Source organism: Tachypleus tridentatus, chromosome 7 (genome assembly GCF_004210375.1).
Source record: "Tachypleus tridentatus isolate NWPU-2018 chromosome 7, ASM421037v1, whole genome shotgun sequence".
Taxonomy (NCBI): domain Eukaryota; kingdom Metazoa; phylum Arthropoda; class Merostomata; order Xiphosura; family Limulidae; genus Tachypleus; species Tachypleus tridentatus.
The window spans coordinates 193145403-193249832 of NC_134831.1; the positions used below are offsets into that span (position 1 = coordinate 193145403).

The window sequence follows — 104430 nt, forward strand, 5'->3', positions numbered from 1 at the left end:
CTGTAAAAGCCTGCTATTTTGTAAAAGATATATGGCGGTCACATAACCTTGTTTCGTTCATATAATTACTAACCAGCTTGTTAGTGATACATCGCATTGGATACAGGTAAAACGTTAATATATGCGATATATTCTACGCAAGAAAATTTAGATTTTTAAATCTCACTTTATTTGGCACGAGTTAACATATTATAAAAGGACGATAAGGCCCGGCATGGCCAAGCGCGTAAGGTGCGCGACTCGTAATCTGAGGGTCGCGGGTTCGCGCCCGCGTCGCGCTAAACATACTCGCCCTCCCAGTCGTGGGGGCGTTATAATGTTACGATCAATCCCACTATTCGTTGGTAAAAGAGTAGCCCAAGAGTTGGCGGTGGGTGGTGATGACTAGCTGCCTTTCCTCTAGTCTTACACTGCTAAATTAGGGACGGCTAGCACAGATAGCCCTCGAGTAGCTTTGTGCGAAATTCCAAACAAAAAAAAAACAAAAAAGGACGATAAATAATGAAAAAAAACTATTTTTCATTGGGTCTTTATATCCGAAATATTGAGCATTTTTCCCAACGTACAATTTGTCCTAATCGCTACAAAAAAGTTACGTCATATTTGCTGTCTACTTTATAATCGAAAACTACCAACTGTTGAAATTCCCAAGTCATAATGCTAACTGAAGTCGTAAAACCACATGGAAGACTTACGAAATTTATTGATCACAGCATGCAAAACTTGTTATTCTTATTGGTTCTTTTCTTGCTCATACAACAATGTGTATGTCACGTCGGCTTCTTTGACAAGTCATATATCGCAGTTAACATTACAGACGCACAAAAAACTACCTTTATTACATAGCACTTCCATAACCAATACTGTCGTAAATAAAGTAGAGCAAAGTAGGATCTATATGCCCTCACATTTATCCACATTAAACTAAAAAGCGAGCATACGTAGAAGGAGGTAGGCCTCCTCTTCATTAGCAAAATACCGTAAATATTTTCACAGATATAGTATAATAAAGATTCCCTTCATAGATAAAATGAAGTAAACATTTTCACAGACAGAATACAGTAAACACTTTTACACACAGAAGGTAATTCATTGCAACAATATAAGGATAATATAATAAGTCTTATACCCATAGACAGGAAGCAGTAACTCTCCCTATCACACACACTTCATGAATTTCACCTACATAAACAGAAAGTATTCAGCTTTTCTGTCAATGACAAGGGTATGTGAAATAAACATATATAATCTTTTAAAAGAAAGAGTCAAATATACTATTCTATATTCACAATAGCGTGTGGCATGTACTTTTACAATTCTACACAAAGAAGAAAGGAAAGTATTGCTATCTGTCTTAGCAAGGTGTGAAATATCTTCTTATCATTCTTTACAAATAAATGTGAAATTTACACAATCCTCACAAAGTGTGATATATGCTGTTACAATTTAAACACAGTGTGAAGTATATTTTCTCAGTCCTTATAAGATTTGGAACATGCTATTACCAATTTAAACACAGGGTGAAGTACATTTTTGTCACTCTTTACAAGGTGTTGAATATGCTATTATCAATTTAAACACAGGGTGAAGTACATTTTTGTCACTCTTTACAAGGTGTTGAATATGCTATTATCAGTTTCAAAAAGGTGTGAAGTATATTTTGTCAGTCTTTAGATATGAAATATGCTAATATCAGTTTCAACAGGTGAAAAGTTCATTTTTTTTTCAGTCTTTAGAAGGTGTGGAATATGCTATTCTCAATTTCAATTCAGAGTAAAGTACATGCTTGTCAGTTTTCAGAAGGTGTTGAATATGTTGTTATCAATTTCAATAGTGTGAAGTACTTTTTGTCAGTCTTTACAAGGTGTGGAATATGTTGTTATCAATTTAAACACAGTGTTAAGTACAATTTACTCAGTCATTGCAAGATGTTGAATATGCTATTATCAGTTTCAAAAAGGTGTGAAGTATATTTTGTCAGTCTTTAGATATGAAATATGCTAATATCAGTTTCAACAGGTGAAAAGTTCATTTTTTTTCAGTCTTTAGAAGGTGTGGAATATGCTATTCTCAATTTCAATTCAGAGTGAAGTATATGCTTTTCAGTTTTCACAAGGTGTTGAATATGTTGTTATCAACTTCAATACAGTGTGAAGTACAATTTTCTCAGTCTTTGCAAGGTGTTGAATATGCTATTATGAGTTTCAGAAAGGTGTGAAGTACACTTTGGAAGTCTCTTCAATGTAGGCTATTTGCTGTTATCAATTTAAACAGAGTGTGAAGTGTATTTTTGTCAGTTTTTAAAATGTGTGGAACATGCCAATATACAAGTTCAACAAAGTGTGAAGTACATTTTGTCAGTCTTTAGAAATGTGGAATATGCTGATATCAGTTTCAAAACAGTATGAAGAATATTTTGCCAGTCATTACAAGGTGAGGAATATATTACCAATCTAAACACAGTATAAAAAACATTTTCTCAGTGTTTAGAATAAGTGGGTTTTCTCAAAATCACTGAAGGTGTAGAATATGCTGTTACCAATTTATACACAGTGTGAAGTACATTTTTATCAGTCTATACATGTTCTGAAATAGGCTGTCATGAATTTGAACACAGTGTGAAGTACATTCTCTCAGTCTTTACAAGGTGTGAGTTACCCTGTTATCAATTTAAACAGTGTGAATTACATTTTGTCACTCCTTATAATCTCAATGTGAAATACATTTTGGTGTGTTCAGAAGGTGTGAAGTATCCTGTTTTTAATTTGAACACACTGTGCAGTTAATTTTGTCACTCACTACAAGGTGTGGAATATGCTGTTATTAATTTAACTACAGTGTGAAGAACTTTTTGTCAGTCATTACAAGGAGTGGAATATGCTCTATTAGTTGCAAAAATGTGTGAAAGTCATTTTTTAAGTCTTTACCAGGTGTGGATTATCCTGTTGCCAATTTAAACACAGCGTGGAATACATTTTGTTAGCCTTTACAAGGTGTGGAATATGTTATTATTAGTTTCAAAAAGTGTGAACAACATTTTCTCAGTTGTTACAAGGTGTGGAATATGCTATTATCAGTTTCAAAACAGTGTGAAGAACATTTTATCAGTCTGTGTAAGTTGTGGATATGGAGGTATAAATTTATAAATTAATGACATTATAAATATATAAATAAAGTGTGAACTACATTTGGCCATTCTTTAAAATTTATAAAAAATACTGTTATCAATTTAAACACAGTGTGAAGTACATTTTTTCAGAGTTTAGAACGTGTGGAATATAGTATTATCAGTTTCAAAACAGTGTGAAGAACATTTTTGTGAGGGTTTAATTGGTGTGGAATATGCTATTATCAGTTTCAAAACGTGTTAAGAATATTTTGTCAGTCTTTACAAGGTGTAGAATATCCTCTTATCAATTTAAACACAGGGTGAACTACATATTGTCAGTCTTTACTAGATGTAGAATATGGTGTTATCAATTTAAACACAGTGTGAAGTAACTTTTGTCAGTGTTCACAAGGTATTCAATATGCTATTCTCAATTTCAAAAAGGTGTTATGTACATCTGCCAGTCTTTACAAGGTGTGGAATATGCTGTTACCAATTTAAACACAGAGTAGAGTATATTTTTGTCAATATGTGCAAGTTCTGAAATATGCTCTTATCAATTTTAACACAGTTATCTACATTTTTCTCAGTCTTCAGAAAGTGTTTAACATGCTCTTATTACTTTCAGCAAAGAGTGAAGTACACTCTGGCAATAATTTCAAGGTGTGCAATATACTTTTATAAATTTAAACTCGGTATGAACTACATTTTTCTCAGTCTTTAAAAAGTGTGTAATATGCTGTTATCAGTTCAGACACATTGTGAAGTATATTTTTGTTAGTTTTCACTAGGTGTTGAATATCCTATTACAATTTTAAAAAGTGTTTGAAGTATATTTTGTCAGTCTCTACAAGGTGTGCAACATGCTGTTACAAAATTAATACAGTGTGAAGTACGTTTTTTTCATTCTGTACAAGAACTGGGATATCCTGTTATCAATTTAAACAAAGTTTGAGGTACATTTTTCTCAATCTTTACAAGGTATGGAATATGCTGTTATCAATTTAACACAGTATCTAGTATATTTTGTTAGTCTTTACTAGGTGTGGAATATGCTGTTATCAATTTAAACACAGTGAAGAACATGTTGTTAATCTTTACAAGGTCTTGAATATGATGTTATCATTTTAAATACTGTGTGAAGTTCATTTTCTCAGACTTTAGAAGGTCTGCAGTATGCTTTTATCAATTTGAACACAGTGTAAAGTACATTTTGTCAATCTTCACAAGGTGTGGAATATACTGTTGTCAATTTGAACCAATTGTGAAGTACATTTTTTCAGTGTTTACAAGTTGTGGAATACTCTATTATCAGTTTCAAAAACGTGTAAAGATCTTTTTCTCAGTCTTTACAAGAAATGGGATATGCTGTTACCAATTTAAACACAGAGTAAAGTAAATTTTTGTCACTCAGTACAAGGTGTGGAATATGCTCTATCAGTTTCAAAAAAAGGTGTGAAGTACATTTTGTAAGTATTTACAAGGTGTGGAATGTGCTGTTATAAATTGAACACTGTGTGAAGTACATTTTCTCAGTGTTAAGAAGGTGTAAAATATCCTGTTTTTAATTTGAACACACTGTAAAGTTAATATTGTCACTCAGTACAAGGTGTGGAATATGCTGTTATCATTTTCAATACAGTGTTAAGAACTTTTTGTCAGTCTTTACAACGTGTGGAATATACTGTTTTCAATTTAAACACAGTGTGAAGTACATTTTATCACTCTTTACAAGTTGTAAAATATTCTGTTATCAACTTAAACACAGTGAAGAACATTTTGTCATTCTTTACAATGTGTGGAATATACCATTATTACTTTCCAAGAGGTTTGACGTACATTTTGCGAGTCTTCACAACATATAGGATATCATATTATCAATTTATTCACAGTGGTAATTTTATTTCTGTTAGTTTTTACCAAATCACATATATATTATTATCACTTTGAAAAATTGTGAAGTCCATTTTACAATGAACAATTTTACTTCACAATGTTTGGAATATACTGTTACCAATTTAAACACAGTGTAAAATACATTTTGACCATCTTTATAAGATGTGGAATTGTTGTTATCAATTTAAGCACAATGTGAAGTACTTTCTTGTCAGTTTTCACAAGGTATTCAATATGCTATTATGAGTTCATAAATGTGTGACTACATTGTGTCTTTCTTCACAAGGTGTGGAATATGCTGTTATCAATTTAACCACAGTGTGAAATACATTTTTGTCATCATTTACAAGGTGTGGAATATGCTATTATAAGTTTGAAAAAATGTAAAGAACATTTTGTTACTCTTTACAAAATGTGGAATATGTTATCAAATTAAACACAGTGTGAAGTATATATTGGTCAGTATTTAGAAGATGTGAATATTCTGCTATCAATTTAAACACAATGTAAGCTACATTTTCTCACTCTTTACAAGATGAGAAATATGCTATTACCAGTTTCAAAAAGGTGTGAAGTACATTTTGTCAGTCTTTACAAAGTGTAGAATATGCTGATATCAATTTAAACACAGTGTGAAGTACATTTTTGTCAGCATGTACAAGTTGTGGAATATGCTGCTATCAATCTAAACAAATGTGATGCACATTTTTGTCAGTCTTTAGAAGGTGTGGAATATGCTGTTATCACTTTAAACACAGTTTGAAGTATATTTTTGTCATCCTCTAAAATGTGGAATATGCTGTTATCAATTTGAAAAGAGTGAGAACATTTTGTCACTCTTGACAAGGAGTGAAATATGGTGTTACTAATTTAAATAAAATGAGAAGTACATATTTGTCAGTCTTTAGAAGGTGTGGAATATGCTGTTATCACTTTAAACACAGTGTGAAGTAGATTTTTGTAAATCTTCACAAGGTGTAGAAATGCTATTACAAGCTTAAAAAATATGCTGTTACCAATTTAAAAACACTGTTAGGTACATTTTTATCATTCTTTACAATGTGTGGAATATGTTGTTACAAATTTAAACAGAGTGAGAAGTACATTTTTGTCAGTCTTTAAAAGGTGTTAAATATCCTGTTATCAACTTAACCATAGTGTAAAGTACATTTTTGTGATCCTTTACAAGGTGTGGAATATGCTATAATCAGTTTGAAAAAATTGTGAAGAACATTTTGTCATTCTTCACAAGGAGTGGAATATGCGGTTAACAGTTTCAAAAAGTTGTGAAGTACATTTTGTTACTATTTACAAGGATTGGAATATGTTATAAATTTAAACAAAGTGAGAAGTACATTTTTGTCAGTCTTCATTAGGTGTGGAATATACTGTTATAAGCTTTATAAAAGTGTGAAGAACATTTTGTCACTCATTACAAGGAGTGGAATTTGCTCTTATCAATTCAAACACAGTGTAAAGTACATTTTTGTCATTATGTACAACTTGTGGAATATGCTGTTATCAATTTAAACACAGTGTGAAATACATTTTGTCCATCTTCACAAGATGTGAAATATGCTGTTATCAATTTAAGCACAGTGTGAAGTACTTTTATGTCAGTCTTCACAAGGTATTCAATATGTTATTATAAGTTTGAGAAATGTGTGAAGCATATTTTGTCAGTCTACACAAGGTGTGGAATATGCTGTCATGAATTTAAAGTGTGAAGTATATTTTGCTCAGCCTTTACAAGGTGCAGAATATTCTATTACCAATTTTACCACAGTGTAAAGTACATTTTTGTTATTCTTGATTAGGTGTGAAATATGCTCTTATCTGTTTGAAAAAAGGGTGAAGAATATTTTGTCAGTCTCTACAAGGTGTGGAATATGCTATTATCAGTTTCAAAAAAGTTTGAAGACTTTGTCAGTCATTACAGGGAGTGGAGTATGCTGTTAGGAGTTTGAAAAAGGTGTGAAGTACATTTTGTCAGTCTACACAAGGTGTTGAATATGCTGTTATTAATTTAAACATAGTGTGACTTTCATTTTTCTTAGTCTTTACAAGGTGTGGAATATGCTGTTATGAATTTAAACACGATGTGAAGTTCATTTTACTCAGCCTTTACAAGGTGCCAAATATGCTATTACCAATTTAAACATTAAACACAATGTGAAGTAAATTTTTCTCGGTCTTAAAACTCTTATCACACTTAAGTTTTTTATTTACTGTTGACACCTCTTTGGCACAAACTAAACCTGACACCAACTACTCTATATTATTATTGGCCAGTTCTCAAAGCTAACTCATACTGAACATCTGGTTTACATGACTTCATCATCCATGCCTATATATTTCGTTACACTCATTAAACATTACCCTTGAACTTTTATTAAAATAAAGTCGAAAACAATGTTTTGACCTTTTTAAGTCATGTTCAGGTTAACAAAGAAGACATGCTAATGTTGTTCTCTACTTTATTGTAATAAAAGTTTTGATACCCATACCAACTGCCCTTAAATGTAAAACAGTGAACTATTTGAAAGAATAAGAACAAACTGATCCTACCATATTAAAAACTGACTAAACTAACAAAGACAGCAAGAACAAACTGATTCTACCACATTAAAAACAAAATGAACTAACAAAGACAGCAAGGACAAATTGATCGTACAATATTGAAAACCTGAATGAGCTAACAAATACAGCAAGAGGAGCCTGGCACTATTATATCTGAAAATCAGGTGAACTGTTGAAGAAAGTAAAAGTGAACTGATCCTATGAATTTCCTATTTTTCAGTAAGTATTTAAAAAAAGTTATATAATAAAAATGGAAGAAAATAATGAAAAGTACAAAAAATGTATATATATATTTTCACAATTTCCAAACACATTCTGAAACAAAACCATAAGTTAACCTTTTCCTAAATTAAAAATGTATTTCTAATAATACTTAATTCTGCTGACACATAATTATTCCTATACTTTGACTTTGTCCACATAAGTATTGGTCTCACTTACTCCAATCTCTTACACCCTACTTAAATGCCTTGGCAATTTCTGACCTTGGGACACTCTCCATCTACCTCACTACCTCAATGTTTCCTCTACCCAGGTACTGTATATAAGCACCTCACTCAGATAATGTAGCCATTTCTTCAAGACATACACAAGTAAGTTTTATTAGAAATATATTTTCAATTTAGAAAAATGTTAACTTACAAAACATACCATCTGCTGACACTATAGCTAGAATCCCAAACTGGGAAAGTGAGCAACACTGAAGCAGACAAAGTTTGTTCTCCACCTGAAGAATTCTGAAAGACAACACCCCAAGCTCTAGATGATAGGACTGTGTATTCATTTCTCAACCATAGGAACAAAACCCATCCAGTCTGGAATTATGAATATTCATCCTTACTTCCCAACTGAGTGAACACAGTTCCAATTGCTCCTGAAATTATAAAGAGGATGTGAACACTCTGCTCAACTTAAGCAGAATTATGAGGCATCAGTGGACCTCCTTCCATGAACTAAGACCTAAATCAACATTGTTCAAAAAGAAGGGCCAAGCATGTTCCAGTCAGATAACTTAGTGTCAAATCTGAACTACTATTATAAATAGGCTCCTGCAGAGGCTAGTGCTTCTTCTAACAACATCTAGGAAAAACATAAAAGGGCTCAGGCAGGAGGGTCCTCAACTTCACCCTCTTCTCCACAAGTGGGGGAAAAATAACACTAAAACATTCTGAATGAAAAGCCTCTGTTTACCATCCCAGTGACTAAAAACTGGATGTAAGTAAGGACTCTTCAGCTCTACTAGCAGAATCTAGGTGAGTAATACACATTAGGAGTCCTAAGAGAAAATCTCTAGAAACTGTGCAATAGATGAACCAAGTTCCCTATACTTTTAAAAGAAAACTAATCCCAAATTGTTAAATCCAGTGATTAACAGGGATAGGCAGGATCCCTTTTAGATTTACTCATGATAACCTATGAGTGGTGGTCTAGTAGAATATAGTAATACCATCTTTCAAGTGCCTAGATGGTCTTGTGAAACATCTCATTTTTACAGAGCCTATTGTAACCAATAGAAAGTATATTTACATTTATTGTTAGCAGAGAATTGCATTGGTATATGCACACCTGTTTTGACAATTCTTGCCACAGAGTGAAACTGAATGAGAAAGAGGAAAGGGACCCAAAGGAAGGAAAGAGTTAATAGGAGAACAGAAATACTCACTCTTCCTTATAATCTTCCAGATGTTGTTAAAACAGCCATTGGGATAGGGGAAAATCCTCAGAAGAAACCACTAGATCATGTTTAGAACGTGAGAGAAAATTATTTGACAGAAGGCCAAATACCAGACCATATGATGTCCTCCATGTAATTGAAATAGGCAGTGAAAGACAGAAATGTAACATATTGGATGAGATGCAACTTTTAGAAAGTTCCCTGTGTGCAAAGAAAGTCCAGGATAAGCAGCAATGTTATATGTGGATCCACCTCATCAAGGGAATTGGGGATAAACCTTGGAAAACTGAAGGGTCCCAATGAATAAAGAGTAAAGTACCAAATACCATCACCTCAAGAAGAGTTAGTGTGAACCACACACCACCTCAATGCTCTGACCAGACATAACAACTGATCAGTAGTGTTCAATTGGTCATAGAGTAGCTGGCAAAAAAAAAAATAAAGGTTTGATGAGAAGGGTTTATTCCTTTTTCTGGCTGGCAGAGACTTAGGAAGAAAGGGTCTATCACAGTATAGCAGGACTAATGAGAAATGAGAGAGTCCTGTGTAAATAACTTTGACCTATGACAATTTCATGTCAGCAGGAATAAAAATACTCCTTAAGGAAAAGGTGATACATGGTACATGATACTAAAGGCTCAAATAGAGGTCAAGACAAAGCATGTAATACCATCCTAATGTCCCAATTAAGTAAAAAAAAAAATCCATTTGAGAAAAAGGGCTCTTTATGATTTTAAATCTTCAGTGCTGTCCAGTTTTTTCCAAACTTTCCAATGTTTAAAATAATGAAACATAGTTTATAAGTTTATCTTACATAAAATTATAGGGTATGAAGCTAGACCCAAGTCAAAACACGAGATATTGTTGGAACATTTGTGTGAAATAAGTGCAAACTACTTGTGAGGCACATACAACTCAACTTCAGGAGTTGAACCCTGATGAGCTTGGGAAAGTTTGAGTGTAGAATGGTGAATCAAAGTTGCCACAAGAGAGACAATCAAAGAGGCAAGATCAATAAATCCCAACAAGATGCAAACCACAAAACTAAAGAAAGAATAGAAGCTGATAATCTGACTGAGCTAGAAGTCAGCTGAAGACTTCATTCTTCTTGAAATTGAGATGGAGACCCTTGATGGGTATCCAACAAAATTGTGGGTGGAAGGAAAATAATTGGGAGTTAGAATGAGGGTCAAACAAATAAAAGAAATTGTGATATGTTCAAAGTGATCACAAGGCCAACACTGAAAGCCCACATATCTAAAATCAGATCTGGTCTGTGGAATTTAAATAAACAACCATCTGGCAATGGTAAGCCAAAGTATACAAACAGACAAATGAGAGTACAAGTTACATAATAAAGCAGTAAGTATACCAGTCTGAACCACTAATATCAAGTCAAAGAAAAGAACTAAGTAATCGCTTTTCAACCTTTCTACCATCCAAAAAAAAGTAGACTCAAGGGGAGCTTCAAATTCTTACAAATACGAGTCATTTAAATTAACGATCATTTAAGTGTGATATACAAGACCTGGAGCATGTGAGATCAATACTTAGATAAGGAAAGTGAAGATCAAGGAATAGCTACATGTCAGTAAGTGGTAAGGATGTTTTGGAATATGAATGTGTTTGTAGCTAAGCACAAAACTTTCGAAGTGCCATTTCAAAGCTTCCACTGACAGTTCCAGTAAGAATATCCAGGTTTTATTTGACTAGAATGGTGTCAAACATCAAATAAAAAATATCTGTTAATAACCAAGTTAGAAAAAAAACCCAACAAGAAATGACATGAATTGGCAAGTTTCTTGTCTATAGGTCAACAAACAATTATGAACTGACTGAGAGTTGAGAAACATCCTAATTTGTAAAATGGGAATCCTGGCCATTGATAAATTAAGAATCATTAGAATACAGGTCTGATTTTACACAGTTTTATTTCATATTCCATGAGATTTATGTCTTTTAAGACGTGAAAGTTCTTCAAAGCTTGTTTCCTAAATACAAATGGTAATTAAAATTAACAGTAACATTTTAAGGCATCATGAAAATTATAGTCCAGTAACAAAATAATGTTAATACAATGAGAATAAACTGTTTTCTTCCAATACTTAATGCCCATGGTAAAATTTGATAATACTTGTTTTTATTTAAGGCACCACATTCTTTTACAACTAATATGTTAAAAGTGAATATTAAGACTACTAGTTGTGATTTGTGTTGAGCAATATCAAGTATAATCCGTGATGACGAGAAAACCAACTTGTAGAGAAAATTCTATATGTAAAAAAATGGCTGGTATGGGTAGAGAAAGCACTATGAACCTGACGATGACCAAAGAAGGTCGAAACCTTGCTTGCTCCTTTACATAGTGCTTCCTATTCCCATATAAGCCATTTTTTTTTACATATATAATATCAAGCATATTTTATTTAATGTAACAGAAAATATTAAAAGTCCAGTAATAATTTTTATGAAAATCTATATACTATAAATATCATATCAGCATTAAAAAAATTTGTGTGGATAACTGTAAATAATATAAAAGTGTGGTATAAGTAATCTTACTAGTTGAAAATTGACACAAAAGATACTGGGCAAATACCATTAACAAATAATACTTATACTATGTAAATAAAAAAAGTAATTATACACAAAAACAGCATTATTCTACATATATTATGTGAATAAAACAAATTAGTTACTTTTACACAAAAACTGTATTACACTACTTATATTATGTGAAGAAAACAAATTAGTCACTTTTACACAAAAACTGCAGTGTTCTGGTTCTACATGTAAATAAAACAAAGTTACTTTCATACAAAAGCTTCACACTGCATTATTTTCTTTACAATATGTGAAAAACAAAGTTGATGACAATAATTCTGTTATCTTTCAAACAACACTTACTTATACACTCATTATTAAAATGGTTTTAACTGGATACTTTAGGAGTTGTTATGGTGAAATAATATATTTTAAGATTTATTGACTAGGTAAACACAAGTCTCCCTTTTTAAGGTAAATAGATCAATATTCACCAACGGCTGTATCAAGTTTCTCACTGAAGTACCTTGTAAATTTAATCAACTTCTATATTCACCTTAAGAAAAGTGTGATTAACCCTTAGTCATATAAAGGGTTTAAATCACAGAATTGATTTACAAACTAATAGAATGTGAGGCTAAAATCACATCCTGCAAATTCTTTTTCAGACAAGCCTCATGGTAACAGTACTCAGAAAGTTTATGTTAATAATAATAATCTATATAATTAACTGAGTACTTGGTCTGGCTGTAAACATTTTGATTATTAAATTACACTGATCACTATAACACATACTAAACTTTATATAAAATACTAAAGTCTGAAAGTTATGTACTGTTCAATGAACAATACTGTCTCCATGACCCACAAACAAACACTATTGTATACATCTTACTTTACTACATTTCATAGTTTGGATTAATCATCTCTTATTTACATGGGAGTTATGTTGATAGTCAGAAATAGCATTAATCTAAGCACAACTCATGAACAAACACTACTGTATACAACATATGTTACTAGACTTGACTTCTGGGATTGACAAAAGTTTCTTTACAAGGGATTTCTGTTGATGTTCAAAAATCTTCAGCTGCTCCTTTAGAAATAGTAAGATAAAATTATCAAATTACTCTGTTCTACTTCTATCAAAGTTATCAAGATTATAAAAAGTGAAAAGATATGTTGACACAATCTAAGATATTACAAGGAGTGATTATCTGTATACTAAAGTATAGTCTTAGTAATAAAAAACTTATCATATGGTGAAAATATGTTACAACAATTATATCAAAAATACAAACTTGACCCTTACACTGTCTTACTTTGTGATATTTAAGTTACAGTAAAATTAAACTCAACCTATATAAAAAATAAAAAAGAGGAATATTTATTTTAAGTTTAACACAGTAAGAACAGGAAAAGTCACTTAAGTCAAAATAGTCCTTACTTCTAACACATTTAATGTGTTAAACTTAAGATGAACAAAGATTAGTAGATTTTTGTGATTATTATGTCAGTGGTGGAATTAATTACTTTCTTCTATTTAATTTCTTTACATAGGAGTACGTCACAAATGTATCATGAATGTGAAAAGCATTTACAGACAAATATTGTAAAAAAATATCTTGGAAACAAAAATCCAGTTTGCATTAGAACATATCATAGGATAGCCCACAATTACCATAAGAGTGAACAAGATGTACTGTAAAGTGACAAACCACTACAGATATATAATCTGTTTCAGATAACAGAACATTAGTTGTTAATCAGTAAATGTCATAAATAAAATAATTAAAAAGGTTATTAAAAGTTTCATTAAGTTTTAAAAAAATTTACAGTAACTTATAACAAACACAAATTTTTTGGACCTTTATTTAAAGTTTTCTCCACTGCCAAAAAACATAATTTCTTAAGAAAAATGGTAATAAGTGCTGTAACATCCATCATTGTCTCTTTTGGAATTGAAACTAAATAAGTAAGAAGTTCAACTACATTCATTTCTAGTGTAATTTAACCTTACCTCAAGCTTATTTATATGATCTTGATAGTCCTTGAAAACCACCTTCTGGTGTTCTAACTCCTTTCGGATTCTACTTACATCACTTTCCAGTAATTCTTCTTGTACCTATAGCATAAACAAAGTAAAAAACATGTTATACAATTTTGGATGTAAATATATATACTATCCAATAATAAAACAAAATGTGTAACATCTGACTACAACTGTACAACAATGTCAAAATTTTAATATACAACTTCAATAAAACATTTACAAAAAGTTAAATAAACTTCTAGACAATTACATATGCAGATACTTACATTATAAAACAATTCATTCATATACTATCTGGAACAAAGTTCTCTTGTTGATTTGTTGATAATTTAATTCTATGCAAAACAAAATTGAATAAAACTTTAAAGATAACTTACTTATTTAATTCCTTTACTTTGAAGTACAGGCTATAATTTATTAAGCTTTAGGGAATATTACATTTTTGTTAAATTTAAATTTTCAGTATACTGCTCTTTCTGTCACTTTGGCCAAAATCTATTATGACAAGTATAATTACTACAACACAAGAATAATACCTGATACTTTTAGCTTTATCATTGATGAAAAGAAATAAAAGCAAGCATCCTATCAGAATACATTTTTAAGATCTTTCTTATGTATACCACAACTGACAATAGTGTGGATGAATTTACATTCTATACAAAGCCTATGCATTTAATAATGCTGTGCTACATTAAATGTTTGCTAAGTACGATTCTATACAAAGCCTATACATTTAATAATGCTGTGCTACATTAGATGTGTGTTAAGTATATTCAATATAATGTTTACATCTCTGATAACACAGTTGTTGATGTAAGTTGCTCCTGGTGAAATTATATACTTTAAAAACAGGGTACACACATTTCATTATAATGTGGCTACATTCAGTGGCTGTTGTGTAAACAGACATGATTTTAACATCGAATAACAATGCTTCTACATTCAATACTTGTTGCACAAATGGAATAAAATATAAAAATCCAGTAGTGTGACTACATTCAGTGGTTATGATTATAGTAAAAATATTTATTAGTCAAATAATCAATTTGTAAATTTACTACAACAAATGAGTATTTCCTTAATGAAATCAACCCACTTCACATTATACAACAATTAGTGGTCACATCAATTTGTAATCTTACAACAACAGATAAATATTTCCTTAATGAAACCAATTCACTTCACATTACACAACAATTAGTGGTCATATCAATTTGTAATCTTACTTCACAGGTAAACATTTCCTTAATGAAACAACCCCTTCACATTAGTGGTCATATCAATTTATAATCTTACTACACAAGATAACCATTTCCTTAATGAAACCAACCCACTTCACATTATACAACAATTAGTGGTCACATCAATTTGTTTTCTTACTATACAAGATATACATATCCTTAATGAAGCCAACCCACTTCACATTACACAAAAATTAGTGGTCATATCAATTTGTAATCTTACTATCACAGATAACCATTTCCTTAATGAAACCAACCCACTTCACATTACAAAACAATTAGTGGTCATATCAATTTGTAATCTTACTACACAAGATAACCATTTCCTTAATGAAATCAACCCACTTCACATTATACAACAATTAGTGGTCACATCAATTTGTAATCTTACAACAACAGATAAATATTTCCTTAATGAAACCAATTCACTTCACATTACGCAACAATTAGTGGTCATATCAATTTGTAATCTTACTTCACAGGTAAACATTTCCTTAATGAAACAACCCCTTCACATTAGTGGTCATATCAATTTATAATCTTACTACACAAGATAACCATTTCCTTAATGAAACCAACCCACTTCACATTATACAACAATTAGTGGTCACATCAATTTGTTTTCTTACTATACAAGATATACATATCCTTAATGAAGCCAACCCACTTCACATTACACAAAAATTAGTGGTCATATCAATTTGTAATCTTACTATCACAGATAACCATTTCCTTAATGAAACCAACCCACTTCACATTACAAAACAATTAGTGGTCATATCAATTTGTAATCTTACTATACAAGAAAAATATTTCCTTAATGAAACCAACCTGATGTTATAAATTTGTTTTATAAAATAATACAACATGTCATCAACTAACATAGATTTAACTTCACTAGGAAACTAGTTAAACAATAGCTCGTTTGGGTTGAGAAAATATTTTTACATAGAAGAGCGAACAACGTTTCGACCTTCTTCGGTCATCGTCAGGTTCGCTCTTCTATGTAAAAAATATTTTCTCAACCCAAACGAGCTGTTTTTTCATATAAATTTCTCAACAAGTGGGTTTCTCGACATCACTGATTAGTTAAACAACAGTAATGGTATGTTAGACATAAATTTTACCTGTGTAGGAAAATCAGCCTTGTGTATCATTTGATAGGAGAGAGAATTTTCTAGTTCTTGCACTTTTTTTTCAGTCTGTTTTTTCTCAAGAGCTAGTCTCTGTATTTCATATCTTAAGATCACTTCACGTGAATGTCTGCCAGACTTTGTTCGACTCTGTGATAACTTACTACTGTAATATGATAAAAAAAACAACAACATAAATTTCCCATATAACTGCATGTTAGGTACCTAAAATTATCTAAGTGTATAAAAAACAGATTGGAAAAGAATGAAGATATAAATGTACCTCTATGAAAGACTCAATAAAAAAATAAATACCTATTCTTAGGCACTCTCTTTACTTCATGATATAAATTATTTCTTCTTAACATCTTCCCAAAAATGTAGTTTTATGTTTATATATCATTAAGGACTTTTTGCTTCTTTTTACAGAATTAAATATTTTTTCACACTTAGTTCATCTGTTTTAATATGAAATAGATTAATTTTTATAATTGCTGTGTTTTAATAAAACTCAGTATACTTAAACAATATAACATCTGTTTACTAATGAATAAAACAACAGATCAAGAATTACATAAAATGTTGATGAACTATTCAAGAAACACAACATTGGAAGTTAAGAAAACTCTAAGTAATATGTTTAACATGATTCAAGTGTTATAACATTTCAGGACAACAAGGGGCCTGCCAGTCCATCTGTTCCAGTAGACTAAACAAAGCTAGCCATTATCATTCAAATATTTATAAAACCCTCCCAAAAATACACTACTACTGTCACATCTGAAGACATCCCATTTCAAAAGCTCACTATCCTCTTAGAAAATAAAAATTAGGTAAAGATGACTTCTACCCTATTAAGATATACACGTCTTACCACTCTCACCATTAAGTATGAAAAAATATGATACATGAACACTATCAATTCCCTAAACAATCTTAAGTACATCAATCAGTTCCCCTCTAACTCTTCATTTTTCAAGAGATAATGATTTTATAGATCTTAGTTTATTCTTGTATGACAACCTCTTTTCTTTTTTTTTCCGCATATTATCCTTGTAGCTATCCTCTGAACCCTTTCAAGTAATTAAATGTTACTGTTAAAGTAAGGGATCCAACATCAAACACAGATGGGTAAAATATGGTCCAGCAAATGATATATACAGTAAAATTATGACCTCTTTTACTTGTAATAAATAAGTCTATAGATACATACTAAAATCCTATTTGTCCTGCAAATAGCTACAGTACACTGCTTAAAAGGCTTAAGACACCAATCAACCAGAACACCAATATTCTTTTCTTCAAAAAACAGTATTAAGGTTAATACCATCAAAATTATAACTTAAGTTCTAATAAACCACATGAATACCTTCCATTTATTAATATGAGAAGAAATCTTACATTTCTTCTTTAACTCACTAAGTTACCTAAATGTTTGTAAAGTAGCAGCATCCTGCCACAGTCAGCAATATCTATGACCCTAATATCAACTGCAAATTTACTGACCATTTCTTTGTCTATGTAAATGATATAAATCCAAAACAGCAAAGTTTCTAACAAAGAGCCCTAATGTACTCCACTTGGAATATTAATTCAGGATGAGTGAATTCCATTTATAAGCACCCTCTGGCTTCTATACAATGAGACAACTCACAGAAGTAATGTCAAATGATTTCTGAAAATGTAGATACACCAATACAGAGCCAAATACTTCTTTAAATATGTCAAAAGATTATTAAGGCAGGATTTTCTCTTAAGGAAACAACACTGACCATCCAACTAAATTTCAAATTTTGTTGAGTGACTTCTGTAAAGCTTCTTTTCTCACCAAAGATTAAACCAATAGGTCTATAATTACAACTTTCATTCTCTGCTTTCACCAGACAATTACCATTAGCCAACTTCTATCATCCAGAATTTATGTACTATTCAAGAAATTACAAAAAATTACTTGACATATCTAATCCTTAACCTCCTTTAAAACCTAGAAGAGCTTCAAAAGTATTAGCTTTGTATGTTTATGTATATAAATCAATAAAAAACATCAGATACTAAAATGCTATTGCTGAAACATATAGCAGTTGATAAAGATTTTTAACAGAGATATCATTGATGGAGCAGTTAAAAAATTTAGATAACAAACATTTGTAATAATTATTTGACTAAAGTATCAGAAAGTTATTTTCACCTTATGTAACTTGTTTATCTTGCAAAGTTTCTAACATAAAAAAATTTTAATCCTACATGTATGCCTGCAAGTAAGATAAATCAGTTTTTAAATAAATTTAAGAAAAAGTGGATACAAATAAGGGATAAAACATATTTACAAATTAATTTCTGAATGTGGAAATAGGGCAGGCGAAAAAGAACCTAAACGACAGAGTTAATGGGAATAAGCCAAATGTTAAAAATTAAAAAATAGGTGTTTCACAATTATCCCAACATTTCATTTGAAACAGAGTATGTTATCAGGTCAACCTAAAAATGACCAGAAATATTCACGAATCATTAGAAATAATTAAATGCAATAAAAATAATGTGTTTTACAAGGATGGATTATATAACAGGGCAAAAGAGCGATGAAGGGCTATAAAATTAAGAGATCACATGACTGTTATGTTCCTGTGATCTACACTCCTGAAGATGGCATCTTGATGAGTGTTATAGCATGAAGAGTGTATTTACTTTGTGTAATTCAAAAAATACTATTGTTTCAATTGTTTCTTATTTACTTATCTATGGCATTACACAAGTGCCCATGAAAAAAAAAAGTATTATCCTTTTTCAATGTTTAATTTATACTTAATATAGTTTCTACCATTGACTTATAAATTGGTAATCAGATTTTTGGTACTTTGTTCTATAATGCCTAGGATAAATTTATAAAAAAATAGGTTATTTTAACTCACATAGCATAATATTTTAAAAATAAAACTTAATTTCTTACCTTGTATCATTACTTTCGGCAGCTGCACCTGTGCTATTTCTATGAGCATTAACATCAACTGGCTGAATCAAAGGAAATGGCTTTTTTCTGTTCCCACTGAATTCTATTCAGCAAATGAAATAGTTTAAATTTAAAAGTGCATGTAAACCCTCATGTGAGTATAGTAAATCCTCAATGAGGATTTAAATTACTATGGTAATAGCAACATCTTTTACAAAAGTTATTACTTTCTTACTCTGAAAATGGGGCCTGGCATGGCCTAGCGCGTTAAGGCATGCGCTTCGTAATCTGAGGGTCGCGGGTTTGCGCCCGAGTCGCACCAAACATGCTCGCCCTCCCAGCCATGGGAGCGTTATAAAGTGATGGTCAATCCACTATTCGTTGGTAAAAAGAGTAGCCCAAGAGTTGGCGGTGGGTAGTGATGACTAGCTGCCTTCCCTCTAGTCTTACACTGCTAAATTAGGGAAGGCTAGCACAGATAGCCCTCGAGTAGCTTTGTGCGAAATTCCAAAAAACAAACAAACAATACTCTGAAAATATATTTCTAATTATTTTCCCAAAGCTATCATTATCCTGTTCTGTCCTATGAGCATTGCTAAAACAAATTTCACTATAGTGTATCAATGTGTATACATCATCAGTTTTGTACCATTTCAGAACATATGTTAATCATGTGACTACTCTACACCAATTATATACTGGCACAGCTTGTTCCCTCTACTATTCTAGAATAATACTCACTTCCAATAATTAATTGTTTGGTTGGTTTGGTGTTTTATGGTGAAGAGCAACTAGGCTATCTGGTAAAAAAGTTAAAATTAAAGTAAAATTATTAAAACAACAATAACTCCTCATGACAAATTCAAAGTAGCATATTCCCAATTGCCTTTGAATGTGAGAGGAGTTGACTGTGTTGAGATGTGGATGTTTCCACCAATATGTCACCAGAGCGAAGTTTCTTTACTGACTATGGAGAACAAGCAAGTCCATCTAGTCTTTTCTGAATGAAAAATGGAGCCATTTGCCCTAAAGGTTTCTCTGAAAGAGAATGTAGTATAAAAAAATGAGGTACAGGTGTTACAGATGTTGAAGACAGCTGTTCAGAATCTTCAATACATGGTCGTTTACCTATGTACTGTTTTCTCACTCTTGTATTTAAATTTTTATTTGGAGGATCCATAATAATAATAATAAATATTTCAGTGCCCACTGAGAGGAAGTACTACAAAGAAAAGGACACCTTAAAATAGAAAAAAATAAAGCTAATAAACCAGTTATAGTTGCACTTTACTCTGCATCATGACTAATGGAAGAAGATAAAACTTTTACGCACACAAAAGCATAACATGATGAATATAATAAGAGACAAAAGTACAGGGTGTAGTCCACATGCCCGCCTGGAGAATTTCTTCAACCAGCCGACAAAAGCGGGAAGCTAGGGAAACAGTGAGATGATGAATTTGATAGGAAAATACATTAAACAAAGAAAGGAACAAAGAACATAGAAAGGAGTAAGCTAAATGGATCAAACTGTAACCCAGTTCGTGATAGTGGAAGTGGTAAGGCCACAAAGAGGGGAGGACCTCCAAGGAATAAATAAAGGGTTATGTGCACCTCTGAATGAGCTATGCAAGTAACATAACACCTTAAAGTCCTAACAGAATAAAGCAGTCCATCTAGATCAAGATGAGTTTAAAGATGGGAAACAGAAGGTACAGAAATAGAATAAAAGAAGGAGCTGCTGATGTCTTAGGCAAAAAGGAATGATCCAGATAAAGGAGAAGGTATAGTGGGATGGAAAAGGATATGGGAAATGTTTAGTACAAATAAATTAAAACAGCAGTGTCCACAGGCCAAAAGCAAAAAGAAACAGGAGTTAAAGGATAGCTAAAACAAGGAACATGATGCAATGAGTTAAAATGGTGGGGCACTCAAGGAATGAAGAACTACATTAATATACCAGTCCAGAAGTGCAGAAGTGGAGACCTTTTAATCCATAAGAAACATATATAAAATTAAAGACTTGCATAACAGGGAGAAACAGAAAGCATGAGAAAGAGCAGTTTTGTAGCCAGAACTTAAGAAGACAGAAGATCCATGGGTAAAAAGCCATATGAGAAATTCTGTCAGTTAAGCCACAGAAGGCCTGGTGACTGAAAATCCCCTAGCAGTTGACCAAAAGTGGAAGGCATTCCACTGATGTTAGTAAAATGCCATGGATGATGAACAAATGGAAGTAGGTAACAGAAAGGAGACACAACTCCTAAACCTGGACCACCTCACCAAGGACTGGATAAAAGCCAGGCATGAAGATGTAACACATGGAGATTTAGATGGGGGAGAAAGTTGATACAAAAGTGAGAAAAAAATAGGAATAGGGACAGGAGGCCACAAAAAAAGGCATTAGAGCTTTGGAAATCAAGGGTGAGTCAATGGGGGGTATCAGAAGGGCCTGTCATGAAGTGGGGTGTACCAGAGAAATCACTCAATATAATAAACAGATAGGAAGGTATACATAAAGGTATTTGTGAGACCAATCCTGACTGATACATCTACCATCTCAGCCCAAGGATGCAGGACTGGAGACAAAAAGAGGAGGAATTTAGCATTGAGGTCCATCTAATTGGAGTGGGCCCCAAAGCAGGCAAAGGTTGCTGAATACCAATAGAAATATACGATCTGGATGTGAAAAAACAATCTGCTACATAATTAAAGTCATCTGGAACATGACAAGCTGGTAGCTGAATATGATGTATCTGACCCCAATTGAGAATGTATAAGGCTCAAAGATAAATATCTCTGAACCCAGTGCCCCCTTGGTGGTTAATATGAGTTACCACTGTAGAGTTCTCTAAGTGGATCATCATCAGACAGTAATGGAAGAAAGATAGGAAGTGAGAGAATGCCTAGTGAACCTCCAGAAGCTCAAAAGTATTGAAGTGCAAGACAAGTTTGTTTGCAAAACAACAACCAGGAGACCCCCACAACCCTGAAGGGAAGCATTAAAAAAAAAAGTTCATATCTGGGTATGGGGGAGGTATTCGTATCCCAGATGATGTATGGACTTTGTTCAACCACCATTATAGATTAACTTCTAGGGAAGGAGGAAGTGAAATATGGGCAAAAAGAGTATACCATGCTAGGTTTTATTACTCATGGAGAATAAGTAATGTGGGTGTAACTTAAGAGAACCAAAGCAGTCATCAAAGCACACATCAAGAAAAGCAATAAAACCCCTTGAACAGTAAGTAAGAGGCTATGGCAGATGAGGTGTTCCATAGATTTGAAGTGAAAAGGAGAAGGAAGAGCTTGACCAAGTGGGTATCAAAGAAACCCCCCAAATGAACCAAATAATGGATAAGTTGAAGGACCAAGTTCCCCAATTTGTTCTACCATCCCACTCTGGCCACAAAAAAAGTAGCTGTTGATTGTGTATCGTAAATTCCTGCTGGGAATGAGCCAACAGTAGTCAGTCATCCATGTAATGGTGAAAGTGCAACCCCAGAGTAAGAAATGTGGCAAACAAAGGCTCAAACTACATGGCAAAACACACATAGAGCCAATGCAAATCTAAAAATGAGAGCCAAAAACTGATAAACCAACAAGGCAAAAATAAAACTGAGATCAAAGAGCTATCGGAATACAGAAATAGGCATTAGTGAGATCCATTTAGACCATTCATAATCCCATAAAATATCCATCACAGGGTTAGGAAGGACACTGCTGTGAACTGGGGTAGCATAATGAAGAAGTTGAGTTGAGATAAATCGAGAACCAGATAACAATCTCTGGCTTTCTGGGGACCGAGTACAGCTGAGAGTAAAACTCTTCAATAGCTTGCTGTAGCAGTAAGTCCTGAACCACTTCTGACAGATGCTGGCAAGTTGAGGAATTTAAAGAAGGAAAAATAAATGGGATGAGGAGAAATTGGATGTGAGGTTGTAAAGGTAACATTGAGTCCCTCTAAAAGAGCCTTTACCACCCATTGCTCTTCTAGAAGAGGAAGATAGCGAGGTAAAAAAATCAAACAATCAATCCCCCACAAGACCCAAAGCTACCACCAATTAGTCACTGATACTACAGATGACGAAGGTCTCATTGGATTAGGGGGTACAAGTAAAGGATGAGGAAAAAGGTCAAGAGATAGTAACATGAAGCAGAAAAACCCCTCAAGATTTCTGAGTAGATCTTCAGACATCAGATGTATGGAAAAGAAATATCAGACAAGGGTAGTAACATGAAGGCAAGAGAAATTGACTTCAGTGAGTTTGACATGAGACAACAAAGAACCTAACAACTGTTGTTCCAAAAATGGAAAATCAGCTCTATTGTAGGTGAGGGCACATTGATCTTAAGCTCTTGGGGAGTGCAGCATACTTATCCTTCACTCAATTGTGAAAAAAGTGTTCAGCTCATATCCCAATATCTGGACAGGAAGGAAAAACTAAAAATGGTAGGAAAGATTTCTCATGAAATAACAAAGATTGGAGCAAATAAAATGTTGATACTAGTAAGCACAAAGCAACACAAAGAGCTATCTGTGCTCTGCCAAACACAATAATCAAAACCCAGTTTTTAGTGGCGTAAGTCAACACACATACTGCCACTTGCAGGTTTCAAATAAGATACTGGGTAAAGAGACAAAATATCATAAAATTAAGTAACAAAGTCAGTATTTTAAAATAACTCCAGTTTCTAGCAGTACACTTTAAAAGATATGATCAAACCTTCGTATAAAGTTGTGTTCATGTTGTATGGAAAGTGCTTTAATTTAAAATGGTTGTTCCACATGCCACAGTTATTTTAAAATAGTTCCAGTTTCTAGCAGTACATTTGAAAAGATAAAGATATAATAAACATTCATGTAAAGTTGTGTTCATGTTGTACAGAGAGTGCTTTAATTTAAAATGGCTGTTGCACATGCCACAGTTATATTAGAATACCTCCATCTTCTAGCAGTAAATTTAAAATGATAACTATGTAATGATATCTTCTTTTGGAGTTCTGTTCATGTTGTATAGAGAGCACTTTATGTTAAAATGGATGTTCCACATGCTACAGTTATTTTACAAAAACTATATCTTCTAGTACTAAAATTTAAAAAGACAAAGATATAATCCAACCTTCAAGTAAACTGGTGTTCATGTTGTATGGACAGTGCTTTAATTTTAGATGGTTGTTGCACATGTCACAGTTATTTTAAAATAACTTCAGTTTCATGTAGTACATTTAAAAAGATAAATATTTAATCATACCTTCATATAAAAGTGTGTTCATGTTGTATAGAGATTACTTTAAGTGAAAATGTTTCTTGCACATGCCACACATATTTTCAAATAATGCCAGTTTCTAGTGGTACATTTAAAAAGGTAAAGATATAATCAAACCTTCATGTAAAGTTCTATTCATGTTGTACGGAGAGTGCATTCATTTATATTGGTTGTTGCACATGCCACAGTTATTTTAAGATAAATCCAGTTTCTAGTTGCACATTTAAAACGATACAGATATAATCAAACCTTCATTCAAAGTTGTGTTCATGTTGTAAGGAGGGTACTTTAAGTTAAAATGGTTGTTGCACATGCCACAGTTATCTTAAAATAAATCCAGTTCTACAAGTACATTGAAAAGGATAAAGATATCATCAAACCTTCATGTAAAGTTGTGTTCATGTTGTAAGGAGGGTACTTTAAGTTAAAATGGTTGTTGCACATGCCACGGTTATCTTAAAATAAATCCAGTTCTACAAGTACATTGAAAAGGATAAAGATATCATCAAACCTTCATGTAAAGGTGTGTTCATGTTGTAAGGAGGGTACTTTTAACTTAAAATGGTTGTTGCACATGCCACAATTATTTTAAAATAAATCCAGTTTCTATTAGTACATTTAAAATGATAAAGATATAATCAAATATTCATATAAAGTTGTGTTCATGTTGTATGGAGAGTCCTTTCAGTTAAAATGGTTGTTGCACATGCTACAGTTATTTTAAAATAACTCCAGTTTCTAGTAGTACATTTAAAAAGATAAAGCTATTATTAATCTTTCATTTAAAGTTGTGTTCATGTTTTAAGAAGGGTAATTAAAGTTAAAATAGTTGTTGCACATGCCACAGTTATTTTAAAACAACTTCCACTTTCTAATAGTACATTTAAAAATATATAGATATAATCAAACATTCATTTAAAGTTATGTTAATGTTCTAAAGACAGTATTTTAAGTTAAAATGGTTGTTGCACATTCCACAGTTATTTTAAAATAACTCCAGTTTCTAGTAGTACATTTAAAATGATAAAGATATAATAAAGCCTTAAAGTAAAAATGTGTTCCTGTTGTATGGAAAGTGCTTTGATTTACAATGGTTGTTGCACATGCTACAGTTATTTTAAAATAACTCCAGTTTCTAGTGGAACATTTAAAAAGATATAATCAAACCTTCATGAAAAGTTGTGTTCATCTTGTATGGAGAGTGCTTTGATTTAAAATGGTTGTTGCACATGCCACACTTATTTTAAAATAACTCCAGTTTATAGTAGTACATTTAAAAAGATAGATATAATCAAACCTTCATGTAAAGTTGTGTTCATGTTGCATGCATAGTACTTTAAGATAAAATAGTTGTTGCACATGCCACATTTATTTTTCTTATTGTCTTAATTTTGAATACCCAAAAAATTAATTTTTTTTAAATTGTTTTTGTGGTGCCATTCAATAGATGGCATAGGCGTTTTATACTGAGATACACATTACAGTAAGAAGCTTTAATCTGAAGATAGCAAACTGAATTCAGTGTATCCAAAACATGGAATTAGCATGGAAAGACTGACTGATGAGTTAATCTTGGTATGAGAAAGTTATATATTTTATATGCAACTTGAAAATAGCTTCGATATGTAGTAGTTAAGGAAACATCCTTAAACTCATAATTAAAAAATCTGAAATCCAATCTTTATCGTGAGTAAAACGCATGAAGAAAAAAGTAAAGAATTAATCATATGACATTTTCTGAAATCACAAATGGTTAATGTTATTCACTCTGATGACATCTCAATGTGCTTGTTATTGTTGTGTTATGTTAGTGACAGAGTTGTTGCAATGGGTTGCTCTGATGACTTCTCAGTATATGTGTTGTTGTTATGAACTTATGTGACCTTTACTGACTTCAACAATGTTGCAGTGGTTCACTCTTATGTCACTTCAGCGTTTCTATCATTGTTGTGAACTTTTGTGACCTTTAGTGATGCCAAAGTTGCTGTAGAAGTTCACTCTGATGGCATCTAAGTGTAGTTGTTGTTGTGAACTTGTGTGACCTTTACTGACATCAAAGTTGTTACTGTAATTCACTCTCATAACATTTCTGTATTTCTGTCATTGTTGTGAATTTGTGTGAGAGTTAGTAACACCAAAGTAGTTTCTGTGGTTCACTCTGATGACACCTAAATGTTGTGTATGACAGAATATTACTTTGTTCAAAGATATAAAGAATATAGTCCTTAGTTGTGTATATGCTGCAGTGTATAATACTAGATATTAATTTATTCAAGGATATAAAGAACACATGCTATAGGGACACATAAAAATATAGTTAATCAGGAGTGAACAGCAATGATTTTGCATTATAATTTGTTAGAATAGTGAAAATAAATATATGCGTGATGCATCTTGTCTGTTGAAACTACTTTTTAAATTATTAAATATCTTGAGTTTTCAAACACAAGGATTTTAGTTGGATACTGCAAAATATATTGTTAATATCCATAGAGAAACATACCACATTTGGGGCACAGTAAAGAATGTCATTAAACCATCTTTACCTTTATGTTTTTGTTCAGCAACTGAAAAACCAGTCATGCCTGGTATGACTGGACCTGCCAGCTCTTCCTTCAACCATGCAGGTGTCTAAATTGGAACAACACTCATATAAATGTGTGTATATAAATATATATATATACACACTGCTGGTCAAAATCTTAAGGCCAATGAACATAAAGAAAAAATATGCATTTTGCATTGTTAGACTCAAGTACTTATTGGAGCAGGGCTTCAAAAGATGAAAATAAGAATAAAAAAATTTTTAGAATTTAATAGGGAAAATGTAAACACTATGAAATTAGCCTAAATACTAGCTGGTTCAAAGTTTAAGACCATTCTGAAACGAAGCGTTAATCGGTAAATGTGTAATGAAATTTAGTCATTTATGTCCAAACATTAGTGTTGTCAACATCATCCACTGACATCTCCTATGTTAGATTGGGTGAAAACATAGCAAAGGCTAAAAAGTTGACAGAGTGTGAACGTGACAGAATTGTCAAGCTGCTAAAGCATCGCTGGTGAAATTGGGCATAGTAAAACTGCTGTTGCAAATTTCTTAAAAGACCCTGAGGGATACCAAACGAAAATTTCAAGTAGTTAGCCCAATAAAATGTCGCTGGCGTTGAGCAGGAGGATTCGACGGGCTGTCCGGCAAGACACCAGCCAATCGTTGAACCAGATTAAGGCCCTTACGGATGCAGAATGCAGCTCAAAAACAATAATACGGTATCTACGAGAGAAAAGTTTTAAAAACCATAAACTCTTCAAAGGTCATGCCTCCTTCCACACCATGAAACAGCTCAGTTAAACTTTGGTGAGAAGTGCCAAACATGGGATGTAGAAAAGTGGATGAAGGTTTTGTTCTCTGATGAGAAAAAATTTAACCTGGATGATCCAGATGGCTTCCAACATTACTGGCACGATAATCCTTATTTTCTACATGACATAGTGGAAAAGGTTCCATCATGATCTGGGGTGCTTTCTCCTTTCATGGAACAATGGAGTTTCAGGTTATACAGGGGCATCAAACAACAGCTGGCTACATTGGCATGTTGGAGAGAGCATCCTCATTGACTGAAGGCCCTCGCTTGTGTGGAAATGACTGGATCTTTCAGCAGGAAAATGCTGCAATCCATAATGCTTGCAGGACAAAGGACTTTTTCATGGCGAATAACATGATTCTTTTGGACCATCCAGCATGTTCGCCCAAACTGAACCCCATTGAAAATGTTTGGGGATGGATGGCAAGGAAGGTCTATAGAAATGGACATCAATCCCAAACAGTGCATGATCTTCATGAAGCCATCTTCACCACTTGGAATAACATTCTAGCCAGCCTTCTGCAAATGCTTATATTGACCATGTCAAAGCGAATATTTTAAGTTATTTGCAATGACGGCCATGCAACTCACTACTAAGACCTCTTGCTGGGCATTTCCTACCCTGTTTAGGACTTCATTTTGGTATGGTCTTAAGCTTTTGAACAGCTAGTATTTAAGCTAATTTCATAGTGTTCACATTTTCCCTATTAAATGTTAAAAAAATTTTATTTTCCCTTTCTTATTTTCATCTTTCAAAGCTCTAATCAAATAAGTGGTTGAGTCTAACAATACAAAATGCATATTTTTTCTTTATGTTCTTTGGCCTTAAGATTTTGGCCAGCAAAATATACTCTTCAAAAAAAGAAATGCAAAAAGCAAAATATGAGACAAATTGTTAACAAGTTTATTCCGGGTAGTTCTGTATGACATGTGTGAAACCTTGCACATTCACTGCTGAACATCCAAAGTCTGCAAAGGCGAAGTCCACGCTCACCAGGTGAAGTTTAACGTCACTCAACGTCAATAATGAGTATGTCCCCCGTGAGCATCACTAACTGCTTGGCATCTCCTGCCCATGGAAGAGATGAGATGATGAATCACATCCTGTGGAATGGCTGTCCACTCAGCCTGCAAAGCTGCTGCAAGCTGAGGTAGAGTCTGCAGTTGAGGTTGTCGCTGTCGCAGATGTCGGTCCAACTCGTCCCAAAGATGTTCAATGGGGTTTAAATCTAGTGATCAGGAGGGCCAAGGAAGAACGTTGATGTTGTGGTGTCTCAAGAAGACAGTGGTGAGTCGGGCTGTGTGAGGACGGGCGTTGTCACGTTGAAAAACGTCGTTGACGTTCACTATGATGGGTTGCACGTTGGGCCTAAGAATCTCGTAGACGGTTACGTACGGTCTGATCGGAAATCCTAAGCAGCCCTGGTATGGTTGAGGCAGTAGACATCGCAGTGGCGGTCCTATCCTGAAGGTGACGTAACCAGATGTTGTGATCTTGTGCGAGAGTGGTCACACGAGGTCTGCCAGATCGTGGATGGTCACGAGTTGATCCATGTTGTTGGTGACGATTCCATAGCCTTGTGATGGTGCTTGGGTGGACATTCACAGCTCTGGCAACATCTGATCGAGATTCACCTGCTTCCAAGCGACCAATGGCGTTGTTGGGTTGTGCTTCAGTCAGTCTTGGCGTAACTGTATTGCATGTCCGTGGCTTAACACTGAGCTATGGAAACCGAGAACTCGTCACTTTAATAGGGATTTTGCACATGTTGCACTTGCAGAACATGCAGATCTCTCAAACAAATTTATTGGACACGCATGTGTTTTGGCGAAAAATCCGATGTTTTCCTCCATTTTCAAAGTGCACAACTTTTATTGTCATTTTGGTCTGACAATCAGTGCCTTAACACGTGTAACATCACATACTCTGAGCTTGTAATGTTATTACATATATTTCTCTTTAAAATAACAAAAATATCCCTTTTGCGTTTCTTTTTTTGAAGAGTATGATATATATATATATATAGAGAGAGAGAGAGAGAGAGATTTACTATACACTGTAAAAGAGTAAAAACTGAAAACCTTCATTGCAGTTACCATGCATTCTTACACATTGTAATATAAAAAATATAGGCATACTACACTCATTTCTCACTCACTTGAAAATATCTTGTGCCTGTAAGTGAAGTTTGGGCTAAACATTGGTCAAATGTATACAATATACACTGTGGTAATTATTCATGGTTTTTCATTATCTTCTCAGCAAACAAATTTATTGCAGATAAGATGGTTAAAAAGCAAGTGATATAGTCAAATTAAATTAACAGATCACAGCTCTAAGATGGAAATATTTTGAGTGACAGAAAAAGGTACTAAAATTAATCGAGTGTGAACTAAAGAAACTAAATTACAGAATTATTTGCTGAAATCTAAATAGGATAGTTATGAACATAAAAAAAACTTGAACCAATATGTTAACTACAGGTTAAGAATGAATCCACATTAACATGTAAGAACTTAACACACACCAGTACACAGTGTCCAAAGTAGTAAGAACAATACTACAATGCAATTCTATCACCACCATTTATTCGTCTCTATACAGACTTTATGATTTTCACCAGCCTTGCAAACACTACATAACCATGAAACTATGTGTACTATAACTTTTAATAATATTAGTGTATCTTCCCAAATTTGGCAAGCTTTTAGTAAACATTACACATCTTTTTAAACAATAAATTAGATTTTTAATTAATTATTTTTGGTAAAGATTTCTTTGTAAATTTACAGAATCACTCTTCTCACACTCTGACTACTCAAAATGAAAGTTGGTTTTTCATGTTATGATTACAAATATCTCTTTTGTTCCTGCTACATTTTTCAAACTTCCTTCACATAACCTCTAGAACACTTCCTAAATGAATATCACATATTTTCAGCTTTATACTTTCTTGTAACACAAAATTTACATTTAAATTCAACACACAACTTCATCTTGTAACAGTTAATTTCTGTTTCTCTATACCTGACAACAAATCCAGCATTGAAATCACCCAGCAAACATATAGCTTTAGTTAAGGCACTCAGTTATGTAATAAACAAAGTTTCCACATCAATACCCATTCTCCTTTCACTTATATATTTTTAAGTAATCTAACAAGTTTCTAATTCTTACATTTTAGTTACTACTATAACAATAAATGTGCATAAAAATAATAAATTTAATAAATGTGTTTTTTCAGTTGAACTCGATGTGTAGATAAAACATAATTTTATTCAAGTTGTTATTATTTTACAGAAGTTTTACTTATTTCAGATATTTAACTCAGAACACGCACAATGTTCTACAACTAGTATAAGTTTACTGACTTTATAACTAAGTTATAATAATCCCTTAATTGGTTGAGCTAGACTCTGTAATTGCAACTTTGAATCTGTACACCAATCAATTCAAAAACTTTCAAAAAAAAGAACTAGCATTATGCTTGTAAATATTAAAAGTTATATAATATTAAAATTTCATTTATTAACTAATTTTATTAACCTACATTGATAATAAGGTAGTTTGATAATCTTGTAAATCTTTAAAAAGGTTGTGACATGCATATTTTACCTATCCATATCCAGACAGTTAAGACAACACAGTAATATACACACAATTTGCCAGCTTATATGTCATTAAAATTATGTTTGATTGAATCAAACAACAAACAGCAGGATTCAACACTCAACATGTAGATTTTGCTTGTTTATTATTCCAGTTTGACTTTTTTTTGTGAACATAGAGAGGTCTGCACTCAAAGTTAGGATGACTATTTATAAAATAAAAATGGCTTAAAATACAAAAAGTATTTACAATGATGTAATATGAATCATACTTACAGGTCCTAAACTATCTGAGGTAACTGACATAACTTTGTGATAGTTCACATTAGAATTAAGAGTAATATCTTCAGAACTATTAACATTCTTTAAATAGTTTGTTCCATTTTCTTGCCCTTTTTTTCCTTTCCCTCTCTTTTTGTTAGCTCTAGGCAAAGGGACAGTAGTGTCCACAGCTAAGAAAAGCTGAGTTCCTGAACAATACAGATCTGACAGGCTGATGATCTCTCCCCTTGCTACCTGAGCTTCTGAAGCATAGAGCCTAGAAAAGTGTAATATAGTTACAATACAAGAAAATGAAGTAGGAAATCTACAGAAAAAAGGTGCAAACAGTGTAATATAGTTACAACACATAAATTTGTTCAGATACAATAAAAACCAGAAAAACATTTATGTTCAAGCATGTTTAACTCTAAAAAGTACTTTCTCCTTACGCTAAGATCTCCTGAGGCTGTAAGATTATGTCCCTTTGTTCTGTAGCATTTTCCTTAGTCCTCTGGGCTTGTCCTAATGAAGAAAAAAATTAAATTTCATTCTGATGTTAGTTTAACAACTGATTAAAGTGAAATAACCTATTTATAGCTGTATACAAAATAATAAGTAATGGTAAAACTTAAGTTGATTCTTGATGATTATGAGAAACCCACTTAAAGTAAAACTGTACTTTAATTAAAATAAAGTACAAACCAATGTTTTGACATTCTTAAGTCATCTTCAAGTTAATAAAGAAAGTTTATTACACATTTCAACTGATACTGTTAAACATAATGTGCACAAAAGGTTTTGGGTTTCACATAAAAATATCAAAGAAAAAGTTATTTTTTGAAAAGGTGAAATTCCACAAAAATTTAAATTCCTACTTTTTTTTAAAAATGGATTTAATTGTTCTTTTACACTGAACTGTATATGATATATAATTTAACTTTGGTGCTTGTTTCCACCATTCTCATAAATACCTCCTTTTTACTCAAACATAAGTAAAATAGTTTCTTTTGTAAAGTTGCAGCTCAAACAAACATCAGAATATACCTAAGGAACAAATGTAAATATCATGAATTAAGTCTACCAATTTTTTGAGTGCTGCCAATACTTTACATCAATACTTCTAGAACAAAATATACAGTGGAACCCCTCTAAAGCAGCCACCTTTGGGACTGAGACAAACTGGCCTGATTAGAGGAGTTCCACTGTACATAATTAGGGATTATGTAAACAAAAAAGGGACTGTGATTGAATGACTACTTTCAAGGTGTGACCGAATCTGAGGGGTGGCCACTTAGAGGGGTTCCACTGTAACCTCAACAATGCTCTCCACTTCTTCAATAAAATAAGTATTGCTTTGCTTTACAAATACTGTGCTTATATACCTACAACAAAAGCAAATAATTTCATGAATATTATTAATGTAACAGAGTATCACTTGAACAACTTCTATATCCTTTAGATTACACAAGTGAAACTGTTGATATATATGAAGAAGTTTCAAACAAAGAATGAAATACTGCAAATTTCATAAACACCTCATAAAGCTCCTAAAAATGGCATACGTAAGCTGTTTATTATACTGAAAGTTTGTGCACATAGTAATTCAAGAAATATATAAGCAATGGTCAACTTTCTATATTCACGGACAGCCAAGTTTTTTTTGGGACAGGGCAAGTTTAAATGCATATTTCTTGGCTACATTAAGTTATTCTCAAAGTCATATTAGTTATATGGATGACTTGATAGCATTAAGTGTAAGCCAGTTCATTTCTTTACTAGTTTTATTTATTCAAAAAGCCCCAATCACCATTGAAGTGTCAGAGGAGCACATAAGGTATATAATATTTTACAAGTTCAGAAAAGGGAAAATACCAAAGCTATGCGAAGCATTCAAGAGGTAAATGGGGAATGACATTCTGAATGTGAGAAAGTATCAAAGGTGGTTCAGTATGTTTAGAACTGGTGACTGCAGTTTGACAAATGCAGCTTGCACTAGGTGTCCTGTTGAGTTTGATAATGACCTATTTCTAGTAACACTTAGGGAGGATTGTACTGTAACTGTTGAAGAATTGGCCCAGAAACTCAATTCATCACCTTCCATCATCCATCAACATTTGCAACAACTTGGTAGAGTTTCAAATTTGGAAAAATGGATACCATACAAGTTGTCAGCTGGTAATCTGAGAGAACAAGTAGACATCTGCATATATCTTCACTCTTGTGAACTTCAAGCTTCATTTTAGAACTGTCTAGTGATTGGAGATGAGTAATGGGTACTCTATCAAAATGTTAAGTACCACCAACTAGCTACACCACAGCCAAAGGCAAACCTGCACCCTAGGAAGGTTTTGCTTAGTGTTTGGTGGGATAAAGGTGGTGTAACACACTTTTATTTGTTACAACCAAACCAGGCAATCACTGCTGAGGTATACTGTCAACAACTGGATTGACTGAACACTGCACTAAAAACAAAAAAAGAGACCTGCTTTGGTGAACCGAAAAGAGTTGTTTTCCACTATGACAATCCACATCCTCACATCACTAGGATCACTTCCAGAAAAATTGAAGAGCTTAGCTGGGAGAAACTTCCCCATTCCCTTTATTCTCCTGAACTTGCTCCTTCAGACTTACCATCTTTTCAGAAGCTTGCAACATCATTTGAATGAAAAACAGTTTACTTCTATGAATGAGTTAACAAATAACCTTTATACAGTTTTGGCTCAAAAACATCTGATTTTTTTAAGTGTAGTACTGAAAATATTTTGGAGCATTGGCAAACTGTTAATGAAAGTGATGGAAAATACATAACTGATTAAAGTTGTTATTTGAGTCCTTTTGTCTCCTTTTAAATTTTACTCTTACAAATGACATTACTTATGGGATGCCCTGATAAATAAAATCAACCCTTCCTTTCAACAGACTTTTCAAATAAATGTAATATAACTTTTATGTTTGGTTATTTCTCTTATGAGATTTAGTTTTAAAATTCATAATATGAAACTAGCATGCAGGTATTGATTATTTTATGACTATTCCTTACACTCACTTCCTTTCTGTAAAAGAACAGAAAGTTTGGTAAGGTGCTGTGCCTTACCATCAACCTATGTTGGCCATTGAGAGTTTATACATGGCAAAATACCAGTTCTCAAATGATTAAGATGTCATTATTTAAATTTAATGCTATTGAAATACTCAAAATTCTCTCCTCTTACTGAAAACCTTGCTAAGCCTATTAATAGTGGAAAGATTAAAGACTTTACTGAAATATATTGTTATACTTTCTACCATGATTCATACCCTACTAACTTTCACATTATACACTTAATATGAACAAGTTAGTTCTAGTAATCACCAAAAAAATTGTTAAAAGTTCTAATGCTGTAAATATAAAACCTTTCTTTATAGATTTTTTAACTTTCTAATTGTAACAACCCAGCTTTCTTTAAATCAACTAAAAATCATAATTTTCAAAATGGTGAATTGGCACGTAGTTGAAACACAGTTCATGACCTGTTTATAGAACTTTTATGATGTCAATAAAAATCACTCTCATGAAAAGGGTTTTGAAAAACAAAAAAATATACCATGAAACTAACCTGAGTATTTACAGTTCCAAAGTGCACAAGAAGAGATCCAACATACACAAAGTAAGTACAAGTTCCATAAATACTATACTATACAAAAGAAAATAAATAGCATGAAGCAGGATTTCACTTTGTTGTACTTTAGTAAAAGACCTAATATTACACCTTTACACGTAGCATATCTAATTATAACCCACAATATATTATTTATTTTCATATTAGACGATACTGAGTTATATAACCATAACAAAAGTTAATTTTAAGGATTTTTAAACTTAAACCACATACTTTAGCTAAAACTGTATACATTATAATAACAAGTCAAAATATCTTACGAATTTTATTCATTTCTGAGACAAAAGTTTCTGAAGCATCGTTGTCAGTGATGACAGGTATTCCTTTATTTTCTTTGTAATGGAATGTATGCAAGCTGTCTATAAGTGGATCTTGGTGGTAATGTCTGTCAAGTTCCATTTCTATACTAGAATAAGAAAAATCATGGCGTCCTCCCCAAAAATAGACAGTGTTATCAATGGTTCCAGCTACAGTAAAAGTGTTCCCACATTGTACCATCTGGAAAAACATGCCATTCACTTCTTTATTATAATAACTTAAAGCTTCAACTAGAAAGTCTGTTACTAATATCCCCTAGTTATGGATAATTATGTGTACTTTTATTTAATAATTCATGGACCATGCTTTGTTATTAGCTTTTAATTGATAATGGACTTTTAAGTTTAAAATTTTGTGCTAATATTTTCTTTCTTAAAGAAAGATATTGATATTCAGTGGTCAGCGACCTAAAATACAGTGTCCATTTAACAAAGCACTGATAACATCCAAAAAGTGCATGCAAAAACTTTAAGAATTTCAGCTTCTAAGAAGTAGAATTGGTAATAATGAAGATGTCAGTCAAACTAAATAAGTTACACAGTGTAGCTTTAAATACAATTGTTGATCTTTCAGAGTTATATTATCTTCAGTCAAAAAATTCTCTAAACAGCATGTTAAACTTAAAAGTGAAAGGTCTCTAACTCTGTTAAAACTGAACAAAAAAGAAAAGGATTCTTAAAAAATCAAAACTTATATATTATCAACACATTAAAATACATTATAATATTCCTATGACAGTAGAATACATCAGAATCACAGCTGGAGTCAAGAACAGTCATTAACTTTAGTTAACTCTGATACTAATATTGTCTCAGTAAATTGTATTTTCCCAAGTTGATAACTTACTAAATATATTTACAATCTTTATATACAACTAGATGTATAAACTATGGACAGAGACTCAGGATCGCAAAGATGTGAAATATGAACTGAGAAGTTTTATTCTTTATACCAATTAAAATACTACCAATAGTTAAGGATTAAAGTTATATTTAACATTACACCAAAATTACCCATGCACATTCAGTAGAAAGAATGTTTATGCTGATTTAAGTTTCCAGTAGTTTATTAATATGATGATTTGTATCAGTCATTCTAAAAGCATTAAAATTATAAGTTTCCTGGTATCATGATTTATATCTTCATGATAATTACAAACACACACAGTAGTTAAGTGTCACATTTGTGATAATTACAAACATACACAGTAGTTAAGTCTCACCTTTATAATAATTACAAACACCAACAGTAGTTAAGTGTCACCTTTGTGATAATTACAAACATAAACAGTAGTTAAGTGTCACCTTTGTGATAATTACAAACATAAACAGTAGTTAAATGTCACCTTCATGATAATTACAATTACAAACAGTAGTTAAGTGTCACCTTCATGATAATTATAAACACAAACAGTAGTTAAGTGTCATCTTCATGATACTTACAAATACACACAGTAGGTAAGTGTAATTTAAAGATCCCAAATAACCCGAGATCTTAACTAGAAGATTTGTACCATAATCTATATTTAAACATAAAGAATATTTGAAACTAAAGTACATTTTAGTTTGTTGTTTTCATAAATTTGAAGTTACCATTCACTATGTTTCAGCATTATGCTGTTATACAGAAACTTGTCACATAATTCTGTTTACATTTCATCCCAAAGTAGTTCAAAACAGATACCAAATCTATCTTTATAATAATATTATTAAATCAAAAATCATGTCCATTCATCTTATAAAAAATATATTAGACATATCTATATTTTATTCAAACACATCATCCACAGAGATATCAATTCATTAAAAACACACAAGTTCAAAATTTGTGTTGATAATTTCAAAGCCAAATGTCAAAATTTAATTTACTTGTTAATTGTCACTCTGGTGAAAGGTACAGTAAATTTATACCTTTATACTGCAAAACATATATGGGTGTAAGATTCTGATTAGAATACTTAATAAGATTACATTCATCTAGTTAAACCATTAAACACTAATTAATAAAATAAGAATAAACTGTAAAAACAGAGAATAGTTATGAGTAAAAAATTACCATGACACACTTGTCCTCCATACTTTTGACTAGCATAGGAGTTAAGCTGTTTCGAGTGTGTCCACATCCTAGCTGACCACTCTGGTTATTCCCAAAAGTTATTATCTTTCCTGGTTCAAGCAGCACAACAGTGTGAGTAAGACCCATCGAAATAGATACTACCTTGGTCCGCAAACAATTCACACGGGTAGGAATGAGCCATTTGTCAACCTCACTCTAGAAATAGTTACTTCAACTTTAGATACTCAGATATAAAAAGTAAAGTTCTATCACATTTAGTCCAGCAATAAGAACTGTTACCAGTGTTTTTAAGCAACATACACATTAAAAACATACATTAAAGGCAAAACTAAATTGTATGTTACACAATTTTATGGCATGATCATATATCCTAACCCCTTTTCCTTGTTACATTGCTAAAATCAGCATGCTGTAGCATCCATGACTAGCATAATGCTCTTAGAAACAGCATTTTGCTCCTATAAGGACTGTTAAGTCAGTAGAAACAACTTTCTGTAGTAGCTATGAAGACTGTTATATCAGTAGAAACAACTTACTGAAGCAGCTGTGAGGACTGTTATGTTGGTAGAGACAACTTGCTGTAGCAGCTGTGAGGACTGTTATATCAGCAGAAACATCTTGCTCTAACAACTGTGAGGACTGTTAAGTCAGTAGAAACAACCTGCTGTAGCAGCTGTGAAAACAGTTATGTTGGTACAAACAAATTGTTGTAGCAGCTGTGAGGACTTTTTATGTTGCTAGAAACAGCTTGACATTGCAGCTGAGAGGACTGTTATGTTGATAGAAACAACTTGCTGTAGCAGCTGTGAAAATAGTTATGTTCATAGAAACAACTTGTAACAGTTGTGAGGACTGTTATATCACTAGAAACTTGTTGTAGCAGCTATGGAAACAGATATGTTGGTAGAAACAACTTGTTATAGCAGCTGCGAGGACTGTCATGTCTGTAAAAATCTGCTGTAGCAGCTGTGAGGACTGTTATGTCGCTAGAAACAACTTGCTGTAGCATCTGTGAGGACTGTTATGTCCTCGAAACAACTTGCTGTAGCAGCTGTGAGGACTGTTATGCCGCTCGAAACAACTTGCTGTAGCAGCTGTGAGGACTGTTATGTCGCTCGAAACAACTTGCTGTAGCAGCTGTGAGGACTGTTATGTCGCTCGAAACAACTTGCTGTAGCAGCTGTGAGGACTGTTATGTCGCTCGAAACAACTTGCTGTAGCAGCTGTGAGGACTGTTATGTCGCTCGAAACAACTTGCTGTAGCAGCTGTGAGGACTGTTATGTCGCTCGAAACAACTTGCTGTAGCAGCTGTGAGGACTGTTATGTCGCCGAAACAACTTGCTGTAGCAGCTGTGAGGACTGTTATGTCGCCGAAACAACTTGCTGTGGCAGCTGTGAGGACTGTTATGTCGCCGAAACAACTTGCTGTGGCAGCTGTGAGGACTGTTATGTCGCTCGAAACAACTTGCTGTGGCAGCTGTGAGGACTGTTATGTCGCTCGAAACAACTTGCTGTAGCAGCTGTGAGGACTGTTATGTCGCTCGAAACAACTTGCTGTAGCAGCTGTGAGGACTGTTATGTCGCCGAAACAACTTGCTGTAGCAGCTGTGAGGACTGTTATGTCGCCGAAACAACTTGCTGTGGCAGCTGTGAGGACTGTTATGTCGCCGAAACAACTTGCTGTGGCAGCTGTGAGGACTGTTATGTCGCTCGAAACAACTTGCTGTGGCAGCTGTGAGGACTGTTATGTCGCCGAAACAACTTGCTGTGGCAGCTGTGAGGACTGTTATGTCGCTCGAAACAACTTGCTGTGGCAGCTGTGAGGACTGTTATGTCGCTCGAAACAACTTGCTGTAGCAGCTGTGAGGACTGTTATACTACTGGAAACAATATGTGGTAGTAACTGTGAAGAAAGTTATACTGCTGGAAACAGCATGGTGTCATAACTGTTAGGACAGTTATATTGCTAGAAAGAGTATGCTGTAGTAACTGTGAAGAAAGTTATACTGGTAAAAACAGCATGCTTTAATAGTGGTCTGGACAGTTAAACTGCTGAAAACAGTATGCTGTTGTAACAGTGGTGAAGGTTATACTGCATGGTGTAGTAACTGTTAGGACAGTTATACTACTGGAAACAGTATGCCATAGAGTTTATAAGGACAACCTGCTGGAGGTGTGTGGAAATGTCTGTTTTTGTGAATATTTTCTCTCTTGTAAACACATGAATATGAGAAACATATCTGGGTTAAAAGACAAAAATCATTGTAGCTTAATGAACTCAGCCTTTCTGTAATGATGCCAGAGGAAATTTGTAGGCCATTACAATATTATCATGACAGTTTCATAACAAAATAATTTTATGACAAGCATTTTACAGCCAATCATAATATCACCTACATCACTGTAACAGATAATTATTATAATACAGGTAATTTATGGTTCATTAGAATGTCATTTACAATTTAATAATAAACTGAAAACAAAGAACAAGCAATACAAATAATGATATTAAATAAGATGGATGAAAAGAGGGTAAAACATTTATATTCTATAAGATAAGTCATTCAAATATAAAACTTTTATTTATTAAATATTTACAACACATGTTAGACGACATTCATTATTAAATTTTATCTGCAAATGTAAACCTCACTGATCTGTAACAACTTACTTTGACCATCAGTTGCTTCACTTGCATAATAAACATTCTTCTTTCACTCAATCCTAATTTATTATATTCATTTGAACCACAGGCCAGCACCATCCCTGTATCAGTCAAGAACATTGTTCCATCTGAACCACAAAATGCTTTCGTGACAGTTATATTTTCAGGGAGGTGAACCACGGTTGGGAAACAGCTAAAAATAGTGAAAGATGTATATATCATGTGGTACAAATAAAGTTCAATAGTGATAAAAATGTGTAAGGGATAACTGTAACTATATAACAAAGATATAAACAAACACTTTGCTATCTTAACCTATTCTAGCTTCAGTGATATAAACCTAAAAGTAACACATACCAATCTTCTTCACTACCAGTTCCAAGTCGTCCTAGACTTCCACATCCCCAAGCATATGCATCTCCTTCTCCACCTACCACCACCACATGATGGGGCCCACAACTTACCCTCAAAGCATCAACACTGAAATATAAATACACCAGTATCAATGAAATGATATACATAAACCAAAATAAAGTACTTATTTCAATTTTTACATTCTGGTAGATAAAGAGAATATAACTACAAATGTGTAGAAAACTCTTAAACTGATAAGCAACTCTGCTATAAAAAGGAATGAGAAAATATGCATACAGAAAAAAGTTATATTTGATGTTCTATATACACAGTCCTAAGACATATCTACTACAATGAACTAACCTCAAAAGTTTCTCCACAAGTTTTGGTTTACTAGAGCTATTCCAGTCCCCATAACCAAGACACCCTTGGCTACCATCTCCACAGGTCATAACTATGCCATTGTCGCTAGAAAATACACTGAAACCATCACCAGCACAAACCCTGGTAACCAAATAAACAAATCCAATATTATTTTATACATATACTACTACTTTAAATAAGACTTGTATTTGAATACCAATACTTTCATGAAAAAACCAATAAAAAAGAATGGAAAGCTACCTTAATACCTCAAATTCAGTTTATAATGATTCCTTCACAACTTACTATAGCAATAAACATTTACTTTAGTAACCCAAACCTCAGTTTATAATGATTCCTTCATTATATCTTTAAAACAATAAACTTATACTTTACTAGCCCATATTTAACTTTATAATGGTTCCTTCATAATATGCTTATAACAATAAACTCACACTTTAGTAGCCCAACTTCAATTTATAATGGTTCCCTCATTATATACTAATAACAATAAACTTGTACTTTAGTAGCCATAATTCAGTTCATAATGGTTCCTTCATTATATATTTATAACAATAAACTTGTACTTTACTAGCCCATAATTCTATTTACAATGTTTCCTTCATAACTTAAAATAAACTTGTACTTTAGTAGCGATAATTCAGTTTACAATGATTCCTTTATAACGTACTATAACAATAAACTAGTACCTTAGTAGCCCATACTTGAGTTTATAATGGTTCCTTCATTATATACTCATAACAATAAAATAGTAATTTAGTAGAACAAAGTTTAGTTTATAATAATTCCTTCATTATTTACTGTACCAATAAACTTGTACTTCAATAGCCCAAAGGTTCCTTCATTTTATACTTACAACAATAAGCTTGTTCTTTAATAACACATATTTCAGTTATTATGATTCCTTCATAACTTACTATAACAACAAACTTGTACTTTTTTAGCCCATACTTCAGTTTATAATGGTTTCTTCATAACTTACTATAACAATAAACTTGTACTTTAACAGTCATTATTTAGTTTATAATGGTTCCTTCATTATATGCTTATAACAATAAAATTGTAATTTAGTAGAATAAACTTCAGTTTATAATAATTCTTTCATTACTTACTGTACCAATAAACTTGTACTTCAGTAGCCCAAAGGCCTTCATTTTATACTTACAACAATAAGCTTGTTCTTTAATAACACATATTTCAGTTTATAATGGTTCCTTCATAACTTACTATATAACAATAAACTTGTACTTTAGTAGTCATTATTTAGTTTATAATGGTTCCTTCATCATATGCTTATAACAATAAACTTTTACTTTACTAACCCATACTGCAGTATATAATGGTTCCTTCATTATATGCTTAAAACAATAAACTTGTACATTAGTAGCCTATACTTCAATTCATAATGGTTCCTTCATAACTAACTATAAATTTGTACTTTAGTAGCAAAAACTTCATTTTATATTGATTCCCTCATCATATGCTTATAGCAGTAAATTTGTAGCTTGCTAGCCCATACTTCACTTTATAATGGTTACTTCATAATTTGCTTATAATAACAAACATGTACATTAGCAGCCATGATTCATTTTATAATGATTCATTCATAACTTACTATAACAATAAACTTGAAGTTTAGTAGCCAAAACATCAGTTCATAATGAATGCTTCATAACTTACTATAACAATAAACTTGTACTTTAGTATGCCAAATTTTACTTTATAAAGGTACCCTCATTATATGCTTACATCAATAAACAAGTACTTCAGTAGCCTATACTTCAATTTATAATTGTTCCTTCATAACTTACTATAACAATAAAATTGTACTTTAGTACCCCAAACTTCACTTTATAATGGTTCCTTCATTATACACTTATGACAATAAACTTGTACTTTAGTAGCCCATACTTCACTTTATAATGGTTACTTCATAATATCCTTATAACAATAAACATGTACTTTAGTAGCCATAATTCAGTTTATAATGGTTCCTTTATTATATGCTTATAACAACAAACTTTTACTTTAGTAGCCCAAACTTCAGTTTATAATGACTGCTTCATAACTTACTATAATAATAAACTTGTACTTTAGTAGCCCATACTTCAATTTATAATGGTTCTTTCATGACTTACTATAACAATAAACTTCTTCTTTAGGTTATAATTCTTAGTTCACAATAAACTTATAATATTCACCTTGTACTTTAGTAGAACAGACTTCAGTTTATGTTCACTTTGTAATCAATTTACAACAATAAACTTGTTCTTTAGGTTATAATTCTTACTTCATAATAAACTTATAATATTCACCTTGTACTTTAGTAGATGAGACTTCAGGTTATAATGGTTACTTTACAGTAAATGTAATACAAGTTTTTTTGTTTATATTAAGGGTACTGTCCTATATATTCAAAAAATACATTTGATTTTTATTTATTATTTTTCTTGTTACAGACGTAGCTTTTTACCTTGTTACGATAAACTATCATTTCTACCTTCACCGGCTCAGACTGAAATCTTAATGTACAACTGTAAACAAACAACACACGAAACGTAAACGTGACCTAAACACCCGGCACAACTAATTAGGTTACATTCATGAACGCCATCTTAATATGTCTATTATTTATTTATGTTATGTATTCACGTGATCTTGACTCAAGAAGCTTCCAGAAGTATCCAGAATTAATCAGTGACGTCATGTGACGTATATATTCGAGAATGTTCAAGAAAGTTTCGCAGAGTATATAAACCCATGTGTGATGCTATGGTAGTCAGTGCATTGTTGATTCTGTGTTCGTGCAAAAAAAACTTCATTATGTCAAAGAAAATGAAATGGAATGATGATTATGTGAAGTTTGGTCTCACTTGCATCGGAACAACTGAGGATCTGCAAAAACCTGGCATGGTGGAGCAGCTGTTGCAGGCCATGATGTTGAATTGTTGAAAGGTAGAAGGGCCTGCTTTGATTCTCGAGCAACCCTTCCAAAATTAGGTTTTATATCTGCTGACAAACCACTGCTTATGGCTTCATACCATGTGGTGTATAAAGTAGCCAAATCAAAGAAGCCCCATACAATTGCAGAAGAGGTGATAAAACCGTGTGCATCAGAAATGGCAACAATTGTTCTGGAAAAGAAGCCTCAAACAAGCTTAAATTAGTGCAGTTATCAAATAATGTTATTCAAAACCAAACTGGTGATTTGAGTTCGGACATTTTGGACCAAGTTATCGCAGATATCAGGGCTAGTCCCTTGAAAATCTCTCTCCAATTGGATGAAACAACTGATGTTGCAAATTGCTGTCAACTCATCGCACTAGTGAGGTATGTCCATGATGGTGCCATAATGAAAGATTTCCTGTTCTGTGAAGATCTGAAAACAACCACAAAAGGGAAAGATGTCTTCCACAGTGTGTGAAGGACTTCTTTGTGAAATATGATTTAGAAATCCAAATTATTGGTTCTGTGTGCTATGCTAGGATATAAATCAGGATTTTTTGCACTGATGAAACAAAAGATTCCGCACTTGCAAGGTACTCACTGTTTTCTTCATCGACATGCTTTGGCATCAAAAACATTGCCTCCAAAGTTGAAAAAGGTCCTTGACACTTTTGTGAAGACCATCAACTGGATTAGGGATCGTGCTCTGAACCACTGCCTCTTCAAGTCACTTTGTGAAGATTTTGGAAGTGAGCATTCAGTTTTGCTTTTCCACACAGAAGTCCTCTGGCTGTCACGTGGGAGAGCTTTAACGAGCTTCTTTGAACTGCAAGAAGAAGTCAAAACTTTTCTGAAGGAACGTGACCATGATCTGCTCAGAGAAATAGAATCACAAGAATTCAACCAAATGCTAGCCTATCTGAGTGATATTTTCACTCGTATGAATAACTTGAGTGTATCTCTTCAAGGGAGAAACATAAACATATTGAAATGCTGTGAAAAGTTAAATGCTTTCAAAGAAAAGTTACATCTTTGGTGTCGACGAGTTAAAAGAGGGAATCTTTCAAATTTTCCATCACTCATAAAAATGGTAGGTAAGGATAAGTCCCTAATTCCATGTGTGTGTGAAGAAATTGTGGATCATTTGGAAATATTGTCAAAGTCATTTGATGGATATTTTGGAGGAGAACTGGAAACTTCTGAAGAATGGATTATGAATCCCTACTCCTTCAATTTGGATAACATGTCGGATGATGAAGAACTGAAGGAAGATCTTATTGAACAGCGCACAAATCGAGTTCTTGAAATGCAGTTTGAAAGCAAAGCTTTGGAACAATATTGGTGTTCAGCAATGAACATGTTTCCAAGACTTTGTGAAAAAGCACCAAATGTGCTCATCCCACTTGCGACGACATACTTATGCGAGTTTGGATTTAGTGCCCTTTTGTCAATCAAGACAAAATCTAGAAATCACTTGGGTGCACAGGTAGACTTGCAGATTGCTAACAGCAACAAAGTGCCACGCTTTGAAAAACTCATAAGAAATAAACAGGAACAACAAAAGAGTCATTAAATTTAAATTAGCTTATGAACATTTGAACATTTCAAATTAAAAGAAATTTCATCTCATGAATGGATGAAAATTTATTGTTTTGTAGGCCATGTAGGATTTATGCAACTTTTTGTTTGTTGTAATATTTTTCTTTTCCAAATGTTTCGTTTTTCTTTATATATCATTAAAAACTAATTATAAAAATTTGTTTTGGCCACCTTCACCTTTATTCTTAAAAAAATAATTACTGTGAGGGGTGTGAGAACATATTAAAATTTTTTAGGGGTGCAGGGCATAAAAAAGATTGAGAACCACTGCTTTAGGGTATAAATATTACGTGATAATAAACTTATTTGCAATTTAAATCAGGTAACAATACTTACTTGGTAATGTTCTTCTGCAGCAGTAATTCGACACACTTTGGTTTATCTAACCATGGTTCTAGAGTGCCATGTCCAAGTTGTCCTTTCTTTCCTTCACCCCAAGTGTAGACTATTAGATCATACGTTAAAGCTATCATGTGAGTGGAACTAACTGAAACCTGTTTTATATAAAAATTAACTTTACACTTCTATTTTAAATAGTACATGCACATAGTAGATAAATATAGAATTCCATTTAAAGTTATCTGAAGTAAAGTTTATATTTACTACTTGTCAACAAGTTTATATCAAACAGTTTTACACTTTAATGTGTCTTCTTCAGTCCAAAAAGTTGGACAAAAGAGAATACACATGTCAAATCTCATTATTCTGTAATAATGGAATTAAACTTTAAATTTTCGTTGCATGCAGCTTTTTACTTGATAATTTTATAAAAGCTCTAATTTTGTATACTAAAAAATGTATTTCTTATAGGTACTTATCTCACATAAATAGCTATTCTCATTCATTGCTGCCCTCCGTATGCAAAAAAAAATAATTTTAAATTATCTTAATTCTCCCACCATCTAGAACTGACTGTTTCTAGTGTGTCTCGTATGCAAGTTATCATGTGACAACTCTCCACCAACAAAAGTGCAACATACTCTCTTAACGCATGCGACTACCTCTGTTCCATTCTACTGAACTATCACTTTGAGTTTAGGTAAGAAATGGAAGCTCCAGATTTCAGTGGAGAGGAAGGGTGGGAAGTGTGGTTGGTTGATTTTGTGTTTTATGGCACAAAGCAGCTAGAATATCTGCTCCAAACATCCAGTAAAAAGTTAAAAGTAAATTTAGTAAAATTCATAAAAGGAATTTAAGGTAAAAAAAAAAAAAGTTAAAACACATAAACAGCATGAAATCTATGTTTACATCTAGTCTACAACATTAAGAGAAAACCCACAGTAATTCAAGTTGTAAAAGACTTTCTGTAGCATAACTGTAATTACCATAACTCGCCAGGAAGACTAACAGGTAAGCAGAAAAACCATTGTCAATCACCTGAAGTTGGCCTTTCCAGTCCTGGTTCAGAGTTATTTGATGTTATGGCCATTTTCAAAAAGGAAAGTCATAAAAAGGTTTTAAAAGACATGTAGCAAAATTATAATAACAACTCGCCATGATGACTAATGTGTAGTTCAATTAGCAGCTCTAGTCACTTAAAAGTTTGCCTTTCCAGTCCTGGTTTTGAGTTACTTAATGATACGGCCAGTTTCTAATTTCAAATCGAACTAGATGAACTGTGATTTTTAAAAGGGAGCCACATTAAAAAGGTGTAAGGTATAAATTACAAAACTTAAATGGCATTGAAAATATTATTGGCCTTTAAAAAACTAAAAACATATCCAAGGTGGACAGTGTCACCATCACCAATAACACTGTCTAACATTATGGACAAACCTTGGAACAAAACATGTTTGAAATGATGCCATCATTGAGAGTCATAACAATGACAAGAAAGTGAAATGTGGCATTTAGTGATCTGAGTGTTACACAAACTACAAACTGGTGCATCACTTCCAAATAAAAGAAAACAATGAGTTAAAAAACTGTGACTAATGCATAGTGCAGTTAGAACAACTTCCTCTTTCTGATCCTTAAGGAAGCAAAATGGCCAAAGTCCAATATAGAGTTTTATATGGAAAAGCTTGTTTTCACGTTGCTCACTCCAAGTCGACTGCCTGCTGGGATGGAGCCAAGCCTTGAATACAGGACCATAGTCCATGTATGGAACAGACACAGCAGTGATAGTGCCAGAGCAGATAGATTTAGCTGCTCTGTCTGCAAGCTCATTCCCACGAATACCAACGTGGCCTGGTATCCAGAAAAACTGGATAGAAGTAGATGTTAAAGAGAAATGGGTGACTCGGTTTTGAATATCAGTGAGAACAGGATGTAAACTAGCAAGAAGCAATTCCAGGTCTAGTAAACAACTAAGAGAGTCAGTATAAATAGTGAAGTGTGAGTACTGCTTAGCTTTTATGTGACCCAGGGCAAGAGAAATGGCATACAGTTCAGCAGTGAACACAGAAGCTGTAGAGGGGATTCTGCACCCAACCACCGAACCACAACAAACCACAGCAGAGCGAACACAGTCACATGATTTTGAACCATCTGTATAAATAGGAATGAAAGGATGGTTTTAAAGATGTTCAGCGAATAGCAGACAGTATTTCCAATCAGGAGTATCTACTTTTCTCAGATGACTTAAAGATAGGGAACTGTATGAAGCCATGGAGGAATGTGCTGACCAGTGGATACAGCAATGTTATCCACAAACAGACCCAATTCATCCAACTGCGCCTGGATATGAAGGCTAAAAGAAGCAATAGCAGACTGTCTGTTCTGAAAAAGTATGTTCCACCAAGGAAGGAAAACACAACCCCAAGTGGGATGCTTTGGTAAGAAACAAAGTTTCAAAGCATATAGTAAAGACAGTTGCAAAGAGCTGAGGTACAAAGTATGTTCATGAAACTCTATGTATAAGCTCTGAGCTGGGGAAGTGCAGAAAGCCCCAGTGCAGAGCCAAAGTCCTTGATGATGAATAGGGTCTAGCATCTTTAAGGCTGATGGTCTAGCAGAGCCATAGACCAGTGATCCATAGTCAAGTTTAGATACAATAAGAGCACGATATATCTTAAGCATAGAACATCAATCCACTACCCAAGTGGTGGAAGAGATGAAACGAAAGGTATTCAGTGCTTTTGTTCATTTGACCTGTAGCTGCTTGATATGTGGCATAAAGGTCAGCTTACAGTCAAAGATAAGCCCCAAGAACTTTGTCTCAGGGCCCATAGGCAGCACAACTTCACTGATACAGAGTTCAGGATCAGGGTGAATACTCCTTTGGCAACAAAAGTGCATGCAAACTGATTCAGAGAGAGAGGAGTTAAAGCTGTTTGCTGTGGTCCACTTCCGTAAACGATTGAGGTCTATAGTTGCCACTCAGTATACCTCATGTTCAACTACTGACATGATATGTGAAAGTCATCGACATAGAGCCCGTTTGCAACAGTAAGAGGGAATTGTTCAGTGATGATATTAATTTTCATACTGAAAAGTATGACACTCAAAACACAGCCCTGGGATACTCCAAGTTCCTGTAAAAAAGAATGGGGAAATGTCGAACCCACAAGAACATGGAATATCCTATCCATTAAAAATTTTTTTAATAAAAATGGGCAAATGGCCATGTAACCCATATATATGGAGGTCTTGCAAAATGCCATACCTAAATGTTGTATCATAAGCCTTCTCAATGTCAATGAATATTGATACAAGATGTTGTCGTTTGAGAAAGGCTTCTCTGATTGAAGTTTCAAGTTGAATCAGGTGGTCTATGGTGGAGTGCTGTCATCAGAACCCACACTGGGTAGGCAAGAAGAAGCTGTTTCATTCGAGGAACCAAACAAAACAAGCATTAACCATCCTCTCTAAGGTCTTACAGAGACCTTAAGATCCTTCCCAGGCTTAGAGAAAGGTAGGACAATAGCCTGGCACCAGGCATAAGGAAAAACATTCTCCTGCCAGAAACTGTTAAAAACAATCAGAATAATAGCAAGAGAAGCAGGAGGTAGATGGCGCAGCATGTCATAGTGTACATTATCAGGTCCAGCTGATGTACTGTCAGACTGATGAAGGGCCAGTTTGAGTTCCACCAGTGTAAAGGGATATTTATAGTCATAGAGGCAATCAGATCGAAAGGAAAGAGGTGATTGTTCACCTAGAGTATCAGTGATGCTCTGGGTATCAGCTACTTCCTGGCCATCAAAAAATCAAGATCAAGAGGGGGACAGAATTATACTGCCCAATGACCTTTCAAATCTTGTCCCATATGACTTTAGAACTGGTGGTAAAAGACATGCCGGTTGTGAACTTAATCCAAGATTCCTTTGACATCTTACTCACCGAGCATGTGCACGGGCCCACTAGAAAACGATGCAATTCGAGAGTGTGGGATATCGACGGAAAGTATCCCAGGCTCATTTTTGAGCCTTCCGTGCCATGTGGCAGACAGGATTCCACCATGGACAAGGATATAGTGGAAAACTTGTCGAGGCTTTAGGAATACATTGAGCAGCTGCTTGTATAATACAGTCAGTTACTGCTGCCACACTATCTTCTATTGATGGCTTACAGATGATGGCAGGATCAAGTTCTGCAAGAGCAGTGAAAGAGGGCCAGTTTGCCTGATCCAGCTTCCACCGGGTCACAAAGGTCAGGAGGCATCAACCACGGGCAGCCTCTCTCAAGATTATAGGAAAATGATCACTGCCTCGTGGATTACTGTCAACCCTCCATGAGAAATGGGAGAATAAGGAATGGAAGCAAATTGAGAGATCAATAACAGTAAAAGACTGACTAGGTGCTTGGAAATAAGTAGAAGAACCAGTATTGAAAAGAGAAAGGTTGTGATCAGAGAGCATATGCTCTATAAAGTGACCCCTCCTATCAATATCAGCACTTCCCCAGAGGGAATGATGTCCATTAAACTCCCCCAGGATGAAAAAGTGGGATAGCAAATGTTCAATGAGAGCATCAATGTCTGATTGATCATATGTCTCTCCAGGCAACAGGTAGAGAGAACAAACAGTGATGGTATGACCCATGGAAACTCGGATGGCTACGGCCTCCAAGGGTGTGTCGTGTGAAAAAGACAGGGTGGGCACATGCTGATCAACCATCAGTGCCACCCCTCCATGCACTCGTCCACCACACAACCTGTCATTTCTATACAAAGAAATACAGGTTTCAGAAATATTTCCTGTAAGGAAAGACATACAGGATGGTAGGAAGCAATCAGATTTTTGATGTCATCCAGATTAGAACATAATCCTCGACAATTCCATTATACCAGGGTGGCCATTTTTATTTATGTGTAGGCGAATTGGGTGGAGAACCCTTCTGTTTATGACCAGGTCTTTTTTCTTACTCTCCTTATACGGGGTAGGTCTACTGACCTCCCTGGATCCTGCCCTGGATTGAATGGGCAGGTCTTTGCTGTTGGAAGGGGATTCCAGTGACTGAGGATGTAAACAAGTGATTGTTCTGCAACTTGGGGTGGGAAAAGAATATGTATCCAAGGAAATGCCTACACCTGGAATCAAAGTATGCGAGTCTTGCAGTTTGTTGGAATGTATGTAAGGGACAGAGATAGGTGATGAAGTTGATTCATCAACTTTTTTAACCGAGGTGAAAATACATTTCATTTGTTTTGAGAATGATTCTTTTGGAGTCACAGAGTTATCTGTCTGCACTCCCACTGTAGTTGTGGAGCAAAGTGCAGCAGCATACGTCCAAGATGAAGTGGTGGACAGCAACTTTTGAGCATCAGGGTAAGTAATGTTTTGAATCATTGTCAAATGCTGCACCCCTTTTTCTTCCAACCATTTAGAGTAAGAACAAAAGTAGGATGAGCAAAAGCCATTGCAACTAACACAATGAGGATCTGTTTCACACTCACAGGCATCATGTTCATTAGCTACCTACTCTATAGTCTAGTCCTTGTACAATTTTGTATTAAGTTTGTGAAAAAGTAAAACTAGGAATTAAAGTGATGAGATACTGAACACAATAAAAAACTAATTGTCTTTATCAATTTGCTTTCTTACTTCCTTAATTCTACTTTTTGGTGGTAGAGGCACAGGAAAAAGAGATATATCCAGTTCATTCACTTGTACTCTGTAAAGCACTGATCTGAAAAAGAGAATAAGCAAGCTTTATCATCAAACATATTACAAAGTGATAACTGAGCTTATGATAGTTAACATTAATTATATTATTCTTTTTCTTTTAGGTTGAAAACTTGTTATTAGCCAGTTTCTAAATAAAAATACAGATTTTTCATGCTCAAAAGGAGCTTATTTGTCATATTACAATGTGCTTAACCTTTAAAGTTTACTTACTAAAGTTGTCTATTTTGCATCACTTAAACTTGATAAGTAATCAAAATTAAACAAAGGACTGTTCCTTTTATAACTATCTTACAATATACAGATTTTTATCACTATACATTACACAAACATGTACAATTACTTGCATACAACAGAAACTGTAACAAACTAGAATACTTAACAAACCTGAACAACAGTTTTCACAATTATGATTAATTTTTCTAATAATTCATAGTAAATATAGAAATAAAATATAAAAAGTAATATCACTAAAGCTTCATATCAAACAACGTTACAATAAACAAGTGTCCAAATTACAGGTTGGTTGGTTTGGTGTTTTATGGTACAAAGCAACTGGGCTATCTACACCGAACATCTGTTTAAAAGTTAAAATTAAAGTAAAATTAGTAAAATTCAAAAAAGGAAATTAAGATAAAACAAAACAGTTTGGAAAAAGACAAATAGCATTAAAACAAATTTTTACATCCAGTCTACAGTGGTAAGAGAAAGACTTCAGTAATACAAATTGTAAAGGACTTTCTGTGGCATAATTGTAATTATCATAACTCGCCAGGAAGACTAACAGGTAAGTACAAAAACCACAGTTAGTCACCTGAAGTTGGCCTTTCCAGTCCTGATTCTGAGTTATTTGACGTTATGGCCATTTTCAAAAAGGAAAGTAATAAAAAGGTTGTAAAAGACGTGTAGCAAAATTATAATAACAGCTCGCCAGGATGACTAATGGGTAGTTCAAACAGCAGCATTAGTCACCTGAAGTTGGCCTTCCTAGTCCTGGTTTTGAGTTATTTGACGTTACGGCCATTTTCTACTTTCAAATTGAACTAGATGTACTTTGATTCTTAAAATGGAATCACATTAAAAAAGGTCTAATGTATAAATTAAAAAAAAACAGTTTAAATAGCATTAAAAAGATTAATAGCCTTTAAAAAACTAAAAACATTTCCAAGGTGGACAGTGTCACGATCACCAATAACACCGTCTAATATTACGGATAAACCTTGGGACAGAATATTTAAAATAGTGCCATTTTTTGAGAGTCATAACAATGGCAAGGGAGTAAAATGTGGCTTATTGTGACCTGACTGTTACACAGACAACACATTGGTGCATCAGTCCCAGATAAAAGAAAACGATGAGTTAAACAACTGTGACCAATGAGTAGTCTAAATAGAACAACTTCCTCTTTCCAATACTTAGGGCAGCCAGCCCAGTACAGAGTGTTATTTAGAAAAACTTATTTTCACATTGCTCACTCCAAGTTGACTGCCAACTGGCATGGAGCCAAGCCTTGAATACAGGACCCATAATCCATGTATGGAATAAGCACAGCAGTGAAAGTGCCAGAGCAGATGATTTAAATGCAGTGTCAGCAAGCTCGTTCCTGCAAATACCAATGTGGCCCAGTATCCAGTAAAACTGAATAGAAGTAGGTTTTAAAGAGAAATGGGCAACTCAGTTTTGAACATCAGCAAGAACAGGGTGTGAACTAACACGAAGCGATTCCAGGGCCAGAAGAGAACTAAGCAAGTCAGTATAAATAGTGCAATTTGAGTACTGCTTAGCTTCTATGTGATCCAGGGCAAGAGAAATGGCATATAGTTCAGCAGTAAACACAAAAGCTATAGAGGGGATTCTGTGCACAACCACCAAACCACAACAAACCATTGCAGAGCCCACACAGTCACTTGATTTTGAACCATCTGTATAAATAGGAATGGAAGAATCATTCAAAAGATGTTCAGCAAATAACAGACAGTATTTCCAATAGGGAGTGTCTTGTTTTCTCAAACAACTTAAAGATAGGTCACATTTGGGGTCTGTAAGAAGCCATGGTGGGATGGGCTGACCAGTGTATACAACAATGTTATCCAAGGACAGACCCAATTCATCCAATGCACCTGGATATGAAGGCCAAAATGAGCAATAGTAGGTCATCTATTCTAAAAAAGTATGGCCTACCAAGGAATAAAAACACAACCCCAGGTTCCCACCTTTGGTCAGGAATGAAGTTTCAAAGCACATAGTAAAGACAGTTGCAAATGGCAGAGGTGCAAAGAAGGTTCTCAAGGCTCTATGTTTTAGCTCCGAACTGTGGAAGTGCAGAAAGCCCCAGTGCAGAGCCAAAGCCCTTGATGATGAATGGGGTATAGCATCTTTAAGGCAGAAGTCCTGGCAGAGCCGTAGACCAGTGATCCATAGCCGAGTTTCGATCGAATAAAAGCATGAAAAATCTGTAGCATAGAACATCAATACACTCCCCAAGTGGTGGAAGAGACAACACAGAGGATGTTCAGTGCTCTTGTTCATTTGACCTATAGCTGCTTGATATGTGGTATAAAGGTCAGCTTACAGTCAAAGATAAGCCCCAAGAACTTTGCCTCAGGGATCATAGGCAGCACAACATCACTGATATGGATTTCAGGATCAGGGTGAATACCACATTGGTGTCAAAAGTGCATGCAAATGGTTTCAGAGAGAGAGAAGTTAAAGCCATTTGCTATGGTCCACTTCAGTACACAATTGAGGGCAGTTTGTAGCTACCGATTGACATGAGATGTGAAAGTCGTCGACATAGAGCCCATTTGCAACAGTAAGAGGGAGTTGTTCAGTGATGGCATTAATCTTTATACTGAAAAGTGTGACACTCAAAACACAGCCTTGAGGGGCTCCAAGTTCCTGTAGAAAAGAACAGAAAAGTATCAAACCCAGACAAACTTAGAATCGCCTGTCCATTAAAAAAATTTTAATAAAAATTGGCAAATGGCCATGTAACTCATGTGTATGGTCTCACAAAGTGCCATACCTAAATATTATATCATAAACCTTCCCCATGTCAAAGAATATTAATACAAGATGTTGTCATTTGAAAAAGACTTCTCTGATTTATGTTTCAAATTGAATCAGGTGGTCCATGGTGGAGCGCTGTCATCGGAACCAACACTGGGTGGTGGGCAAGAGGAGGTTGTTTGATTCAAGGAACCAAACAAGATGAGCATTAAGTATCCTCTGTAAGGTCTTACAGAGAGAGTTCATCAAAACAGTTGGATGGTAGTTTGAAGGAATCTTGGGATCCTTCCCAGGCTCAAAGAAAGATAGGACAAAAGCCTGCCACCAGGCATCAGAAAAAACATTCTCCTACCTGATCTGGTTAAAAACAATCAGAAGAATAGCAAGAAAAGCAGGAGATAGATGGCGCAGCATTTTGTAGTGTACATCATCAGGTCCAACCAATGTACTGCTAGATTGATGAAGGGCCAGTTTGAGTTCCACCAGTGTAAAGGGACAATTATAGTCATAGAGACAATCAGCTCAAAAGGAAAGAGGTGATTGCTCTGCCCAAGTCTTGATGGCTAAGAAGCAGAAGTGCTAGATACCTGGCAAAAGCTTTCACCTAGAGTATCAATGATGCTCAGGGTATCAGCTGCTTCTGAGCTATAAGACAACAAGATCGAGAGGGGTCAGAATTATACTGAACTTTTGAATCTTATCCCATATGATTTTGAGCTTTCTGTGCTATGTGGCAGGCAGGATTCCACCATGGATGAGGATATCGTGGAAAAAGTCTCGAGGTTTTAGGAATGCACTGAGCAGCTGCCTGTATAATACAGTCAGTTACTGCTGCCACACAATCATTTACTGATAGCTTACAGACAATAGAAGGATCATGTTCTGTGAGAGCATTCAAAGAGGGCCAGTTATTTGGGGCGTGTGGGTTGGGTGGCATCCCAATCAGTCTCTCTCAAAATTATCGGAAAATGATCACTGCCTTGTGGATTATTGTCAACCCTCCATGAAAAGTGGGATAATAATGAAGGGGACCAAATTGAGAGATCAACAGCAATAAAGGACTGACTAAATGCATGAAAATTAGTATAAGAGCTGCTATTGAAAGGAGAAAGGTTGTGATCAGAGAGCATAAGCTCTAGGGAGTGACTCCTCCCATCAGTATCAGCACTTCCCCAGAAGGAATTATGTCCATTAAAGTCCCCCAGGATTAAAAAGGGAGATAGCAACTGTTCAATGAGAACATCAAGGCATGATTGATCACAGGTCTCTCCAGGAAACAGGTAGATAAAACAAACAGTGATGATACAACCCAAGGAAACACGGATGGCTACAGCCTCCAAGGGTATGTCGAGTGGCAAAGACAGGGTGGGAACATCCTTGATTACAAGAAACCAACTTGAAATATAAAATATCTCTCAGAACAGCTGGTTAACCTGAGGATAACCTAGGAAGGTCAAAACGTTGTTCACTCCTTATCAACCCTCCATTTACTCATCCATCACACAGCCTGTCATTTCTGTACAAAGAAAACCACCAAAAGGTTACTGTATCGACAGGTTTCAGAAATGTCTCTTGAAAGAAAAGACATTCAGGATGGTAGGAAGCAATCAGTGTTTTGCTGTTATCCAGATTAGAAAGTTAAACCTCCACAGTTCCATTGTATCGGGGTAGCCATTTTTATTTACGTGTAGGTGGATTGGGTGGAGAACCCTTCTGGTTACAATCGCATCTTTATTCAAAGGAGGTCTATCAAACTCCATGGATCCTGCCCTGAGTCAATTGGGCAGACCTTTGCTATTGGAAGAAGATTCCAGAGACTGAGGATGTGAATGAATGATTGTTTTGCATCTTGGGTTAGAAGAAGAAGATGTACCCGAGGAAATGCCCGTACCCAGAACCAAAAAAACTGGATCTTGGGTTTTGCTGGAATGTATGTTATGGACATGTGTTGAAGTTGATTCATCAACTTTTTAACAATGGAGGTCAAAAGACTTTTCATTTGGTTTGAGAACAATTGTTTTGGAGGCACAAAGAGATCCATCTGCACCCCCACTATAATAGTGGAATGAAGTGCAGCAGCATAAGTCCAAGATGAAGTGGTGGACAGCAACTTTTGAGCATCAGGGTAAGTAATGTTTTGAATCATTTTCAAATGCTGCACCTCTTTTTCTTCCAACCATTTAGAGTAAGAACAAAAGTAGGATGAGCAAAAGCCATTGCAACTAACACAATGAGGATCTGTTTCACACTCACAGACATCATAGTCCTTGCCACCACAATTATCACACATCAAGGAATCATGACATGATGTCTTTGAGTGACTGAACCACTGACACTGGAAACATCTGAAAGGGTTTGGAATGTATGGCCATACTCTGCAATTGAGATAAACTGTCTTGATGGTGACAGATGGATATGGTGATGTAAATGTCAGAATGAGGACATTGGTCAGCATCATAATTCCATCTTTAAGAGTGGAGACATGCCTCATTGCAGAAACACCTTGGGTGGAGAAACAAGCGAGAATCTGACTCAGGGACATTCTTCAAGTCCCTCTCAACAATAATTCCTCATGATGAATTCAAAGTAGCACAGTGTGTAAACTCAGTAGGTATATCCCACATTGCCTTTGAATGCAAAAGGAGTTCACTCTGTTGAGATGCAGATGTTACCACCAATATGTCACCAGATCGAAGCTTCTTTACTGATTTTGGTGAGCCAACAAGTCCCTCTAGTCCCTTCTGAATGAAAAAGGAAGACATTTGTCCTAAAGATTTGTCTAAAAGAGAATGTAGTATAAGAAAATGAGGTACAACTGGTATTACAGATGCTGCTCATAATCTTCAAGGCATGGCCATTTACCTATAGACTGTTTTTCACTATTTTATTAAGATTTTTAATTGGAGTATCCATAATAAAGAAAGGGAAATTTTGGTGCCCACTGACCCCACCCACAATGGAGCCCTACAAGGAGACACACTACAATGCCAAACAAGGACACTGCAGCAATAACAGGGTTTCGTGAGCACTATACCCAAACACCAGCATCAGATACAATATCCACAACACCTGTTGAGAACATCCAACTGGTATTTGGTTGACCCTAGCCCAAGTGGATCAGTCGACTGACACAAGGGGGGCCACCCATCTACAGGAATTCAAGGCCAAAGTGGTGTGTTAGGGTTGGACCCTCAACCACCAAAATCCTTTCCTCCCCTTCATGGGTCACCATGCACGGTAAACACGTGGGTGGATGCTTAGATCCCAGAGAAGGTAAACTGAAAGAACAGAATCTTCCTGGGAGGTCCCCTCACAATGTACAGGGATCCACACTGAGGGGCCACGTTACAGGAACTTTAACTATACCATATCAGAGATGTCATGGTATACACACCTCAGATGACACATATGGTTACTTAATTTCTTCAAATTTTAACATTATATTGGTGAGGAAAGAGATTAAGTGAGGTAGTACATTACTGAAATCTGAAGGAGAAATCCCAATTTACTTTTTACTAATTAATAATAAAGAGATATTGAACAAGCTCATAAGATGACAAACACTGTGGATAAGAGCACCCCATACTGCATGTGAAACTTACAAGCTACAGGGGGTTGTTGTAATAAGTTCAAATTTTACCTATAACCTCCATCATAAGATGACAAGCACTGTAGATATGAACACTTCATAATGCATGTGGGACTTACAAGCACAGAATAAGGGTCGATGCTCTATCCAAAAACCTTAAGGAACTTACTAGAATACCATTGCAACACTGTAGTTTGTATCCAATGTTTTCTTTATATAAGGCCAAACATGACCAGGTGGTTAAGGCACTTGATTCATAATCCGAGGGTCACAGGTTCAAATCCCCATCACACCAAACATGCTCACCCTTTCAGCCATGGGGCATTATAAGGTGATGGTCAATCCCACTATTTCTTGGTAAAAGAGTAGTCCAAGAGTTGGCAGTGGCTAGTGATGACTAGCTGCCTTCCCTCTAGTCTTATACTGCTAAATTAGAGACTGCTAGTGCAGATAGCCCTCATGTATCTTTGCACGAAATTCAAAACAAACCAAACCTTTGCATATAAATATGACATTATTTGTTATTATGTCCTCCTTTTCTAACTATATTAAATCTGACACAACTGTTATGTTTTATTCATGAATATTATAAAATATTTTGGTATTAAGTTTGAGACACAGTGTTTTTTATAAAAGTTATTTACATTGATTATAGGAACTTATGGGTAAAGTCAAAGATTTGATATGCCAAACAAACAGGTCAACACCACAAAATTACAATCATGTCAATCTCCAGAGTTACACAGGTAAACCTTCAGAAATACACACGTCAACACCCTAGAATTATAAACCATGTCAACACCCAGAATTATCTGATTTAAAAATATTATTATAAATTTCTCATTTAAGTAAAAATACCTTTATAGACCCAACTCATAACACAGTCATCACTCTGTCTACGTTTTGTTTAAATTGGAAGTAAGGACATAGTATAAAAACTATACTGTTTGTGATAAAATAAATTAGTAACTTTTGGCAAAATTCCAAACATTTTCGCTTTATGCAGTTATAACTTGTTTATTTTATCTTTTCTGACTGCAGAAACAGAGATAACCTAGAAGTGATAAATATTAAATCAAATATTTGTATATTTCAGAACATTGTCCTCTCCTTATCAATAAAAGTGTTAATACCCATACCAGCCATTGTGAAATATATTTTTATTTCAAGTGGGTTTTTCATCAAACATTTCTGTGTTATGAAACTAAATTGATCAAGATTTCCTCAAGTTAATCCAGAATGAATTGAATAAATTACTTTATCCATAAACTTGTAACATTGAAAACTATTCTTTAATACTGACAAATGTATGTTATCTCTGTTGCTACAGCTTTCCTTTACTGCACATGCCACAAGGTTTTAGTGTCCAGCATTCAAAATTTAGTTAAACTACTTTTTATTTATATTATACCAATTAGAATAACATGAAACCTTAGATAATAAACAATATTTTAATAAGTTTTAAATTCTTAATTCTACAAGACAATATTTTTTTAAAATTCAGTTTCCCCTAGTGTGACCCACATGACACATTTTCATAACATGTTACTGCCTGTCATCTTTTATGTTTTGTCCACCACCCCTCAAAATTAAATCTAAATTACGCAATATCAAATTCTTGTTCTTTGACAAACCATATTTTTACAGCTTTCATTTTTGTTTGGCTACAAAGTTATTGAATAGAATTTTTAAAATTGATTAATAGCTATTTCTTACATTTAATTATATATTATCTATAACCAAGAGAAAGTTAAGAGTTTCATCGATCAACTGATATATTGTATGTTATGTTCTGAATGGTTAAATGTCAATTTCACTCAGAATACCAACATAATTTTTGTAATAAAGTTAATGACTAACTTGGATGAATTTATAACAATTTGTGTTGCATTGTTAGGAAATCATAAAAATCTTTTAGTGATAATGCAATTTGTCTATTTTTTGTATGTCATCATTCTATACTGTTTAGTGCATTATTTGATTAAATAAAAAATTATTAAGTGCATTACTATAATTAGTATAAAAACTTAGGGTTAACTCTCTTTGAAAATTGACAGCAAGAAAAACAGAAGATTGGTTAAGTATTTTATCTATTATCATAAAAGTAATTAAAGTGTAAATATAGGAATCATTTCACGTAAAATAAATAATAATAAAAATGTTTCACAAGTTTGTGGCAGTTCATGAGTAATGTACTTCATTAGCTTTACATGAGCTGCACATTCCACGTGCAATTTACAGCCTATTATGAAAGCAAACAGTAGTTAGGTGCAGTTCAAAGGGCCACAAAACAATAAAATGTACTTAGAGCTACTCTTAGGATAAATTATTGTTGTTTTATGTTGTACTTTAAAGTTATTCTAGTAAGAAAAAGGGTAATTTAGATTTACTTCAATTTTTTTTAGGTGATTACGATGTTGGTGAAATTGACCATTTCCATTTTGAGATATGGTATGAAAAGTAACAGGTTAAGTATACAGTTTTACAGAAAACAAAAGTTTGAAATGTATTTAGGAGGTTTTAGAATTACACAAAGGAGATTTGAGTTTTTTAAGATGAGGAAAAGTATTCTTAATTTCAACATAAAAATTATTTTGCACATGGACTATTTAAAACAAAAACTCAATATATTCAAGAACAAATTTTACTTTATTAAAATATGTCACTAAAAATGTGATTTTTTCAATGAAAGACTTGTAATATTAATTGAAAGAGTGATAAAATTTGAGAAGATATATACACTATATTGAAAGTTAGAAGGGTTAAATCTCAAATGACTTTAAATGAGTACAAAGTGGTCATTTTGTTGGTCAAATTGACCAAGTCTGCATTTTAATTTGTCATACCTTATGTATGACATTACAATGAACACTAAAAATTAACGTTTTGTCATATTTATTAGAATAAAATATATAAAGTAAGCAAAAATTGATGGATTACACTAAGAAACAAACTTCTGAGTCTCATGGAGGACTTGCAACAATATGCAAGACTTATAAAATAACAATACTAGTGTGTGTAGGAAGTATGCTTCTCACACCAAAGTTACTTGATTAGCAAAACTGAAAGAATTTTCTTCTTACCTTGGGTGTCTTAGTGTGCTGAAATAAAAATTGTTTTAATTAATAGATAAGTGATAAAGTGTATTAAAGAATTTCAGACACATGAATAATCAGACATTTAAAACTTTAACTTTTGTAGCATGAATAAATTCAACATACAACTATTTGTATTCAGGAAAGTTTTAAGCAACATTAACAAAGACATGCAATGTAATGGAACCATCTTTCTAAGACTAAACTTATAGAAGCAACTAGCTTTGTGTAACTAGGAACATTTTTGTAGAAGTTCAGTCCTGATGCAAACTTTCTTCTTATTTCGTCTTACACAAAAAAAAACATAACTAAATCATATTTTCAACCATCTACTGAAATACTCTCACTGCACTCTTATAGCACATTTAGGATCTTTCTTGTGTGCTATAATGCACACCTGTACAACACATTTAGTTTTTAATGAGTGCTACTGCTACCAAACAATGGAAATCTCTAGTGTTGGACCATATAGGTAATGCAAGGAAAAAGCATAATCCCATCCATCAAAGAATATCAAGTTATTCCATGACCAGTTGTGAAATAGTGAAAAAGTTAAGCAGCCTGCTACAGAAGCAACTAGAAAACACATTGTTCTATTGTAGGCTAAAGTAGATGACACTTCACATAGATTTAAGTGTACAAAGTGATGCATGAACTGTATACTTCTCCCAAAGCAGAGTGCAAAACAGAAGAACAAACATTAAATGATGTACAAAAAGTATTTAGCATGTGACACATAGAAGATACAAAACATGTATCTGCAAAAATCTGTTATTGTTCTGCTAGTGGCAGAATATTTTTAAAATGATACATACTAGGGTGAAAGTTTTTTTAAAGGGATTTATAGTGTGTGCAATAGGTTCAGTACCTAGAGAACCAATAAAAATGCCAAGATGAATTATGTGTACTATTAAACCAATGTGCTAGCATCACCAAAATTTAAGGAAATACTACATTTGTACAGACTAAATAACAATAAGTTGTCATTCTATCAGCACAAAGGATCTAGCAACATATCCAACTGAACATTCTATTTCTTTTGTAAGCCACAGTTACAAATAGGAATTCATGCTTTACCATCTACAGACATTTCCCAGACTTCTCTGCCTTTGAGGCTGTCAAAAGGAGTCTTGGAAGTTAAAGTTCATAAATTTTTGATAGCTTTAGGGTATTACACAAAAGTCTTTTGCTGTGTGCTGTAAAAATTATGCTAACAGCACTAAACCATAATCAATACTATTGGTGGTGTACAAAGGGTTGTAAGCCTAAATATTTATTTATTTTTTTATATTTATTAGGGGCATAGCCAGAGTAAAAACGAATGTGGGTCAAAACTAGTTTTCATTTAAAAAAACATTTACATTAAGTGTTTTCAGGATGTAGAAATGATGTGAGCATGTAGAATAGGATTACAATTCTTCTTTGTATACAACTTCCTTCTCTTTTTGTTTTGTTTACAATTAAGCCCACAGTAATATTCCTTTATGTATTTCTCTACCAGTTAGTTTGTTTGGTTTATTTAAAAGAAATATAATAAGAAAATATAAGACATGTAGTAGTTCAAAACATTATTTCACTTTGTAATAATAACTACAAAATAACAGAATAGAAAATATAAATGTTTGTAAGAAATCCAAATTGCACAAATTAATTACTTACACAAAAATATTGATCTATTTCATTTTGAGAGAATATGAATGATCAACTGTAATTTTGTGATAAATATCTGTTAAAAGATAAAACCTCTGCAAGCTGAGCTGTGCAGATATTATTCAAAAATAGTGTTGCAAAAGTATAATATGTGATTAAACTTTAAGGTGTCAGGCATTATAATCACAATCATAGAAACACCATTCACACTTATATAGAATCCATAACAGGCAATAACACTCACTTCAACTGCAAAGTATTAACTCTAACTACAAGGCAAACAAATAACAATATAAAGTTATTACAGTATCTATTTTTCAGCTTGTATCTAGGCAAAACTAAAATAAGGCATTTATCAGTGCACATTTGTAACAGCTAGAATGAGGTATGTTTGAGCTAAAATAAGGCGCTTGTCAGTGCGTGTTTGTTACAGCTAAAATAAGGCATGTGTCAATGCATGCTTGTTACAAGCATATAAACATTATTCTCTTTTTGATAAAAAATGACAAAAATGATTCATCCATAAAACATAATTGTAAATAACATTAAATGAATGATTTTCCTTATTGACACCCATCTACCAACACATGCATGATTTGATTTGTTTTTTATACTTTGCCAAATACATCAAGTTATAGCTAAAAAATTTTTTTCTCTCTCTTACAAATGTGAATATCTGGATGTTAAGAACTCAGCATCATTGTTACATTAACTTGAAACACCCACGTCATTTACTTATCTGTTTTTTTCAACAATGGATATATTTATACAATCAAACTTGCAATAACAGAATTCACATTCTAAACAGACAGATGCTTTATTATACAGATACCACATTACTGAAATTACATTGATGTAAATAGTTTGTGATCTGCTATTTCCAGTTACTCTATGCTTGTAGCTTTTTAGAAGCACAGCTTCATCAGGAGTTATTCATATCACTTGTTGTGAGGTCATAAAAGGGTGTAAACAAGATGCTGAGAGGAAAAAATCGTATCAGAAACAAGATATGTATAATTATATTTTCAAGAAGTCATAGTTTCTTAGCAAGTACAAACCTAAAGAGATAAAGGATGGATTATTTACAGGAAAGACTCCTTAGATCTGTGTAGTTTGAACATTGTAATTTATAAAAAATGTTACATTTTTTTAAAAAAATTCAATAATTAAATATTTGAAGAAATTGTTGTTAAAAACAGTTGTTAAAAAGTTGTTCTTAAATTTTGAAACCTAAAAGTAGCTGATTGGTTTGGATGGAAATAATAAGTATACTAGTGAATTTAATGATAGAATAGGAATAATGAAGCACTTATGCTTTTTAAGTTCACTAAAAAAAGGGAAATTTTGAAAATGTTTCAGATGTATCATTAACTTTGAAATCAGTAATTCTAAATTATTTAGTGACACTGAAGTAATGATGCAACTACAAATACTGGTTATTTGTCAACAATGTTACAAACCAGTAAAAAAACTAGTTTTAAATTCATGATATTCTCAACAACCTAACATTTAACTAAATAAACAAAATAAATAAACTGATATCATTTATCTATTTATAGTTTTATGTTTGTAAACCTTTGATGAATTAAATGTTATAAAGCTCCTCAAAACTTTTGATATTAGTTTCATAACTTTACCATACATTCCTAATACATCAACAGTGTTATTCTCATAAATTTACTAAGTGTTCTATGTATATCAGCATAATTGGTATCACACAATAAATAGGTTATTTTGAACTTATTTATGTCTCATTCTACTTTACAAAATCTATTTTAAATATTGAAATCCATACTTGCGTGAATCAGTTTTCATTTCATCCACCCTTTCTGTATCTTTATCAGAATCATCTCGTTTTGGCTCAAACTGTTCAATTAACTAAATAAAATAAACACCACCAGCTTATAAGAAAAATCATAATATGATATTACGTATATACTCAGAAATGAAAGTTGAGATTATTCAAACACAAGATCATTAATTTGAGTAACTGTTACTAAAATATATGAGGAAAATAACATTAGACCAATAATCAAGACTTACCAGTGGTTGATGAGAAAAAATAAAGTATTAATCCAGAATTCTGGAATGTTCAGGATAAAATTAAAGCAAAAAATACAAACTGGCCAAAAATCATTTGTCACACTACAAGCAAATAATAAAAACTTCAGGCAAAAAGAAAATTTTTAAAAAATTACAAAACCCCCCAAAAAATAAAGTGAAAAAAATGGTCCTAGATTTCCAAATGAGGTCAAAACTAGCACCAACAACAAAACAAAAGTAATAACAAGTAGTTTACGTATTCATTTCAATACCTTGTTACTACATGTTGTAAAAATCTCCTAAAAACAATTATCTGAGTTCACCTTCAGCTAAACAAAATGTAACTAGCCCTTAAACATGTATTTGAAAAAATTTATTGAGTTTATTATTGTTCATAAATTATAAAGTATTACACATCAGTTGCAACAAATAAAATAAGATATAGTTGAAGACCAATAAATTTTAATGGTAAACCACAATAAACTATAATAACCACCATTCTTCCTGTTTAAAAATGATAACAGTATTAGTGGTAAACCACAATAAACTACAATAGCCACCATTCTTTCTGTTTAAAAATGAATACAGTATTAGTGGTAAACCACTATAAACTATAATAGCCACCATTCTTTCAGTTTAAAAATGATAACAGTATTAGTGGTAAACCACAATAAACTACAATAGCCACCATTCTTTCTGTTTAAAAATGAATACAGTATTAGTGGTAAACCACTATAACCTATAATAGCCACCATTCTTTCAGTTTAAAAATGATAACAGTATTAGTGGTAACCCACTATAAACTTTAGTGGCCACCATTCTTGTGGTTTAAAATTGATAACAGTTTTACTAGTAAACCCCTATAAACTATGGTAATCACCATTCTTCTTCATTAAAAATAACAGTTTTACTGGTAAACCACTATAAACTATGGTAATCACCATTCTTCTTCATTAAAAATAACAGTTTTACTGGTAAACTACTATAAACTGTATAATAGCCACCATTCTTGTGGTTTAAAAATGATAACGGTTTCAGTAGTAAACCACTATAAACTGTAAAGTGGCCACCATTCTTGTGGTTTAAAAATGATAACAGTTTTAGTGGTAAACAACAATAAACTATGGTAGCCACCATTCTTCTTCTTTAAAAATAATAACAGTTTTACTGGTAAACCACTATAAACTGTATAGTAGCCATCATTGTTCTTGTTTAAAAATAACAGTTTTACTGGTAAACCACTATAAACTGTATAGTAGCCACCATTCTTCTTGTCTAATAATAACAGTTTTACTGGTAAACCACTATAAACTGTATAGTAGCTACCATTCTTCTTGTTTAAAAATAACAGTTTTACTGGTAAACCACTATATAAACTATAGTAGCCACCATTCTTCTTATTTAAAAATGATAATAGTTTTAGTGGCAAACCATTATAAACTATAATAGCTTGAGCCTGCATATTAAAAACTAGAAAGAAAGAGTCAGTGCTTAAAAGCAAACTAATGACAAAATAACTTGGTTTTAAATACAAAGTAGAATGTCTAATGTGTAAGTTTTCTTACCTCAGGTAATCTGTCATATAATACTTCTCTAGCAGTAGGTCGATATTCTGGATGCTTCTGAAGCAAATCTCGAACAAGCTGTTTAAAGTCAAATGAATAGGGCCCACGAATAGGAGCAAATTGACCCTGCAGTAAAGACCCGAAGGCTTAATTTACATAACTTTTTCAAATTCAACAGTAATGTTGTGGAATCTGTGGCTTATAACACTTTGGTCAAGTTTTCCATCTATGTTTGTTTAATTTAGAACAAACTATTCAAAAAATTACACAATGGGTAAATTATTCTATCAGTATTTAATGTTAATCAAAGAAAATACTTTTTGTTAGAAGAAGAATTGGGCTATATAGTTGATTATCTATGAGTATCAAATATATTGAGAAATTTCATATAAACTAATCAATTAACTGATATTACAATTAAACTGATTAATGTCACAAAAATAACTACCACAAATTAGTGTGTCCAATCAGTACTGTTTTGGATTATTCCAACAATAGAAATGAGTTACCATATTTCATTATTTTCAATTATTCTACCTAACCAAGTAATCAAATGATTGTAATTATGTCTTTTTGTTACTAAGTTCAAAGCTACATATTAGGCTACCTGAATTCTGCCAAATGGGGTATCAGAACAAAACTATATAGCATTATACACTGATGTTTTACTACTTCAAGTTTGGGCCAGTATGAGGTGAAGTGTCTTGAGTTTGAGTCCCATTGCTACCAAACATGCAACAGAAACTTTTTTTTAATTAACTAAAACCAAAATATTTTAATGTTTAAAACATTATAATATGGACAATAAAATGGTTGAGCTATATCTTTCAAAGCACTGTAAATATGGCAACCAACCTTCACTATTTTATTAACTAAAGCTGGTAAGTTGGAACCTTCAAATGTTTTCTGGAGACAAGCCATTTCATAAAGGATGCAGCCTAAAGCCCAAATATCAGACTTCTCATTGTAAGGCTTTCCTTCACACTACAAAAAAGGAAAGAAATGAAAAGTAACTACACACACTTTTATGTATCAAAGAATTAGCTGTACTTTACTTTATTAACCCAACCTCAATTCAACACTATGGTTTATAGTACTAAACCTATTAAATACAGTTACCCACCTTGTGGTGCTTAAGCCTGTTTTAAAGCCAGCATAAGAGATTCTTAAATGAAATTGGACATCCAAAAGATCTGAGTAATTGTTAGCCTACATTTTATCAATTTCCCCAGTACATTCAAAATTATAACATATTGCTAAGCCTAACTTGCTAACCAAGCCATTGATATATTTAGTGTTCCAGATCAGTAAACAAATAAAACTACATAAAGTTGACCCTAATAGTGGCAACTTAATTATTACTATTTTTACTGTCTTTAATCATCCAGAGAAGTTTTCTCAATCATGCAAAACTCAGAGTTACTTTTCCACTACTACTGATCTATATTGATGGACTTCAACAACTATAATTACCTAACAAGTTAAATATTATCTGTTGTTTATATCATGTTTCTGTGCTTATAAGATAGTTAAACATGATATAAACAACAGATAATGAATTATGGATTTTTTACTCAAAATTTCCATGACTTTGATGTAAAGAAATAAATGTTATTATTTGGTGGTTTTTCTCAGCACTTAGCATAAAATTAAGAAGAAATTTCCAAATTTATTCATACAGTGCATTGTTAAAAAAATCACTTAATGAAAACAACCAACTGGTAAAGTAGGGGAGACTCCATAAAAAAGGCAGGGTTTACTCAATAATTTCTAATAAAAATAAACCTTATGTATAATAATGAAATGAAGTTTAGAATTCAACTATCAAACTATCAAAGACAATCTATAATGCAAGTTTAATGCTTTAACTGCTATTTTCCAGTTTAATGATCATATCCTCTATCATGCAAGTTTAATTTATTTTACCAAGCTACAAAGGCTAATCACAAGGATTACTTATTTATATAATCTAATGCAAGTCAATTACAAATTTGAGATCCACTTTCAGGGAATATCTGTCAAAGTGTTATTGGGAATTAACCAGCTTCCTTTATGGAAACTTTGAAGTCAAGACAGTTTGTTTAGCACCATTTAGAAGTTGGTGAGCCCAGCAGTTTAGGAGATGGAGGACATTCAGGAAAACCCTGTGTTCTGCAAGGGTTGGAGTTAAGAAGACAACCTTTGTACAAACCTCAGGACCAAGACAATTAATTTTGTACCATCTCAAAGTCAGTGCTACCAATGCTTTCAGAAGAGTTATGTGATACACAAACATTGAATCTTATTATATAGATGAGTTTTTAGATTGTTTGACCTTTTAACCCATAAGAGTCCTTAAAATGCTTAAATCAAAACAATGCAAAAGATGTCAGTAGTATAACCATACCAAGTTTTAAGTTAATAAGAAATGAAAATACTGTGATCAATTGAAAAGGTTCTGGAAGAAGAACAAAAAAAAAAAAATAGAAAAACAGTATGTCTCTGTAAAGACAGATATTTTTAACATAACTGTGAGAAAGGAAAAAAAAGCCACACACTGACAGTCTATTAGCCCTGCTCATAGTAGGAGAGGATTAAAATTGTCTGTACGTACTTTAACTATTCATATCAAGAGAGTTATTTACTATCTGCTCATATTAGGAAAGGATTAAAATTGTTTGTACATACTTTAGTTATTCATATCAAGAGAGTTATTTACTAACTTCATAGACTATATCCACTCTGCAGATTATTCTCACAAAATGTATTTCTCTTGAGTAAACTGCAGATTGTGTGCATATAGTGAAGCAGATTATAGCTACATTTTTATACACTTGCTTTCCTTCTACAACAGTTTCATAAGATAGGGTGCCACTCAGAAGGAAAAAAATTACATGTCCATAAAATGTTGTACTAAATGTTATAATTAGCTTGGTTTTTCAATAACCTACATTACACAGTTACTAGAGTAAGCTGTTTCTACATTTTTGTTAGGAAAAGAAAAGAAATAGTTGAATCAATCATTCAAACTTTCATTCAAATGTCAACTATTTTTTGAATTTGCTGAGAAAACATACATAAAACAGAATATAGATATGCCAGATACAATAGAATCATTAATCATGTTGCTCATATAAAATAACCACTTCCGGTCTCAATATAGGACTGAATAGATTGCTTAAGAGATATGTTGTTCAGTTTGTTAATTTTTTTATTTGTTATCAAATGCAAAGAAAAGGGCAGTAAAGTTTAGTAAAGAAAACAAAAATGAGTTTGGTAAATACACTCACCATCTCAGGACTGATGTAATATGGTGTTCCTAAGACTGTGTTGGCTCCCCCTTGTCTGGTTGTTAGCATTTTGGATATCCCAAAATCACCAACTTTCACAAGTCCATCTTTTGTCAAAAATATATTAGCTGTTTTAAGATCTCTGAAAAAGAAATTATTTATTTCAAAGTATCAGTTGGCTAAAAGTAGTTTCTTTTACATTTTCTAACCTCAAATGAAGGAAAGTGTATCAGTGCAAAAACTATGTGAAAACTAAATCCTTTTGTGACATTCTGTGATGACGAGAAACCCACTCAAAGTAAAAATGTATCACAGGACAGTTAGTATGGGTATTAGCACTTTTACCAATAAAGCAGAGAACAACATTACAACCTCAAGTTGACCTAATAAGGTTGAAACATTGTTCTCTGCTTTATTAGTAAAAGTGTTAATACCCATACCAGCCATCCAGAGATACAATTTTGTGACTTTCACTAGTACAGCTATATTAGCGGACACCTGCCCAATCTATGCAACAACTAGAAATTTGAAGGCCTAGTATATAGTGACAAAATAAAAGATACAGAGCATGATGTTAAAGTTGAAATAAAAATAAAACACTATTTACTGACAAAGAACTGAAAATGAAGAAAATGAGTTGATCATGTAGTGATAGAACTCTTGCTTTGTAAAGCAAAATTATTTTATTAAACTTTAAGTAATTGATAAAGGTGTATTTAAAGAAAAATGATTAATGAAAGGAAAACAAAATGCACATGATCAGCAGACTGAATATTGTAAAAACAGATTTTTAAAGATCAAACTATTCTATCTGTAAATAATTAAAATTGCATTTATGATTAGCCTTCTATCTGTAGTTGACCAACCAGACACCTAACTCATGACAATCTTGGACTTACTTGGCTCCATGTAAAATCACAAAACAGTTCTGTATACACATGATAAATTATCTCACAATACAAAAATAGCTCCTATGACTGATTACAGAAAGTAATACCTCTAGCTTAATTTAGCATGTTAGCTCAACTAATGTAGTACATTCTAAACTATAACTTGTAAAAACAAATTAGATTTTGAGGATGTGAAATACTATTGGAGGATGAGATATGAAGTATTCACACAATATGTAATAATCACATGCCAACTTTAGTCATATTATCATTTCTATTTTCTTCTTACTCTACTGCAAAAATATTTGAGATTCGATTTACAATGAACATGATGTCATCTTGGTACCAAAATCTTAAAAGAATAATAGCTATAACCATTTTTTGTTTTGTTTTTATATCTTGTAATTATTCTAAACCAATAAACTCCTAGGTTATGTCTTTATTTTACAAATTTTTAAAATTGGCAAAATTCATATTGTAATGATCAAAGTGCACTATCAGAAAACAGATTATTCGTTTTAACTTTACATTATAAAGACAACATATCTTTAATATAAGATCATAATGTTTACACCAGACATTAAAGAGGCTTCTGCTGTAATCTATTCCTTTACATGGAGAGATAAATTACTTTCCCCGAATACAAAATTCACCAATAAAACTATAAAATTAATAGAAAACTGTAGAGGTAAACAGCTGCAACTATGAAGATAATTAATATGAAACTCATGAGATAATTATGCATTCAAAGAAGAAAAAGATATTAATAATTTTATTTCATATTTTTCAACTTTTCATTCCACATGAGATAAAATTAAGTATTTCTATTTATAGAATGAAATGTTCAGGTTAGATGTTCTTTTAACATTATAAACTCAAAGTTGAAATACTCAAAAAATTACTTTAGTTTGCATTTACAGTTTAATAGGATAAACTTTCCACAAAGTGAAAATGGCTTTTTGTTCTAAAAAAAAAAAAAATACTTAAATTTTAAAATATTCCAGTACCTGTGAAGAATGTTATTTTCATGCATGTGACATATTGCTGAAACTATCTGCTTGAATAAGTCCAGGATTTCATTCTCTTCTAGTGCTGTCTTCAGATTAGAAAGATATTGTTGCAAAGTTCTATGAATAATTTCAATTAATGGAAATCAATGAATGTATAAATCTCATTTATTTTCAATGCATCAGATGTGTTGAAAAGTTTTGAAATGACTTATTTTACATTTTTCTTTATAAATTATTTTCATTACATTTCTGTTATTTTTATTCTCCAAATATTCATCTTAATAATGTTTGACTACATTTCTCTAAATAGTTGTATCAATTCATTCATTATTAGGACACTACTTCCTCATAATAATAATCATAAAATTTACTTTTGTGTATGAAAATAAGAATATTTTTCTGATTTTAAAATCAGTATTTACTTTCTGGGAGTTTTGGTATAAACTAGAAATTACCTGATTGATTTAAAGCACACTATTCCCACTTCACAACATATTATATAAACAGATGCAAATAAAATGTTTAATAAATCATACATTCAGTCTATCGTAACATTCTCTTTTCTGATTAACAGTGTTTTTTCAGGCAATGCCTCAAATTTAGATTATATATTCATGTACAAAATACTGCTAATACAGTACTGAAATGAGACCAGTTTTCATTGGTCAAAATACAAACTGTAAAGCATTAAGGTTAAAACAAGTACTTTAATAATTAATACAAACCATAATCAAATAATAGAATTTCATAAGGTCTATTTTAATATTTTGTTTATCATATAGAGCTATTAATATGTTTCTGTGACAAAAGAGTAAGTGTTCAAGAAACATATTATAAAAACTTTATTATATAATAAATGAACGTTTAAAGTTATAATTTTAAACAACATATAAAATCACATTTTCTGTCTGTAATATGACACAAAATAACATTTAAAATAGGCTTTTGTTTTCCATCCTGTACAGCCAAATGAATGAATGTTTACATTTCTAATGCTGATAGCTCTTTTTTACACGAAATTTCAAATGTAAAAGTTGAGAGGAATGTGAAAAGTTATAATCTTCTTATAAAAAAATGTATTTTCAACTGGTACTTTTCCTCTCACATGATTAGCAATTCTCATCAATTCACATGAAAACTTTCTTATTACACACGACACAAGCCTTCTGCGTACCACCAAGTATACTCTTTGCCCATTTGTGTGACGCATAAGAAATCAAGATGAAAATTATGACAAGTGCATCTGAGTAGAAGAAAATGCAGTAAAAGAGTAATTCTACTCATAGAAAGAGACAGTAACTCAATCCCACAATAAGCAAATTTGGTAAATGAAGATGCATCCCCTGGTGTAGAGTGGCTATGGCACAGCAAACCATACACAGTACATCAACTAAACCCAAAACCTCCTCACTGAATACCAACATCTGCATGAGAAAAGAATGAGGATCATATCATCTTCACCTCCAACCCAAGAATAGGGGAATTGAAAACCATTTAGATTCCTGGGTAGGACACAGGAATTAGCTCTGAGCTATAGAACCAGGAATTACACATCTATTATCAAAAGAAAGTCTATCACATGTAATCAACTACTAGGCACATGAAACAGGTTAGGACCATCCAACAAGCAATAACATTCATGTAATAAGAGAGAATAAGAGAGAGCCAATGACAGAACCAGAGCAATCCCACATACCCCTTCTGTGAACCACAGCACAGAAGATGAAATCAACAGAGGAAGACAGACAACTTGACACCTGTGTGAGGAATTATGTTGATTGATTCACTAAATATCTAATCCAGTCTGCAGATGGTTATAGACATCTTATGTGGAACTCATCCAGCAGGATGCCTCCATGGTTGACCACCCTAACAGCTGGTGAATGGTAAGGACTCTCATACTCCACTAGATGAAAATGAGAGGAGGGCCTGATAATGCTTTGGAGAGCTCAGAGGAATGATGACACCTGCAACAATGCAATGAGTAATTATTAAATCCCTATTTTGAAAAGCAGACTATACTGATTTATTCAACCAAGGTATTTTCTTCTGCTTTATCCACATATACAAATTTGTGTGGTTAATTCTGGCTAAAGGCATCTATAGCCAAAACCTGATAATGAGATACCAGGGACCAAGTTAAAGATAACTGGTAATTTATGGTTGTGGCAAATGCATCAATGAGAAGAAAAGTTCAAAGGTTACAAAATCAACAGAAAACAAGAGGATGAAGAAACTACTCTGTTGGACAAATCTTGTCAGGATGGGAAAGATGATATGCCATGAGCTGAAAGCACCTGGGACAGACATTCAATTAAACGCAATATGAGAGACCTATCTATGAAAACAGAGGGATCTCAACAGGTTTGATACAAGTCTACATGGTTTTATTGATGGAATGGATAATTACCAAACAATTTCTGGCAATGGGAAGAAAGTGATCAAAAGACAAATGAATGGCTAGAAGCTCTACAATTTTAATATGCATAGACCTCCTAATGTGTCAATATTTGTCCAACCACCAAAGGAGATCATTTACAAAGGAGGAAATAATGTTATAAAAGATGCCCAGGGATCCTGAACAAGGTTCTATTAAACATGCAGAGTCCATTGAATGGAGCACATATGTATAACCTAGAGTGATTAGCAGGATCACAGTATACCACATCCCAACATTTCCAAAAGTGACAGAACCTTGAATACAGAAAATGAGGAAACAGAGATACCATAGCAAACAGGCAATTCCACAGAACAAAGTCAGAGAGGAAAGGCTGAACCTAACTGAGGTAAGTGTTGAAAAAGACATCCAAATGTACAAGGTATTGGGTAAGATGCAGGAAGGACTCTCCAGTTTAATCAACAAGCCCATTTGAGCAGCTTTAAAAAGCTGAAGAGTGTGGGTGTTTGACTCCTGTTTAAAATGTACCAGAAGTAACCAGTCATTCATGCAAAAAATGAAAAAAATTCTCATCACCCAACAGAAAACATAAGCAGCAAGCCAGCCCAAAGGGTAGGATTTTCAAGAGTTGTTTCATATTTACATGAATGCCTGTTTGGAGTGGACCAGAAATAGCCAGTCGTTCATGTAAAAATGAAACATTTTCACCACCCAGCAGAAAATACAAGGAGCAAAGCTAGCCCAAAGGGTAAGATTCAAAATTGGTAAACCACCCTTCAATGGATGAACTGAAGTTCAGGAAGAGATCATTCTGAAATGGGAATAGGCAAATAGGTATTGGTGACATACATCTTGGGCATCCACAAACCAGAAGAAAGTGTCCACAAAAGAGTAAAGTAGGACTTCTGGTGAACATGGGAGATGAATAAATCGATTGAGGTAAGACAGACCAATAACTTGCCTCTAGTTTATGGTCTTTTTGGGGTACTGCAATTAGATGAGAGTAAAACAACAATAAAGGACATGGAACAAATTTCATAAACTGTTTGGTAAGGAGGTCCTATACCACATTTGATAAATGTTGGCAAGTTATGGGATCCTGTGGCAAGAGAAAGGAAATAGGTACCTGGGGCAAGAAATGAAATTTTAAGGCCCTGTGAAAAACCCACACACTGGTGATGAAAGGGCATCACATGTGAACAAAGGCCATAAGTCAAACTCCAACAAGGCAGTCACCAGAAATGGAAACAAGTTATCAAAATCCTAGTCATCCTCCCCAGGTTGCAAACGTTAAGAAAGAATTGGGGCAATGTCTGAAGATAAAGAATGACCTATATAACATTCAATCTCCCTGTGAATAAGCATAGACAAACTTCCAGCACCTGAAGCCTGAGATAGAGCACCTGTTGAATGTGAGACACCTGAAATGGTGACATTAAATTTGGAATTCCTATTGTAACATTTGACAAAAACATCTGAGGTAAGAAAGAAATCTGACAAGAATAAGGGTGATTGAACCACTTTGAGAACTAATTCAAAGTAAAACACCAACCAAGATGAAAAAGAAAGTGGCCAAGTGCAAGTGATGACAAACAAAAAGTGACAGTTCAGTAGAGGTGCATAGAGGGAGTCACATGCACGAGTGTAATATGCTCCTATTGGTGGAGTAGTAACATATGATGATTTACATGAGAGACACATTGAAATCATTTTATTCTAATATGCAGATGTGGGATGCATAATAAAATGTTTCATATAAAGTGCAACAATAAACAAGAACAGCTAATCTTGTGAGTAGAGGAAAGTATCATATCAGAAGACATTTGTACTTTAGTACAATTTTCAGAAAAAAGTTTATTAAAAAAGCAGCTATTTAATTAATGAACAGTTAACATACCCTCCATCAGCATACTCCATCTTAATCATCAAAACTCCATCTTCCTCAAAACTATCATAGTAGCTAATAATGTTTGGGTGATGAAGCATTGACAATACCCTAACCTGAAATAAACATATTCTTGAGCTTCAGATTTAGATATCACATCTTCAAACAGCACCTTTCTGAACATATATAAAATAAGAATGCATCCACTAGGCAATATGATAATTAAAATCTACAAATACTTACTTCATAACTATTTACACTTCCACAATGGCTTTACTGAACACATTGTGGGTTTTAAAATAAATAAGCTTTATTCCAAGTTCCAGTACACACACATTAATAATTTCATTATAGGTTGCAGAACACATACATTAATTGTTCATTATAGGTTCCAGAATACAAGCATTAACAGTTTCATTATGAGTACCAGTACACACACATTAATGGTTTCATTATACGTTCCAGTACACACACATTAACAGTTTAATTATAGGTTGCAGAACACAAGCATTAATATTTTCATTATGGGTTCCAGTACACACACATTAACAGTTTCATTATGGGTTCCAGTACACACACATTAACAGTTTCATTATGGGTACCAGAACACACACATTAACAGTTTCATTATGGGTACCAGTACACACACATTAACAGTTTAATTATAGTTTCCAGAACACAAGCATTAACAGTTTCATTATGGATTCCAGTACACAAACATTAACAGTTTCATTATGGATTCCAGTACACAAACATTAACAGTTTCATTATGGGTACCAGTACACACATTAATTTTTACAAGAGAAACTAGAATGTACTTAATTCTTACTTCATTCATAGAAAGTTGTCTTTCCCCTGCAGTCAGATCATGCATGTTGATTTCTTTCAAAATAACCAGAGAGTCATCATTTTTATTTCTATACAACACAGCTGTACCAAAAGCCCCTAAAACAGTACACATATTTCAGGTTTTAGTAATGATTAATTTAGAAATGATAAAGAAAAAACAGATATACAAGCATCTGTGACAATTTATGTTTATGTACACACAAAAATGACAAAACTTATGATGGTAAGAAGATTTAACCATGTTTTCTCTAAATATAAAGCATAAACTGTAAAAAATGTAACAGAAACTGGCTTGAAACTATACAAACTTGAGAGTTATTCTCGTTGATGGTGTTGTCAGCAATTTGACATAAAACTAAAACAATTTTAAATCTTATAAATTTTATTTTTGAAAAGCTGATGCCAACAGAGTGACACACTTGTCCAATGATTGGTAAACAATCAAGGTCTTATAATTTAAACATCAAATTGATAAATTACATAAAATACAAAGCAAAAGATGTCAGTTATAATGATAGACATTTTTAAGATAAAATAAAAATCTCAAAGCTTCCTTATACCAACACCAACCAAACAAATCAAAAAGTTAGCAAACTGAAAATATTTCATATAAATAGTTACCTCTTTTCATAAAAAGCTCTCTCATCCTACACTGAACTGCACCTCTACTGGCACAAATTTGATACTCCTACTTACCCTTACATATATTAACAGGAGACATCTAAATACTAACATGCAAATTAGTATACAGCAGCCCTCCAGCAATAGCAGTGCAACACTATCTCTACAGTAACTAGCACCCTCTACAGCCTTGTAGCACTTAATTACTTCAAGACTGGACAGAACAAATTAAATCACATAGGAAGTGGGAAGGATAGATGGGAAATGTGAGAATGTGAATGGAGGTATGTATCTGTCAGAAATGCCTTTCAAAAGGTAAATTTTAACTTCTGATACAATATCTTAACTCTCTCACAAAAGGTTTCAATCCCACACTGAACAGGTAAAGAGACAAGCGATAAAATGATATTCCTTTAGGAAGCATTCAAAGAGAAACCATGGAGTATGAAAAGAACTTAACACACCCGTGGGAAACCTCACCATTTTTAAATCAGGTATACTCTTAACCCTCTGTGAATATGTCACCAAGGAAGAACCCCATTATAAGTTCAAGAAAATAACAGACTCCCTGGTGTAAAGTGGCTAGGTCACATTGGATTACAGTTCAACCACCCAATACCCTCCTCATCATGTATACATCTCCAATACAACCACAACCATATTATCTGTTGGAAACTAACATCTGGGTGATGAGAGGAAGGTGAGATTGTATCTCCAGTCCATAACCATGAAGCATTAGGAATTGATTGTCCAGTGTGTAATAAGAGGAGGTACCTTGCTACACATATGTGAGGACTTATATGACTGATCCAGCTCCAACTATCATCACATCTGCTAAGAACTGACATCTGTAGGATAGCAGAAAGAAGGCTGCCTTATCCAGAGGGATAAAATGCATATTTTGGCAGAATGCATCATCCACTACCTGGCAATATCTTGCACTGTACATCAGATCTGTGGTAGGAGTGCATCAGTGCCATCCAGACTGGCAGAGTGCCACCATCCTACTCTCAACTGAATTATATTGAGCATTGTCAAGAATACAGACCTCCAAGGTCCACCAGCCCAGTGGCTAGAAACTGGTAAATGGGAAGAACTTCCATATCCACTAGAAGAAGGTGGGAAATAATGAATTCTTCAGTCCAAAAAAATGTTGCACCAGAGACAGTGCAATGGGTGACCATGATAACGTATTTTCAAAAGCATACTGATCCTATGATTGACAGTACATGAATCATCAAAGACTGTCACTAATTCCTGTCTGCTTTACTCATGTTAGTCAAGGAGAGTATGGTCCAGGGAGAACATTTTTAAGAAGCAAAATACCATGAGGAATACCTACTAGAAGTCTTGTAAAACACCACATTTTCATGATAAGCATAACTTGACACATAGGTCTTACAATGTGGAATTAAGAATAAGTATATCTGATCAGGCAACAGTTGCTTCTTGGCAAGATCCAACTATGCAACAAAGGCTCCAGAAAATTAAAGATTAATGAAGCACTTACCTACTTAAAGAGAAAATGTGCAGTGCAAAATAGGGACTAGAGGAAAGAAAATCCCTCAGAACAAGAAATGAATAGTTAGTGAAGACTGTAAGAAGTAAATTCACTTATACACATAATGACACCAATGAAGTCCTTTAATGGATGAAGGAACTGAGCAGGATGAGGTGACAAATATGAAAGGAAAGGTAGTTAAGAGTATGTGTGTTTGTGTGTTTTTCTTATAGCAAAGCCACAAAGGGCTATCTGCTCAGCCCACCGAGGGGAATCAAACCCCTGATTTTAGCGTTGTAAATCCGGAGACATACCACTGTACTAGCGGGGGGCAGTTAAAAGTAAGAATACTATGATGAAAAGGAAGAATAAGCCAGAAAAGTCTACTGGCAAATCCAACCCACAATGATCTCTTAAGAATGGTCATGGGATTGGGAAGAATTCCAAGAAATAAACACCAGGAATTACCATAGAAGAAACCAGTGCATATCCCATAACAGGGGAGAGCCACAACCAGGCAGAGGAGGCAAATAAAACCAGAATGACATAAGTGTGATTTGGAAAGAAGGTAGATGGCAGGAAAGCAGAAATAGCCATCCAAATTGTTGAAGCATTGATCGAAAAGGAAGATCTGGGCAATCCCATGTTAGTAAAGGGAAACAGTTCATTGTTATCCAACCCACTGAGAAAGACAAACAGAATGGGAAAAAGAACGATGCAGTGCACCACAAAAACTGTCCCATCAAACAAGGGACTTGACAAAAACATATATAAAAAAGGGTTCTGTTGGTGGCTCCAATTTGGATGATGAAAAGAAAATGTGAAGTCAGATAAAGGGATGGTTACGCTAATATAAGTAAAAGTCACTCCATTCCAGATTGAAAGCAACCAATGCCAAAGAATATGAAATAAATGATCAAAACCAGAAGAGCTAAGAATTGAGATGACTGAAAAAGACATCTAGGTCAAAACCTACACAAAATGAAGAAAATTAAGATATAGGGGAAAAGTTAATGAGGAAGAGTCCATCTGACACAATGGTCTTGTCCTCCACAAACCAAAAAAAAAAACCTAACATATGGCTAAATACGACTCCATGGTTAAAAGTCGAAGGACAAATAAACAGTTCAGAGCTAACCAAGCCAAGACAGAGCATCAGTTCCCTAACTTCTAGGGGACAACAAACATGTGGGAATAAAACCCCAAATATATGGATCTCCCTATATGATGTCACCCTTGCAAAACAACTTCCAAACCACCTCCTAAATATGCTGGCAAGAAACAGGAACCCAAGGAGGAGACAAAATAAAAAAAGGAACAAACCAACTGCAATCACCTCAGAATCCAAGGATCTGTAACAAATGATCTCCAAATGTGCTTAAAATTCTCTAAAACATTGTTGTACCATGTCTGATATAGTATGAATGGTAGTATATTGTAGAACAAAGGCAAATTGGGCCACTCACTACTACCACCAAGTGGAATTAAGCCCCGAACCCTATTATTAGAAGTTCATATATATAACATTGTGCCAGCAAAGGGACAAGAGCCACCCCTGTAGTCACTGGGAATGCCAATTTCCCCAAGAACTGAAGATAAGCTTCTGGCATTCAGAAAGACAACTGACTAGGGAAAAAAATGTGCACAAGATGGGTGTGAGAAAAAGTGGAGGCCAAGTTAAACCCTCCAAAAAATGAATCCCATAGCTTGTCACTGTAAAGGGCAAGAGGAGAACAAGTGGAAATAAGAGATAATCATAAAGCATATCATATTTGATTGAATAGGTCTACCAATGGGAACAGAGGCCTGGACTTACTTCCTCCAAAATGACATGTGACTGCAAGATATAGGTAGAAAGAAGAATAGGCAGCTCAGATTTTTATCACCCTGTTCAGGCAAACCAGCACAAGGAATAAATGGATAATCATCAGGTGTTTCAAAGTATCATGCCTTTGATGTAGCAGGAAAGTCAGCTGTAGTAGTTACAGCAACTGAGGTAGAAGTCATGTGTAACTGCATGAATCTTAAAACTGGAGTTGATAGGAAATGTAAAAATTAAACTATGAGGTTGAGTGAAAATAACATCCTAACAGTAAGACTGCTAATTGAGAAGTGATTAAGAGCCAATAGTTAGGATTAGGTGTATTGTCATACTCCTATTGGTGTAAGGTTGTTGTATCATAATTTGCATGTTACTATGGAGATGTCTCATGTTAACATATGTGAGTATGAAGGCTACTGGCAAGAGTACATTTGTACCAATAGAGGGTGGTGTAAGATATATTGGAATTTAAATGTTTTCACATTACAATTACAAAAGTAATCAATTAAATAACTTCATTTTCACTACACATTCTTTCCATTCATAGTTACATTTTGCAACCAATTCAATACCAAAGAACATTAAATCTTTTAGCACCTTTCCCCACGGTTCGTATTTTTTCATATTCGGCCATACTCTGTGAACGGCTACGTGATTCAATGGATCCATATAATACATCTTTTAGTTTCTCTGGTATAAAATACAGGGCACCAACTGGACTAAAAATACAAAATAACATAAAGTTCTTCACACAAAATTATGTCAACTAAAACTAATGTACATTCCATATTCAGCCACTATTTGCTCATATAGAATACTATTATTTCCAAAAACATCAACTTACTAATATGAAGTTTCCCAAAAATTATTTGAAAAGGTTCTTATTCAAGGACTTGTGAAAAAACTTATCAATCAACACTACTAAACTACCTAATCAAAACAATTTTGGTTTTTTTGTTTTCATTATACATCCAAACTAGTTATTATGAACAAATTACATATTTTCAAAAAATAAGACTAAAATATTAAAAAAATACTTTTTCAGTGGAAAGGCCTCTTGAAATTCCCGACAATAAATGTTTAACACCCACAAAACTATGAACTTACAGAACTTGTTCAACATCATTTATCACTTGAAGAATTCTTGTATCTTTTCCTGGCAGGTCTTTGGAAAAGTCTACTTGACACTGTAATAAAAAGGTCACTCACAAACTTGTAAAGCCAATGAGAAACATAAGATATACACAAAAGTTACCTTATTCTAAGGTCTGGCAAAAGTTGTGACAATACTCACACTATTCCAGCAAAGTCCATGTCAGACAATGTAACTCATATGCATGCTACACACCTTTACATTTATGACAGTTTAGAATGTATTTTTTTTTATGTATTTCCACACTTCCATTGAAAACAAGAGCTTCAATAAACTTTCTACTGAAAATGTAACCCTAAATAACTGTTCAACAATGCATGAGAAATAATTAGAATTAATTGCAGAATTCAACAGTTTTTTCACTTGTAACTTATACAAGATTACAGTTTACACAATGGCTAAAAACTTTATAACAAGATTTAGAACATATTATATTAAAGCTACAAAAAATTACTCAACATTATGTATGTTTAAACATACATGTTAATTGAGTATATTTTAAACATGACCTGAAAACTAGCATAGGTGATTTGGCAGCATAACATACATCCACTGAAATCTTTATATAAGTTTATAAACTGTATGGTTTCATCTTGTAGATCTGATACAATAATTTGAGGATCACACAATTTAATATCTAAAGAAAGATAAGACTAGAAACCATTATGACTTGCTTTGGAGATCTGGTGGTGTTTTAAAACTTTATTACACAACCTTCAAACAGAACCAAATCAAAAATTAACTGTGTTTACAGATAAGAATCCTTTTCTGTATTCTTACAGATTAATGATTACGGATTACATCATCAACTTCATAAGTTGGTATGAGATCTATATTAAATTGATTTGTAAAATATTGAAAGCATATTCCACAAATACATTATTATGTATATATGACAAATAGGAATGCTAAATGACATGAAGTTTCTTTTTAAAAATCTTATTACAAAACATGTCACCAATCATATGTAAATATATTTACCATATTTGAACAATTTCATGAAAGTCTTTAATTTTTTTAGGCTTTAAGATGCTTTTGCACACACTTTCTAATGTTTAATGTAGAATATACACAGTGGTGTTAACAAACAGGTACCTTAAACTGTCATAGGCTAAAAATTACTTTATTATCACAAGCCCATTATTAAAGCTACCTTGTCTAAATATGAATCAAATAAAAAGAAAACTCAAATCTCAATTTACCATTTAATATCATCACCTTAGGTTACACCTTATTTATAAGTAATGACAGGGATTACTGCAATAAAACATAACTACACTGACTAATTACTTTTAAATTATGGTGGCTAAAATGTTTTGATTTCATAAATTTTTAGATATAATAAGTGAATGATTGTAGCAATACTGGTCAAAGGCAGAGGTTGACCACACTTTATATGAAGTTTAAGGACAGTTTAGTACTCAATTTTCATATAATTAGTAAAGTCAAGACAGGTTAACTTATGAGCAGAACAGATGGAATTATGTATCTTAGAAAGTTTAATTTCTCACAATTCATCTTTGTGTATATTTGAGTTTGTTTGAGCTTTACAGTATAAATTGTTCTTCAACTCAAAAAATATATAAAATGCCAAAAATAATGAATGAACACAACAAGTGTGTTAAATAATTGATAAAAGTGGCAACATTTGATTTTCATAATATCTATAATGCTGATGATTTCTGCTACTCTGCACTTTTTTATTATTATTTATTTCTCTCAGTAAACTGGTGAAGAAGTATTGTCCATTAGTTACAACTATTGTGTTAAATGTAATAGGTAAAACCTATTCAATTATTCTTAGGAAGTTCATAATCACATCCAATTGAAAAAAGTTCCATGGTTTAGTTAATAAAAATGTTCTATGAACGTTTGAAACTGTACTGAAAAATAAAATATTTTCAAACCTTTGTAATCTTCTTTAATTCTTGAATAATGAGTTTTCCCATTTCATTGTGGGCTATTCGACAGCCCAGAAAATCAAACCGTGCTCCATTTGCACTTCTGTCTAGAAAATTATCCACCAAAGCACAAAAAAAATCTCTGATTGGGTTGCTGTTAAATATGGTTTCAGCTGACAGTATCTGGTATAGAATATGTAAAGAAAAACAATGAGTTATTTCATGTGACATATGAGAATATGCTATCTAAAAATAGAATATTCACATAATTCTTTCTAATTAATTATGAAGAAATAAACTTGAGAAATATAAAGAGTTATTTGTGTAAAATACTACATGAACTTAAATAATTTATATCTAAATGCACTGCTAATAAGAACAGCCATATAAATATTGGTCTTGAGTTTTCAGATGAGTTACACAATCCATGATGACGAGAAAACCCACTTGTAGAGAAAAATACATATGTAAATACGACTGGTACGGGTAAAGAAAAAACTCTATGTAGAAGAGTAAACAACATTTCGACCTTCTTCGATCATCATCAGGTTCACAAACAAACCTGACAATGACCAAAGAAGGTCGAAACATTGTTCACTCCTCTGCATAGAGTTTTCTCTATCCATACCAGCCGTTTTTACATACATATGAGTTATACACTATTTTATTATTCAGGCAATAGTAAGATCTACATTCTATAGACGGTTAAAACCATTATATTAAAACAATTCTAAACATGCAGATCAGAAAGTCACAAGACAAATACAGCTCAAATAAGCCCACAAAGGAATGGCATATATCAGAACAAATTTTCAAATTATTTTCAATTGCATACATATTGATGATGCCACTGAAAACTGACTGATTCTGGAAATGGTATGCAACAGTTACTCCCAATGCAAAGTATTCATATGCTCAGGTGACAAAGTTGTATCCAAATAAATAATTCAGAATTTTCAAGATACAGAAGATATCGCTTGCGCTTAATGGCAATGAAAAACAAAAAATATGGATCAATTTATGACATCAGGACCACCTAGACTGAGCTCTAAAATAAACTATACTTCAGCCATAGTAAGCAAAGTGTGAATTGTAACAGGAAAAAATCAATGAACAAAATGGTCAGTAACAAAAGTCATCCACTTACTCCTAGTAACAATAAGCAAAATAATAGAGAATAACCCCAATCTGGAAAAATGATACAAGTCAAACAAACATCAGAGAGAAAAAAAAGGATGTGGAGACTTCAATTGTTACAACACAAGATGACCAATCATCAGATAGAAGAAGAACAATGTGGAGACTTGAACAATCATGACACAGAGAAAGGAGGATGTGATGACTTAAATTGTTACAACACAAGATGAACAATCAACAGAAAAAGAAGAATGTGGAGACTTGAACTGTTATAACACAAGATGGACAATCATCAGACAGAGAAACAAGAATGTGGAAACTTGAAATGATACGATACAACATAAACAATGATGACACAGAGAAAGGAGGATGTGAAGACTTAAATTGTTACAACACAAGATGGACAATCATCAGACAGATAAATAAGAATGTGGAGACTTGAAATGATATGATACAAGATGAATAATCAACAGACAGAGAAAAAAGGATGTGGTGACATGAATTGTTACAACACAAAATGAACAATCATCAGAGAGAAAAAGAAATATGTAGACACTTGGATTGTTACAACACAAGATGAACAATCATCACACAGAGAAAGAAGGATGTGGAGACTTCAATTGTTAGAACACAAGATGAACAATCAACAAACTAAACAGAAAGACATGGTCATTTGAACTGTTACAACACAAGATAAACAATCATATGAAGGAGACAGAAGGTTCTGGAGATGAGAATTGTTACAAATCAAGATGACTATTTATCTGACAGAGAAATAAGGATGTAGAGACTTGAATTGTTACAACACAAGATGAACAATCATCAGACAAAAAAATAATGATTTAGAGACTTGAACAATTACAACACGTGATTAACAATCATCAGACAGACAATGAAGGATGTGTGAACTTAAATTGTTACAACATAAAATAAACAATCACCAGACAGAGAAAGAAGAATGTACAGATTTAAATTTTTACAACACAAGATCAACAATTATCACACAGAGAAAGAAGGAGGTGAGGACTTGAATTGTTACAACACAAGATCAACAATCATCCAAAAAAGAAGGATGTGGAGACTTGAATTGTTACAACACAAGATGAACAATCAACAGACAGAAAAAGGAGGATGTGAAGACTTGAATTGTTACAACACAAGATGAACAATCATCAGACAGAAATAGAAGGATGTGGAGACTTGAATTGTTACAACACAAAATGAACAATCATCAGACAGAGAAGAAATTTGTGGAGACTGGAATTGTTACACAACAGGATGAACAATCATCAGACAGAGAAAGAAAGATGTGAAGACTTGACTTGTTACAACACAAGTGAACAATCAACATACAAACAAAGAAAGATGTGGACACTTGAACTGCCACAACGGAAGATGAACAGTAATCTGGCAGAGAAATAAGGATGTAGACACTTGAATTGTTACAAAACAAGATGGACAATCATCAGACAGAGAAAGTAGGATGTAGAGACTTGAATTATTACAATATAAGATGAACAATCATCAGACAGAAAAAGAACGATGTGGAGAATTGAACTGTTACAACACAAGATTAATAATTACCAGACAGAACAAAAACGAAAAGGATACTTGAATTGTTACAAAAAAAAAGATGAACAATCATCAGACAGAAAAAGAATGATATGGAAATTTAAATTGTCACAACACAAGAAGAACAATAATCAGACAGAGAAAGAAGGATGTGGAGACCTGAATTGTTACAACACAAGAAGAACAATCATCAGACAGAGAAAGAAAGATGTGGAGACTTGAATTGTTAGAACAAAAGATGAACAATCATCAGACAGAAAAAAAAAAGGATATGAAGACTTGAATTGTTAGAACAAAAGATGAACAATCATCACACAGAAAAAAGAGGATGTGAAGACTTGAATTGTTACAACACAAGATGAATAATCGTCAGAAGGATACAGAAGGATGTGGAGACATGAATTGAAACAAAACAAGATGAGCAATCACCTGACATATAAACAAGGATGTAGAGACTTGAATTGTTACAACACAAGATGAACAATCATCAGATAGAAAAAGAACAATGTGGAGAATTGAACTGTTACAACATAAGATTAACAATTACCAGACAGAACAAAAAGGATGTGGATACTTGAACTGCTGCAACACAAGGTGAACAATCAACAGACAGAAAAAGGAGGATGTGAAGACTTGAATTGTTACAACACATCATGAACAATCATAAGACAGAAAAAGAAAGATACCAATGACAGGGAATTGAGAAAGAATGTGCACAAGTTGGGACAAAAAGTTACAAACATAAGGTGAACAATTCATTTAAGTATTATAAAGGTGATATTAGAGAAAGAAAACAGGACAAACTCTAATAATAAGTAAGCAGTAAAGACATGTTAAATCCCAATAAATGGAATCACAAAGTAAAAAAAAAAAAAGGAATATTTAAGGACACAGGTAAAAAATATAGAAAATAATATCTAGAAAAAGACTGGAAAATTGAGGCAGAGTAAATCAGGTTAAATTCGTTGTCCAATGGATCATTCCCAACTGACGAGAAGGAAGTTCAATCAACAGAATGGGAGAAGAAAGCACATTAAACATATAGTAATTCACAACACATTGAACAATAGTTCCAACATCCTCAAAGAAATAATAAACCTCAAGAAGCCACAGTAAAAATAAGGTCTGTATGCATAATAACATCACACACAGCACTAATTGTATGTCACCATCATTCCAGAATTCAAAATTTAATTAATAAATGTAAATAAACCAAATTAACTCAGATGAGAAATTTTGAACATGTTTGTTTAATGTAATGCCAAGATAAAGAATGAAGTTATCACAAGTTACAGAACATGGAGGTTGTGTCACCTTCCTATTTGTTGATGGCTTTTGTTACATGGTGATGTCATCATGTCACAGTGAATTCATGTAAAACACATAAATTTAGGTGGGAGTTACCTCAAGGCTATTATCAAGGATGTCTTATAGGCAAATTCACAAAAAGGTGAGTTATACTCTCATAATTCAGATATTCTTCCTAATCTCATAATTCACATTTCCTGGTTTATAATCATACTTCCAAGAGTATAATTGGTTTACAATTTCCACATTTATCCTCTACTAATTTACTAAAACACAGAGAGGAAAACATAATAAAAGCTTCTAATGTTCTTACTAAGTGTATAAAAAACTTGTATATTCCACATACCTCTACTTCAAATCCTTCAAAACAAATACAGTTCACAAATTATCTTTTAGTATTATCCATAAACAAGTAATTCTTACCTGCCACACTTCCCAGTTCTAATCTTAATAACAAAGGTTATACAAGAGATAAAATGTTAGTAGATCAGGTTTATATAATCAGTTTTTTATAAAAAAAAGCATGCATATATATATTTATTTATTTTGTGAAGTTTCTAAGTGAGTTTACTTACCCTTTTTTTATTAACTGTAAGATATATTTCAGACTCTGTTCCATGAGCTATAAAAGCAATGCTTGCTACCTTTGTTCCACCAAGTTTTGCAGCAACCATTCCTAAATATATATATATGTTTTTAATGCTAACATACAAGTATTTTTAACATACACTTTAAATATTTTTTGACAGTATTTATTCTATAATTTTATTACAAAGGAATTTTCTCAGTGTTTAAGTCTAATCCTAAAGTTTCACTATAATAAAAAACATTTTTATCAAATAATTGATGAGTTAATATACCATGTCACTCACTGGAACTTCATTACTTTAAGAGTTCTATCTTCACACTTATTGTCCATATGTTATTCAAGTACTTTTTAACTCATCTTTTACTGAAACAACATAAAACAAACACAAGACATGACATTGATTCTCACCAATTAAGCCATTCAGTAAATCAATCTCCTTCCGATACAGTACAAAACCTGTCAGTGTAAGAAAACATGATTCTCATTTTCAGTTAAATGATACAAGTTTTGAGTGGATTGTTAATTTTAATTTTTCATTTAATTCAAGTACAATGTTCAGACCACTCATTGCCATCATTGGGTAACTTTTGTCTATTGTGTAAACTAGTAAAAAAATACTGAGCAAGCATTTTGTTCCAATTTAGAAAACATGTATGGTTACACCTGTGTTTTATTTAAATTTGATTTTAGCTCATTAATAATTAATACTTCTTTTGTTTTGCTTCTCTTAATGTTGTTCTCATTGCATAATATTTTAAAATTGTTAATGTTAACTAGATGTTGATCTGTTGTACTGTGTTCATAAATGTGCGATGGAGATTAATATATTCTTTGAACATAATGCTTATGTTACACCTCATTTCTCTCAGTAAAGTCCTATCACATCAATCACACTGTTATCTGTAGAAGCTTCCATTATCAGATCCTTACCTATCAAGTCATCCAGTGAATTTATCTCATATTGATACAACAGAAGATGGATACAGGACCTGATAGCATGGGAAATTTGACTGGAAAACTTGTATTTACTTGAAACAATCAGCAGTCTTCTTGCAGTGTTCAGATCATCCACTGAAAACTGAGCAGATGTCTCACCATAAGAATATGTGTTTCCAGTGCTTGATATTCCCTGCAATGATGCCTCCCACACCTCAAAAGCAGGTGTTGGGTTCTTCATTCCTTAGCTCTCAGTTACTCCTCTTGCAGTCATGAAGTTTTTGTACTGACTTTCCCAAAATTTCATTGGTCAACTGTAAATACAGTATGAAAGTAAAGAGCTGTAATCTCCCTACCATTATAAAGTATAATGTATTTGCTTGCTTTAGATGCATAATCTCTGAATAATTTATGTAAATTTACAAATCACACTTAGTGAAAACTTTAAAATTGCAATGGGCAATTCTGAACAACAAAAACCACATAACTCCAGTATATTTAAAAGTAAAAAGAAAGTTTGCAGGGATCACATTTTAGTGTCTGTACTACAATTATCACTGCATTGCTTACAAAGAAAACTCCCACAATAAAACATCATCAGAATAAACAAAATAACATATGATAACAATGACAAAGAGGGAATGACATCTTGGATTACACTTTCTCTTTTATGAAAGTGCAGACACAAGGTTGGTTGGTTTGGTTGATTTAGTGTTTTATGACACAAAGCAGCTAGGCTATCTGCACCAAACATCTGGTAAAAAGGTAAAAACAAATAAAACAAAATAAATGTAGTAAAATTCATAAAAGGAAATAAAGGTAAAACAAAAACAGCATTAAAAAACAGAAAAAGCATAAAACCAATGTTGACACCTAGTCTACAATGTTAAGAGAGAAAGCAGAGTAAGTGAAGTTGTAAAAAACTTTCTGTGGCATAATGGTAATGATCATAACCCTCCAGGAAGACTAACAGGTAAGTACAAGAATCACTGTCAGTCACCTGAAGTTGGCCTTTCCAGTCCTGGTTCCGGGTAATGTGTCATAACAGCCATTATCAAAAGGAAAAGTAATAAAAGTTTTAAAAAACATGTAGCAAAATTGTAATAATAATTTGACAAATGTCCAGTAAAAAGGTAAAAGTAAAGTAAATATAGTAAAATTCATAAAAGAAAATGAAGGTAGAAACAAAACAGCAATTAAAAACATAAATGGTATAAAACCAATGTTGACATCCAGTCTACAAAGTTGTAAAGGACTTTCTGTAGCATAATGGTAATGATCATAACCCTCCAGTAAGACTAACAGGTAAGTACAAGAACCACCGTCAGGCACCTGAAGTTGGTCTTTCCAGTCCTGGTTCTGGGTTATGTGTCATTATGGCCAGTACCAAAAGGTAAAGTAATAAAAGTGTGAAAAGACATGCAACAAAATTGTTATGACTCGCCAGGACGACTAACGGCAGTTCAAGCGGATAGTTCAAACAGTAGCATCAGTCACCTGAAGTTGGCCTTTCCAGTTCTGGTGTCGAGTTATTTAATGTTATGGCCATTTTCCAATTTCAAATCAAACTAGAGAAACTGAGACACTTAAAAGGGAATCATGATTAAAAAGGTGTAATGAATAAACATTCAACACTTAAATGACATTAAAAAGATTAATGGTCATTAAAAAACTAAAAACTTTATCAAGGTGGACAGTGTCACCGTCACCAATAACACTGTCTAATGTGACGGACAAACCTTGGGACAGAACATGGTTAAAATAGTGCCGTTGTTAAGAGTCCTAATGATGGCAAGAAAGTAAAATGTGGTTTACAGTGATTTGAGTGTTACACAAACTACACATTGGTGCATCAGTTCCACATAAAAGAAAACAATGAGTTAAAAAACTATGACCAATGCGTAGTCTAGTTAGAACAACTTCCTTCTTCCGAACCTTACGGAAGCTAGATGGCCAAAGTCCAATATAGGGTTTTATTTGGAAAAGCTTGTTGTCACGTTGCTCACTTCAACTTGATTGCCAGCTGGCACGGAGCCGAGCCTTGAATACAGGACAATAGTCCATTTATGGAATAGTCAGAGTGGTGATAGTGCCAGAGCAGATAGATTTAGCTGTCATATCTGCAAGCTCGTTCCTGCAAATACCAACGTGGCCTGGTATCCAGGAAAACTGGATAAAAGTACAAGTTAAGGAGAAATGGGCCAGTCGATTTTGAATATTAGCGAGAACAGGGTGTGAACCAACGTGAGGCAATTCCAGGGCCAGTAGAGAACTACGCAAGTGAGTATAAATAGTGCAGTTGGAGTACTGCTTAGCTTCAATATGATCCAGAACAAGAGATATGGCATACAGTTCAGCAGTGAACACAGAAGCTGTAGAGGAGATTCTGCATGCAACCACCAAACTGCAACAAACCATGGCAAAGCCCACAGAGTCATCTGATTTGGAACCATCCATATAAATTGGAATGGAAAGATTTTTCAAAAGATGTTCAGTAAATGTAAGACGGTACTTCCAATCGGTACTCAAAGAAAGGTCACATTTGAGAACTGTAATAAGCCATGGTGGGATGGACTGACTAGTGGATTCTGCAATGTTATCCAAGGACAGACCCAATTCATCCAATTTCATCTGGATGCGAAGACCAAATGGAGCAATGGCAGACTGTCTGTTCTGAAAATGTATGGCCCACTGAGGAATAAAAATACATCCCCAGGTGGGTTGCTTTGGTAAGGAATGAAGTTTTGAAGAATGTAGAAAACACAGTTGCAAATGGCGAAGATTTAGAGAAGGTTCATGAGATTCTACGTTTAAGCTTTGAACTGGGGAGGTGCAGAAAGCCCCAGTGCAGAGTCGAAGTCCTTGATGATGAATGGGGTCCAGCATCTTTAAGGCAGAAGGTCTGGCAGAGCCATAGACAAATTGATCCATAGTCGAGTTTCGATCGAATAAAAAGCACGATATATCTTTAACATAGAACATCGATCTGCTCCCCAACTTGTGGTAGAGAGGACACAGAGGATGTTCAGTGCTCTTGTGCATTTCACCCATAGCTGCTTAAGTATGGTATTAAGTTCATATTACGGTCAAAGATAAGCCCCAAGAACTTTATCTCAGGAATCACAGAAAGCACAACATCACTGATACGGAATTTCAGAATCAGGGTGAATATCCCATTAGCAGCAAAAGTGCATGCAAACAGCTTTACAGAGAGAGAAGTTAAAGCCATTTGCTGTGATCCACTTCAGTACATGATTGAGGGCAGTCTGTAGCTACCGAATGACATGAGATATAAAAGTCGTCAACATAGAGCCCATTTGCAACAGTGAGGAGTTGTTCAGTGATGGCAGTTATCTTTATACTGAAAAGTGTGACACTCAAAACACAGCCCTGAGGGATCCCAAGTTCCTGTAGAAAAGAATGGGAAAGTGTCGAACCCACACGAACTTGGAATCTCCTGTCCATTAAAAAACTTTTAATAAACATGGGTAAATGGCCACGTAACCCATATATATGGAGGTCTCGCAAAATGCCATACCTCATGTCATAAGCCTTCTCAATGTCAATGAATATTCATACAAGATGTTGTCGTTTGAGAAGGGCTTCTCTGATTGAAGTTTCGAGTTGAATCAGGTGATCTATGGTGGAGTGCTGTCGTTGGAACCCACACTGGGTGGGCAAGAGGAGGCTGTTTCATTCGAGGAACCAAACAAAACAAGCATTAACCATCCTCTCTAAGGTCTTACAGAGACAGCTCGTCAAAGCAATTGGATGGTAGTTTGAAAAAAAATCTTGGGATCCTTCCCAGGTTTAGAGAAAGGTAAGATAATAGCCTGGTGCCAGGCATTAAGAAAAACATTCTCCTGCTAGATACAGTTGAAAACAATTAGAAGAATATCAAGAGAAGCAGGAGAGTGATAGAACAGCATGTCATAGTGTACATCATCAGGTCCAACAGATGTACTGCCAGACCGATGAAGGGCCATTTTCAGTTCAACCAGTGTAAAGGGACAGTTATAGTAAAAGAGACAGTCAGTTTGAAAGAAAAGAGGTAAATGCTCCACCCAAGTCTTGATGGCCAAGAAGGTGGAGGAACAAGCAGAAGTGCTAGATACCCGGCAAAAGCTTTCAACTAGAGTATCGGTGATGCTCCGGACATCAGCTACCTCTTGGCCATCAGAGAGTAAGATCGAGAGGGGGACAGAATTGTAGTGCCCACTGACCTTTCGAACCCTGTCCCATGTGACCTTGTGAACTTGATCCAAGATTCCTTCTGGCTTTGATGTCTTACTCACCTAGCATGTGCACGGGCCCGCTGGAAAGCGATGCAGTTTTGGGTCATACGACCCAAGGAAACACGGATGACTGTGGCCTCCAAGGGTGTGTTGAGTGACAAAGACGGGGGTGGGCACATGCTGATCAACCAACAGTACCACCCTTCCATGTACTCGTCTATCACACAGCCTGTCATTTCTGTACAGAGAAAACTGCTGAAAGGTGACTGTATCGGCAGGTTTCTGAAATGTTTCTTGTAAGGAAAGACATACAGGATGGTAGGAAGCAATCAGTGTTTTGATGTCATCCAGATTAGAACATAAACCTTGACAGTTCCATTGTATCAAGGTGGCCATTTTTAATGACACTCAGGCAAAGTGGCTGGAAAACCCTTCTGTTTATGACCACATCTTTTTACCTTACTGTCCTTATTTGGGGAATGTCTTTCGACCTCCATGGATCCTGCCCTGGGTCGATTGGGCAGGTCTTTGTTGTTGGAAGGGGATTCCAGTGACTGAGGATGAAAACGAATGATTGTTTTGCATGTTGGGGCGGGAGAAAAAGATGTATCTGAAGAAATGCCTGTATTTGAAACCAAAGAATGTGGATCTTTGGGTTTGTTGGAATGTATGGAAGGAACAGAGATGGGTGTAGAAGTTGATTCATCAACCTTTTTAACCATGAAGGTCAAAAGACTTTTCCTTTGTTTTGAAAATGATTCTCTTGGAGACACAGAGAGATCTGTCTGCACTCCCACTGTAGTTGTGGAATGAAGTGCAGCAGCATATGTCCGAGATGAAGTGGCGGACAATGTTATGAGTCATTTTCAAATGCTGCACCCCTTTTTCCTCCAACCATTTTGGGCAAGAACAAAAGTAAGAAGGGTGACAATCATTGCAGTTGACACAATGTGGGCCCGCGTCACAGTCATAGCATCGTGGTCCTTGCCACCAAAACGAGCACTTGTCAGGGAACCACGACATGACATCTTTGAGTGGCCGTACCTGTAACATTGGAAACATCGGAGAGGGTTTGGAATATACAACCGTACCCTGCAATTTAGATAACCTGCCTTGATGGTGGCAGGTGCATGTAGTGATATATATGTCAAAATGAGAATATATGTCAGCAATGTAGCTCCATCTTTGTGAGTGGAGATGCTCCTCACTGCAGAAACTCCTTGAGTGGAGAAACCAGTGAGAATCTCTGACTCGGGGACATTCTTCAAATCCCTCTCAACAATAATACAATAACTTGTGATGAATTCGAGGTAGCATGAGGGGTAACCTCAATAGATACATCCCCAATTGTCTTTGAATTCAAGAGGAGTTCACTGTGTTGGGATGTGGATGTTTCAATCAATATGTCTCCAGATCGAAGCTTCTTTACTGACTTTGGAGAGCCAGCAAGTCCCTCTAGTCCCTTCTGAATAAAAAAGGGGGACATTTGCCCTAAAGGTTTTTCTGAAAGAGAATGCAATATAAGAAAATGAGGTACGTGTGTTACAGATGTTGAAGATTGCTGATCAGATTCTTCAAGATGTGGTCAGTTACCTATTGACTGTTTTTTCACTATTTTATTTACATTTTTCGTAGGAGGATCCATAGGAAAACTTCAGTACCCACTGACCCCACCCACCATGGAGCCCTACGAGGAGATGCACTACAATGTCATGCAAAGACATTGCAGCAACACCAGGGTTTCATGAGCACTATACCCAAACACCAGCATCAGACACAATGTCCACAACACCCGTTGAGAACTTCCAGCACTGGTACTTGGTTGACTCTAGCCCAAGTGGACCAGCCGATTGACCCAAGGGGGGCCACCCAAAGGCCGCCTGTCTACAAGAATTCAAGACCAAAGTGGTGTGTTAAGGTTGGACCCCTCAACCACCAGGATCCTCTCCTCCCCTTCACGGGTCACCACGCACAGCAAACATGTGGGTGGATGTTTAGATCCCAGAGGAGGTAATCAGAAAAAACAGAACCTTCCCTTTGAGGTCACCTCACCACGTACAGGAATCCACATCGAGGGGATCTTTTTTTTGTTTTTGGATATACCAATATATGTTTATCTGCTTGTAATATACCAATGTCAACTGTTTGTGTACTTACTTGTGATCTACCAGCATGTCCTCATTCACTTGTAATAAACCAATCCTGACTGTGTTACCAACTTGTAATATACCAATCCTGACTGCAATATGTGTTGTTACAAACTTGTGATATACCAATCCCGACTGTGTTACCAACTTGTAACATACCAATCCTGACTGTAATATGTGTTGTTACCAACTTGTGATATACCAATCCTGACTGTGTTACCAACTTGTAATATACCAATCCTGACTGTAATATGTGTTGTTACCAACTTAATATACCAATCCTGACTGTATTATCTACTTGTGATGTACCAATTTATGATATATCAATGCTGAGTGTAATGTGTGTTGTCTACTTATGATATACCAATGCTGAATGTAATGTGTGTTGTCTACTTATAATATACCAATACTGAATGTAATGTGTGTTATCTACTTATGATACACGTTCTCTCATTTCATTAGTCACATTCACATTTTCAAATCTAGTTTATTTCTATTTTAATACAGATCTGCTATAAATTACAACACAGCCAGTCTTCTGTTTCTTGTTTTTATATTTCTATGATATTTCAATGTCTGGGACAATCAAGTCTGAAATTGAGGTGAATGTAATGTTCTCTCATGTGAATAACTAGAGATAGTCTTGAATACACAGATGGTCTAAAGAGTCCAGTTAGCAGTGGTAGACTAACCGTACCAATAAGAAAGGAATCAAAAAATCTTTCTGTGAAATACTTATAGATGTTTTGTGTCCAATTTCTCCAGTACAGCAAAACTATTTTTCTGATTAATTAAGGATGAATGCCACTTTAAGTAGTGTGTAAAATACAGTCACTAAGATGCACCTTGACTAATGCACTGACAAAGATATTCTGAATACAGATGCAGATGATATAGTGTGTTATAGCTTATACAACATCAATCAAACACTTATTGCATAACATTATAAGAATTACTTGCAATTATAGAAAATCAAATAATACAATCAAATAATGGTTAACAACATTGCAGAGATTTCTTTCAACATGGAAATGGTAGTCTTTCTACCAGCAGGTTAGAGCTTGACTACTTCTAAAACGTTCAAACCAAGAACACAGAATAGCTACAAAAACTAAAATATCGAGTCCAAGATAAAGAACATAAAAATGAGTATTTAATGGAAGACTTCATACTACCCATGATAACAAAATGTTCTGAAAGTAGCACCTAAAGAACCTAGACCTGGCTTTAGTGCTACTTCCTGTGTAATAAGTTGTAGCACTACATCTACAGATAAATGTAGTGAGAAAACCTCTGGTAGATTTTTAAGCATTTGAAAATACAGTAGAAAGTCCTGTCTCTTTCATTCAACTAGAAAACAATAATTTCACACTTCTTTAACTTCTTTAAATTCTTCTTTTATTTATCAGTTATGTGCTTGCTCTTTCAATTCAAATCTTGCAGCTAGTTTCTCCTTTGTATTAATAAAACTATACATAAATTAAACATTTTGATGTCCAGCAGAATACGTTTCTCAACTTACCAGCAGGGTTAGATCCAACTACTAATATGTTATTGTCAATGTAATTAAAGGTTACAGATCAGAAAATATTTGTAATGTAACACCATATATCATGTTGAATGTTGGCAAATACTTTGATTTCATATGTTCATGTACAATTTGATAAATATTTTAATTTCTCCTTGTACATTAACATATAACTTTACAGTTAAAGAAATTCAATACACCATTACACTCACAGGATAAGTTTAATAACAGAACCCAACTCTACCTACAAATTCAGCTGTGTATTCAAGTATTTAATCTACAGCATTATTTGTATATATATCTTGAAAATTTCTTCACATGCTAGAAGAACAGTCTTCTAAATACCTTCATTGTCTTAACCTGTGATAGACCTTGTTTCAACAAGTAAATTATTATGTCACAATCATGCATCATTCTACCATGCAATAAGCACAAAAATACATAATACTGTTACAGTCTAGTGTAATCAAATCAATGAATTAGTTGTTTGAATTTTTAACTTAAATTTCTGAAATTATTTGCAACTACATTTTTTTTACAAAACAAATTAATAATAAACATTGTACGTCTATTTATCCCAGTCAGAAGAAGTTCAGTGTTAGTGTCTCAGGCCATAGATAGGAAGGTCAAAATTTTGAACTGCAATATCACTGAAAGACTCTGTGCATTAAGATGTGGGTTCAATATAGGAGTGACAGTCAATTTATCATTCAATTCAAAACCAGGCAAAGCTGTTAGGCACAGGTGCTGCTAACTGTTTGCCTTCTCTCTGGTCAATAGTTTAAAATTAGAAATGGTCAGACTCAAACCATGAGGATACAGTTTGCATATACACAAGGTTTAGTGCAGGTTGAAATTAACAAAATATTTAATTATCAATTGGTTATTTATGTTGATTTATTGAAAATATGATTAACTTGGAAATAATACAAATAAAGCGACAGTAATCTGAAATCACCTTGTCACCTACAGCATGAAATATGAATGGTCTTATAAAACTGGAACTAACATAAAATCAAGGAGAATTTAAAAACCCTGACATACTAACAAGTCTACTGAAGAGAAATATTATCTACCTATATCTTTATGGCTTCTGTAAAATATACATTTCAACAAAATTAAACATTGCAGAATTACTGTTACTTTATAGTGTTAAAGGGAAATTATTAATTCATATAGTGGGAAAGAGACTCAAAACGTAAGACAACACAATTTATAAATACTGCTGTTACTGTGGAAGAACGTACAGCATATTTTCTCATGGTATCAAAATATTATAAGAATTATAAAATAAAATAATGTTAATTCATCATTAAACTATAATTAGAATACAGAATACACAAACATCCTTTATTAAGATTAAACTGTTACTGTCGTAGAGACAAATACAACATAAGCGGCACGTCTAAACTCAAACAGTGCAATCAACATTCAGAAAATCAATAGCGACACAGTCCAGCATCAAAAATATTTTGAGAAATAATTATAATGATTTATAGTAGAACTTAAGTAAATTTATGCATTTTAGTTACATACTAGACTGAAAAATATCTATGACCAGATCTTTCTTTCCCATAAGAAAAGTAAATAAACTTCGTCCTAAATACTTTACAATGCACTTTCACTTACCCACAATGTTAATACTCGTATTTTGTTGCGTTAACACAACATATCGTTGCTATGCTGTTACCTATTTCTCTATTTGTAAAAACACTCCAAGAGATGTTTCAAACCACGCTGATATAAACAACAGTAGAAAATAATGAATAATTTTGGGAATATTTAATAACAAATGTATGTTGCATCTTGATTAATATAGCTATTATAATAAAAACTTTAAATCTGCTTAATTCTTTATTAGTTTAACTTTTCGCTTTATTTACGAATATTTTCATTTTTTAAACAAAATAAACTGCTTTACTTTCCATTAGACCACCTTGATTAACTTTTTCTTGATTCAAAAATGTTAAAATCACTGTTAGAGAAATAGAATTATAGAGGTTATTATGAAGAAATTCTTATCACATTTCTTATTCCTTTATGTTTTGTTTCAGACTTTTACTATGCTTCAGCTGAATTTGTTTGACATTCTCATAACTTTGTACGAAAATTATTGAGAGAAAGTAAAAAGTAACATCATTCTAAAACCTTTATTAATATTTGAACTGGACAGAAAAAAAGGAAAATGTGAAATGGAACTTTTATATAACATTCATCCAGTTCAATAGCGATTGCATGTAATATTATTGATAAGTAGGACTGCGGCATAAGAAACAGGAGAGTTAATCTGTAATAAAATAATTTTCATGTAAAATTACACAAATACTACCTCGATTGTTACTCTTAAATGGTGGTATCCTCAGGGAAACTGATTTTCTCACAGTAATAAGACCTAAGAAGTTCTATGGTGCTTTGGACCACGTGTTTGTGGCAAAACTAAATATGAATTGTACATGTGTACATACATATATATATTTATATACATAATTCATATATTACTAGAAATAGTGAAGAACGATATGCTCGAACATCACACTTTGTCGATCATCTTTGTTTCAGACTTAACCTCAAGCCGACAATTAAAATTAAATTTTAAACCAATAACTGTTAAACTCGTGAGATGGTATAAAAACACTTTGACTTTCCTTCTCCACCCCTTCCCAAAGAACAGTTACACGCCATATGCAAATGTTTAATAATGTACTACAATTAACCACAGGAAAACAACACTTCGATTGAAATTTAAAATCACACCAGCATGTCTGTGGACTTACAACGCTAAAAACTGGGTTTTTATATCAGTGGTGGACAGAGAACACATAGCCTATTGTATGGCTTTGTGCTTAATTCAAAACACCATTGCCATATGTGGCACAGCGGCATGTCTGCAACTCACACCGCTTGAAACCGAGTTTTGATAACCGTGATGGGCAGAGCACAGATGGCCCATTGTGTAGCTTTTAGCTTAATTATGAACAAACAAACAGGCCTGGCATGGCCTAGCGCGTAAGGTGTGCGACTCGTAATCCGAGGGTCGCGGGTTCGCGCCCGCGTCGCACTAAACATGCTCGCCCTCCCAGCCGTGGGGGTGTATGATGTGACGATCAATCCCACTATTCGTTGGTAAAAGAGTAGCCCAAGAGTTGGCGGTGGGTGGTGATGACTAGCTGCCTTCCCTCTAGTCTTACACTGCTAAATTAGGGACGGCTAGCACAGATAGCCCTCGAGTAGCTTTGTGCGAAATTCCAAAACAAACAAACAAACAAAACAACATCAATATAAAAATCATACTAATATATTATAATACAAGGTGTAATAAAAACATATTTTATCTATAACTTAAAAAGTAATAAAAGTCATTATAATGATAGTAAAAAATACCCTTTAACATTATCGGAACTTAAAAATAACATATTTCAAACATAACAAAAAGTTTAGCCAAACAGTGGACTAATTGGTCAATATTGGCTGTCTCATCCTCTAAATTAATTTAAAATTATTAAATAACTAGATTTAAACAAAATATATGCACTTCTGGCCAAAATCTTAAGGCCAAGGAGCATAAAGAAAATATATGCATTTTGCGTTGTTAGACTCAATCACTCATTTGAGTAGAGCTTCGAAAGATGAAAATAAGAAAAGGGAAAATAAAAACTTTTTTAGCATTTAATCGGGAAAATGTGAACACTGAAATTAGCATAAATACTAGCTGTTCAAAAGTTTAAGATCATACCAAAAAGAAGTCCTAAACAGGGTAGGAAATGCCCAACAAGAGGTCTCAGTAGTGAGTTGCATGGCCGTCATTGCGAATAACTTCAAACATATGCTTTGGCATGGTCAATATAAGCGTTTGCAGAAGGCTGGCTGGAATGTTATTCCAAGTGGTAAAGATGGCTTCACGAAGATCATGCACTATTTGGGATTGACGCCCATTTCCATAGACTTTCCTTGCCATCCATCCACAAACATTTTCAATGAGGTTCACATCGGGCGAACACGCTGAATGGTCCAAAAGAATCGCGTTATTCGCAATGAAAACGTCCTTTGTCTTGCGGGCATTTTGGATTGCAGCGTTGTCCTGCTGAAAGATGCAGTCATTTCCACAAAAGCCCTCACTTTCAGTCAATAAGGATGCTCTCTCCAACATGCCAGTATAGCCAGCTGTTGTTTGACGCCCCTGTATAACCCGAAGCTCCATTGTTCCATGAAAGGAGAAAGCACTCCAGATCATGATGGAACATTTTCTACTGTGTCGTGTAGAAAATAAGGATTATCGTGCCAGTAGCGTTGGAAGCCATCTGGACCATCCAGGTTAAAGTTTTGTCTCATCAAAGAACAAAATCTTCGTCCACTTTTCTACGTCCCATGTTTGGTGCTTCTCAGCAAAGTTTAACCGAGCTGTTTCGTGGTGTGAAAGGAGGCGTGGCCTTTGAAGAGTTTACGGTTTTTAAAGTCTTTCTCTCGTAGACGTCGTATTATTGTTCTTGAAATGCATTCTGCTTCCGTAAGAGCCTTAATCTGGTTCGATGATCGGCTGGTGTCTTGCCGGACAACCCGTCGAATCCTCCTGCTCAACGCCGGCAAAATTTTCTTGGGCCTACCACTTGAAATTTTCGTTCCGTAACCTTCAGGGTCTTTTAAGAAATTTGCAACAGCTGTTTTACTACTCCCAATCTCACCAGCGATGGCACGTTGAGAAAGACCTTACTTTTGCAGCTCGACAATTTTGCTACGTTCAAACTGTGTCAACTTTTTAGTCTTTGCCATGGTTTTACCCAATGTAACACAGGAGATGTCAGTGGGAGATGTTGACAACGCTAATGCTTAAATACAAATGATTAAATTTTGTTACGTGTTTACCGATTAACGCTTCGTTTCAGTATGGTCTTAAACTTTTGACCAGCTAGTATTTAGGCCAATTTCAGTGTTCACATTTTCCCGATTAAATGCTAAAAGGTTTTTATTTTTATTTTCCCTTTTCTTATTTTCATCTTTCGAAGCTCTACTCAAATATGTGGTTGAGTCTAACAACGCAAAATGCATATTTTTCTTTATGTTCATTGGCCTTAAGATTTTGGTCAGCAGTGTTTTAGTAGTAAAATCTTAAAGCTCGCTCTTACAATTCATATACTTATCAAGCTTTCTCTTAAACTCACTTAAATTTAGTGTTTCCACAACATTCAAATGCAACCCATTCCAAAGGCCATTCACCGTGCAAGAAAAATAAAACTATCTGAAGATCTTACCCTATCAAAACTTATGTTTAAGTCTCCTAATCATACTATTATCGCCAATTCAGTACCCAATACTGAACGCAATATTTGGAACGTTCCTTAACCAATGACTTATGCTATGAAATTTTAGCCTCTTTAGACTTATATTCAATATTCCTGTATAAACAAACTGAAATCCTATTTGCCTTACCATTATCAACAGCACACTCTTTGAATGGCTTGAAAGACTGATCAACAGTTATACTGAGATCCCTTTCTTTCATGACACTGCTACGGTTATTCACAAAGAGATTACACTTATAACGAAAATTATGATGGCTTAATTGCATTTTCTTGCCTTTCTTATTATTAAAACCAATTTGCCAAACTTGTTAAATGATCTAAATCGTTTTATAAAGCAGCAGCACAACAGTATATCTTTGGACTTACGGTGCTAGAAACTGGGTTTCAATACCCATTGAGAGCAGAGCTTAGGTACCCCTTGTTTAGTTTTGTGCTTAATTGCTGTCAAATATAAAAGACAGTATGGTGAAGGCATTTATAATTCATTTGTTTTGTGAGTTTATATTTAGTGTGTGTGTGTGTGTGTGTGTTTATAAAAAGAAAGTTAAAAGCAGACGATTATTGAGCGCTGTGTTTGTAGGTCATTGATTCAGAGACTAGAGATTTTTAGAATGCCTCAGTGAGGCATATAAATAGAGGTGACAAGACGAGTTGGAAGTGAGCAAAAAATAAAGTCAAGGGAAAGAGAAATTAAGACGGAAAAAAGTTAGAATACAGGTTAAGTTAACCGTCGCAGAAGTGAATAGCACAACTTCATGCATTAAAATGAAATTAACATTTTAAGAGAATAATTTGTCTTGACAAAGTGTGTTCTAAAGCAATTGCACCTTAGTGAAACCATGTTGACTATCAAATACAATTCTAAACATTGTTAAACGACTTTGCAAAACATCTTTTATCAGACATTCCTAAAATTTTCCTGAGTACAATTAATGTAAGACTAATAGACCTATAATTACAGGGACAATATTTATATACCTCCCTCGAAAATAAGAGTGATATTAATTAACTTCTAATCATTTGTCACCTGTCCATTGTTCAAGGAATTAAAAAAAAAAGAAAAAACAGTAGCAAGTGGCTCACAAATCCAATCCTTAATTTCCTTCATAATAATTAGGAAATATATTATTTGACGTAGGAAATCAAAATTAATGTAATCATATCTTTCGACCTTGATTACATCTATAAACTGTAATAGATAATTATCTAAGTGAAAGAAAATCCTTTAATTTTAACGTTTAAGGACAACATAATACTAGCTCTGGTATAGGAATATGTAATAATATAATTTTTTTAAATATTTATGTCTTATTACTATTTCTTCTGAAGTTGTTCTCAATTTCGAATGTGTGCAGGTTTTCACATGAGACAAGAAAAAGAAAACATTAAGTTTACCTTGGTTCAAATTACCTTTGTTCCTTTGTTGTTTCCAAAGTAGATGATGCCTGTTACCATTCATGACTAACCCAGTTTAAAGCAACATAGTTTCAACATATCAAAAGCAATGTATTTCACTGACCATATAGGTACATCTAGATACAATATATGCCACCATTTATATGGAATGATAACGTTCAGTTGTATGGTCGTGCAACTGTATTCATTTTAAATAAAAACCTTTGAGTTAGTCTGTGGTTAAGGCACTCGACTCGTAATCTGAGGGTTGTATGTTCGA

General features: G+C 33.7%; 1 protein-coding gene across 4 annotated transcripts; it reads right to left on the minus strand.

The window, feature by feature from the left end:
• Positions 1 to 11172: 11172 nt before the first annotated feature.
• On the minus strand, positions 11173 to 99886 carry LOC143257585 (serine/threonine-protein kinase Nek8-like). Of its 4 annotated transcripts, none has more exons than XM_076516494.1 (28): positions 99788 to 99886; positions 89543 to 89862; positions 88599 to 88699; positions 84013 to 84189; positions 82060 to 82139; positions 81550 to 81671; positions 76989 to 77104; positions 76172 to 76275; positions 71874 to 71993; positions 69977 to 70118; positions 67563 to 67691; positions 66708 to 66833; positions 64895 to 64977; positions 61438 to 61455; positions 51676 to 51760; positions 46025 to 46182; positions 41123 to 41263; positions 40763 to 40885; positions 40412 to 40598; positions 37719 to 37934; positions 35606 to 35843; positions 32136 to 32208; positions 31702 to 31963; positions 26998 to 27082; positions 19182 to 19284; positions 16229 to 16400; positions 13825 to 13929; positions 11173 to 12900 (listed from the first exon to the last, which is right to left on the minus strand). In XM_076516494.1, the coding sequence occupies exons 2-28, from the start codon at positions 89787 to 89789 to the stop codon at positions 12802 to 12804; spliced, it is 3612 nt and encodes a 1203-aa protein (XP_076372609.1). In that variant the 5' UTR covers positions 89790 to 89862; positions 99788 to 99886; the 3' UTR covers positions 11173 to 12801. The 4 variants fall into 4 exon arrangements, with proteins under 4 accessions (XP_076372609.1, XP_076372608.1, XP_076372610.1 ...); XM_076516493.1 differs by lacking the exon at positions 99788 to 99886 and adding an exon at positions 99088 to 99249; XM_076516495.1 differs by lacking the exon at positions 99788 to 99886 and adding an exon at positions 98995 to 99011.
• Positions 99887 to 104430: the final 4544 nt, after the last annotated feature.

What these genes read in the sequence shown, in the direction of transcription:
- LOC143257585 (XM_076516494.1), bottom strand. Translation starts at nt 89,789, where the DNA reads ATGAAGAACCCAACACCTGCTTTTGAGGTGTGGGAGGCATCATTGCAG. An exon ending in ATGGAGTATGCTGATGGAGG is followed by an intron (nt 71,994 to 76,171) that starts GTATGTTAACTG and finishes AATTATTCATAG; the next exon opens with AACTTTGCAACAATATCTTT. An exon ending in ACTGGTAGTGAAGAAGATTG is followed by an intron (nt 40,599 to 40,762) that starts GTATGTGTTACT and finishes CACTATTTTTAG; the next exon opens with CTGTTTCCCAACCGTGGTTC.